The 144,179-nt window shown below is 41.9% G+C and overlaps 1 protein-coding gene and 10 non-coding genes across 12 annotated transcripts; 9 read left to right on the top strand and 2 right to left on the bottom strand.

Moving 5' to 3' along the window:
• Positions 1–74,431: 74,431 nt before the first annotated feature.
• Positions 74,432–94,642, bottom strand: LOC124554006 (prostaglandin E synthase 3). Of its 2 annotated transcripts, none has more exons than XM_047128029.1 (4): positions 94,534–94,642; positions 91,565–91,715; positions 87,402–87,626; positions 74,432–75,655 (listed from the first exon to the last, which is right to left on the bottom strand). In XM_047128029.1, the coding sequence occupies exons 1-4, from the start codon at positions 94,548–94,550 to the stop codon at positions 75,545–75,547; spliced, it is 504 nt and encodes a 167-aa protein (XP_046983985.1). In that variant the 5' UTR covers positions 94,551–94,642; the 3' UTR covers positions 74,432–75,544. The 2 variants fall into 2 exon arrangements, with proteins under 2 accessions (XP_046983985.1, XP_046983984.1); XM_047128028.1 differs by lacking the exon at positions 94,534–94,642 and adding an exon at positions 94,084–94,384.
• Positions 94,643–107,932: 13,290 nt separating this feature from the next.
• Trnat-ugu lies at positions 107,933–108,007 on the bottom strand. The gene has a single exon. It is a non-coding gene; the product is annotated as a tRNA-Thr (tRNA).
• Positions 108,008–116,066: 8,059 nt separating this feature from the next.
• Positions 116,067–116,141, top strand: Trnat-ugu. The gene has a single exon. It is a non-coding gene; the product is annotated as a tRNA-Thr (tRNA).
• A 254-nt stretch (positions 116,142–116,395) lies between these two features.
• Trnat-ugu lies at positions 116,396–116,470 on the top strand. Its single transcript has one exon. It is a non-coding gene; the product is annotated as a tRNA-Thr (tRNA).
• Positions 116,471–118,369: 1,899 nt separating this feature from the next.
• On the top strand, positions 118,370–118,444 carry Trnat-ugu. Its single transcript has one exon. It is a non-coding gene; the product is annotated as a tRNA-Thr (tRNA).
• A 583-nt stretch (positions 118,445–119,027) lies between these two features.
• On the top strand, positions 119,028–119,102 carry Trnat-ugu. The gene has a single exon. It is a non-coding gene; the product is annotated as a tRNA-Thr (tRNA).
• Positions 119,103–119,356: 254 nt separating this feature from the next.
• Positions 119,357–119,431, top strand: Trnat-ugu. Its single transcript has one exon. It is a non-coding gene; the product is annotated as a tRNA-Thr (tRNA).
• Positions 119,432–119,685: 254 nt separating this feature from the next.
• On the top strand, positions 119,686–119,760 carry Trnat-ugu. Its single transcript has one exon. It is a non-coding gene; the product is annotated as a tRNA-Thr (tRNA).
• Positions 119,761–120,343: 583 nt separating this feature from the next.
• On the top strand, positions 120,344–120,418 carry Trnat-ugu. The gene has a single exon. It is a non-coding gene; the product is annotated as a tRNA-Thr (tRNA).
• Positions 120,419–120,672: 254 nt separating this feature from the next.
• Trnat-ugu lies at positions 120,673–120,747 on the top strand. Its single transcript has one exon. It is a non-coding gene; the product is annotated as a tRNA-Thr (tRNA).
• Positions 120,748–123,301: 2,554 nt separating this feature from the next.
• Positions 123,302–123,376, top strand: Trnat-ugu. The gene has a single exon. It is a non-coding gene; the product is annotated as a tRNA-Thr (tRNA).
• Positions 123,377–144,179: the final 20,803 nt, after the last annotated feature.

The raw sequence follows: 144,179 nt of genomic DNA, 5'->3' as shown, positions 1-144,179 counted from the left end.
TGTGAAAGATCTCTTGTGCGCGTCTTTTGGTGACGATCATTTGCTCAGCCGCCACTTTCATCATGCTTGGCCTCCCAGGTCCCCAGACCTCAGTCCGTGCGATTATTGGCTTGGGTATTACCTGAAGTCACAAGTGTATCGTGATCGACCGACATCTCTAGGGATGCTGAAAGACAACATCCGACGCCAATGCCTCGCCGTAACTCCGGACATGCTTTACAGTTCTGTTCACAACATTATACCTCGACTACAGCTATTGTTGAGGAATGATGGTGGACCTATTGAACATTTACTGTAAAGAACATCATCTTTGCTTTGTCTTACTTTGTTGCACTAATTATTGCTATTCTGATCAGATGAAGCTCCATCTGTCGGACATTTTTTGAGCTTTTGTATTTCTTTGGTTCTAATAAAACCCCATGTCATTCAAAGCATGTGTGTCAATTTGCACCTCTGTATCTACATTATTCCGTGATTTATTCAGTTTTCAAATTTATACTGACTCTTTGATCACCTGGTATATTATGAAGAATCAAGACATCAAGGGCTCTTTATTGGAAATATGAAAACATGCAAATTCTGTTTTGAGTTAAGTTGTAACCTCCATTTATTGAGGTATTGTCTTAAGATGTCTAATCAGAAGTTAGGATTTCTTCAGTTGTTTCAAAGGTTTTGCCCAATCATTCACACAGCCAAACTTTGTGGACCATTTTGTAGCAATACTAGATACCTATAAATTAATTAAGAGAGGAGAAAGGACAGATCCCTGCAGTAAGCCATTATCAAATACTTTTGTACACCTAGTAAAAGGATGCATACAGCAGTTTGGATGGTGGTCCTACGCCTGAGGGTATGGAATATTTGTAACATTTGGGAAGATGAATGGCTACTTGTAAGGTCTTCTTATAAACCTACATAATTCTGACTTTTAAATCATTTTCCTGAAAGTAAAACACCGGATTACACACTCTTTTCCCTTTTCATGAGAACTAGGGGGTGGGGGTTGCAGAGCATTTTGCTCCCATGTGTGGGCACACTAGACAGCTAGTGTCTTTTCATGTAATTACAAAACATGTTGTCAATTAGGTTTGATGTCTTTCTGCGTGGAATAACTGGCAATAATTTACACTGATGAGGCAAAACATTACAACCACCTGCTCAATAGCATATTTGTCAGTCTTTGAAATGAAATACATTGCTGATTCTGCATATCAGGGATCCAACTGTTTGTTGTTAGGTTTGGGGACACATGTGAGATTTGATGTGTACACTCAGATCATGTAATGTGCATGAATAACAGGTCACTGATTTTCGTACACGGTGATGACAACTGACAGCAACATATTCAATTCAATTCAATTTTTATTATCACATAACATGTCTTATACAGTCAAAGATTGTGACATAGGTGACTTGTCAGTTTTACATTATATATAATATTACTAAAAACAGACAATAAACTAATAATATATATGGCGTAACATCTTCAAAGAGGTATTTTATTTACAATTATAATGCATTGTTGCTATTCATGAAAACTTCCACACCATAGTAACATTTATCTTTCAGATATTTTTCCAGGTCTCTTTTGGTACCTTTTACATTTGGGTCATCCATATATTTCCATATTTTATTTACAAATTTCATGCCCATATAGTATGGGGTTTTTTCATATGATTTTAAACGGTGGGTAGGTAACATGTAGCTCGTTCTATATCTAGTATCATATTGATGCAAAAAGAAGTTGCCCTCAAAAAGTTGTGGGTTTCTTTTCGTGAAAGTGAGAGTTTCATATATGTATATGCTTGGAATGCTCATTAGATTTAGTTTTACAAATAAAGGTTTGCAATGTTGCTTTGGTTTTGCTCTCACTATTGCTCGGATGATTCTTTTTTGTAGTCTAAAAGTTCTAAGTAAATTTGTTTTTTCAGACCCCCAGAAAATTATACTATACCTAATGACTGAAACTAAATATGCATTATATACGGTTTTTCTTACAGCTAAATCAGTAATACTATACAAGATATTCATAATATATACAAGGGTATTCAGTCGACCCAGTATGTTGTCTACATGGTGACTCCGTAACAGGTTTTTATTGACTAACACGCCAAGGAGTTTGACACAGTCTGCAGTCTCTAATTTTTTGTCCATATACCTTATTTCACGTATAGACTGTGCAGATCCTTTTATGGTAAAATGAACAATTTCTTTTTTTGTAAAATTTAATGTCAAGTTATTGTTTTTGACCCATGCCTCCACTTCCCCAAGTGTTTGTTCAATATGACGAATTAGGTCTACCTCATTTTTACAACAGACTACAGCTGTTGAGTCATCTGCATAGAGGATATTATCAGACTGGACCTGACATCGCCATATCATTAATATAATACAGAAAAAACAGTGGCCCTAATATTGAACCTAATTGAGTGTTTTCTTCCAGCCAGAGAGAAATTTCTTGCCGGTTATGTTAATAAGTACTCTTTGTTTTCTGTTTGCCAAGTATGATGACATCCAGCTAAGAGATTTGCCTTGAAAACCATAGGTGGAATCCATAGGATTTACCATACATCAGGCAAATTTGGTCACTATGACATCAATGTGAGATCACTATAATGCTCCTCAAACTGCTGTAGCACAGTTCTGGCTCTGAGACACTGACTATTATTGTGCTGGAAGATGACATTGTGGTCGGAGAAGACATCAAGTGTGAAGGGGTGCACGTAGTTTGCAGCTGTCAGTATGTCTTTGATTACTACCACAGGTCCCATGCAAGTGCAGGAGAATGTCTCCCACAGCATAATATTTGCTCCCATCTACTTGCATCCATGGTGCACTGCATGTTTTGATCCACCGTTTACCTCAATGACGGTGTTTGTGGAGATGACTGCCAACCTAGTGTAACAAAAATGTGATTCATCTGAAGAGCTGATATGTTTCCATAGATTGACAGTTGAATACCAATGATCCCATGCCACCTGCAGTCATAACTAATGATGACATTGGTTCAACATGTGAACACGTAGGGGTGGTCTGCTGTGGGATTCCATGTTCAACAATGTATGATGCATGGTGCGCTCCAAAATACCTGTGTGTGCACCAGAATCGTGCTGTTTTGTCAGAGAAGCCACAGATCACCATCCATCCTACTTTACAAAGCAGACAATTGTCAAAACTCCACATTCTGTAAGGACACATAAAAGACTGTTGTAATTGGCAAGCTTTCGGAGCCAGTGGCTCCTCCTTCAGGCAGAAGGGTTGAATTTGAAGGAAGAAGGCTGAAGGAAAAGGAGTGGAGAGGTTTAGGTTAGATTTTGGGAAAGTCACCCCGAACCGCGGGTCAGGGGAGACTTACCGTACAGGATGAGAAGGAAAGACTGATCGTTAGGGACTGCATCGGAAGAGATCGGAAGAGATTTGAAAACTTGAGAGCTTAAAGGTGTAAGACAGGGTAATATGCAAGACAGAGTTTCCTAATAAAACATTTTGCACAAGTTAATAAGGGTGAAGAGCTAAGTGCAGTGTACGTAACAGAGGTGGGAGGGGGCGGTGAAAAATAGATGGGAAAGACAACGAAAGATGTAGAAAACTAAAACAGACTGAAGCAAAGAGTAATTACAATGAAGAAATGCTGAAACAGAAGGAATTAACATAAATTATGTTTCATAAATTTTAGCTTGAAATATAACATACTGCTTATCAAATTATCTGAAAGTTTTGAGAAAAGCAACTGAGATAACATTGATCTGTCCAAAATTTGAAAAATAATACTGGTACTGACAACTACTGTTGAGGAAAAGTAGTGCTAGAGGAGGTTGTTCCTTTACAGGCTCATCTGAGCCAGACAATTTTGAAATCGCCACATACTGCGACATTAGTTTTGAATTTTAAAATTTTTCTCATCATTTGTTGAAATTTCTCGAAAAATAAATTAACATCACCATTTGTAGGTCTATACAAATTGACAATTATGATATTCTGTTCAATCAGCCTTATACAACTAAATTCTCCATTTAATTCAGAGAAATTACGAGTCGACTGACAGCTGCAGACCTCTCTTCCGAAAGTTGCTCATCCTATCCCTTGGCAGCCTGTATATACTAGAACTATGCAAATTTGTAAAACCGAGTGAAGTGGCGCAGTGGTTAGACACTGGACTCGCGTTCGGAAGGACGATGGTTCAAACCCGCGTCCGGCCATCCTGATTTAGGTTTTCCGTGATTTCCCTCAATCGCTCCAGGCAAATGCCGGGATGGTTCCTTTCAAAGGGCACGGCCGACTTCCTTCCCCGTCCTTTCCTAATCCGATGAGACCGATGACCTCGCTGTCTGGTCTCCTTCCCCAACAACCAACCAACCAAATTTGTAAAAAGTAATATTGCAAAATTTAATAAAAATGTAAATGTCTATGACTATGGTAATAGGCAGGAAATGAAACTCTGTGTTAAAGAAATGCACACCTCTGCCTTTAAAAACACTCCCTTCCATAAAGGCATTAAAATATACAACTGGCTGCTTTCAGAAATAAAAAACAGTAAGTCCCTGACTGTATTTAATAAAAAATTAAAATCATTCCTACTTGATTATTGTTTCTACAGTGCAAGTGAATTTCTGCTCCACATGCCTGGAATGAAACATGAAACAAATTGCAGCAAAGAATTTTGTAAAGAGTGAAACATTAATGCAAGTATATGCAAAAATCTTGCATCTATACCATCTGCTATTAAGCAAATTAAGTGCAGAAAGAATATCCAACTAGGTACTGTTGTTATATGTGTGAGAGGAATACAGCAATAAAATAGAAATGTGTAACTGAGTATGTAATTTGTGTGTTCATAAATTTGTGTGTCCATAACTTCTCAGAAAATATGTATGTAAACTCATGTTTGTGTAAACTTTCGGCATATTACTTCATGCCAGCAAATTATCAAAAACTCCAACATCAAATGTATGTTTGTGCATCACCATGTGCATGTGATGTTCAGTATTGATTCAGAGAACAAAAATAAATTAAAAAAAAAAAAAAAATTTCTTCTGTCTCAGCATTTCTTCACTGTAACTACTCTTTGCTTCACTCCATTTTAGTTTTCTGCCTCTTTAATTGTCTTTCCTGTCTATTTTTCACCGCCTCCTCCCACCACTGTATGTACAATGCACTTAGGTTTTTGCCCTTACTAACTCGTGCACGATGTTTTAGTAGTAATCTCTGTCTTTCATATTACCCTGTCTTCCACCTTCAAGCTCTCAGGTTTTCAAATCTCGTCCAATGCAGTTCCCAACAATCAGTCTCTCTTTCTCATCCTGTATGATAAGTCCCCCTGACCTGCGGTACGGGGTGACTTTCCTGAAATCTACCCCTTTTCCTAGACCTCTCCAGTCCTTTCCCTTCACCCTTCTTTCTTCCCCTTTAACCCTTCTGCCTGAGGAAGGAGCCACTGGCTCCAAAAGCTTGCCAATTACAACAATCTTTTATGCGTGTGTTCTGCCGCCTTTTTTATCCGTCCAATTAAATGATTTTATTAATAATTGATTGTTTTTGTTGTTACATTCTGTAACGAGTCATGGGTGTCCAACCATTAAGCACTTAGTGATAGTTTCAGTGTCCTTCTACCGCTTTCCATAGATGCTCATTACAGTAGTACGTGAACATTTGACTAGCTTCACCATTTTCAAGATATTTGTTCACAGGCTCTGCATGATAATAATCTGCCCCTCATCAGAGTCACTTATCTCAATGCATTTCCCCATTTGCTGCCCATATCTTCACTAGGGTGACCCCTCATCCTTGTCTGCTCCACTTACATACTTTTGTTACCGCATCACAGGCCCACAATGCCACCAGGTAGGATCCAGCATCCTGGTGGGTAGTGGTCATAATGTTTTGGATTATCAGCGTATAAAGTGGCCCATGCCTCCAAACCATGTCATACATTGCAATTAGATCAATAAGAGCATTCATGTTTTATGTTTAATTTGATATCCTGTTACAGTGAATATTGTTGGTGGTAAGACTTGATCAGTATATTTCCATCCTGGTGGCAATACAGCTTGCCCAACACTCAGTTCTGAAAGATCTGTGGACTACTTTGATTGCATAGAGTTATAAATAGAGCTCATAGTGCAATTGGGCAAGTGCGCATAATTCCTCAGGTATGTATTTTGCAGCCCTCATTTGCATTTTATCTTGTTTTGGTTCAGACTACCACCTCTGAAAGTTGTCTACCCTACAATCTTAGCAACAACAGTACCGGTACACATATTCCACTGTCAGAAGTATCAGAATGGTTTTCGCTTATAGCTTTCAACTCATTTGTTTCCGCTACAGAGATCCTTACCTCAGACTGAGACATCTATCCTTCTCCATCATCTTAAAAAGTTTGTGACATCATCACAGAATTACCCTGTATATACATAAATTTACATGCACTGGTGCCTATAACTTTGACAGTCTGTGGTGTCACTGGATAACGTTTCCAGACATGCTATGTAAAACCTGTTCTATTATGTCCCCCCTGCAACCTCTAGAAGTGTGTACCACGAATGGTGAAACATCCTGTACACAACGTACACACCATATCTTGATGATTATGAGGATGATGTTTGGTTTGTTGGGCACTCAACTGTGTGGTCATCAGTGCCCGTACAAACTCCCAATCTTTACACAGTCCAGTCTAGTAACTTTCACGAATGATGATGAAATGATGAGGACAACACAAACACCCAAAACACCCAGTACCCGGGCAGAGAAAAATCCCATCCTGGCTGGGAATTGAACCGGGGACCCCGTGATCCAGAGGCAGCAACACTAGCCACTATACCACGACCTACGGACCACCACATCTGGAAACTGATATTCTTCCCTTTGCTAAATGAGGAAATTATCCACAAGAGATAAGAAGCAGAAAAGAACATCTGGACATGTGGCCACAAACGAGTGGTGCTACGTTACACGGAAGTGCAGATATGCCTGAACTGTGAAAGGATGACTGGTCCCATGAGGTGGCAGCTAATAATTGCTGCCCACACATTGAGGCTGAACCAGTGATCGTGGAGCTAAAACCCTGATATGGACAGAAAAATCCTACTTGCTTGGTGTGTCCTCCTGTGTCCTTCAAATAATTGAAACCGGCACTGTCAAAGATCTTTTATTCCCACCTTGAGTTGGATGTACCTTACTTGGGATGCATTTCCAACCATTATTATTATTATTATTTTTGAGCTTTTCCTCATTACAGAGGCTTATCTCCAACATAATAATTTACCTGGAAATGACAATACAAACAATAAACGTTCTTAAACTATACTCTCAAAATATTTCTCCAGGTGTTTCGATCTTGCGTGTCCTCTTCCTCTGCGCCCATTCTCCTCATTGTGTGCTGTACATTTTGGAGCCAGGTGGTCACAGGTCGTCCTCTTCTTCTTCTCCCCTCCGGTTCCCACTCCAGTATCAATTTTGGTATTCTGGCTTCCTCCATTCGTCGTACATGCCCGTACCACTGTAATTTCTTCCTATCCATTACGTCATATATTCTTTCTTTTATTTCCATTCTCCTTATTACTTCGGTGTTCCTTATCTTTTCTTTCCTGGAGATTCTTGCCGATCTTCTCCAAAAGTCCATCTCTAGAGCTTGTAATTTTTTAATGTGTTTCATGTTAATTGTCCAGGTCTCCGTTCCATACAGAACCACACTCTCTAATATGGATTTGTATATTAATTTTTTAGTTCTGCTCATTACATTCCTGCTCCATAAGACTGAGTTAAGCATCCCAATGACCCTCTGTCCGCTACTAATTCTTTTATTGATTTCTGACTCTGATTTTCCCTCGATTTCTAAAATGGATCCTAAATAACAGAAAGTGTTTATCTTTTTGATTTTCTTTCCTTCAATGTATAGCTCATCTGGATCATTATCAAGTATTCTGTTTTTGGTAATTAATCTTCAAACCCCAAGTTTTGTATGCTACTGCTAGTTGATTGCACATATAGTTAGCATCCTCCCCATCTTGTGCTACGACTACTTGATCATCAGCAAATAATAAATGATGTAGGTAAACTCTATCTCTTATTTCTAATCCCATACTATTACATTTACGAGACCATGCTCTAAGGCTAATATCTATATAGATTTTAAATAATGATGGTGACATGGGACAGCCCTGTAAAAGGCCTTTGCTTGTTCTAAATTTCTGTGGAAGTTTATTACCAACTTTCACTTGGCAAATGTTATCTTTATACATCTGTTGTATTATTTTAATCAAGGAAGGGTTTATGTTTGCCATATGTAGTGCTCTCCAAAGTAATTTTCTTGGAACAGTATCATACGCTTTTTCTAGATCTATGAAAATTAATCCTATACTTTTTGATTTTTCCCTATGTTTCTCCAAAATCTGTCGTAATGTGAAAATATGGTCTACACATGATCTCCCAGCCATGAATCCACATTGTTCTTCTTGGGTTCTAAAATTTTTTTCCAGTTTGTTTTTAATTACTTTCGCAAAAATTCTCATTAATGTGTTTGTAACACAAATTCCTCGATAGTTTGAACAAATTTTGCGATCCCCTTTCTTAAATATTGTATTAATGTAACCCAGCTTTATTTCGTTGGGTATTGAATCTCCATGTATCATTTTGTTGAAGAGCTGTGTTATCAGTTTCACAATTTTGTCACCACCATATTTCAGACACTCCAGATTGATATTGCCTGGTCCCGGTGATTTACCATTCTTTCCTGTTCTCAACGCCTGAAGTACTTCACTTTCTAAAATATGGATCTCATCATCTTCATGTCCTTTATCTTCCCCTGTTCCAACCACAAGACCTTATTTGTTTGTTATCCCCCCAGGGATCGTTTGTAGCACTGTGTGACCATTTACAAGAATCACCTGTATATTCCTGCAGGTAGAACATGCAGTAGACAATCTACATGTGAATGAAATGCACCAATGTGTCGCCCTATCACTATGGATTAGAAACATCAACTAAAAAACCACAGCAATCATCTTCAGACGGCAGTACATCAGTTATGCAGCAGTAAACACAAGCTTAGGTTCACAACCTTTCTCAGTAAAATCGCATACCAAATTTCTTGGACTGGTGTTTGACTCTCTCTTAACCCGGGCTCCCCATATAAACAATTTGATTTATTTCTGTGAGAAAGTTATAAATATAATCAAAGCACTGTGTCATACATGTGGGTAACTTCCCTTATAGTGTTAGTCACTACATTTGGACCACTCGTAAGAACCAAAATTGGCTACAGATCTTTTACATATCACAATGAATGGAGGCTAGTTTAAACAAGTTGGATAAATTGCAGGGGCAGATATATGAGGGTAGGTCTATTATTAGGAGCAGTGACATCAACTCCAAGAGTGTCTCCTGCTTCATCTATGCAGACAGCTGCTGGCATATAACTATTATTTAAACAGGCTGTTCTAATCAAAAGCACAGACTAATTCTCTATTGTGGCCAAAGATGAAGAATGATCACCTCAGCCATACACAGTAGTAATGAGTTGTACAATTACACTCCTGGAAATGGAAAAAAGAACACATTGACACCGGTGTGTCAGACCCACCATACTTGCTCCGGACACTGCGAGAGGGCTGTACAAGCAATGATCACACGCACGGCACAGCGGACACACCAGGAACCGCGGTGTTGGCCGTCGAATGGCGCTAGCTGCGCAGCATTTGTGCACCGCCGCCGTCAGTGTCAGCCAGTTTGCCGTGGCATACGGAGCTCCATCGCAGTCTTTAACACTGGTAGCATGCCGCGACAGCGTGGACGTGAACCGTATGTGCAGTTGACGGACTTTGAGCGAGGGCGTATAGTGGGCATGCGGGAGGCCGGGTGGACGTACCGCCGAATTGCTCAACACGTAGGGCGTGAGGTCTCCACAGTACATCGATGTTGTCGCCAGTGGTCGGCAGAAGGTGCACCTGCCCGTCGACCTGGGACCGGACCGCAGCGACGCACGGATGCACCCCAAGACCGTAGGATCCTACGCGGTGCCGTAGGGGACCGCATCGCCACTTCCCAGCAAATTAGGGACACTGTTGCTCCTGGGGTATCGGCGAGGACCATTCGCAACCGTCTCCATGAAGCTGGGCTACGGTCCCGCACACCGTTAGGCCGTCTTCCGCTCACGCCCCAACATCGTGCAGCCCGCCTCCAGTGGTGTCGCGACAGGCGTGAATGGAGGGACGAATGGAGACGTATCGTCTTCAGCGATGAGAGTCGCTTCTGCCTTGGTGCCAATGATGGTCGTATGCGTGTTTGGCGCCGTGCAGGTGAGCGCCACAATCAGGACTGCATACGACCGAGGCACACAGGGCCAACACCCGGCATCATGGTGTGGGGAGCGATCTCCTACACTGGCCGTACACCACTGGTGATCGTCGAGGGGACACTGAATAGTGCACGGTACATCCAAACCGTCATCGAACCCATCGTTCTACCATTCCTAGACCGGCAAGGGAACTTGCTGTTCCAACAGGACAATGCACGTCCGCATGTATCCCGTGCCACCCAACGTGCTCTAGAAGGTGTAAGTCAACTACCCTGGCCAGCAAGATCTCCGGATCTGTCCCCCATTGAGCATGTTTGGGACTGGATGAAGCGTCGTCTCACGCGGTCTGCACGTCCAGCACGAACGCTGGTCCAACTGAGGCGCCAGGTGGAAATGGCATGGCAAGCCGTTCCACAGGACTACATCCAGCATCTCTACGATCGTCTCCATGGGAGAATAGCAGCCTGCATTGCTGCGAAAGGTGGATATGCACTGTACTAGTGCCGACATTGTGCATGCTCTGTTGCCTGTGTCTATGTGCCTGTGATTCTGTCAGTGTGATCATGTGATGTATCTGACCCCAGGAATGGGTCAATAAAGTTTCCCCTTCCTGGGACAATGAATTCACGGTGTTCTTATTTCAATTTCCAGGAGTGTATTTAAGTATAAAATTACCACCTACAGATTTTGTAACATTATCAAATCCAATATTAATTTCCTTTGTCAATATCAATGAAATTCTCTAACAGCCATTTTATTTTGAGGACTATCTGGATCGGTATTCCACTATGCCATTGTCACATACACATCTTTCAAAATAAATGATAATGTCATACAGAGCCACATATCTCTGGACGTTGCAAATTCAAATCTTTCACAAGTGCTCCATTGGAAGCACTTGTGAAATGGTTTGAATTCACGAGCCGTGTATCCCTGGATGTTGCAAATTCAAACCGTTTTACAAGTGCTTCATTTGAATTTAGAATTCATTCGAAGTTAGAATTCATGAAATCCAGGGATATACGGCTCTGTATGACATTATTGTTTCTTTTGAGAGATGCATATGGGGCCTGAAGATGGCACACATCTGCATCTACATCTACGTGGTTACTCTGCAATTCACACTTTAGTGCCTGGCAGAGGGTTCATCAAACCATTTTCATACTACTCTACCATTCCACTCTCGAATGGTGTGTGGGAAGAAGGAACACCTAAATCTTTCTGTTAGAGCTCTGATATCTCTTACTTTATGATGATGATCATTTCTCCCTAAGTAGGTGGGTGTCAACAAAATATTTTCGCATTTGGAAGAGAAAGTTGGTGATTGAAATTTCATAAATAGATCTCACCGCCTTTGTTTCAGTGACTGCCACCCCAACTCACGTATCATTTCTGTGACACCCTCAGCCTTATTGCACGATAACACGAAACAAGCTGCCCTTCTTTGCACTTTTTCGATGTCCTCCATCAGTCCTACCTGGTAAGGATCCCACACCATGCAGCAATATTTCAGCAGAAGACAGACAAGTGTAATGAAGGCTGTCTCTTTAGTGGGTTTGTTGCATCTTCTAAGTGTTCTGCCAACAAAGCGCAGTCTTTGTTTTGCCTTCCCCACAGTATTATGTATGTGGTCATTCCAATACAAGTTGCTCGTAATTGTAATTCCTAGGTAGTTAATCGAATTGACAGGCCTTTGATTTGTGCGATTTATCGTATACTCAAAATTTACCGGATTTCTTTTGGTACCCATGTGGATGACCTCGCACTTTTCTTTGTTTAGTGCCAATTGTGACTTTTTGCACCATACAGAAATTCTCTCTAGATCATTTTGTAATTGGAATTCATCATCTGATGATTTTACTAAACGGTAAATTACAGCGTCATCTGCAAACAATCTAAGATTATCACCTAGATCATTTATGTAAATCAGGAACAGCAGGGGGCTTATGCACTATATTGCGGAATGCCAGATATTACTTCTGTTCTGATCGATGATTTACAGTCTGTCACTACGAACTGTGACCTCTCTGAGAGGAAATCACGACTCTAGTCACACAACTGAGACAATAATCCATATGCACGCAATTTGATTAATAGTCGCTTGTGAGGAACGGTATCAAAAGCCTTCTGGATATCCAGGAATATGGAATGAATCTGAGATCCCTTGCTGACAGCACTCATTTTTCATGGGAATTGCACAAGAACGATATTTTCTGAATCTGTGTTGGTTATGTATCAATAATTCATTTTATTCAAGGTGATTCATAATGTTCGAGTACAGTATATGTTCCAAACTCCTACTGCAAATTAAGGTCGGTGATAGGATCTGTAATTCAATGGGTTACTCCTGTTTCCTTTCTTGAATATTGGTGTGAGCTGTACTGCTTTCCAGTCTGTAGGAACAGACCTTTCGTCAAGTGAGCTGTTGTATATGATTGCTTAGGAAGGCGCTATTGTGTCTGCGTACTCTGAAAGGAATGCCGAAACTGTTAGTCATCAAAATAAAATATAACACCTCAGTTACATGGATGTTCAAGAATTTAATTGATATTGACAATTACTTAACCAGCTGATGTCCCCTTTCCATGATGGATCAACAGAGATTTAATTTCCTTTGGTGATAAGACTAGAACTCATCAAGGCAAGTAAAGGGCAATCCTCATGAAGCAGTTCAAGACAAGATCCTATTGAAACTTTTTGCTTCCAGAAAACAAACTACAATTGAAGAAAAACCTCCTGTTCAGTAAGGATGAATCTTCCGAGACATCGGTACTGCCTCAGTCTTTGTGAATCACACTATTTGAGTGTGGAAATGAAGTGGTTGCCATAATGAATTACCTTCTGTTTGATCAAAGAGTCCACAGGTGTACTGTCGGTCCACAGTGTCCGACGGGCACAATATTTCAGCGATCAGTCGTGTCCCCATCACCCGGTGTGCTGCCGAACTGAGCTCCTGAAGGCGGGCAGCCGCCTTATATCCCCTCACACCTGCGGGCCGTTCCGCACCCACTGGCACACTTCGGCAGTTGTGGAGACACAGGAGTTGGTATCTGCGGCAGTGTCGATGTAGTTGTTACATCCGCCCAGCTCGCCAGATCATTTTCGTTGCTGAGTGTCTTCTTAATTATACTCAGTGTTGATTCCTGTGCCTTGCTAAGATAATAACCACAGTCTCGCTTGATGAGTTCGTCCCCGGTGTGAATTTTGTTGGCCTCTCTGACGACCACTGACTTGTTAGGATACTTCATTCCTGTGTTCCTTTGATGTTCTCGGCAATAGTCTTTGATGGTGCACACTGTCTGTCTGATATAAGTCTTACCACACTGACAGGGAATTAGATTAGATTAGATTAGATTAATACTTGTTCCATAGATCATGAATACGACACTTCGTAATGATGTGGAACGTGTTGGTTAATAAAAGATATCTGTACAAGATATTACATTACACAAAATATTGCATGACACTAATGTTTAAGTTTTTTTTTCCCTCCCTTAATTTATATCTAAAAATTCAGCCAATGAGTAGATCGAGTTGTCATCTAGAAATTCTTTTAATTTATTTTTAAATGTTGGTTGGCTATCTGTCAGGCTTTTGATGCTGTTTGGTAGGTGACCAAAGTCTTTTGTGGCAGCATAATTTACCCCTTTCTGTGCCAAAGTCAGATTTAACCCTGCATAGTGAAGATCATTCTTTCTCCTGGTGTTATAGCTATGCACACTGCTATTACTTTTGAACTGGGTTGGATTATTCATAAGTGAATATACATACTGTGAGGTTACTGTGAGGATCCCTAGATCCTTAAATAGATGTCTGCAGGATGACCGTGGGTGGGCTCCAGCAATTATTCCGATTACACGTTTTTGAGCAATGAATACTTTTCTACTCAACAGTGAATTACCCCAGAATATGATGCCATATGAAAGCAGTGAATGAAAGTAGGCATAGTAAGCTAATTTACTGAGATTCTTATCACTAAAATTTGCAATAACCCTAATAGCATACGTAGCTGAACTCAGACATTTCAGCAGACCACCAATATGTTGTTTCCAGTTTAACCTCTCATCAATGGACACACTTAAAAATTTTGAAAATTCTACCTTAGCTACAGACTTCTGTTCAAAGTCTATATTTATTACTCGAGTTGTGCCATTCACTGTACGGAACTGTATATACTGTGTTTTATCAAAATTTAAAGAGAGTCCGTTTGCTGAGAACCACTTAATAATTTGGTGAGAAACATCATTTACAATTACATCACTTAGTTCTTGGTTTTTGGATGTTATTACTATACTTGTATCATCAGCAAAAAGAACTAAATTTGCATCTTCATCAATGTGGAATCGTAAGTCATTAATGTATATCAAGAACAGTAAAGGACCTAAGACCGAACCCTGTGGGACCCCGTATCTGATAGCCCCCCAGTTTGAGGAATCAGTTGTTGTTTTAACATTACGTGAACCACTTATTTCAACTTTCTGCATTCTTCCAGTTAAGTATGAGTTAAACCATTTGTGCACTGCCCCCCTCAAACCATAATGATTTAGCTTACGTAAAAGAATTCCAAGATTTACACAATCAAAGGCCTTTGAGAGATCACAGAAAATACCAATGGGTGATGTCCGGTTCTTCAGAGCATTTAATATTTGATCAGTGAAAGCGTATATAGCATTTTCTGTTGAAAAGCCTTTCTGAAAACCGAACTGACATTTTGTTAGTACTTTATTTTTACAAATATGGGAGGCTACTCTTGAATACATTACTTTCTCAAAAATTTTTGATAGAGCTGTCAGAAGAGAGATTGGGCGGTAGTTGTTGACATCCGATGTATCCCCCTTTTTATGCAATGGTTTTACAATGGCATATTTCAGTCTATCGGGGAAAACACCCTGCTCCAAAGAGCTATTATACACGAGGCTGAGAATCCTACTTATCTGTGGGGAACAAGCTTTAAGTACCTTGCTGGAAATGCCATCAATTCCGTGAGGGTTTTTACTTTTCAGTGAGTTTATTATTTGACTGATTTCAGAGGGAGAGGTTGGTGGAAATACAGTTGTTTCAAACTGCACAGGTATGGCCTCTTCTATTAGTAGCCTTGCCTCTTCTAGTGAAGATCTAGATCCTATTTTCTCCACAACATTTAAAATCTGCTATATGCCAGTCTTCTGCAAGGTGAGATCACCTATCACACTTCCCAATAACGCTCATACACTCCTGGAAATTGAAATAAGAACACCGTGAATTCATTGTCCCAGGAAGGGGAAACTTTATTGACACATTCCTGGGGTCAGATACATCACATGATCACACTGACAGAACCACAGGCACATAGACACAGGCAACAGAGCATGCACAATGTCGGCACTAGTACAGCGTATATCCACCTTTCGCAGCAATGCAGGCTGCTATTCTCCCATGGAGACGATCGTAGAGATGCTGGATGTAGTCCTGTGGAACGGCTTGCCATGCCATTTCCACCTGGCGCCTCAGTTGGACCAGCGTTCGTGCTGGACGTGCAGACCGCGTGAGATGACGCTTCATCCAGTCCCAAACATGCTCAATGGGGGACAGATCTGGAGATCTTGCTGGCCAGGGTAGTTGACTTACACCTTCTAGAGTACGTTGGGTGGCACGGGATACATGTGGACGTGCATTGTCCTGTTGGAACAGCAAGTTCCCTTGCCGGTCTAGGAATGGTAGAACGATGGGTTCGATGACGGTTTGGATGTACCGTGCACTATTCAGTGTCCCCTCGACGATCACCAGTGGTGTACGGCCAGTGTAGGAGATCGCTCCCCACACCATGATGCCGGGTGTTGGCCCTGTGTGCCTCGGTCGTATGCAGTCCTGATTGTGGCGCTCACCTGCACGGCGCCAAACACGCATACGACCATCATTGGCACCAAGGCAGAAGCGACTCTCATCGCTGAAGACGACACATCTCCATTCGTCCCTCCATTCACGCCTGTCGCGACACCACTGGAGGCGGGCTGCACGATGTTGGGGCGTGAGCGGAAGACGACCTAACGGTGTGCGGGACCGTAGCCCAGCTTCATGAAGACGGTTGCGAATGGTCCTCGCTGATACCCCAGGAGCAACAGCATCCCTAATTTGCTGGGAAGTGGCGGTGCGGTCCCCTATGGCACTACGTAGGATCCTACGGTCTTGGCGTGCATCCGTGCGTCGCTGCGGTCCGGTCCCAGGTCGACGGGCACGTGCACCTTCCGCCGACCACTGGCGACAACATCGATGTACTGTGGAGACCTCACGCCCCACGTGTTGAGCAATTCGGCGGTATGTCCACCCGGCCTCCCGCATGCCCACTATACGCCCTCGCTCAAAGTCCGTCAACTGCACATACGGTTCACGTCCACGCTGTCGCGGCATGCTACCAGTGTTAAAGACTGCGATGGAGCTCCGTATGCCACGGCAAACTGGCTGACACTGACGGCGGCGGTGCACAAATGCTGCGCAGCTAGCGCCATTCGACGGCCAACACCGCGGTTCCTGGTGTGTCCGCTGTGCCGTGCGTGTGATCATTGCTTGTACAGCCCTCTCGCAGTGTCCGGAGCAAGTATGGTGGGTCTGGCACACCGGTGTCAATGTGTTCTTTTTTCCATTTCCAGGAGTGTATTTTATTTGGCTTTACTCTCGGTGTTTCTTTAATATGCATCCAATTTTCCCCGATAGTGCACCAGTGTATGGGATAAATGCAGTGGCTACTTCTTCCTCCGTGACTTCTTCTGTCTCAAAAGGTTGTACTGTAGTGGTGGGGCGGAGATCGTGTCTAACTTACCATTTCCAGGAACCTGTTCTTTCGGAATGCAGTTCTGAGGTGTTCCAGCTCCTGGGGCAGACTCTCTGCATTTGAGATGCCGCGCGCCCTGTGTACCAGTGTTTAGCTGGGCGGACATACCAACTACACTGATGTTCCAACAGACGCCGACCCCTGTGCCTCCATCACTGCTCACTCAGAGGGAACGGCCCACGGGGAGAGGGGATATAAGGTGGCCGCCCGCCCTCAGGAGCTCAGTTCGTCAGCACACTGGACGATGGTGACACATCTGATCGTCGAAATATTGTGCCCATTGGACACTATCAACTGGCCAGCAGTACTCCCGTGTAATATTTTGTCCAAACTATCAACTGGTACGCCTTGGCTCAGCTATTGGAGAAACAAATACATACACTACTAGTCATTAAAATTGCTACACCAAGAAGAAATGCAGATGATAAACGGGTATTCATTGGACAAATATATTATACTACAACTGACATGTGATTACATTTTCACGCAATTTGGGTGCATAGATCCTGAGAAATCAGGACCCAGAACAACCACCTCTGGCCGTAATAACGGCCTTGATATGCCTGGGCATTGACTCAAACAGAGCTCGGATGGCGTGTACACGTACAGCTGCCCATGCAACTTCAAAACGATACCATAGTTCATCAAGAGTAGTGACTGGCGTATTGTGACAAGACAGTTGCTCGGCCACCATTGACCACACGTTTTCAGTTGGTGAGAGATCTGGAGAATATGCTGGCCAGGGCAGCAGACAAACATTTTCTGTATCCAGAAAGGCCTGTACAGGACTTGCAACATGATGTCGTGCATTATCCTGCCAAAATTTAGCATTTTGCAGGGATCGAATGAAGGGTAGAGCCACGGGTCGTAACACATCTGAAATGTAACGTCCACTGCGAACAAGAGGTGACCGAGACGTGTAACCGATGGCATCCCATACCACACGCCAGGTGATACACGAGCTATAGCAATGACAAATAGACGCTTCCAATGTGCGTTCACCGCGATGTCGCCAAACAACGATCCGACCATCGTGATGCTGTAAACAGAACCTGGAGTCATCCGAAAAAATGATGTTATGCCATTCGTGCACCCAGATTCGTCATCGAGTACACCATCGCAGGCACTCCTGTCTGTGATGCAGCGTCAAGGGTAACCGCAGCCTCGGTCTCCGAGCTGATAGTCCGTGCTGCTGCAAACGTCGTCGAACTGTTCGTGCAGATGGTTGTCTTGCAAACGTCCCCATCTGTTGACTCAGGGATCGAGATGTGGCTGCACGATCCGTTACAGCCGTGCAAATAAGATGCCTGTCATCTTGGCTGCTAGTGATGCGAGGCCATTGGGATCCAGCATGGTGTTCCATATTACCCTCCTGAACCCACCGATTCCATATTCTGGATCTCAACCAACGTGAGCAGCAATGTTGCGATACAATAAACCGCAATCGCGATAGGCTACAATCCGACCTTTATCAAAGTCGGAAACGTGATGGTATGCGTTTCTTCTCCTTACACGAGGCATCACAACAACATTTCACCAGGCAATGCCGGTCAACTGCTGTTTGTGTATGAGAAATTGGTTGGAAACTTTCCTCATGTCAGCACATTGTAGGTGTCACCACCGGTGCCAACCTTGTGCAAATGCTGTGAAAAGCTAATCATTTGCATATCACAGCATCTTCTTCCTGTCAGTTAAATTTTGCATCTGTAGCACGTCATCTTTGTGGTGTAGCAATTTTAATGGCCAGTAGTGTAGTATAGTTTATATTAACAGCCACTAGTTGTCAGTTCTCTTCTGTTTTGCTTGGTAGCCATCATATGTACAAGAAATAATTTTGTGTTCCCGAGTTTGCGAAGAGCAATTTCGTGATTACAGTAGAAAGACATTTCAGGTTGAGGTACCAAATTGGAACATTCGCAGATGCCGTTGACAGTTTCTAGGTACAGGATGTGTATTTAAAGGAAAGAGTCCTGGCCACCCTCGTGTTCCTGAAGGAAATGTTGCACGAATTCAAACTGCTTTCCAGCGTAGTCCTTTAAATTCAACTCGTTGTGCCAGTCAGGAGTTGCAACTGCCTACAACAACAATTTGGTGTGTTGTGAGACATCGGTTCGTTATGAAGCTGTACAAGTTACACCCATCAGAAGCTCTGCGTCCTGATGACAAACGCATACGTGTGGCATTTTGCAGCGAGATTCTTGATGCTATTGACAATGATAACACTTTCAAACAGTGCATCATGTGCAGTGATGAAGCAGCTTCCCATGTTAGTGGTCAGATAAACAAACACAATGTTCGAATTTGGGGCAGCCATTGAACACGAACGAGATTTACCTAAAGTCAATGTGTTTTATGTGATATCCTGATCATATGTTTACGGCCCATTCTTCTTCGATCGAAACACGGTTAACAGTCAGCAGTATCTCGCTATGTTACAAAACTGGTTGTCCCCTAGGGTGCACGAAGACAACTTCATTTTTCAACAAGATGGGGCACCCCCGCACTGGAGTAGCCAAGTGCATAAATATGTGGATGAAACTTTACTGAACCATTGGATTGGAGCTGGCGACTTAGCATGTCTCAGCTGGGCTCCACGGTCACCGGATTTGACACCCTCTGACTTCTTCCTGTGGGGTTTCGTTAAAGACAACGTTCGTGTAGCACCACTGCCATAGAACCTGGAAGAGTTGAAGAACCGGATCCGCAATGCCATAACATCAGTGACGAAGGACATGCTTGCCCGAGTATGGGAGGGATTAGAGTGTCGGTGTGATGTTGTTTGTGTCGATGAGGGAGGATATATTTGACACCTGTAATCTGAACTTGAGAGGTTTGGAAATATGTGTGTAAAGTTTCATATTAATATGGCTTAAAGTTTAATAAATATATGCATTCAAAATATGTATATTCTTTTTGAAACACACTGTACCTAAACAAAGCTAATGTATGTATTTACTGCATGTTCACAATAGAAAAGTAACTGTACGTATGCACAGAAAATAATGTAACATCAATGAAGCAAAAATTATGACTGTAGTGTTTTTGATGTGATGTAATATGTTATCAGTAATTATTCTACTATCTTAAAACTTGAATCTACACCCTCATTGCGTTGCACATCCTGTTCAGTAAGGTACCAGTACTTTAATAAAGTTTTATATTTTCAGTGTGTATTTACTGTAAATGTGTTCATGGAAGATGATCATACAGCTAAAAGGCTGAAAACCAATAAGGAATCAAAAATACAGTATAACCCTTCTGTTACTCTGCAAGCCACTTTACACTGGATGCCACTGTTTCTTCTGTGTATGGAGTCCAGAAAGAATGAGTGCTTAAATGAGTGTAATTAGTCTAAACCGCTCTTCACAATCCATGTGTCATTGATATGTAGGGGGCCGTAATATATTCACAGATACTAATACTTGAAACCGTGCTATTGGAATTTCATTTATAGTCAGTGACTTGACAAGCATCAGCCTGTTTGGACTTTCGGCATCTCTGTTATGCTCTCCTGTTGGAATAAAGAAAAGTTCCTTTTGTGTTATTCAGTATCCCCTGTTGGTTGCATTTGGTACAGCTCTCACACACTTGACCAGCATTCCAGGAGGGGCCACACGAGTGTTTGTCAGAAATCTCCTTTGTAGACTGAATGTATTCTCCCAGTATGATGTCTGCCAGCTGCTTTACCTTTGACTGAGCCCATGTGATGATTCCTTTTCATATCACTACAAACTGTTACACCCACGTATTTATTTGAGTTGACTGATTCCAGTTATTCTTCGTTGATCCATTATGGCATCAAGAAGATTCCAGTTACGTTCCATCAATATTTTGGTCATAGTATACTACATTTTGAGAAGTGCACAATTTTACATTTCTTAAAATGTAGAGCAAATACTGGGTGACACAGAATAATGGAAATGTTTGAAATGAGTAGTGGCAACCATGGGCAGGTGGCAGCACTGCGGGTTCATAACAGTTAGCAAGTAAACAGTCTGCCATTTCAGTAATCGTGGATCAGTGGAACAGACAACAGCATGCATTAGCCATAAAAATGTTTTATAAATACAACAATAGTTTGGTAACGGCGCAGAGGGAGTTTCGACGTTTTTATAATTTAGGATGTCATGATGCCATTCCATACAAACACATGATAAAATGTTGTTTTAATAACTTTTAAGAGACTGGATCTGCCCTCAAGAAGAAACTAACAGGACGGCCAAGAAGTGTGCGTTCTCCAGCAAACATTGATGTTGTAGGTGAGTCTGTCTTATGGAGCCCAAGGCATTCCAATTTGTAAGCAAGCAGCAGTGGTTGCAATGTCCCGGGAGAGTGTTTGCAGAATTCTTCATCTCAATTTAAAATTTCATCTGTACAAACTACAGATGGTGCAACAATTGAAGGACAACGATTACTAGTTATGGTTAGGATTCTGTCAGCAAATGATAACAAAAATAAACAATGACGATGAATTTCTAAACAAGTTGTGGATATCAGATGGGGCACATTTTCACCTTACAGTTTTTCTGAATAAACAGAGCTACCATTTCTAGGGAAAATCACGCTTGTGAGCACCCTCTAGACGCTAGTAAAGTGACAGTATGGTGTAGTATTTCATTCACATGGGATTATTGGACTGTATTTTTTCTAATTCCAATCCCAAAGAAAGCAGGTGTTGACACAAGCGAAAATTACTGAACTATCAGTTTAATAAGTCATGGCTGCAAAGTACTTACATGAATCATTTACAGAAGAATGGAAAATCTGGTTGAAGCTGACCTCGGGGAAGATCAGTTTGGATTCTGTAGAAATGTTGGAACACGTGAGGCAATACTGACCCTACAACTTATCTTAGAAGATAGATTAAGGAAAGCCAAACCTACATTTCTAGAATTTGTAGACTTAGAGAAAGCTTTTGACAATGTTGACTGGAATACTCTCTTTCAAATTCTGAAGGTGGCAGGGGTAAAATACAGGGAGCAAAAGGCTATTTACAATTTGTACAGAAAGCAGATGGCAGTTATGAGAGTCGAGGGGCATGAAAGGGAAGCAGTGGTTGGGAAGGGAGTGAGACAGGGTTGTAGCCTATCCCCGATGTTATTCAATCTGTATACTGAGCAAGCAGTAAAGGAAACAAAAGAAAAATTCAGGCTAGGAATTAAAATCCGAGGAGTAGAAATAAAAACTTTGAGGTTCGCCGATGACATTGTAATTCTGTCAGAGACAGCAAAGGACCTGGAGGAGCAGTTGAATGGAATGGACAGTATGTTGAAAGAAGGATATAAGATGAACATCAACAAAAGCAAAACGAGGGTAATTGAATGCAGACAAATTAAGTAGGGTGATGCTGAGGGAATTAGATTAGGAAATGAGACGCTTAAAGTAGTAAAGGAGTTTTGTTATTTGGGGAGCAAAATAACTGATGATGGCCAAAGTAGAGAGGATATAAAATGCAGACTGGCAATGGCAAGCAAAGCATTTCTGAAGAAGAGCAATTTGTTAACATCGAGTATAGATTTAAGTGTCAGGAAGTGTTTCTGACAGTGTTTGTAAGGAGTGTAGCCACGTACGGAAGTGAAACATGGATGATAAATAGTTTGGACAAGAAGAGAGTGGAGGCTTTTGAAATGTGGTGCTACAGAAGAATGCTGAAGATAAGATGGGCAGATCACATAACTAATGAGGAGGTATTGAGTAGAATCGGGGAGAGGAGAAATTTGTGGCACAACTCGACTAGAAGAAGGGTTTGGTTGGTAGGACATGTTCTGAGGCATCAAGGGATAACCAATTTAGTATTGGAGGGCAGTGTGGAGGGTAAAAATTGTAGAGGGAGACCAAGAGATGAATACACTAAGCATATTCAGAAGGATGTAGGTTGCAGTTGGTACTGGGAGATGAAAAAGCTTGCACAGTATAGAGTAGCATGGAGAGCTGCAACAAACCAGTCTCTGGACCAAAGACCACAATAACAACAACATTTTTTGCAAACGAACAGGGGAACACAATAAATGTCAATGCCGATCATTTGGTGGAGTGGTTATGAACTTTCATTACATCTGCATTGAACAACTTCCCAAATGTTCAAGAAGCCTGGTTTCAGAAGGATGGAGCAACATCACACACTGCATGGCAATCAACAGCATATGTGTGAGAATTGTTTGGCAGCCATGTGATCTCACGATGTGGTAAGATTCCCTGGCCCCCTAGATCACCTGATTTATCCATTTGTGATTTTCTTCTTATTGGGCTACTTCAAGAGTAATGTCTATGTGACTTGACCAAGAATCCTGGATGAGTTCAAATAGAGAATTCAGGATGCAATGCACAGTATCCTGACTGAGATGTTGTAGCGGTCAATGAGGAATCTCAAAGCGAATGTGTTCGTACAGGTGGGCGCCATCTGAAGGGCGTAATTTTTGAAACATAATAAATGTCATTGTTGTTTAGTAACTGGCAAAGTTGTAATGTTTCAATTACTATGAATGTAATTCCTTTCCTTCATCACTTCTAGTTTTATTGGATTGTGGAAATGTTCCCATTTTTCTGTGTCACTCTGTACTTATCTTTGAACTACTTTCAGATCTCATCAAGATTGGACTAAATACGAGGGCGGTTCAGAAAGTAACCTCCGATTGGTCACAGTGCGGGTTGTAGGGGGAGTAGCGACGCCATCTGTGCGTTCACGCACTCAACAGGTCAGTCGGCATCAAGTCGTGGTCGAGTGAACGTCGTACCTGCGCTAGTTTAGTTTTTGTGGCAGTTTGAAATGTGTGCTGCAATAGAAAACCCCGCCAAATGTGAAGTGCGTGCTGTCATAAGGTTTTTTACAGCCAAAGGATATTCTGCAGCAGCTATTCATCGTGAGCTTTGTGCCGTGTACGGACCAAGAGTTATGAGTGAAGGAGTTGTCCGTGAATGGGTACGTTTATTTAAAAGTGGACGAGAAAACGTTCATGATGAAGAGAGGAGTGGTAGACCATCATTGGTGACTGACGAACTCGTTCAGACAGTTGATGCAAAAGTTCGTGAAAATCGACGTTTCTCAATGTCGAAGTTGTCTACTGGTTTTCCACAGATTTCTAAGACTCTCTTGTACGAGATAGTGACAGCAAGATTGGGTTACCGTAAGTTCTGTGCACGATGGGTGCCCAAAATTCTTAGCGACCACCACAAAACTCAAAGAATGGCCTCTGCATTAGACTTTCTGTCACGTTATGAGGACGAAGGAGAACCATTGTTAAACAGAATCGTGACCGGTGACGAAACCTGGATTAAGTACGTGAACCCTGAGACAAAAGAACAATCAAAGATGTGGGCACATTCAAATTCGCCTACCAAACCAAGAAAAGCCTCGCAAGATTTTTCTGCCAGAAAACTGATGGCAACGGTGTTTTGGGATGCCAAAGGGGTGTTGTTGGTTGAATTCATGGAATGTGGTACGACCATTAATCAAGACGTGTACTGTGAAACAATAAAAAAGTTACGACGGGCTATACAGAACAAACGCCGTGGTATGCTGACTTCCGGTATCGTTTTTTTGCACGATAACGCCCGTCCTCACTCTGCTCGCAGAACAACGGCCCTTCTTGAGTCCTTCAAGTGGGACGTTATCGACCATCCACCTTACAGCCCAGACCTGGCGCCAAGTGATTATCACCTCTTCATGCATTTGAAGAAATGGCTCGGGTCACAGCGGTTTGATGACGACGAAGAGCTCAAAGATGCGGTCACAGGCTGGCTCCAGGCACAAGCGGGTGATTTTTATGCAGAAGGAATTTCAAAGCTTGTGAAGAGATACGATAAGTGCCTCAATCGCTAAGGAGACTATGTAGAAAAATAGTGCAAAGATGTAGTTGTAAGATGTATATATTAAAATATTTTTATTTAACTTGGTGTATTTTTTTAAATCAACCGGAGGTTACTTTCTGAACGGCCCTCGTATTTGTGCAGATTTTTCAGACTGTACTGCATTGTACAGTGCTGCTAGAATTGATTAATTCATTTTCAAAGCTCCACATTTTCGAAAGTATTACATATGTATCCAGTGATCACAGGCCCTGCAGACCACATGCTACTTACATAAACTACATCCATACGTTTCTGTTTTGTGCTCAGTCTTCAGTCCCCACGTCCTTAACCAGGTTGTCCATCTGGTGCTGCCTCGGTCATCCTGTCAGAGATCTGGTGATTGGTTTCCCCTCAAATGCTTTCTTCAGCTGTCTTTCTTGTGGCATATGAGCTACATGGCATGTCCACTTCATTCTTCTGCTCTTTAGCTTCTGTATGATTGTCAGTTGTGGCATCATGAGGTAGATTTCCCTATTCTTCCTCCTCCTCTACATCTATATCTATACTCTGCAAACTACCATGAGGTGCATGGCAGACGGTTTGTACCGCTGTACCAGCTATTAGGATTTCTTCCTGTCCCATTCACATATGAAGCACGTTAAGAATAATTGAATGCCTCTGTGCGTGCAGTAATTATTCTAATCTTATCCTCACAATCCCTGTGTCAGTGATACGTAAAGGATTGTAGTATATTCCCACAGTAATCATTTAAAGTCAGTTCTGGGAACTTTGTTAATAGACTTCTCGGGATAGTTTATGTCTGCCTTCAAGCGTCTGCCATTTCAGTTCATTCAGTATCCCTGTGACACTCTCCCATGGATTAAACAGTCCTATGGCCATTCATGCTGCCCTTTTCCATATATGTTCAATGTCCCTGTTAATTCTATCTGGTGCGGGTCCCACATATCTGAGCAATACTCTAGGATGGGTCACACGAGTGATTTTTAAGCATTCTCTTTTGTAGACTGATTGCACTTCCCCAAAATTCTACCAATAAACCGAAGTCTATTGCCTGCTTTACCCATGACTGAACCTATGTCATCATCTCAGTTCGTATCTGTACAAAATGTTACAGCCAGGTATTTGTATGAGTTGGCCGATTCCAACAGTGATTCATTGATACTATAGTCACAAGATATTACTTTCCATCATTTTGTGAAGTGCAGAATTTTACATTTTGGAGCATTTAGAGCAAGTTGCCAATCTCTTCACCACTTTGAAATTTCATCAAGATCTGACTGAATATTTATGCTGCTTCTTTCAGATAGTACTTCATTATGGATAACTGCATCATCTGTGAAAAGCCTGATTTTACTATTAATATTGTCCAGCAAGGGTTCCAACACACTTCCCTGCGGCACATCTCAAGTTACTTCTACATCTGACGATGACTCTCCATCCCAGATAACGTGTTGTGTCCTCCCTACCAAAAAGTCCACACTCTAGTCTCAAATTTTACTTGATACGCCACAAGATCTCACTTTTGGCAATAAATGTAGATGTGGTACTGAGTCAAATCCTTTTCGGAAATCAAGAACTGCTCCATCTACCTGATTACCTTGATCCAAAGCTTTCAGTATGTCATGAGAGAAAAGTGAGTTGGGTTTCACATGATCGATATTGTTGAAATCCATGGTGGTTGGCACAGAGGAGATCATTCTGTTCAAGATACCTCATTAAGTTTGACAACAGAATATGTTCTAAGATTCTACAACAAATCGATGTCAAGGACATTGGGCAGTAGTTTTGTGGATCATTTCTACTACTCTTCTTAAAGATGGGTGTGACCTGTGCCTTTTTCCAAGAACTGCACACGGTTTTTTGTTCGAGGGATCTACAAGGTGATTATAATTAAAGTTAAACTTTCAAACCACTGTAGAAATAACACCAGTGGTCAGAAAGATGTCCAATTGCAACAGAATATTTTTGGAGAAGAGGGAAAATGTATGGTAGAAGAAAAATAAATAGTTACAAAATGTAGCAATTGATGCCACTGTAAGCATCATAATTTAATAGTGGTCAACTACAAATGACAAATGGATCATACAACAATGCCTAATCTGTACGTTTGACATTAACCAAACTGTACCACTCAGTGTGCATGGGTGTATAGGTGTGATACTGTTAGTTACTTAAGCCCATTGACCACGGCAAGGTCATATCACATTGGATGGGAAAAATTGGTTTTTAATTGTCCTGAGGCCAAAAACTGCATAAAAAGCATCTTAATCACATAGGTTTTTAATTTTTCTGAGGCCAAAAACCGCATAAAAAGCATCAATCACATTGGTTTTTAATTGTCCTGAGGCCCAAAACTGCATTAAAACATCAATCAAAATTAAATCAAATTGTTGGTTGTTGTTTTTTGAGAAGGAGACCAGACAGCGAGGTCATCGGTCTCATCGGATTAGGGAATGATGGGGAAGGAAATCGGCTGTGCCCTTTCAAGGGAACCACCCCGGCATTTGCCTGGATCGATTCAGGCAAATCACGGAAAACCTAAATCAGGATGGCCGGAAGTGGGATTGAACCATCATCCTCCCAAATGCGAGTCCAGTGTGAAATCAGATTGTTAATTTCCATATGACTGGCGCAAAACATGTTCAATATGCTGTCCACCATTTTCTGCAACAAGTTGAAATCGAGAAACAGCATGTTCCACAACTGATCAAAGTGTTTCCGGAGTCACATTCAGAATGTGCTGCGCAATGCATGCCTTCACTGCAGCTAAGTCTGCAATCAGAGCACTGAACACAACATCTTTCAGACAGCCCCACAGCTGGAAGTCACACGGATTAAGATCAGGTGATCGGGATGGCCAGGCTGTAGGAAAATGCCGACTGATAATTCTAGCATTTCTGAAATGGCACTTCAGCAGCTGCTTAACTTGATTTGCAATGTGTGGCAGTGTGCCATCTTGCATAAAAATGATCCTGTCCACACTGTCGGAGAGCTGCAATAACACGGTTGTGCAAAAGTCACTTACAGCGCTTACAAGTGACAGTACAGGTAACAGGACCGGAAGCATCTGTCTCTTCGAAAAAATATGGCCCTACGATAAATGATGCTGTAAACATGCACCACACAGATACCTTTTCACGATGAAGTGGTACCGGTTGATTTGCGTGTGGACTTTCCATTGCCCATATTTGACAATTCTGTGTATTGACAGGGTATGGAAGTGGGCTTTGTCTGTTCCACAGCCAATCACTGTCCACTTTGATGTGGGCAAGAAATTCTAAAGCAAACGTCTCTCTTGCTGGCGGGTCAACAGGAAGCAACTCGTGTACAAGGGTAATTTGGAATGGATTGCAAACAAGAATGTTTCGTAGGATTTTCTGCACCGTGCTCGTGGGTATGCCCAACGTTCCGGCAATTTTCTGTGAATTGCACACCACCACTCGTCTCCTCCTGCATTGCTGTGGCCACTGCTTCCACTGATGTCAAATCAATTCATTTCCCCCCTCCACTAGGCTGCACACCAAAAGAACCTGTCTTTTTGAATTTCCAAATCATTTTCTCCAGACCCCCAGCAGTCATTGGACCAACATCTTTTTTCAAACCCTTAGTGTTTGGAACTTCTGCAGAGCCACATGTGCACAGTCATCATTCTTGTAATACAGCTTTACAAGCAGACTGCAATCCTGCATTCAGACAGTCATGGCGAATGTCGCAGATGCTAAAGGAGGTAAAGCCGTGTACCTGGCGTCTTTATACCAACTTCAGTGGGTCGTGCACATGACAGGTGGTTTCATTTATGTATTCTTAACATACAGCACCATCTATTGATCAATTTTCACACTATGTTTTTTCTTCTGCCATATGTTTTCCCCCTTCTCCAATAATATTTCATTGCAAATTGATGTCATTCTGACCAGTGGTGTTATTTCTACAGCATTTTGAAAGTTTAAATTTAATTATAATCACTCTGTACAATAGATTAAAGTGAGAAGAGGGGCTAACTCAGCTCCAAATTCTCCTTCATCTAAGATGGTCCCCATATCTTCCTCATTACTCTTCTTTCAAATATTAACAGTTTTTCATTTTGTCGCTAGTCATGCTCCAGGCTTCTGAGCCATATGTGACTGCCAAACTTATCGCTATACTATATTTTCTCATCTTAGTATTTGTGATATTGATTTTGAATTGAACAGTTCACTGAGGGTAAGCATGCATTTAATTCCCACTGTTATTCTTTCCTTGATGCTCATTCACATCCCATTGTCATGTATCAACAGAGAAGTACAAAAACAAACATCCAGATCATACAGCTATGTTCAAAGTATGAGAATTGTGATGTTATTGATAGAGGCAATATTGATAGATCGTTGCATACCAAATATGGGCTACATTTATATTACTTAATTAAAGGGAAACTTTTTTGTGTGAACAAGTTAACAGAACAATTTAAAAAAGACTTGAAATAAATAAAAGAATGGGTTCAACAAATTGTATATTCAAGGAGGATTCAGTCTCTTTTTTAGAGAAAATTGTAATAGTTTAGTTACAAAGTCATCACATAATAGAAACATTTAATGTAAAAAAACAGTTTGCTAATCGCTTAGAGAGAGAGCAAAACAAATGCAAATTACTTACACTCATGCAACTCAACATTCGCAGTATTAGAAATAAATTATTAGATTTGTAACATTTTTGTAATACAAAAAAAAAGTGATGTATTATGTGTCTCAGAACATTGGCTTACAGAAAATCAAGTAGATTATTTCATACCTAAGGAGTACATTCTGGCAGCTATAATGTGCAGAAATGAGAGAAAAAAATGGTAAGATAGCAATATTTATTAGACAATACATGCAATTTTCTAAAATAGATGTAAGTTCATGCTCCTCTGAGTTAAATCGAGAATTTAGTTGTATATAACTGATTGAACAAAAATCATAATTGTCAGTTTGTATAGATCTCCAAATGGTAATGTTAATTTATTTTTTGAGAAATTTAAACAAATGATGAGAAAAATTTTGGAACTCACAACTTATGTTGCAGTATGTGGTGATTTCAACATAGAGTTGTGCAGCTCAGATGAGCCTGTAAAGGGGCAACCTCCTCTACAGTTATTTTCCCTCAACATTAGTTGTCAATACCAGTATTATTTTTCGAATTTTGGACAGGACAGTATTATCTCACTTGCTTTTCTGAAAACTTTCATATAATTTTATACACAGTATGTTATATTTCAAGCTAAAATTTATGAAAAGAAATAACTTGATAAAATATTTTAGTTTTGATGCTATAATTGATAAGTACTAGTTCTGAATGTACAGCTAAAACTACGAAATATTTGAATGCTTGAAGTTTGTATTATTAATTACTCAGTCCTTTACTGATTACTATGTTTACTTCTAGATTCATTTATGAAATAATAATCGAAATTAATAATGTAGTGAAAACTAGCAGGAATTTATTTATTAAGAAAAATTGTAAACCCTTAGGAATATTTTTATTTCTGCAGAGTGTGGGAGTCATAAGCTTGCCTCTGATGTGATCAGACGTAGTTTTGTATAATAGATGTGAACAAGATAATCTCGGCTTTGTTAGATCAAAAAATTTCAGTAGTTCAGGAATGTTGTATTAACAAAAATCTGTGTGCAAACAATGGTATTGCATGGTCCAACACTCCTATCAAAAGTTTTCTGTCAGATAATTTACATCCAGTGGATTTTCTGCACCACTGCAGGGATAGCTTTGTGTCAGGTGCGAATGACAATCAAAAAATTAAATTTGTTAAAAGATTTCTTGAATGCAAAGCTCTGTCATGGGTAAATTTAAATTTAAGTCAGTGGGAACATATCAGAGTTTCGAGAAAAGTTTTGGAAATAAATATCGGTCAGAAGCAGAACAGACGAGAATCAAAAGTGAATTTTTGAATGGTCCTAATTATAGGAATAGGGGTGTGTTAATCACGTTTGCAGAAAGATAAGAAGGGTGGTGTATCTCTTATGGAAATTATCTGGTTTAGTGGGAAAAGAATATCTTAGCATTGCTTTGGACTTTTTCAATCTCACATATCTTAGGGGCTGTTGTTATGGGGTTGCTCATGTTACATCAGTGATGTATCACTGGTTGAAAAAAAAAGCCCTAAGAATAATGTGTAAAATTGGCCCAAGGGAACACTGCTGCTGTTTATTCACTAAGAGCAAAATAATGACAGTGATAAATCTTTATATCTATGCATCATTCGTATCTCCAAAAAACAACATTGCAGAATTTGACACCAGAGAGAATGTACACTGTTGTAACACCGGAAACAAACAAGAGTATTGACATTCCTAGACATAGGCTAATAAAAACAGGCAACTCTCACAAACTCTTTGAAATTTTTAATAAATTGCCACATTCTGCAATGAATAGACCTTTCAATAATTTCAAATGTAACTTGTGTAAACGGTTAATAAACAATCCAGTCTACAGTTGAAGAGAATTCTTGGATACTAGTAGTGTAGAAATTGGGTTTTAGAATTAGGATTATAATTCTGTACAACAGGTTAGTATAGAATAAATTATTTGTGCATGCAATGTGAACACTAATTAATATAGTGATGGCTATTGCGCATCAATGTAAACACCATTCCACAACATGTGGTCGATGGCTAATAAAGAATCTGAAACTGGTAAGTCAATATGCCAAGTATTTAACTGGTTAACTTTCTTGAATTTCAAGCCATTTAACTCAACAAATTATTCCTGCTCTTGTCTTCTTCCCCACGGCACAGACCACAGACTCCATTTTGTCTCGATTCACCTTCAGCCCGACCTCCTGTGCATAATTGTCCACTTTCTGGTAGATTTCTTTCAACTCCTGGTTCAATTCACTTAGTGGTACTACATCATCTCTACCTTTCTATAATTCTTTCCTTGTCATTTATCAAATTGCAAGTAATTTCTAATGAAAAAGGCTGGGCTCAGAAACCTATGTTTCTGATTTAGGATTCAATGGGGAAAATGGTCTTGAATTCTTGTTATCGCTTTATGCCTCAACTTGTTCTAACAAACTTATTAGATACACTATGTGTTCAAAACTATCCGGACACCTGACTGAAAATGCCTTACTAGTTCGTGGCGACCTCCATCTGTAATGCTGGAATTCAATATGGTTTTGGCCCACCCTGAGCCTTGATGACAGCTTCCACTCTCATAGGAATACATTCAATCAGGTGCTGGAAGGTTTCTTAGGGAATGGCATCAGATTCTTCATGGAGTGCAGCACTGAGGAGAGGTACCGATGTCGGTCGGTGAGGCCTGGCCTGTAGTCGGCGTTCCAAAACATCCCAAAGGTGTTCCATGGGATTTAGGTCAGCACTCTGTGTAGGCCAGTACATTATAGGGATGTTATTGTCATGTAACCACTCTGCCACATGCCGTGCATTATGAACAGGTGCTCGACCATGTTGAAAGATACAATCACCATCTCCGAATTGCTCTTCAACAGTGGGAAGCATGAAGGTGCTTAAAACACCAATGTAAGCCTGTGCTGTGATAGTACCATGCAAAACAACAAGGGGTGCAAGCACCCTCCAAGAAAAACATGACCACACCATAACACCACTGCCTCCGAATTTTACTGTTGGAACTACACGCGCTGACAGATGACGTTCACTGGACATTCGCCATACCCACACCCTGCCATAGGATTTCCACACTGTGTACCATGAATCATCACTCCACACAACATTTCTCCACTATTCAATTGTCCAATGTTTACCCTCCTTAGACTGAGCAAGGCGTCGTTTGGCATTTACCGGCGTGATGTGTGGCTTATGAGCAGCCACTTGACCACGAAATCCAAGATTTCGCACCTCCCACCTAACTGTCATAGTATGTGCAGTGGATGCTGATGCAGTTTGGAATTCCTGTGTGATGGTCTGGATAGATGTCTGCCTATCACACATTATGACCCTCTTCAACTGTCAGTGGTCTCTGTGAGTCAACAGACGAGGTCGGCCTGTACGCTTTTGTGCTGTACGTGTCCCTTCACGTTTCCACTTCACTATCACATCAGAAACAGTGGACCTAGGGGTGTTTAGGAGAGTGCAAGTCTCACATACAGATGTATGACACAAGTGACACCCAATCACCTGACCACATTCAAAGTCTGTGAGTTCCGCAGAGCGCCGCACTCTGCTCTCTCACGATGTCTACTGAGATCGCTGATATGGAGTACCTGGCAGTAGATGGCAGCAAAATGCACCTAATGTGAAAAACATATGTTTTTTGGGGTGTTCAGATACTTTTGACCACATAGTGTATATTCTCTTCTCAGCTCTCAGGATTTGCTTCATCTCCTTTCTGATGTTGAGAAAATGTTCCCTTTTCTGCTCATTCTCCTTGTCAGCCAGCCACTTCTCTCTCACCTTTCATCTCTTTTCTGTAGCGTTCAGACATGTCTCATTGAACCATGTGCTCTTCTTCATTCTCTTTTCTTCCCAACATATATTTAATGTGTCTGATGGCAGTAAGGCCTTCATGGTATTACTACCGGAAGACATGTTATTTAGAAATAATGGTTCCTAACTTTTGAAACTCTTCATGGAAAGGGGGACAGGGTTTGCGATATTAGATGTGGGCGGCAGTGGGAGGGGGAGCAAATCATGAAGACCCAAGGATGACAGGGATTTGCAAAAAATAAATAGACATTAATGGTCACCAACTGAATCTAGTACAGTGTGTGAAGTTCCTTGGGATCCAGCTGGATAACTAGTTAAAATGGGGTCAACACATGGCTAAACTAATAAAAAAACTGAGTTCAGTGTTTGAAATTAATTATAACAGTCTAGGTCACAAGGCATGTTTATTAAAAGGCACTCAGTTTCGATCATCACCTGATTGTCTTCGGACCTACAGCCATACTGATGGACAATGGCTGAGCACAAAGCAAGAACTGCTGAACTAAAATAGTTAAATGAGTTGACTACTGTAATTCAGTGGTTTCTGCTCCATGCACAGCCATTGTCCATCACTATGGCTGTAGGTCTGAAGATGCTTGAAACCGGTTGGTCACCTTTTAGTAATGCCTTGTGAGCTAGACTGCTATAATTAATTTCATAGATTATATTTTGATTGCTGATACCTCCAGTAATGTTTTAAAAAATAATGAGTTCATTGTGTTATGCCCACTGTGTTACCACAAAGACCAGAGCATTCAATTATTATCATTCACTGTGCACAAGAGACAACATGCACAATGAACTACCTCTCCACCGTTCTGCTTAACTTGGTTCTGGAAAAAGCACTGGAAAATGTAACAACCTTAAACACAGGAATTCGGCTGGGTAGAAGGATCAACACCACAGCCTATGTGGATTATGTTATTTTAATAGCACAGAATGAGCAAGATCTGGTTCAGATGGCAAGAGCATTAAGGGAAGAGGCAGTGAAATTGTTTACTAAGCAAAAGTGAGCAATAAGGCTACTGTGTAAAGCGGATCTTGCAGAAGCCTTTTCAAGAATACAAATTCTTACACTCAGTTCCCAACACATTTACTACTGAGATGTATTTGCTATTGATAATAAAAATCAGTTTCCGCTGAAGTGTGATGTACACGGTCACAGTATAAGGCATAAAAATAATTTTGATGTAGATTTTGCCTCCTTGTACATAGATCAGAATGTAGCTATGGACTCTGGTGGTAAAATATATAACACATTCCCATGTAACATAAACAATAAATTAGGAACCGTTACCATTTCAGAGGAAAATTAAAATCATACCTGGTCAGCCACTCCTATAAATCTGCCAATTATGTAAACTCAAGGATTAGAAATTCATGTTATTTACATGGCAAGGAGCAGCGTTTGTTAGAAAGCTGTATGATAAACAATAATGTACTATACATATTGTAACGAATCATCATTCATATGATTTTGTATACAATGTATTATATTTCAGGCTAAAATTTATAAAAAAGAAATTAATGTGTTACAATTGATATGTACTAACAGTTAAAATTACTCTTCTTTTAAAAATATTTGAAATTACAAAAATTGTGTCACACTTAAATTCATATTGTTCATTGCACAATCTAACAACAATTCTTAAATTTGTTTCTGGATTAATTTATAAAACAATGATATATTTTAGCGATGATTCATCTTTTGGTTTGTAAACTCTTTTTATTTGTAAAGTCTTTGAAAAATAGTGATTAGTGCAGAATGTAAGTAGTGGTGGGCATGCCTCAGATGAAAATGCATGTATTTTGCTAAACTTGTCAAAAATAATGTAATTATTGTTTTTCTGAATGTGGAAATTGTGAAGTCAGTCTGATTTAGAAGAATGGGATAAAATAAAAAGATATTTACAGCAACAGGCAAATCTTCAACAGTGTGTTAGTATAGCAAGAACCCTTAAAGTCAAATCAAAATTTTCAGCAGCAAAAATGTACTCCTAGACAAGACTTTGAGCCATCAACATCAACAACAAGATAATCAAGATAAGTAAAAAAGTTGTTTCTTTTAATCTTACTCCTCTCGAAGCTTTTGAAAATAGTGAAGATACTAAGACAGTGAATTTGATAGTGATGTGCGGGAGGGTAAAATTACAGTATGAATCAGTATTTATAGATGTAAAAAATATATTCTTTGAAAAATACCATTGTAAGCATGTAAATTTTAAGCTACTAATAGCAGGTAAACAGCAGCTACATACTGATGTGACAAAAGTCACGGAATATGTCTTAATATCGTGTTGGACCTCCTTTTGTCCAGCATAATGTAGCAACTTGACATAACATGGACTCAACATGTCTTTGAAAGCCCCCTGCAGGAATACTGAGCCATGCGGCCACTATAGTCACCCATAATTGTGAAAGTGTTGCCAGTGGACAATTTGGTGCATGAACAATCTCTCAATTATGTACCAAAAATGTTTGATGGTCTCCATGTACACTACAGGCCATTAAAATTGTTATACCACGAAGATGACGTGCTACAGACACAAAATTTAACCGACAGGAAGAAGTTGCTGTGATATGCAAATGATTAGCTTTTCAGAGCATTCACACAAGGTTAGCCCTGGTGGCGGCACCTACAACGTGCTGACACGAGGAAAGTTTCCAACCGATTTCTCATACACAAACAGCAGTCGACCAGTGTTGCCTGGTGAAACGTTGTTGTGATGCCTCATGTAAGGAGGAGAAATGCGTACCATCACGTTTCCGACTTTGATAAAGGTCGGATTGTAGCCTACCGCGATTGCGGTTTATCGTATCGCGACATTGCTCCTCACGTTGGTCGAGATCCAATGACTGTTATCAGAATATGGAATCGGTGGGTTCAGGAAGGTAATACGGAACACAGTGCTGGATCCCAACGGCCTCGTATCACTAGCAGTCGAGATGACAAGCGCCTCATCCACATAGCTGTAATGGATCGTGCAGCCACATCTCGATCCCTGAGTCAACAGATGGGGACGTTTGCAAGACGACAATCATCTGCATGAACAGTTAGACAATGTTAGTAAAAACACAGACTATCAGCTCGGAGACCGTGGCTGCGGTTACCCCTGACGCTGCATCACAGACAGGAGTGCCTGTTATGGTGTGCTCAATGACGAACCTGGGTGCATGAATGGCAAAACGTCATTTTTTTGGACGAATGCAGGTTCTGTTTAGAGCATCACGATGGTCGCATCCAGGTTTGGTGACATTGTGGTGAATGCACATTGGAAGCGTGTATTCGTCATCGCCATACTGGCGTATCACCCGGCGTGATGGTATGGGGTGCCATTGGTTACACGTCTCGGTCACCTCTTGTTCGCATTTACGGCACTTTGAACAGTGGACACTACATTTCAGATGTGTTACGACCCGTGGCTCTACCCTCCATTCGATCCCTGCGAAACCCTAAATTTCAGCAGGATAATGCACGACAGCATGTTGCAGGTCGTGTACGGGCGTTTCTGGATACAGAAAATGTTCAACTGCTGCCCTGGCCAGCACATTCTCCAGATCTCTCACCAATTGAAAACGTCTAGTCAATAGTGGCTGAGCAACTGGCTCGTCACAATACGCCAGTCACTACTCTCGATGAACTGCGGTATCGTGCTGAAGCTGCATGGGCAGATGTACCTGTACACGGCATCCGAGCTCTGTTTGACTTAATGCCCAGGCATATCAAGGCTGTCATTACGGCCAGAGGTGGTTGTTCTGGGTACTGATTTCTCAGGATCTATGCACCCAAGCTGCGTGAAAATGTAATCACATGTCAGTTCTAGTATAATATATTTGTCCAATGAATACCCATTTATCATCTGCATTTCTTCTTGGAGTTAGCAATTTTAATGGCCAGTAGTATAAGATGATCTGGGTGGCCAAATCATTCACTCAAATTGTCCAGAATGTTCTTCAAACTAATCACGAATAATTATGACCTGGTAGCATGGTGCACTGTAATCCATAAAAATTCCTTTGTTGTTTGGGAACATCAAGTCCATGAGTGGCAGCAAATTGTTTCCATATAGCCAGACATGATCATTTCCAATCAATGATCAGTTCTGTTGGACCAAAGGACTCAATCTATTGATTGGAGACACAACCCACACCATTGTACTACCACCAGCAACTTGCACAGTGCCTCATTGATAACCTAGGTCCACAGCTTTGTGGGGGGGTCTGTGCCACACTCTAAACCTGCCGTCGGTTCATACCTACTGAAATTGGAACACATCTGACCAGTCAACAATTTTCCAGTCATCTAGGGTCCGGCCGATATGGTCATAGGCCCAGGTGACGTCACGCTGTTAGCGTCGGTCATCTGCTGCCATAACCCCATTAATGCCCAGTTTTGCTGCATTGTCCTAATGGATATGTTAATTGTATGTACGACATTGATTTCCATGGTTATTTCATACAGAGTTTCTTGTCTGTTAGCAGTGACGGCTATAGCAAAAACTGATGCTCTCAGTCATTGAGCGAAGGCTGTTGGCCACAGCATTGTCAGATCTGAGAGGTAATGCCTGAAATTTGTTATTCTCAATAGACTCTTGACACTGTGGCTCTGAGAACATTGAATTCCCTAATGATTTCTGAAATGGAACGTCCCTGCATCTAGCTCCAACTACCATTCCTTATTCAAAGACTGTTAATTCCCGTCATATGGGCATAATCATGTCGGAAATCTTTTCACATTGATCACCTGATTACAAATGACAGCTCCACCAATTCACTGCCCTTCTATACCTGGTGTACACGATAGTATCACCACCTGTACATGTATGTATCGCTGTCCTATGAATTCTGTCACCTCAGTGTTTTAGTGAAACTGAGAAGGTGCCGCTTTTTTGAAAGCAACGGCTTCTTTAGTAATTTACTCAATTACATTTAGATGATATAGTGTATACAGGTTAAGCATGTACAACATCTTGAATGAGCTCTGCATACCAAGGAAGGTAAGTAGCTTCGGGAAAGTGTGCACGGTGGAGACGAAAGCAAAGGTAAAATGTAAATGTCGTGTGGCTAGGGCCTCCCGTCGGGTAGACCGTTCGCCTGGTGCAAGTCTTTCTATTTGACGCCACTTCGGAGAATTGCACGTCGATGGGGATGAAATGATGATGATTAGGACAACACGACACCCAGTCCCTGAGCGGAGAAGATCTCTGACCCAGCCGGGAATCGAACCCGGGCCCTTAGGATTGACAGTCTGTCGCGCTGACCACTCAGCAAAGGTGAAATATATGGGGAGCTATCAAGAACAGGTGTGAGACAAGATGATGTCATTTCACCATTGCTTTTTAATTTGGCCTTGGAGAAAGTAATTTGGTGTGTGTGAATGTGTGTGTGTGTGTGAGTGTGTTGGAACTTACAGGCACTCAACAGTCAGGTTATCAGCACCTGTACACATATTAAGAGATGATGTTGTTGTGGCCTTCAGTCCTGAGACTGGTTTGATGCAGCTCTCCATGCTACTCTATCCTGTGCAAGCTTCTTCATCTCCCAGTACCTACTGCAACCTACATCCTTCTGAATCTGCTTAGTGTATTGATCTCTTGGTCTCCCTCTACGATTTTTACCCTCCACGCTGCCCTCCAGTACTAAATTGGTGATCCCTTGATGCCTCAGAATATGTCCTACCAACCAATCCCTTCTTCTAGTCAAGTTGTGCCACAAATTTCTCTTCTCCCCAATTGTATTCAATACCTCCTCATTAGTTATGTGATCTACCCATCTAATCTTCAGCATTCTTCTGTAGCACCACATTTTGAAAGCTTCTATTCTCTTATCTAATTTTAACCTATCTATTTCCCTTTTTAAATTTTCTAACCTACCTGCCCGATTAAGGGATCTGACATTCCACGCTCCGATCCATAGAACACCAGTTTTCTTTCTCCTAATAACAATGTCCTCCTGAGTAGTCCCCGCCCAGAGATCTGAATGGGGGCCTATTTTACCTCCGGAATATTTTACCCAAGAGGACGCCATCATCATTTAACCATACAGTAGAGCTGCATGCCCTTGGGAAAAATTACGGCTGTTGTTTCCCCTTGATTTCAGCCATTTGCAGTACCAGCACAGCAAGGCCGTTTTGGTTAGTGTTACAAGGCCAGATCAGTCAATCATCCAGACTGTTGCCCCTGCAACTACTGAAAAGGCTGCTGCCCCTCTTCAGGAACCACATGTTTGTCTGGCCTCTCAACAGATACCCCTCCGTTGTGGTTGCACCTACGGTACGGCTACCTGTATAGCTGAGGCACGCAAGCCTCCCCACTGACGGCAAGGTCCATGGTTACGAATGTGAATAAAATGAGTACAGCTGTTGTCACACAGTGAGGAGGAAACCTATAAAATGACAGGCTTATTCACTCACTCCCACCCACACCCACACAATCACTCTATCTCGCACACCTTAAGACAATAAAGGGTGAAAGGTACTATACCTGGGATTGAAACATAAAGAACACGACAGGGGAGCTAATGTAGCAGTGGAATGGAAATCTGATAGGCTGACCACTTACAGAAAACATGGGTGAGCTCATCGTCCTGATAACACATTAAGAACATCTCCCTAAAACTTCAGGAAACAAGCTCTACAAATCACAAACTCTACATTTGTTTCAACATTACCTAAAACAGAGGGCAGGTTTGTTGGGAAATCTGCTGCACTCCACTGCACAGAAAATAAAACACAGTCTAATAAAACACGACACATGGTGATCTGTATGCTGGAAGCACCTCACATTGGAGGGTCCTCTCACTGGAGCAAGAAGCCATGCATCAGACGACTGTGGCCTATGTGAAGATGAGCAAGTAGAACACTATTCCGTCTGCATGGCTGGAAGTAAGTCTGCTACACCTGCATACTGGAATTTATTAGGCACAGCTTATTATCAGTCACTTCCAGCTAATTGTCCTTCCATTGACACATGACTATCCACCTCAACAGTGAGATGATAGGCATACTGAACTGAGGATCACGACATGCCCGCTTGGCTGCTACACTTGTCATTTCATTCCCTGAAATACACATGTGCCCTGGCACCCAGCAGAAAGATACCTCCTTCCTCATCTGTTATAAGTGGAGAAGGGTGTCCTGGATGTTGTTGTTGTGGTCTTCAGTCCTGAGACTGGTTTGATGCAGCTCTCCATGCTACTCTATCCTGTGCAAGCTTCTTCATCTCCCAGTACCTACTGCAACCTACATCCTTCTGAATCTCCTTAGTGTATTCATCTCTTGGTCTCCCTCTACGATTTTTACCCTCCACGCTGCCCTCCAATACTAAATTGGTGATCCCTTGATGCCTAAGAATATGTCCTACCAACCGATCCCTTCTTCTGGTCAAGTTGTGCCACAAACTTCTCTTCTCCCCAATCCTATTCAATACTTCCTCATTAGTTATGTGATCTACCCATCTAATCTTCAGCATTCTTCTGTAGCACAACATTTCGAAAGCTTCTATTCTCTTCTTGTCCAAACTATTTATTGTCCATGTTTCACTTCCATACATGGCTACACTCCATACGAATACTTTCAGAAATAACTTCCTGACACTTAAATCTATACTCGTTGTTAACAAATTTCTCTTCTTCAGGAACACTTTCCTTGCCAATGCCAGCCTACATTTTATATCCTCTCTACTTCGACCATCATCAGTTATTTTGCTCCCCAAATAGCAAAACTCCTTTACTACTTTAAGTGCCTCATTTCCTAATCTAATTCCCTCAGCATCACCCGACTTAATTAGACTACATTCCATTACCCTCGTTTTGCTTTTGTTGATGTTCATCTTATATCCTCCTTTCAAGACACTGTCCATTCCATTCAACTGCTCTTCCAAGTCCTTTGCTGTCTCTGACAGAATTACAATGTCATCGGCGAACCTCAAAGTTTTTATTTCTTCTCCATGAATTTTAATACCTACTCCGAATTTTTCTTTTGTTTCCTTTACTGCTTGCTCAATATACAGATTGAACAACATCGGGGAGAGGCTACAACCCTGTCTTACTCCCTTCCCAACCACTGCTTCCCTTTCATGTCCCTCGACTCTTATAACTGCCATCTGGTTTCTGTACAAATTGTAAATAGCCTTTCGCTCCCTGTATTTTACCCCTGCCACCTTTAGAATTTGAAAGAGAGTATTCCAGTCAACATTGTCAAAAGCTTTCTCTAACTCTACAAATGCTAGAAATGTAGGTTTGCCTTTCCTTAATCTTTCTTCTAAGATAAGTCGTAAGGTCAGTATTGCCTCACGTGTTCCAGTGTTTCTACGGAATCCAAACTGATCTTCCCCGAGGTTGGCTTCTACTAGTTTTTCCATTCGTCTGTAAAGAATTCGTGTTGGTATTTTGCAGCTGTGACTTATTAAACTGATAGTTCAGTTATTTTCACATCTGTCAACACCTGCTTTCTTTGGGATTGGGATTATTATACTCTTCTTGAAGTCTGAGGGTATTTCGCCTGTTTCATACATCTTGTCCTGGATATCTTGGACAAATCAATCGGCTTCATACTTATGTTGCAGACACTGAATGACACTCAGGGAGTTGGAACAGATGAGGAATTTAGCAGGTGTGGCACATCTCATCTGCTCCACCACCCTCAAGATCACAGATAATTTGGTGTCAAATACAGTGAACTCTGAAGACAACCAAATCTTGAGGAAAAAGAAAACAACAGAGCAGCCAACGGAATACCCCTGTTTAGACCCATCTGTGAATACAGCTACCTACGAGGGCCGTTTGGAAAGTCCGTGCAAAGTCCGAGAGATGGCACCATCGGCGTGTATTGAGGTCATGTTTAGTTAGTAGTGTCTTTGGAAAGAATTCACACCAAGTTTCAGCCATATTGGTCTATTTATTTGTGTTTAGCATTCGTGTGAATCAAGGAAGTTGAGTGATTGTCAAAAAATGGATGAAAAGGAATTTCATGTGATGACTAAACATTAGTTTATGAAAGGCAATAAGCCTCAGGAGACTAAAGAGAAGCTTGATAAAGATTATGGTGGCTCTGCACCTTCGATTAGAACAGTTTACAAGTAATTGAAAAATTTTCAGAGTGGCCATATGGGCACAAGTGATGCTGAGAGTTCTGGACCCCTGTGGAGGTTACGACTGCAGAAATCATTGATAAAATCCACGATATGGTGATGGATGACAGAAGAGTTAAGGTGTGTGAGATTGCTAGTGCTGCGGGCATCTCGAATCAATGGGTACATAATATTTTGCATAAACATTTGGACATGAAAAAGGTATCTGCAAGATGGGTTCCGCTATTGCTCACACTTTACCAAAAACGGAATCGTGTGAAGTATTGCAAGGATGGTTTGCAGCTGTGCAGGAAGAATCCGCAGGACTTTAAGCGTTGTTTTGTGACTGTGGATGATACATGGATACATTACTATATTCCTGAGACCAAAGAATAATCTAAACAATGGGTTACCAAGGGAGAATCTGCACCAAAAAAGACGAAGACCATTCCTTTGGCCAGAAAGGTTATGGCGACTGTCTTTTGGGATTAGTAAAGGATCATCCTCATCAACTATCTGGAAAAGAGTAAAACTATTGCAGGTGCATATTATTCATTGTTATTGGACCATTTAAAAACTGAGCTGCAAGAAAAATGGACCACAAAAATGTCCTTTTCCATCAGCAGCTGTGGTCGCAAAATTAATAGAAATAGGATTCCAACTCATTTCACATCCCCCCTATTCTCCAGACTTGGCTCCCTCGGACTACTATTTGTTCCCCAATTTGAAGAAATGGCTGCTAGGACAAAGATTTTATTCAAATGAGGAGGTGATTGCAGCAACTAACAGCTATTTTGCAGACTTAGACAATTCCTATTTTTCGGAAGAGATCAACAAATTAGAACAGCATTGGACAAAGTGTATAAGTCTAAAAGGAGACTATGTTGGAAAATAAAAAAGGTTTACCCCAAACACGTAAGTAGTTTTTATTTTTGCACAGACTTTTCAAACAACCCTTGTACTTGTGGTGCTCATTTAAAATATTGGAAAATACTGTATTAAAAACAGAAGCAGGAGATGCAGTTGGTGAAAAATTTCTAGTTCCCAGCAAGCAATGAACCTCCAAAAGGCCTGCTGTCTCTGGGAATATATCATAGAAATAGAGCTACACAACCCTTCGAACAACAGCAAAGGTGTTGTGTCACACAGGAATCGTGTAGATACTCCCAAGGAGACACAGAAAGTGGAGTGGGCCTAAGAAGGTATTGTGGATGTGCAAAGTACCAGGGCTATCCACAAAGTACATTACGCCATGTGGCGACTGTCTTTTGGGACAGAAAAGGTGTGATTTTTGTGGATTTCCTGGAAAGAGGCACTACAATAAACTCTCAAAGGTATTGCCAAACTCTGCACAACCTCAGAAGAGCAATAAAAAACAAGCGCAGGGGAAAGTTGGGCTCAAAGATCTTGCCGATTCACGACAACGCCCAGGTCCACACGGCAAATGCCACTCGTGAAGTTCTCGAATCTTTTAAGTGGGAGTTGTTTCCTCATCCGCCGTACAGCCCCGACCTGGCACCGAGCGACTTCCACTTATTCCCAGTGATGAAGAAGTGGTTGGCTATGCAGTGTTTTGATGACGACGCACAGCTTCAAGAAGAGGTAACCACGTGGTTGAAGGCACAGGTGGCCGAATTTTACAATGAAGGAATTTCCGAGCTCGTCCATTGCCTTAATTTAAATGGCAACTACGTAGAAAAGTAGCATTTAAGTGTGGCTTTTATCTGTATATAATAAAAAAAATTTGCAATACTTTATTTATTTTTAATTCCAAAACGTAATGTACTTTGTGGATAGCCCTCGTATAATGAAAAGTGTGGATTGTGATCTGGTCAAATCAGACTCATTTATCGTTACATTCAGTAGTTCCAGAGTATGCCAAGACAAAGTTTCTTCACTATGTCCACAACCTAGTGCACCATTTTAAATGCCATCATTTTGGGCACACCACTTTAGGATGTAAGGATGAAGCCACATGCGACAGGACCATCCGCGAAGGAGATGGTTGCTTATCTCCTTTGGAGTGTGTTAATTGCTCTGTGGATCATCCCGTGTAGAGTAGGGACTGCAGTGTGTTCCTTGAAGAAAGGAAGATACAGGAGATTAAAACAATGAAGTGCTTCCTGTATGGTGAGGCCAAAAAGGTCTACAAGGCCATGCAGTCCCCACATTCACTATCTCCTTTACTAGAGTTCCTCCACAGTCAGTTGAGTAAACCAATGCCACTACATTTGTCACCAGTACACTTGTCAGGCTGCAGTTGTTCAAGAGCCCATAGCCCCCACCCCCACCCAGAATACCAGAGAAAGCCGCAGTTGCCGCCATTGTGGAGCTCCTGCGACCTGCAAAGGCAAACTCTGGTAAAAAATCCAGCACTGCCTCTGCCCCTCCTGTGGTATTTCCCACAAATCCATCTGAGGCCAAGAAAGCAAGTGGGAAGCTTCTACCAGAGGTGAAAACAGGAAGTAGACCATCAGACTATGTCGATATCATTCAACCTGATGGTTCTGCTCTGGAGCCAACAGAAGTCAACTGGACAACCATCTTGCCCCGAGGCTGAACCTCCGATTGTGGGCTCCCCTCCCTAGTGGAAAGACAGGGTGAAAGCTCAACCCCCATGATAAATAGCTCCCGTACTACAGTGTAACATGTCGAGGAACTGAAACTCCTGCCACGGGCACATGCCTTGTGCTTGTTTCCAAGAAATGCATTTTAAAACCACTGATGCCTCTGTGCTATAGAGGCATACCTTCCACCAAAAGGATGAAATTTCTGCAGAAAGAGCCAAGGGAGTTCCTCTGCTCTCTCCTCAGTTACTTACGTACAAGCAGTAGCCATTGTAGTTGATGTTGGTCCAGAAGACCAGTTGCTCACTGTTCTTACCTCTGCAGGATGTGATAGACTCTGAGACTCTCACAGATATTATAAAACAAATCACCTGTCCATTTCTCCTTCTGGGTGATTTCATTGCCCATAATGTATTATGGGGCTTGAACTATACTTGACCTAGGGATCAAGTCTTGGAGAATCTCATGATGTCTCTGTGCATCCTCAGCAGGAGCAGTTTTTTTTTTTTAGAAAAAGAGCACTGCTCACTGTAATATGCCTGTTTTTCTATATCGGCTCATCTATTGCAATGTTGTTCTCTGTGACTGTCCTGGGTGTGGTGAATCTTCACTTGTTACACTCCATCTAAACTTATCTGCCCACTTGTACACCTGTGTTTGTCTCAAATAACTTTCACCATATTGCACTGCCATCCAATGGTAAAATTTGACTGGTTTCAAACAATCGGCTAACACAAATCTAATGATACTCTACAGCTTCACACTGGTGTAAACTGCAAGGGTGCTGCCATCTTGTTTCACTGATCCCCAGCATCCTATTTGTGAGGCAGGCATGCCAACCCAATCTGATAATAGATGTAGGACACCACCAAAAAATTGTAAAGGAGCACAAACTTTGTCAAAGTTTCATATTTTTGAACGACTTTTCCAGTTATTTATTGAATGAACTTAGTATGCCTAATCTGTATATTTGTTAATAATCAGGCTGTGGTCCATTTATTAGAGTTTAAGTAAAACTGTGTAGCAATGGTGGGTAATGCATATTTTCAATGGCACGAGTAGTTTGGCACCCAAGCATTCTGATTGGTTCTGGGGAGCTAGGAAGCGTTTGTGGAGCAGTTTTGGAAGACGCTCTCAATGGAGACTCTGGAGGTGAGACATGGTGTAGATCTGGGTGATGAATTCGATGTGGAGTGGACTCTGTAAGAGACACTGAGGTCTAGATGGATCATACGGATGAGGTAAAGTGCTGATTTCAGGGTGGCAAATGACTGCGAATACTTTGACTTTTGCTAATACTTATAAATTTTCCAAGTGATGTGGGACAGAGGCTCTGTTTTATAAACTGTTGATGTTTAGTTAACATGGGGATTGTGCTACCATTCATTTTAGATAAGTTTTACTACAGTCAATAATCATTATTAATTTTGTTGCATATTTAAAGGAAGCTCTGCAGGGCCACCATTCTAATAGTTTTGATGTTTCGTCTGATTGAATAAATCAGTACATACAACTTAAATATTTTGTTGTCATCATCATCAATTATTCACTGAAATTCAATCCTTTTTGTTTACTATTATTCTCAATATGTTTCAAATTGTTTGCATTACATGCCAATGCTTGGGTAATTTGACTGCAATGTCAAAGGTAAACTACAATACTGCAGTGAAATATACTGCTGGGCATGAAAGCAGATGTGTATGACTTAACCCTATGACTATTTAGAGCCACATTCGTTTGTAGAGGATATCAAAAGGATAGGCAAATGGGAAATGGAGGTGATATATTTGTCGCAGTATACAAGAAACTCAAACCCACTGAGATAGTAATTGAAGCTGCCTGTGAGACTGTTTGGGCAAGACTCAGTATCAGGGATGGGCATGAGACGATAATCAGATCTTCTATCACCCACCAGACTCATCTCCTATTGTAACTGAAGACTTTAGAGGAAACCTCATTGTACATAAGTTCCCCAATCATACTCTAATCATCAGTGGAGACATCCATCATCCAACAGTTAATTGGGAAAATTACAGTTTTCTTACTGGTGGGTGTGATAAGGCATCCTGTGAAAGATAAGTAAACGCCTTCTCTGAAAACTATCTAGAACAGATACAGGGTGACACACGGACAGTTTTCAACTGCGTAGTACTGAGGGCGTGGTGATGGGAGGTGGTCGTGGTGGGGATAGTTTTGATCCACACACGATAACATTTCATTCACTCAGTCACTATGGAGCAGTGGGACTTGCAACATCAAGTGTTTGTCTATGACAGTTTCATGAAAAGTGGTGAATCTATTATTGCTACGCAGCGATTGTTTCGCGCTCAGTTTAATGTCGGTCAACGTGAAGCTGTTCCGAGCCATAACACAATCCTCAGATGGTTGGAAAACTTCAGTTCAACTGGAAACATACTGGATAAGAAGCATCCTAGCAGTGCAGAGTAACGACACTGGAAAATGTTGAAAGGGTAAGGCAAGTGGCAGTCGGAAGCCCAGGATGGCCAGCTAGATGTCATGCTAGTGAGTTACAAATCAATCGTGAATCAATTAGACAAATTTTGCATAAAGAATTAAAATTCCATCCCTACAGAATGCTCATTGTCCAACAACTTAAGGAAACTAATTTCGCTGTACGAGAAGACTTTGCTTGCAGAATGCAAGTGATTTTGGGATCCAATGAAAATGAAATTTTATTGATGAGCAATGAAGCTCATTTTTATTAAAATGGGACTGTGAATAAGCAAAACCTACGTTATTGGGCTCCAGAGCATCCACACTTTATCCACCGACGTCCTCTACACTGAGAAAAAGTAACAGTCTGGTGTGCTCTTGGCTCTGTTGGCATTATTGGACATTATTATTATTATTATTTTTTTAATAGAATGGGGCCACAGTTATTGTTAATTCGTTTCATTACATTCGTATACTTGAAACATTCTTGAAACCAGAATCCCTTTAAAACGCGTTCCATTCCAGCAGGATGGGGCAACATCGCACACCGAAAAACACTTCAATGACAGTTCTTAGACGCACGTTTCCTGGCCAGATTATCTTACGTTCTGGCAATGTTCCTTGGCTTTTCAGGTCTCCCGACTTGTCAGTAAGTGACTTTTTTTCTGTGGGGATACCTTAAGAACTGTGTCTATAACCACAAACCATGAAATTTGGACGAGTTGAAGAATGCAATCATTCAAGAAATTGCTGTGATCCCTGCAGAGATTTTAGTCAGTGTGATGGAGGATTTTGAGAAGAGACTTGAGACCTGCATTTGAAATGATAGAAATCACCTTGACGACATTATTTTTCACAAATACGTTTGTTAACTAAAATGGCACATAATGAGCTTTGATTTTGTGTAAATAAACATGCATTAATTTTAAAGTTGGCTGAGTATTATTTCATTAAAAACCGTCCCTCTCCCATGTGTCACCCTTTAGTAAGGAATCCCACTCATGCTGGAAATATGTTGGATCAAATGGCAACAAACAGACCTGACCTCTTTGAGGATGTCCTCTTCTAAACTGGTATGACTGTGGCGCAGTTGTGGCAACAATGATTACCGAAGTACAAAATACAAGTAAAACAAGCAGAAAGATATATATATTTAGTAAACTAGATAAAAAATCATGAGTGTCATATCTCAATGGGGAACTTGAAACCATCAGCACACAGCAGGAGCATGTGCAGGAACTCAAGCTCAAGTTTAAAAGAATAGTTGTGAGACGTCCAGCTAAACCTGCGGGGCAGGACGGGTAGTTTAAATTGTGGAAAGGGGCCAATGTAAGGGGCTGTCAGTTACACTCGAGCATACAACTTTATTATTTGATCAAACATTGCAAGAGCCCCCTCCCCCCCCCCCCCCCTGCAAAAAAGAAAAAAAAAATGTCACACTGCTTTAATCTTTGGCACTTAATTACAGGCTGAAAGCCACTTTGATTTAAAAATAGCTGAAGGTCAATAACTTAAAACGCAAGCATAATCAGAAATTTAAAAGGCAAGCCTTATCTTACAACAGTTCTTTATTTAAAGCCCGACACCTAAAGCTAAAAAAAAAAAAGCCTTACGTAAAACAGTTCTTAATTAGGCAAAACTCAATCAAAACAGAAATTTAAAAGGCAAAGCCTTATCTTAAAACAGTACTTTAGTTAGGCTGAAGGCCCAAAGAACCAGACACTGCAAGAGCAAACAATTTAAATTCATATCGGCTGAAGGCCTAACACTTAAAACTTCATAACATTAATTTTTTTTAAGTACCAAAGGCCTTACATGAAACAGTTCTTTAATTTAGGCTTTAGGTCTTAAGAGCGAACCAACTCAGGCTCAAAATCAGCTGAAGACCCAACAATTAAAATTCAACAACAGTAAAATTTTTAAAATGCCAAAGGCCTTACATGAAACAGTTCTTTGAACTATGCTGAAGGCATTAAGGGCAATACAACTCAAACTCAAAATCGGCTGAAGGCCCAACACTTAAAATTCAACAACATTAAAACCTTCAAAATGCCAAAGGTCTTACGTGAAACAGTTCTTTAAATTAAACTGAAGGCCTAAAGAATCTTATGCCTTAAGGGCAAAACAACTTTAATTAAAAAAAAAAAAAATCGGCTAGAAGCCATACAAGTAAAAACAAAACAAGAACAAATAAAAAAAAAGGGCAGTACACCCAAGGGTGCTCAGATGTTTGAGCGTCGGCCTGGAATTCAAACACTAATGCTTGCTTACGTGAGAGAGGGAGTCGGGCCAACCATTCACGATCCGACGACAATCCAACCGACTGACAGTCAATGGACCCACTGACAAGATAACTTCCACTTTACCCGGCCACAGGACAACAGAGAGTTCAACGGAACAATGTAGAAGACACTGGTGCCCACAACCAATCATACATGGAGCTGTCAAACTACACACCATGCCGGACAGCAACAATACGATGAGAAAACTACACTGCCTGAAATTTACGTCAATGACCACGGCAGGTAACCGGAATGTTAACGGCCACAATGCAGAAGATTCCGCTGGTGCACTTCAATTCAAATAATAAAATACACTCCACCAAAGGGTGGCTAGAATTTTCCAATTTGAAAACCATGTTGTTGCTCATGGGAATATCCCAACAGCTGACAACGAACTCCAAACAACACAGTGTGAACAGTCTTGACTTGCTGATAGATTAAATCAAAACTCAACTTTCGTGTCTAGGGTCGGTGAGCCACAGACCTTGTAGCAATGGGAACAGCCCCACTAACTCCGACACGGCATAGAGACCGCCAGTGAATCCCGGCCAAATTATGTCCCGCAGAGAATTCCTCTCTGCTCCACACCAACCAACCAACTGGTCGCACACTGCCCTGCCGGAAACTATAAGCGCCAGATCAAAGGTAGTCCAAGGTGCGAATATTGATACACACCGCTGCTGCCACCTGCAGAAGGAGAGGATAACAGCATGATCGCGAACTGCGGGAGACTAAACACAGAATCGCAATGAAGGTTTAATCCAGCACATAACATGAGCCAGCCATGGCTCAAGTCGATCATGCACTGGATAGATATGTACCCAGCAGAACAGTTCATAATGGGGGGGGGGGGGGATCCATGGTATACAGTCACTCTAAAGAAACAGAGATTACTGCATAATAGGAGTAAAACAAAGCATAGGGCTATAGACAGAGAAGTGGTGAATGAAATGCGTTTGGCTGTCAAGAAAGTGATAAGTGATGCTTTCAATGCATGGTACCAGAATATTGTCAAATGATCTTTCACAGAAGCCAGAGAAATTCAGGTCATATGTAAAGGCTATCAGTAGTGCCAAAATTAGTGTCCAGTCCCTAGTTAATGAGACAGAAACTGAAACTGAGGGCAATAAAGCAAAAGCTGAAATGCTTAACTTTGTTTTCAAATGTTCCTTTACAAAGCAAAAGCAAGGAGAATTGCCCCAATTTAACCCTTGTAACGGTGAAAAAATGAATGAAATAAGTATTAGTGTCAGTGGTGTTGAGAAACATGTGAAATCATTACAATTGCACAAAGCACCAGGGCCTGATGGAATCCCTGTCAGGTTCTATGCTAAATTTGCGGCTGAGTTACCCCTCTTTTAACTATCATCTATTGTAGATCCATCCAACCAAAAACCATTCCCATTTCTTGGAAAAAGGCACAGGTCACACACATCTACAAGAAGGGTAGTAGAGGTGATCCACAAAACTACTGTCAGATATCGTTGACATCAATTTGTTGTAGAATCTGAGAACACATTCTGAGCTCAAGCACATGAGATATCTTGTACAAAATGACCTCCTCAATAACAACTAGCATGGACTTCAAAAATGTTGATAATGTGAAACCCAAATCACATTTTTCCCCTATGACATACTGAAAGCCTTGGATCGGGGTAATCGGGTAGGTGCTGTATTTCTGGATTTCCAAAAAGCATTTGACTCGGTACCAAACCTATGCTTATTATCAAAAGCATGATCACATGGTGTATCAAGTAAAATTTATGCCTAGGTTGAGGACTTTTTGGTAGGGAGGACACAGCATGTTATCTCGGATGGAGAGTCATCGTCATATGTAGAAGTAACTTCGGGTGTGCCCCAAGGAAATGTATTGGGACCCTTGCTGTTCATGTTGTATATTAATGATATTGTGGATAATACTAATTGCAAAATCATGCATTTGGCAGATAATGCAGTTCTCTATAATGAAGTACCATCTGAAAGAAGCAGCATAAATATTCAGTCAGATCTTGATAAGATTTCAGGGGGTACAGAGATTAGTAACTTGCTGTATACGTTCAGAAATGTGAAATTTTGCCCTTCACGAAATGAAAAGAACAGAATATCCTATGACTATAATACCAATGAGTCATTGTTAGAATCTGCCAACTCATAAAAATACCTGTGTGTAACACTTTGTAGGGATACGAAATGGAATGATCACATAGGTTCGGTTGTAGGTAAAGCAGGTGATAGACTTTGGTTTATTGGTAGAATGCTGGAGGAGTGCAATCAATCTACAGAGGAGATTGCTCACAAATCACTCAAGTGCGTGGAACCCGTACCAAATAGGACTAACAGAAAAAGCAGCATGAATCGTCAAAGGTTTGCTTAATACATGGGAGAGTGTCACAGGGACACTGAAGGATCTGAACTGGAAGACTATCCTGAGAAAGCCTTTTAACAGAGTTTCAAAAAATGGCTTGGTTACTGTAGGAATATACTACAACCCCCTATGTATTGCTCATGTAGGGATTGTGAGGAAAAGATTAGAATAACTACTGAATGCACAGAGGGATTCAAACAATCATTCTTCCCATGCTCCATATGAGAGTGGAACAGGAAGAAACCCTAAAAACTGGTACAATGGGACGTACCCTTTGCCATGCATCTCACAGTGGTTTACAGAATATATATGTGTGTAGGTTAGGTTAGGTTAGTGTTGTTTTAACGTCCCGTCGACAACGAGGTCATTAGAGACGGAGCGCAAGCTCGGGTTAGGGAAGGATGGGGAAGGAAATCGGCCGTGCCCTTTCAAAGGAACCATCCCGGCATTTGCCTGAAACGATTTAGGGAAATCACGGAAAACCTAAATCAGGATGGCTGGAGACGGGATTGAACCGTCGTCCTCCCGAATGCGTATGTGTGTAGAAATAGAGCTGGACATCACCCTAGTAAAGTCACAAATAGGTTTCTGGTTGGGTATTTGGTTAAGAAAACAATCACAGGTATGATACAATAGATGCAGTACCGTTGGATCCTTGAGCTCTGCACTTACCCGGTTGTACATTCATCTTCTATAAAGCAGTTATTATTTCTTTTTAAAAACACTCAGTAGCATGGCCGCTTACCTCATGAAATCCTAAAAACAATCCCTTATTTCAAACTCCATTCTACCTAGTTTGCTTAAATCTTAGTGCTGATATCTTACAAAAACACTAAGTTGGTGTTTTCTTGATCATGTGGGTTGTGTCTACAGTAAGTAAAAAGAATGGCTGCTGTTTAATTTCACTGATAATGTGCTCTAAAACACAACCATTTCAAAGTTGTATCATTTTGCTTTGAATTTGTGGGCTTAAATATTTTAATTGCCACTCTGTTCCTCTATTTCAGATTCACCATGGTTGCGTAAAACAGTTTGACACAGAGCTAATGTCCTTGTTATATACAGTATACTAGAAATCACAAATTGCATTTGGTCACACCTTTCACTGAAAAGTGTTTTCATGGTTCTTTCATGTTTCTATATTCTGTAAATAAATCACACATTTAAATAAGTAGCACAGACCTTGCCAATCATTGACTTGTCAATCACACCATGTGTTTTCTCCATCTCTGAATAACCAGAACACTACACCATATATAGCATTTAAAGTTGGGGATTGCATATCCAGAATTATTCAGTTTCCTGACCTGTTTTAAAATAATTTTAACAAAAATCTCAGCCAAGCAATGTTTTAGTCTTTGTGTCTTTAGGGAAGAACCCCGACTTTTGCATGGCTTGCTGTTTACAATTTTTAGCTTAGTCTCTTCATTCAGTTTATCTGTATCATTGTTATATGGTGCAATTTGCTGATAATCTTGAAGTTGAAAAGAACAATATGTTGGTGGTGAATTGACGTCTATTGCAGGCGGTCAGTTTCCATATTATGCATCATCAGAATATGCATTCGATCTCTGGCTACGATTGTGTACATAAATGATTACTTTGTCTTAGCTGCAACAGAAGTATTTTTTCCCAATGGAAACATGAGGTACACATTTGTGAATGTTCAAGCTTTTCATTATGAACAAGTGCTGCCAACTGTTGAGCATCACCATGACAATATCAGCAAGTCAATGTAGCAGTGCACAGCAGCTTGTAATCATGAGAATACAGGTTGCCTCCCTGTATTCCACTGTAGAACTGAATGCTGTTATTGTTATTTTGTATGGTAATTATTAAGTGATCATTTTACTGTTTATTATAACAGAGAATACTTTTTAATTAGTTATCATATTCCATAAATTGAAGCCAAGTGTACAAATTATATTTTGAAAATACGTACACATTTTTGTAAAAATGTTGCATCTAAAATCATTAAAAATCACCTAAGAGCATTACCAATTAAAGAAAAATTTTCCTTCCTCCAGAAAAAATTCAGTCCGAAAGGGTTAAATCACCAGACTTTTCTCCAATAACTTCACTTTCGGTAGTAATTTTAGTGCACATCTGGTCTGGGAGTCTTGCTGATTGCTGGAAGATTCTGTCTATCTCCACTGTCTTTTTAACTTGTTCATTTCAGCAGGTTTTCAATTTTCTCTTTTAACCATCACTTAAATATGATGTATTTCTAGTCATAAAATTATAAACAGCTGACCAGTTGCAATGGATAAAGAAATTCATTACCTAGGTTTCGACAAATATAAATTAGTCTCCTTCAGAAGGTAACAATTTTACATTAGTAAGGACTAATGAACTATCGCCATTTTTACAATTGTCGGCATAGATCCATGTGTCAAAAAAAAATTCTAGGGCTATATTTTATTTTTGACACATGGATCTACGCCGACAATTATAAAAACGGCGATGGTACATTAGTCCTTACTAATGTAAAATTGTTACCTTCTGAAGCAGACAAATTTATATTTGTTGAAACCTAGGTAAAGAATTTCTTTATCCATTGCAACTTGTCGGCCGTTTATAATTTTATTACGTGAAACCTTTGCTGTTGTGCAGCTATGTTTAAAATACTGTACTTCTAGTCGTCGTGGTTTTAACTTAACGTAAACATTTAAGAACAGCTGATACAAGAAAAACCAGCAAAAAGTTTTAATTAACGCAAGCACATGTTAGATGAAGAGGAAATAATTTGCAATGTACAGATAAATGATGTACACAATTGTAATGTACAAGTCATTTTCTATTAGCAGTTTACTTGAACTGTAACACTGCATGTCACAAACATACAAAAAAGCTTAATGGATTGTTTGCAGAAGAGCCTACTGTTGTGAGTCCGCAGCTCGTGAGCTCGCAGTAGCGTTCTCGCTTCCCGCGCACGGGGTCCCGGGTTCGATTCTTGGCGGGGTCACGGATTTTTCCTACCTTGAGATCAGTGGGTGTCGTGTCGTCTTCATCATCATCATCATTCATTCTCGTTACGGTCCGAGGAAGGCAATGGCAAACCACCTCCGCTAGGACCTCGCCTAGTACGGTGCGGGTCTCCCGCATCGGCCCCTACGCTCCTCGGAGTGTGGGACCTCGTCATCATCACTGTTGTCAACACCAACTGGAGGAAATACACAACAAAGAAGGTAGTGCACCACAGAGTGCTAGCAGGTTATCAGCCACTGTTCGTGTGGGAAAATACCACTTGTGTAATGTGTCTGCTGCATTTAGTTTGGGCCCCCAGATGTTTGCTAGCACATTTCTGTTCACTTTTCCTTAGTCCAGTTGAATACAAGAACACATTTTTAAATAAATTGCTAAAGACAGTCTGGGCACCAGAGGGAAGGTGAATATCAATCAGTGATATGCATTAGAGGAAAATAATTTGGTCAAATACAGCCAACCATTCCCTTGAAGCCCTGATTCCATAACATTAAAGTGAATAAAAATACTGTAACACTGCATGTCACAAACATACAAAAAAGCTTAATGGATTGTTTGCAGAAGAGCCTACTGTTGTGAGTCCGCAGCTCGTGAGCTCGCAGTAGCGTTCTCGCTTCCCGCGCACGGGGTCCCGGGTTCGATTCTTGGCGGGGTCACGGATTTTTCCTACCTTGAGATCAGTGGGTGTCGTGTCGTCTTCATCATCATCATCATTCATTCTTGTTACGGTCCGAGGAAGGCAATGGCAAACCACCTCCGCTAGGATCTCGCCTAGTACGGTGCGGGTCTCCCGCATCGTCCCCTACGCTCCTCGGAGTGTGGGACCTCGTCATCATCACTGTTGTCAACACCAACTGGAGGAAATACACAACAAAGAAGGTAGTGCACCACAGAGTGCTAGCAGGTTATCAGCCACTGTTCGTGTGGGAAAATACCACTTGTGTAATGTGTCTGCTGCATTTAGTTTGGGCCCCCATATGTTTGCTAGCACATTTCTGTTCACTTTTCCTTAGTCCAGTTGAATACAAGAACACATTTTTAAATAAATTGCTAAAGCCAGTCTGGGCACCAGAGGGAAGGTGAATATCAATCAGTGATATGCATTAGAGGAAAATAATTTGGTCAAATACAGCCAACCATTCCCTTGAAGCCCTGATTCCATAAAATTAAAGTGAATAAAAATTTCCATAATTAACATGAGGTTTAATCACAGATCATACTCTAGCCACCTTCACCGAATACACAACTGAGATGATTCTTCTACACTACTGCTCATTAATTCCAACACACCCTGGTATTTCAGATTCACAACGCAAATCAAATGTTATTTCTCACAAAAATATGATTATATTAACTTCCACATATATAATCCAATCACAATCATTATATTTTACTTTCATCAAAGTATCCTCCTCTGGATATAATGACTACCTCACAGACTCGAGGCATGCAGTCAATCAGTTTTTGTAGGTGTCGTGAATCTATACGATTCCTCACATCCTTAACAATATTCCAGAGATGTTCGTTGCTGGATATATTAACTTCCCTGATACATCTGTTCACTTCATCCCAGACCATCTCAATGGCATTACAGTCTAGGCTTTGGGACGGCCATACCATATCATTCAGTACTTTCTGTTTTTCCTTTGATGCAATGTAGTTCGTACAGTGTCCCAACCGATGTTTTGTGTCGTTATCCTGTTGTAAGGTGAACCCTTTCCCTATTAAGTGCAATCCACTTCGTATTGCACGATACTGGAGTATGCGGTGGTACTGCTTCTGATCCATACATCCTTCTACTTTCACAATGTCGCCAACTCTATCTCCGGCAAAAATCCCCAAACCATAACAGAAGCTCCACCGTGTTTAACTGTAGGTAGAACACACTGCTTGGGCTACCCTTTACCGTACAGTTTCGGTTAACAAATATTCTCCTTTTGGTTTCGAAAATCTCAAATTTCGATTCACCATAATACCTTTGTCCACTCTTCCCATGTCTAATTACAATGTTTTCTAGCCTATTCAAATATCTTCTGTTTATTTATGGGCCTTAGATGGGGTTATCTTGCTGTGACACATCCTTTCAAGCCAGCTTCAGTCAGTCTCATTTTCACTGTTGCAACAGATATTGCTTTAGTGTTCATTTCTACCAATTCTCCGTAAATTTGGGGTGCTGTTTTGAATCTGTTTCTCTTACTGGTAATTCTGATATATTTATCATCACTTTTAGTTGTTTTACAAGGTCGTACTGGTCGTGGTATGTCCTTATTGCTACCTGTTGTCTTCTGGCAGTGAAGGGTGTATTGCACTCCCCCTACAGACACGCTACACTGTTTCGCAATTTGGCGAATAGATAAACCTTCCTGGCTAAGTGCTAGAATTGCAGCATGTTTTTCTATGGATATCTCCACTCGTGGAGCCATACTAGTGATGTGTACACTTCAGTGACATGAAGGAACTGACTTGCAGGAACCACACATTATGTATCGTAGCAATGCTTGCTGTTCACTGCGGACATCACATCACTACAGGGAACAACACAGGTGCACCAAATGTGGCATCCGTTGGCAAATAGGTAAATAAACACATTAGATAGGTACATAATGTTTATGTACACAACATTGTTTGTTGGATATTATTGTATCTCAATGACCACAAACAAAAAATATGACATGTGTACAACTGTTGTACTGTTCCTTTGCTTCCTCAACTGTACCTACTGTATTAGACCTTACCTATGGAGAACTAGATGTCATTTGAAATTAATGAGCAGTAGGTGTATATCATATATTAATTTTGAAACTAATTATGAAATTTTTGGATAAACGTAACCTTACTCTGTAAAGTTAGAAAAGACAGAGAGATGGCTGTATGAATTTCAGACTAAAAGCCACAAATTTTAAATAGCTAAGTTACAGCCGCTTGTTGTGAAGTGTCACGTTAGCTACTTCGGCTCTGAGCGTGCATCCAGAGTAAACCAAATCTCCATTGTCCTGGTGTCTACTCTTCCTTTCTGCACGCACCATATTACCGTGATTCCCGCATAGGGTGAGAGACTGTTTTCTCTCATCATTCCCTTCTTATGGCATAAAATATTGCAGTACAGTGTCCGAGTCTTTGCAGTGATGATCAACAGCAGCATTCAATTAAGAATGAACTCGCAGACTCTGAATACGGTTCCGCATCATCTGTAGGATATTTCAGAACAAATGAAAATTAGTGCTGGACCAGGACTCGAACCTGCATTAACCGCTTGTTGTCAACAGTCACCTTAAGTACTGTGGCTATCCGAGCACACATCCAGCAATGGCCCAAATTTTCACTTGTCCTAATTTCTACTCTCCTCTTGTTTGTTCTTAATCAAATGTGGCTGTTGAGCATCAACGCACTGTCTCAGACATTGGACTGCAGTATTTCATTCCATAGCAAGACTATGGTGAGACAAAACAGTGTGCCACCCTGTGTGGGAATCACTATAATACAGTACAGTGAGAGCACAAGGGGAGAGTGGAGACTACAAAAATGGAGATTTGGGCTGCTCCTGGAAGCCTGTTTGGATAGCTGAAGTCTTTAAGGTGACCGCTCGTGACAAGAGGGAAATTCCTGGTTCGAGTCCCGGTCTGGTATAAAGTTTCATTTGTTCTGAAATATTCTACAGCCAATATGGAACCATAATCGAAGTTCGCAAGTTCATTCTTAAGTGAAGTTATATAACAGACACAGGCAGCCACTGTTGGCTACTCTTGTAGAGTATACTGACAACAAATTATGACTAGCGCTAATCTACTCACAACGATAATTACGGGAATTATTTTCTATACGTTTGTGCTGAGAGAAAATCGGTTACCTTGAAAAAAAAAACAAATAAATAAAATAAAATTGTACTAATCAGCTGCTGTTTTCACCTAATACTTTCAACAGATCTTTATCGAACTTAACGCAGTGCGCTGTTAGCTGTCTATATATTGGGAAAGTCAAGTGCAAGTATTAGAGTTCCGTGAGTCCAAGCGTTCTGATAAATTGTGGAAGAAGTGACTAATGAGGTATCATTTTATTATTCCAAAATATATGAGTACTTTAAATTTCCTGTCTGATGTCCACCAACAGCTTGGTATAGACTTTTGGATCAGAATACAAAACTCTATTCTGTAGCCTATACAGGGATGGATTCTCTATGTGGAAATTATTTTTACTTCTAGTACTGTGGTTGTCAAATGCTGAATTCATCCAAAATTCAGTCCTGTTATTAGTTACACATACCATTAGAGAGTATCTGTATTAACATGTAAGAGTAAGAATCTTTAGGTCTCTCAGGAGGCTCCTGCAAGATGTTCGGTTATTAACTTTAAAAGCGTTTCTGAAGAAGAGAAATTTGTTAACATCGAATATTGATTTAAGTGTCAGGAAGTCGTTTTTGAAAGTATTTGTATGGAGTGTAGCCATGTACGGGAGAGAAACATGGACGATAACTAGTTTGGACAAGAAGAGAATAGAATCTTTCGAAATGTGGTGCTACAGAAGAATGCTGAAGATTAGATGGGTAGATCACATAACTAATGAGGAGGTATTGAATAGAATTGGGGAGGAGTTTATGGCACAACTTGACTAGAAGAAGGGATCGGTTGGTAGGACATGTTCTGAGGCATCAAGGGATCACAAATTTAGTATTGGAGGGCAGCGTGGAGGGTAAAAATCGTAGAGGGAGACCAAGAGATGAATACACTAAACAGATTCAGAAGGATGTAGGTTGCAGTAGGTACTGGGAGATGAAGAAGTTTGCACAGGATAGAGTAGCATGGAGAGCTGCATCAAACCAGTCTCAGGACTGAAGACCACAACAACAACATACCATTAGAGAGCATTTATATTAACATGTAAGAGTAAGAATCTTTAGGTCTCTCAGGAGGCTCCTGCAAGATGTTCGGTTATTAACTTTACACAATATTCTTATTGCACTCTTCTGTAGAATGACTTTCTTTGCCTCAGCAGTTTTGCCCCAGAAGATTGTTCCATACAACAGAACAGAGGGAAAGTATGCCCACGGTCCAGTCTGCAGGTCAACACAGTGTGACGGTGATTTCTGGATGCAAAGTGGGCAGAACAGGGCTTTTGTTTAACTAACCCATGTGCTGCTTCCACCTTAGTTTATTAACCATCAGTATGTCCAAGAACTACATACATGAAAATGAGTTTTTGCAAGATTAAAGGTTAAGGTGTAGGCTGTGAACCAGTTGGAAGTCTGTGCCGTTTTTCTCCTGGTTGTGTCTGCTACAGATGTGTTTTGACTTTTTAACTCTATACAGGGAGGATACAAGTAAACTTGTTCTACTTGATAGGGCCTCCATGAAAAACAAGTGACTGTAGAACAATGCAACCTTTTTGCAACATTTGTGAGCACATGCAGAAGAGAAATAATAAACAATTGAAAGAAACACATTTTAATTACCACGAGTGGGTAACATTTGTTAACTGCACATCACATTTACATTCCAGGTTACAAATGTTGCTGAGTGTGACGACCATTTCCATCCACAATAGCCTGTAACCGCACTAGAGATTCCGTTTCACAATTGTTCATAGCACTTTCCGAACAGTGGACCATGAAATGTTCAGCTGTCGTGATAAAGCTCGTGTCTAGCATTCTTAGCCATGGCAACTGTAACTTCTTCAACAATTTGTGGCAAATCCCAAATCGCCAGTTAATTCAAATTTCCACACCTTGTTCTTCAAACCCCGTGTGGGAAGAGGACCTCTCTGTATTCCTTTAATGTGTCGATATTTGAGAAGAGCAGCAGCACTATTGCTGTTGTTTTGATAAAACAGCTTTAAGAGTAAAGCTCGGCTCACCTTGGCTGGACACACGTTGATTGTCTGCAGCTGCAGCGAACGCTGATGCCTATTTTTCAACCCTGTCGCCGTACCTGTACCTGCGTCTAACAGAAAGTCATGACACTAACACTACTAATGACACAAATCCTGCAGCACACAGTCTGAACATCGTTCCTATACAGCTGGGTACCCATACAGTAAATAGTTTTCCATGTTCGCTGACTCTAGCACCAAAAGTTTAATTATAACCACCCTGTACTTGTGTCATCAGATACCATTATGGCTTTTCAATAGCCTTCCAGTGTTCCTGCTAACTCATTCATATAAATCAGGAACAGGAATGGGCTCAACCACCAAACCATGTGGCTCACCATATTTACTGTCACCCCAACCTGAATTTAATATTTCTATCTCATCATTTGCTAATGTGACTATTTGTTTTCTACTGTTGGAATATAAATTCATCCACAGAAGGGGAAGACGTCTAATACTATACAATTTAAGCTTCCTAACAGAATTTTATGGCCTATACAATGAAATGCATTGATTATACCAAAGAAAAAAATGCCGTGTCACTTTAATCACTTAGCTCTAATAAAATTGAGTTTGTGAGATCATATACTGCATTATCAGTCGGAAACCTTTACAGCACCAAACTGACCAACTGTTAACTGGTTATTCTCTGAACTGGGTGTTAACTTATAAACTATTTTATCTCAAAACTATCACTATTGAATAAATGTCTCACAGAGTTCTTTCCAAATCAGATTTGTATTCCATCTCAAGCTTAGGACAACTTCCTCCATTATCATCATCAGGAGTTATCTGTAGCCCACCTTGGTACTCTTATACTTGCCCTAATTATGCCATGGAGATGTCACAGACCTTCAACATACCACTAGATATTATGTCAATGTATGTGATGGAAGAACATTGGTAGTGATCTCAATTTTATTAGGTGGTGGATGTTGCCTTTCAACATCAAAAGCTCATTTCCATGCACCACAAAGGATCCAATTAAAGTTGTCATTACACATTATGATAGCAATAGCTTCTTTGATGACAAATCCTGGTAGGTGGATGCATGGGATACAATTTCCGTTTCATCAAACATAATCATATACTTGGTCTTGAGGGTGTTTGGCAACAGCAGATTTGTCAAAATTTGATATATAATATGGCACTGCTGCTCTGTGCAGTGTTCTGCAGTAGTTTGCATTGACTGACCAATGTATATGCTACCAAATTTACAAGGAATTTTATAAATTCCAGCACCCGTGAGATCACGGCTGTCTTTTACCAGGCACAGTATCTCTTGAGCCACTGTAAAATGGACTGAGTACCACAAGTCTGTCTGTAACTCTGACTATTTTATTTCGTGTAGTTCCAAAGAAAGGAAGGAGTGCTATTGGCCGATCTTTTGATGATTCAGTATCTCTGTGTTTTTGTTTCATATATATGGCTAACTTAATATCTAACAGAGAAAAATCCAGGATGGAATGAGGCCTCAGATGCCCGAGACTGCAAACGTGTGTGCAAGGAGCGTTTGTGTGTGTGTGTTTTTCGTCTAATTTTGATGAAGGCTTTACCGGCTGTAAGCTATATTTGTATTTGTGACAGTTGCTTTGTTGTGCCTATCTGCGGCTCAGCACCTCCGCTATATGGTGAGTGGTAAATTAATATCTCATTCACTACGGCCATTTTTCTTGAATACGTTTATTATATATTTGATCTTCAAATCAAAGTGGCCCTCGTCAGAAACAGTTTTAGCTATATATATCATATTATTTAAAACTGCTTTCTTCCTGACTGGATGATGAAAGGTTTGTGCACTAAGGTACAGTCAGAATGCGATGCCTTCCAGTTAACAAGGTAACCTAGCTACCCCGATGATTTTCATTCAATCTGGGAATGATAGTTTTCCTGCTCTCTCTGTCCATATCTGTGGTGAACCCGATATTAGAGTGTGTAGTCTTCATATGATCAATGAATGGGTGAAGCGCTTTGATTCTATGCAACCACATCATAAGGATTCTATCAACGTAGTGAAAGACAAAATATGGACAAATAGGAACTGAATTTAACAATGTTCTTCACAATGCAGCAATTGGTCACTTCCGGAGACAATGAGTATTCCACCAGTTATTTCATAAAATTTAACACCACACAAAAAGAAAAGTGGTTGTAAAAGTATGATAAAACTTTTGATAGTCTCGAAAGAGGCCGTTAGCATATTCCACATGAAGTTTTGTGAACATACAGCTCACATCCAAACAGAACATAATTTAGTACAGATTGATTCTAATATTTTAGTTATACCTATGAATATTTGATAGTTTTTAATGTGATTTTCACAGTGACCAACAGTGTGATTAAGTAACTTTGTTGGTTAATTTGGAAGACTGTATGACTGAGAATCTATAGCCCTCCAAAGAGGTAATCTCAGCAAAATTATTGCAAAACAGACTAAACAATGGATATTCCAGGATGGAATGTAACAATATTAGGAAAGTTGCTACTCACCATATAGCGGAGATGCTGAGCAGCGGATAGGCACAACAAAAAAAACTGTTCCAAATAAGGTTTTCGGCCCGTTAAGGCCTTCTTCAAAAATCTCTCTCACACACACACACGACAGCAGTCTAAGGCAACTGTAGCCACACTGTATGGCTACAGTTGCCTTAGACTTGAGTCGCGCGCACGTGTTTTTTCTATTTTTGACAAAGGCCTTACGAGCCAAAAGCTTCATTTGGAACAGTCTTTTTGCTGTCCCTACCTGCTACTCAGCATCTCTGCTGTGTGGTGAGTAGTAACTTTCCTAATATTGTTGCAAAACAAACTAAAACTGACATACCTTGCACAGGGGCAAGTAAAAGCTTTACCTAGCAAGATAGCACACTTGATCAAGAATTTGCCATACAAGACTCTTGATGAAGGAATCATCTCATAGCTGAACAGATCTTTGAACTTATTTCTACAACATGCATGCTACCTATTACAGATATCACCAGTGGAGTGAAACAGGCAGTGTGGCATTACTCATACAATGTCGCCAATGAGGTAAGGCTTACTGCAAGTCACGTAGCAACAGCCAAGCCACCTACATCAAACACTTGTAGAGCAGAGAGGAGATGACTCCATGTTTCGTGAGGAGATGAAGATCTACTTAGTTTGCCTCTTGACGAGGGAAATACCACAGTCCTCTGTAATGCCACAGCGCACCGTCATAAAGTGATGTTACTTTTGGAAGGCAGTGAATACAAAGCTATGAAACATGATTATACTGTATGACTTAACACAATAACATTCTAATAGAGAATCTGTGAGCATGATCTCTTAGGTCAGCAAAGCCGTATGGTGTGCCTCAAATCTGGAAAGACGGCATTCCACTGTGACCTATCGTTTACACTTTGGTTCTCCAACCTACAGGTTAGTGAAATATATAATCAAATTACTAGCATCAATATTTGGTCTTTGCGGGCATCATACTAAAAATTCCCAAATGTTTGTTGACATAACTAAATACACGAGAACTTAGCCATATGAAATTATGGTTAGTCTGGATATGGTCTCCTCATTCACAAAAAGCCCATGTGGAAGATACATTACATAAAAACTTAAAAATATTGGAATAAGCAAGCAGGACAGTTTTATACAATGGTGAATACAGGTACAGGAGTAATGAAAGTCTGAATGAGAAAACTTAAAATCTGAATGAGAAAACTTAACAACTAAATGTAACAATGAGAAAATGTAGATTGGTGTTTTATGGCTTGGATGAATGAAAACAGGATACGCAAAAGAATTTTGAACATGTCAACCAGAAAGAAATCCCCTTGGTGCAAGTGGCATCAGGAAATCAGAAGTGATCAAAAGGACAAGAAGAACCTGAAATTATAACAGAGATATGTTTCGAAAGGAGCTTTTGGATTCCCATCTACAGAGAAAACTAAAAAAAGTATGAGCAAGGCAGTCAGAAACAACAGTACTCTGATCAACAGAAGGGTTATAAGATAAACTGGAAGTTAAATCAGAAGCAATTATTTGTGCACCAGTAGGTGGCCCAACCCAGTAAAAAAATTATTAGTAGACCACATCCCACACACGACTATCAAAACTTGGCATCCTTGATGATCACCTACTTTCTGTATGGTGATAAATTTTATGAAATGACTGATGGAGAAGCCATTGGTTCTCCATTGTCTCTGACAGCGGAGAATTTCTTTAAGGAGTATTTGGAAAAACATTTGCTAAGTTCAGTCCCTCTTTACCCCTCTTGCTTCTTTCACTATGTTGATGACATCTTTGCAATCTGGTCACATGACCAGCTCCCCACCTGTTCATTGATCATATGAATAGTATGCACCCAAATATCAAATTTACTGCTGATATAGACCGAGAAGGAAAATAACCACTTTTAGACATTCTTCTTGAAAGAAAATCAAATGGCCAGCTAGGCCACTCTGTTTACCAAGAGTCAATACATTGTGACATTTATCTAAATGCACAAAGCTTTCAACATCTACTGAAAAAGAAAGCAGTTTCTAACACTACGACACATAGAGCTACGAATGTTTCTGACAAGGACCACTGGATTCTGAGAGCGGATAGCCAAGAAATGTGTTCCGGAAGGACGGTCATAGGGAACAAGATGTTAAGATAAGAAACAAAATACAGAATATAATACAGGGAAACATTCCACGTGGGAAAAATATATCTAAAAACAAAGATGATGTGACTTACCAAACAAAAGCGCTGGCAGGTGGGTTAAACCCACATCCTTTCGTCTTTCCCTCTCCTTCCCTCTTTCCCGATGAAGCAACCATTGGTTGCGAAAGCTTGAATTTTGTGTGTCTATCGACCTGCCAGCACTTTCGTTTGGTAAGTCACATCATCTTTGTTTTTAGATAAACAAAATACAGAGATATTCAAAAGAAGATGGTAAGCTTATAGCAGTTCTTTTCTTTGAACATACAACAAATAAAATAGGCAGAGTCCTACGCAGACACAGTTTTCAACCGATTCTCTGACCACCCAAGAAAGTAAGACAGATGCTGCACACAGTAAAAGAAAGTGACCCTGGAATTTATAAAATTCCTTGTAACTGAGTAGCATTTGTAATCACTTGGTAAACTTACAAGTGAGTGGTGCTCTTGGTGGAGGGAAGTATCCTTTCCCAGAACTATGCAATTGCTCTACAGGGGCACCAAAATTCAGTTGCCCATTATCATCTAAGTGTAGCGCAGCATGTGTAGATTTACATTGATTCTGTTCATGTGATTTTAGTTACTAGTGTCATTTAGTTTAGTTTGTAGGAGGGTCATTTCAAAAGTCCTGCACACTGCGCACGCACGATCATTACAATGGTGTGATCAAGTTGAAATTCATGTCAGTTGCAAGCAAAGTTAGATGTGACGGTAGTATGTGTGTTTGCTGGTTCGCATCAGTTTCACGGGTAATACAGTTTTAAAAAAGAAGCTGAAGCTAAGTCAGGTCAGATTACGTGTAGTGACCAGCATTCCTACGTCAAAACTGAATCCCTTTGTGAAAAGACACAGCGGAAATTTACAGTGCTTTGGAGAGACATGTGGGAACAGTGTAGTGGATAATAGTACAGTATGATGGTGGTCTGCTTGTTTCCACGCAGGTCGGGTAAGCACTTACGTCAACCCAAGAATTGGAAGGCCATCAACTGCCACAGACTAAACCTCTCTGGTCACTGTTAACATCTTATGAGAGGACAGACAAAAAACACGCTGTTTACGAACTCATAACTGAAAAGTCAAAGGTGAGAAAAGTTGCTGCCCGATGGGTTCCTCATTTTGCGTCATAATGCAAGACCACATACTGCCCTAGCAGTGAGAGAAACACTCTACAAATACGGATGGCAAAGATTTCCCCATCTGCCGTACAGTTCTGACATGAGCCCAACAGGCTTTGATTTGTTCCCCGGACTGAACAGCTTAGTGGAAAATGTTTCAATACAATTAATGAAACTTCCACTGACGTGCCCAAGTAATCAGACAGCTCAACAATGAAGGTGTCCTATCCAAAAATAGAAGTTGTAAAAAGGTTGGGAAGCTGTTATAAGCAAGAATGGAGATTATATTGAAAACTTGTACAGCTCTTTTGTAAAATAAATTATACTCTTCAACGCTATCTTGCAGTGTGCAAAACTTGAAATCATCCTACAATGTTTAGTGATATACTTATTCAGAAGTTAAACAATGGAAAATCCAGGCAGGAATGTAACAATATTATGAAAAGGATAGTTGCTACTCACCATATAGTGGAGATGCTGAGTTGCAGGTAGGCACTGTGGTTGTGTGTGAGTTGTATTTTTGTGTGTGTGTGTGTCTCTCTCTCTCTCTCCCCCCTGCCCCCTATTTCCGACAAAAGCCATGTTGGCCAAAAGCTCACTTTCTGATAGTCTTTATGTTGGACCTATCAGCAACTCAGCACCTCTGCTATATGGTGAGTACCATCACAAAAAAGTGCACAATATGACAAAGAGGATTTTGTTGAGTAACAATTGTTTGGTCATCTCTAACATAAATTTGATTAGCGTTAAGAGTCGACACAAAAAGAACCTTCGACTAATATTACCAGTTCCAATCCAAGGGCTGCAGTTTATGAAAAAGTCAGCATTGCACACAACACGATGCAAAAAATAAATCAAATGGTTTACTGGGATCTCCAAGAAAAAGCACTAAAAATTTTGGGGGGGATACCAATCATTATAGACAACAAAACTGGAAATTCAAAAAACAATTGGGCAAAAACTGGAAATCCGAAAAGCAATGGGGAACTTTTAGATAAATAAAAAATTAATGCTGCCACTATGCAAATTTATTATTTCTGTAAAACAAAAAATCCATTTTCCTGGACAGAAAGCGATTTTTAACAAGGCGTTACATGAAACAGGACTTACTGGAAGAGTCCTTTAAATAAATGTTTTGGTAGTGACAATTGATGCAATTGTTTGGGAATGCAAATACTTTATACAAGTAAGGAAATTAAGGGAACAAACAAAGTTATTTTATATTGATGAAACCTGAGTGGGCACATTATTTGTAGAAAATGTTGGCAGGGTCCTGGTGTTAACAGCTTCGTGGCCAATGTTAGGGGAACAATGGGATTATTGTGTTCAATTTTGGATCTAATGCAGGGTTTTGCCCCAACACACAGTTGATTTATAAAGCCAGTTGTGCAACGTGGACCACCACAGGCAAATAAATTGCAAAAAGTTTTCAAATTGGATTTCACCAAATGGTCAGTATATTCCATCAAGCCAGGGGTGCCATTGAGATCAGACTGTGCAACAACTTTAATTGGGACAGCAGCTACATTCTTTGTTGTGCATGGAAACAGGCATTCCACGTTGAAAGGCAACAGGGCATTAAGCTGAGTCACCCACCATCTAACGAAATCAGTATCATTACCAACATTCTTCCATAACAGACACGTCTGGTAGCATATGGGAGTTCCGTGATTTTGAGACATCCACATACCATTTGGCCAACTACATAAAATATGAATTAGCCTGCACATAAACCCTGCCAATGACAGAAAAAAATAGTAAAAAACTTAAGAATAAATAGAAATCTGACAACACAACATGAGCTTTCGGAGGCATTTATTACAGAATGTTACCAGTTGTACAGATTTGCCATTTGGATATTCGCTGTTCATCACATTGCGGTCTGACTTACTACTTCCCGTATTTCAATAACAATTTCTCTCTGCAAATTCATATTTTAACGTTTACCTTTCCTTTTCATGTCTTTTATGAAAATATTAATAAATACAAGGTATTGAGAATTATTTCTATTTATTTGCAATGTATCATGAAATTTGAAAATAAAAAAATAGTTTCTGCATAGAGTTGGGCCCCGCGGCCTCCATTCCATAGTCTGTAGCTGATTCTGCAGCTGCCCAGAAACAATGGCTCATTGTGCTCCAGAAATGGTATTTTTCTCTAAATGCTTCGCCACCTCTGCGGTGTATCTGAGTGTACTGTTTGTGAGGATACAGAATCTGTATGAATAAATTTAAGGAATTTTCTCAAAAGTACTAGAGGTGCAAAATGTTCTGACCCTCATCTATACATGGGCAAGCATATACACAACTAATTTTACTTTGACTTTAATAATGATTAAACAGGACAAGAGTAATCCACAAGGTTAATAATATGTAGATGATATCCTTTACATCACTTGTTCTGGCATACTATACAATGTAGCAATAGCTAGTTATAAAGTTGCCAAAATAGTAGCAATAAAATTCAATCTCATACTATTGCAGAGGAGGTAATGTAAGAAAATGGTGAAACTTATGTTAGGTGATGGCACTAGTTAAATGACAAGGAGCGGTGTGCAAAGGTAGCATATTTGGCTGATATTTTCCACAATTTAAATTACATGAATGAAAGCATGCAAGAGAAAGAGGAAAAGGTGCTGATGTCATGCGATAAACTCACCAGGTTGTTAAAAAATTTAAGAATATGGAAGACACACATGGAAAAGAAAAATCGTAGGATGTTGACATAACCAACAAACTATATTAAGTCATCTCATGGTTCTTGAGAAAAGCATGATAATATTTTCCCTCTTGACAAAAATTACTGGGTGCACAAATCCTTATGCTGTCTCTCGTTATTCACCACCAACCTTTTTCTGGGGGGATGGACGAGCTAGAACTTCACTTTTAACAGAAATATGGTGAACTACCACTTACCTTTTGCATTTGTTCACTACCTACTTTTAAGACCTGCAATGTTTCAGCACTAACAAACAAGAACCGTGGGACACATCTCTCAGTTTAATATGAAATACGTGTGTGTGTGTGTGTGTGTGTGTGTGTGTGTGTGTGTGTGTGTGTGTGTGTGTGTGTGTGTCCGCCCGTCCAATTTCACCATGAATTGAACTTTTTGTGTAAGAAGCAATATCTCTTTTCATTGATAACTAACTTTTAAGGCATAAACCAATAATAACCCATAAATTTAAGTTCTGGAATATTATTAGTCTTTTTTTAAAATAAATATTCAATGAAATTACCTCAATTACTTTTATTGGTAATATCAAACACTCAGAAGTATCGTGGCAAAACATGTTGAGAAGCAGTGCTCTATTACGTTCAAATTTGTTTTGCATTTTTATTGTTTAGTCAAGTAATTGTTGGGCAGCATGCAGAGTCCAGCAGTATAAATCCCAGTCACAGCAGATGCATCGATTTACCGATGCCATACAATATGCCATGGAGGACCTTCAATACTACACAGCTGTAGGCTCCATGGATGCACAACACTCCAATGGAAAAAAGGATACTTCATAAAGCTGTCATTTTAGTACAAGCTTATCTACAGCTAAAACCAGACATTTGTACTAATATGTAGTAAACCAATAGGTAGAAATAAAATATGAAGTATTTTTAACCAGTGTACGGTGGAAGAATAACTAAAAGTTAGAAAGCAAAGCTGCAGTTTCCCGAGAAATAAAGGAGAAAAATCTGATCTTTACTTTAGACCTTTTTTTAAACTAGAGAGAAGAAACTTAACTAAAAATCAAATACCAATCATTTTAATTTTGACTGATCCTGCCAGATTTTAAACTTTCACATTTCCAATCCTAAACTAACTTTTTCGTTGACACAAATGCCATCATACAAATGTTGAACAGCGAAGAATATATTGTGTACAGCCAATATAGTTGATTTCTTTTTTTTTTTTTTTTTGTCTTGACAGATGTCTCAGAAGCGTGTAGCTTTAGACAAAGTGAAATACAGCGTTCTGAAAAAAAGCAACAAAACTGGAAATTTGAGTGTAACTCCTATTTTCCATTTTAACACAAGCCTAAATATTGCAGACTTCGTGAGATGTTCAAATTATTAGGACAATTATCCAAAATCTGATCTGTAAATATTTCACTGTAGACCAGTTTCTTGCCATGTGCTATTTTGTCCTTATGCAGAGGGACTAATGTCCTTACACCCAGATAACTGGGTCAATCATTGCCAACACCACAGGCAGCACATCACATCATCCTGCGCACAGTGGAACCAGAGGATTGCAGGGATCTTGTCACACTAGATCAACTGCTGCACAGATGCTCTTTCAAAATACTATATCTGGCTACATGTTCCATCTTAAGACCTACTACATTTGCAAGCTAGAGTCACAAAGCCATAACAGCAGCAACCATGGATTAGGCAAAGCACTGAAAAGGTGAGTAGTACTGGGAAAAGAAATCTGCTGCTAGATAATAGTTTTCCCTATATTACGAGAGAAAATGCTGTCCACAAGAAGTGCCAAGAATAAATCTTTACTTGATATGTAGCAGCATATCCAAGCTGAGAAATGTAATTTCTATGAGAAAAAAGAACCAACCAAACAGTGGACTTTCACCTCTGGCAAAACGCACTGATGACAGAAAATGTAATGCTGACTGGACATATTTAGTGTAACTGCAACAGGAAGAGTTAAATTTTTCCCTATCTTCTGATGCTGCTTGTGCAGATTTGTATTGCTTAAATGTGTCTTGACCTCTGCTGTGTTTTCAAGTAAGGTTTCTATTCCTATGGTAACAACCACAGAAAAACCAGTGTCAGCAGCATAACTTTATAACTGCACAGATTCAACTGTTCATCCAGAAAATAAAAATGTTTGAAAAAATAGCACTGACTATGTAAAACAAAAATATCCACAACAGCATGTTACCCCATATACATTACCTGCATCAAAAAAGCCCAAAATATCCTGAACAGAACATTTTATTTACAAGTAGATCAGCAGAGAAATCTCACTTCTCATTCTTTGCTCACTGGAACACACACCATTTGTTCAACAATATGCTAATGGTAACAGTTACTGGATGTTTTGTGTATGAAGCTATTAGTGTAGATTACATCAACAGACTCTGTACACAACAAACTAAACAGAAACAAGTCACAAATTCACTTAGTGCCGTAAGAAAGTGGTTTGTGTGTTACCTTGCAGGCCAACATCGTAGTATCACTTATTTACTTGGGACTCACTCTCACTCATACACAAAAACCATTTTGATATGTTAGCTACATTTCATATGCTGCAACTTGTCCTAAAACCACCAAATGTAAACTGCATAGTGGCTACATTCTTCACAGCTATGTCTGCTAGTATACTTACTTGAGAAGTATCATAATACCGATTTGGCAGTAATGAAAATAAATTTTAATGCAGGCCATAAGATGTCGAGAACTCAACTCTTTTCCTCAAGATTGAATGACAAACTAAAGCTGAGAATCCACAAACCTCAAAACAGTGGTTTAACTTTTTATGTAAATATAAGTTTTACTGAGAAACTATCAACATATGTGTGTAGCTTTGCTTCATCTACATAAAAACAAATTGAGGCACATTGGATGACTTCACATTAATGAAAACATGTCCCTTCAGTGCACCACTCATGGTGACATGGCACAGACCACAAAGCAACACGTCTGTGACATGCCATCTCTAGGTGAAGTGCTCAATTTGTTAAAATGGATGTGGTGCTAACCAGCTCCATGTCTGCACCAGACATCTGTACCATGCAATTTCTGTATGAACTGGGCCTTAAGGAGTAGACACCGATTTGTATGATCAGTCAAGAGGACAAGCACAGCTTACTTCTCAAGAGGTTTTATCAGACTATCAATAATTTGCCTGTTGCTGCAAGATAAATTTACTTATAAAGCTATTCACTGAATCTCATTAATGAGAATCAGATAAAGCATTCACTGAATCTCGTTAATGAGAATCAGAGTTCACTCCCATTTTTCTACTAAGCCAGGGGCGGGCAAACGTTGCACGCGGCTCATGAGTGCACAGCGCTGCACGTGCGCTGCACGTGTGCTGCTCGCGTGCAATCGTTGACTGAGGCAGTGGCGACAGCCGGCAGGTTGCGGCAGTGTAGTGCCAGGCTAAGCTGCGGACGTTTATGCGTAGCGACCACTACGTAGTGAATGTTGTATTTGAAGAACCGGAAAATGCAGAGTGAAACAAGGAAACGGAGAAGTGGAGATCTGCTATCTTTTAAAAAGTAATGGGAGAATAATTTTTTCTTTGTGCAAAAATGTGAAAATTCGAAATGTTTAATATGTGGCAGTATTCTCGCTGGTCAGCGGAAGTTTGGTATTGAAGGCCATTATTACAATTTTCAGAAGGACGAGTACAATTCATTGTCGGATTCTGAGTGGATGGGGAAACTGACTGAGCTTAAGAAGAGCGATCTGACGATACTAGATGAATCTGTCGTAGTTGCTGTTGTCACGAGAGATCTGCAACTCTTTCCCCACGTCTCTCATCTAACTGATATAACATTTTATGGAGCACTGTTTTCAGTTTTTCAGGGCGACAACAATAATAGCCCAGCAGTACGTACAGTTATCAGATTGCGCTTAATATAGCGAGAGCTGGAAAACCATTTGCTGAATTAGTAAAGTGTCGGTTACGAGCAAACATCAGAGATGAAAATTTAAGTAACTGTTTGCGTGTTTGCGTTTGTATGTCGAAATTTTGTTCTACTCCACCTGTGATATTTAAAATTTATCGTAAGTAATAGGTACTCTCTTTCAAACCACGATATTTTTGAAGTGCTCCTACTAATCTTATTCCTTCATTCAATAAAGCAAGCTAGGAAACAAAATGCATTGCACAGGAAGGAGCAGACAAAAGGTATGGTGGGGAGGGGAGAAGCGGGTGGCCAGCTTGCCCCTGTGTGCATGCAGAACACCTGTTAACTGCACGCGTGCAAGTGCACCGCACACGTGCAGGATTCCTGCCTGCCCCTGTACTAAGCAGTGCCAGATGTGGGAGAAATTTATATTCTTGTTACACTAGCAGAGTTTCCTTCTCATGTGAAAGTAAAACAATAAATACAGTTTTAGTTCGTGGAGGCATATTCCATCTATGCAACTAATTGAAGAGAGTTTGTTGCCATAAGCATTTCACCTCTTATTTGGGAAGCATCTTTAGTGTTTACTTCCAACTCTTGTGGTCCTGGAGATGAATTGATTAGTGTCCATACTCCAGCTGGCTGACTTCTAGTGTGCTTTCACCCACATTTGTCACATCGCATATATCACTTGCACTTGCCATTTTGTGATCAACATACAAGTAAACAGTGCTGGAAATTGCCACTGAAGATGCTTCCCAAATAAGAAATAAAATGCGTATGACAACTGCCTTCCATTACACAGACAGAATATACTTCCACTAATTTAAAGCAACTAAGGAAAGACTGGAAACAGAAAAAATGTCGACAATAAATGCAATTTTAAATAAAACACTTCTGCCTTCTCCATAAGGCTGAGGGGGATAGTTAATCAAGAAGTTTTCTGCTTAACTTCACATTCCTTTTCTATAATCTTTGCAGCAATGTTAACTACCTTTAATTACATTTTTATTTCCCGAAACAGAATTAGTTTTGGGTCCAGGTAAAGGTAAGTGTGGTTTGGATGGGACTATCACTGGGAACTGAAAATTGACCGTGTGGGGAAACTGGTGTCACTTTAAGTCCAGTTAAGAAATTTATTTAACAACAATTACATTATTTCATTTCTTGAATAAGCAGGTTCTTAACGTTTACAATAAACAAACTGCAGTTCACCATCAAGGGTAATGAATGAGGAATTGTCACTGAAACTTTGGATGATTATGGCAAACGGCTGGCTCTCCTCCAAAATATTACATAATCCACAGCTCGATGCACAGTACATACGAAGACATTCCTGATCCACAGGAGACTGACAAAGCACAGCTAAGGAAAGACTTACATTGGCCAGCTTCTATACATATACAAAAATGAAAGAACATGGAATATAAAGAGAAACTAATCAAACAGGGTTATGCCACCGTCCCCACAGAAATCAAGTCCTGGAACATTTAACACAAACTGCAAACTGTAATTTTCTTCTTGCCACCAATCTAAACACAAAAAAGTAACACACTAGGAAGTACTTTTTATTTCAGTGCAGCCGGCAAGATTTTCAAATAAAAACATTTTGAGGCCTCAAAAAATCTACAGTTAAGTGCACAGTATGAATTTAAATTTATGGAATAAATCCTCTGCAGCAATTTCTAACACTTTCATCCAACCACTACAGTAAATTGGCATTAGAATGTCCACAGAAACTCTGTTGCTTTCCAAAATGAAAACACTGTTTTCCCCCATTTGCAAACCTTCATGCTGTAGTTGAACACAATGTTTTATTACAGTGTGCAAACAGAGGAAAGCAAGTCGAACAAGGAAAACTGCAGCCATCTGAGAGTTTTTGCTATTATCTACCAGCAAATTAACACAAAACATTAGATATAAATTCCAAATCCTAAAGCACTTTAAGAATGTGGTGTTACTGTTATCAATCAACGATGCATTCAGGTCTCTTAACAGTAAATGATTTTCAAGTTAGTTACTTATTGCAAGGAAAACATGTCTTCACTTCTGCATAACGCTGCATCTACCACTGATTAATGTTAAATGATCCCATTATCAGTCAAGAGGGGTGGGGCAGGTTGGTGTACAATACAACTCTGCACAAGAGTGAAACCCTCCCCCCTAGTTTGGTGGTTGCATCGGTGGCTCCCCTAAGTCCTGGTGACAGCCTGGACAAAACACATCTGTTTCACTTTATTCGAGGTCTGGAAGCTCTTCGTCGTCCGAGTCCGACTCAGCGTCGAGGTCGTCAAAGACGGGCTTCGAATCACCACCACCGCCCAGGCCTCCCATCTGTCGCATCATCTGGAACGTAATATTGCAATAAACTTAGTGCAATCAAGAGTCCATACACATAAAAATATATAACTTCCCATTTTAGTGCCTCCAATTCTGTTGGCAGAAGTTAGTTTGTTAATTAGTTACTTACACGGCAAAATTAGGAATTGTAAACAACCAGTCTTATCGTTTCCATTATCTAATACTTCTGGTACTTCTGATAAATCTGACATTTAGTGAGACCACTTTACCATTGAACTCTAGGAGCAAGTCACAGAAAAAAGCAAGGAAATAGTTCACCTAATTTACTTTGTACACAATTTTAAAAAGTTGTAAATTCATTTATTCTTGTACTCAGGGTGTATACATGGACAAGGAAAGAAAGACCAGATTTCCCGGTTAAAAATACACTTTCTCCCAGATGAAAACACACTTTTTACGTGATAAGTTACAGTATACTCTTCCTCAGCACTGTAAAAGTCATCAGTCCTATGGTTTTATATGCTGGAGTAGAATTTCCCGGCAATTTAAAAAACAAAACTTAGAGGGGGGGAAAACATGTTTTGAAAGACCTTTGATGTGCAGCAACACGTAAGTTGCATATTTTCGAATCACGAAGATATAAATTTGAATTCCACCAAACACCGTATATTACTTTCCGAAACGTGGAAATCTAAATTGCGATGCGCTTTTGTGAGACAGTCACAGCGCCTGTCACATGATCACCAGCTGATGGCAGCATAGGACACGTGATGTAGTGAGCCAATAGCAAGATCACTCTTAAATAGCGCGAATACACAAATAAGAAAAGTTGATTCAAAAATGGCTCCGAGCACTATGGGACTTAACATTTGACGTCATAAGTCCCCAAGACTTAAACCTAACCAACCTAAGGACATCACACACATCCATGCCCGAGGCAGGATTCGAACCTGCGACCCTAACAGCAGCGCGGTTCCGGACTGAAGCGCCTAGAATCACTCTACCACAACGGCCGGCTAAGAAAAGTTAATGGTTTAAATTAATATACACAGCATTCACATATAATATTGTGTCTCTAAGATTAATAACCTGGAAGAGAAGCTAAGCTTCCACATATAACGATCTTTCTTGCGCGTGTTACACTTGAAGATACATCACACAAATGTGCCAGTAAAACGACGAAAATGTCTGATCTGGGCTCTAAATTCTTCTAAATGGTCGTCCTCAAAGAGTTGATTTTTAAATGAGAGTCAAACGCTTTGTGATTAAAGGAATTCACTGTACATTCTCGCACATAGTTAATCTTGCGTAAAAGGAAATTGCTTTGAACATAATGCTTTTCAAACACCATTCGCAATATTTTCCCATGACCTGTTAGAAATAGGTTTGTTTCAGCAATTGCAAGAGCACCAAATAACAGGCATCACTGTACTTGCGCAGCTACGATGACGCAGGAAGCCCATATGTTCGTACGTGTAAAACATTAAAAGATCTTACGTATGGCACTAAAGAAACAAGACATCAGATGATACTTCAAGAGCGCCGGAATTTCGTAAACCATACTAAAACGCATAATTTGTCTTAAAATGCACATTCGTATATAAATTTTCTTGGAGTACCAGTACTGTATTACCTCATGTTTGGTTCTTTATTATGGCATAATGCCAATAGTGTGAGATTAAACACTTCGTTTCAAATAAATTGACTGCCTCAGCAGAAAAGATTAACTTTAAGCCAAATCTCTTTACCAAACCAGCAAAAATAACTTCATTGTTCTGTCAGAAAGGTGGAAATAAAATCTGAAACTAGTAACATATTTTAGCCTTCCGTAATTATGCGAGTGTATTTTAATTCATTTGATAGCTCCCGGCCACAAAAATCCGTTTTGTTAACATTTAACGTGAGAGCAATAAATGAAGAGGAAACAACAAAATCACTGAATGTAAACACAGGTCACATGGACACTCCCCACCTCAACTCAGACAGCTCTGTGCATCAGCCCCAGATTTACTATATTTCCGAGCAGAGGCAATATTAAGTGGTGGCGCCTAGCCACACTTCTGTAACCAGAAGCGGGAGAAAACCGACTCGACTGTGCATATTCAAGAGCCCGCCCGCAACAGCTCAAACGAATCTAATTTAAACAGTCGTCACGTCACACTCATCGGAGGCAGTTTGTTGTTATAAAGCATCGCATAGTCTTCCTAAAGCCTTTGACACACTATGCTGTTGGCAGATGCTTGTATGAGCACTTTTGTTGTATACGGTGCATTTCCTTTGCAACTTAAGTTTTATTTTAGTTTTCTTTTTTCTCGTTCATGTTTTGTTGCTGCAGTATTATTCTGCAGTAGCGGGATACAGTAATATCCTTTGTTAGAGTATTGGTTCTTACCAGTTAAAATCACAAAAATTTAACTGGAAACTAAAACAATGAAATTCCCGGAATTCTAAACAATTCCCAGGTTTTTCCCAGTTTTACAGAGTAAGAAATGGTTGTGGCCTTGTTCCACATACTGTGGTGCATACTTTACCAAATTTGTAAAAAGTAGTTACGCAAACAGACAATGCACAAATGACAAATTTGACAGTACTATTCTGCTGATGAACCTAAAGATTACAAAGGAACTATGCTGTCTGACAACTTCCTGAAAATGGTTTACACTATCTAAAAACTTTATGAATGACAATTAGTTCCAACTGGAATCTGAATTAAATTAACAGTTTTTATCATCATGAAGACAGAGGTGTCATGTCCAGGATAAAAATCCAACAAGAGCACTGAATCACTGGTGAGAAGATGTTTTGGATATAGTAGTGAAAATCATTCACCCCCATTTTTCCAGACTTCTCTTTGTTGATTAAGAAGTTGTTCCAATTGAACAGTCCTTTTTTTAAATTTTTGCACTACACATCACTAGCATTGTTGCATACAAGTGTGACATAGCATAGCATTCAAGTAACTCACTCTACATTCAAAATGAAGCACAGTTTGTACACTGTCCTTGCTGACTGGCTTTAAACACTCAACTATGAACAACAATGTTTAGAAGTAAACTTTGTATTTAACACTTCCTTTAGCACCTAATCTCCTGAATCTGTTTAACTAGGTCAAAGTAGTGTGATAGTAATTTCCATCTCGCTTGCAATTCAGAGACCCCATTCTCAAACTTCTGCAAATCATTTTCACACATACTTCATACTTTGTGTAAATCTACATTCCATATGCATCTTGCACAACAGATTTTATGGAACTAATCTGGCTGTGCATACTGCTGAACTTTAAGCACTTTCTCCATCCTTCATTTAGCCAAACAATTTACAAGCTTTTCTTTGTCATTGGAAGTTATTAGTGGAGAAGTTTTCTTTGGTTTAGGAAAGTGCTCTGTTTTTGTTATGGATTTTATTCAGAACAACAATAATCACTGAAACCATAATTCACAGGATCACCAGTTTCTTAAAATGTTTCCACAATGAAATATCAGCATCATTGGCATGAACATCGAAGACATTAACTAAAACATAGCACACATGCAAGTATTTAGGAGAATTTAGATTGCATACCCCATCTTCATATTTCAGCTTCACAAAGTAGGAAACATTTACTTGATTCCAAATTACTGCGACATGCACCAAGAGAGATGCTATTGGTAAGCATATATGAAAAAACAAAGTAATTTAGCTTTGTCTCCATTTTAACATGTCGTAATACCACAAACTTCACTGCTAATTATTATGGATATTAAATGAGTTGCAAATTCAAACAAATAGCAAACTAACAACTGTTCCTGACATGCTATCAATGAAAACAAATTATCATCGCTTTGTGCTATGTTATCTGTCTACCGATGTGCTGTGAAACAAGGATACGCACCTACCATGCAGTGCAATACACTGTCTTCTACAACTAGGATAGGGGTGTACACTTCTCCAGCCACCTGGCAAGCTACGAATTTCACAACTTGCAACATTTTTTAAAAAAATACTTGCAATGTGACTTAGTAGCTAAAATTTTTTACATTGTTTCTTTCGTTGTATTCTCCCTTCATAAAAAATTTCAGAGCAGGTTTCAACTTGTCAGAATGGACTGTTACCTTGCAAGAAGGAAATGCAAACCACCAACACTAATCACAAAATAGTATTTCACAAAGTACCATGAACTGCAAGTACCGTGTGATAAGAACTTTTTTAAATGTAATAGTGGCTTGACACTATTTCATCACGATTCGAGTGACAGCGATTACACAGAAGCCAAAAGTTTTGCCTTTCTAACTAAAAAATCTTAATATTTGTAGATTTTTAAGGAGCAAGCACAAGGCTTATGTTGAAGTGTCTTTCCCACTTCATTTACTTCCACTGTGTGTAGACTACCAGATGTTTGTCAAAAAGTGCACGATACCAGCTGACTTCCCCAAATAAAAGGATCTACCACAGTTATACTAAATTCAACCTCTCCATAACATTGACAAATTCAATAAAATCTGTTTTCTTCATTAAGTACATGTCCACACTGCACCAGTGATAAACCTACTGAGAGTCAACCACAATTGGAAACCTACTTTAGAAATTTTGCTGCATTCCATCTACAACTTACCAATCTTTTCTTAGTTAATATGCTTGAGCCACAAAAAAATGATCTTTATTAATCACTTAAAATCCTGATTTACCATTTTATTATTTTGCAAACAGAAATCCCAAACATACTAGGCCAACTTACGAACAGACTTCTTAAAACATAAAACTTTGCTTATATTCATTTCAAACCTAGGAAGTATGGCTGTAGAGAGCATCCAGCCCTCCATTTGTACTAAAAATGTGTTTTGGCTGAGGTGGTTGTCACTAGGTATTGTCTTCACTGTATGCAGCTTTGGATACTATAATCTGTTCATCATAAGACGAAACCTGATGTAAACACTGCACTATGTCTTCTTCCGTATTTGCTGGAACCTCATTGGATTTCAGTTTCACGTGGGACTGCAACCAAGCTGTCACGAGTACTGTAAAATATGATAAGGGTATGTATTGTGCTGCGTGTTACACGCATATCGGCTTGCGATAATACTGGACCATAGCTTTACCGGCACATGTAACTCAGCACTGGCTGGTCGGCTGATACAGCTGCAGTGATGTGGCAAGCTGCAGTTCACATAAAATGAGACAAGCAGAGGAACAATACAGCTTCAAACTTAATTTAATTTTTAAGCAGCATGAAATAATACATTGCAAATGTCCTACAATATGCCCCGTAGATGACTAGATGAAAACCGCAACATGTTTTTAGCTAATGTACTATTGTAACTAAAAACAAGAATGATAAATTCTTGACTTAACCACATGGTAATTTTTCTGCATAAGCTGTGCGTAACAAAGAGTATTCAAGGATTTCACCATACAGTTAAATACTGAAACCACTGAAGGTATTACTTACAGTCAGTCATCTGGTAATGTCTTAGCTCTTTCCTTATCCGAATTCGAGAAATACATTTCAACTCTGGAAGTGTCACCTGCTACATGGTTAACGAGCCTATCAACAACAGAATCCACAAAGCCAACCAGGTGCAGAATGTTTTCTTCTTTGTATGTTGAGCCGTTCTATATCCCACCAGCGTTTGGCAGTGACGTGTGAAAGAGCTGTGTATGTCAATTCCAGTACGCCTGGCACTTAACAGTTTCCTTACTTCTCAGGCCAAATCCCACACCTTGGCTCTATATCAGTTCTGTTGGGTTCATATTGTAACTGTACAGTAGCAAATGTAAAAATGCGGTATTTGTATGATGTGCTTGATGCTGTGAAAATAATTGTTTTTCATGTTTCTACAATACTTATCTACCTCTGTGTTATAAAACTATGAACATAGTCCAAATGAAGATTTGGTTTTCGTTTTTGACTTGAAAATGAAATTGTTACGTTTTCTTAATTTAAACAACTTTTATGAACACTTCCATAAAAGAGTTTGTATGTGAAATGGAAAAACGTATTTCGCGACCAATATGTAATTATAAACAAGACGACTTGTTTTATTCATAAAAAAATGAAGACTATTTTCATAATTACGTGATGTAGGTATTTCAAATTGAACAAGAAGAAAAAATGATACTGGGTAAATTTGAACAAAAGCACGAATAACCGCCTTACACTACTGACTGCGCTACACGTTCAAAGTTTATCAACTGCATTATATACAATGCTGGAAAAACTTCAAAACTGATTACCTTTGTAAATGTATGAAAAACATTAAGAACAGCCTATTTCTCGGCTCTTTTTAACAGTGTTCCATGCGCATGTTTCACTACATAACAGAAGGCAGCCTCAGCCATTTTCATACTGCCCATAAACACCGTGACAATGAGAGCACAACGCTGCAGAGGCTGAGACTGTACACAATTTTTGAAATAAAAACTATGTGGCTAAAGCGTGATTAAGAAAAATGTTGATGGCTGTTAATACATTAGAATGTCAAACTTTTATTTAACGTAGCTTAGTAATAAGATATCTACTGCATGAATAGGACCTACTTCCAAGAGCATAACACCACCAGTGTACATGTGCTACGGCTCCTGACCAATCATTGCGTCTGTTTACATCAGGTTTATTCTTATGATGAACACATTATAGACAATATGCTGCATGCTTTGATGCCCGAATCTCACAGCGAATTTGGTGGTTCCGAAAATCTAGAAGAATGTGAAGTTACTTCATGAGAAAGTGACAACAGTTGTCCTTGACATGTGCTTGTCAGTGGTACAAGATAAATACATACACCCCCTGCACTCCACCCAGCTGTTCCTATACTTACACAGGAAATAATTGTGAAATACATGGTTGAACTTCACACCTACACGGAAACCAAAAAATGCCTTCAAGTTTCAGGATATTTTAGTCAAAGTCCAATGCACGAGTATACTCTTGAATTTATTGTGATCTTCAAAGATGTGCAAGTCATTTAAGCTTTAAAGCTATATCCAAATGTCTATATATAATGTCATTCATTATAGGGTGTTTTTCGATGGGAGGGGAGTGGGGTGGAGGTGGGGAGAGCAATATGTTAATGGGTTAATGATTGTGGAACATTTAACACAGTAAATGGCATGCTGTACAGTACGGATAGGTAACTGGCGGCCCACAGGCTGGATCAACCTACAATTTGCTTCAATCCAGCCCACAAATTCAAAGATTACTCCCAATTGTTTGTCAACTAGAACAGCTTATCTCTATGCTGTATGTTGTTTTTCTATCCTTTCTCATATTAACATTAGAAAATGATTCTCACATTGTGGATGTTATAACACCAACTTTTGAAATCTAAGCTATTTAGTAATGAATTAGCTGTCAACAGTTGCTTTTATAGGTGTTCATTTTTCCATGATCATTTCAAGATGCCTGGCAACCCATCTCCAAAAGTTTACATTTGTGTGTTGTGAACACTGATGTAAGGCAAGGAGTACCATTCATACCAGCGTTTTGGCACATAATTGTAACATTGACACTATAGTTGTGACCAGGTGGCCTGCAAGCTTAAGCATGTGAATTAGGTCCATAGGTTACCAAAGGTTGTCCATGCCTGCTGTAGAGTATAACTGGCCACTTTTTATGTTATCTTATGACTGATAGATCAAAGTACAGAAACTTTTCTCACTTTCACAATACACAGAGCTCCTATATGCCTGAAAATCCCTATTCTAACATCCAATGCATGAACACACAGCTCCAATTTGAAGAAATGAATATTGAAGTTTTGCACTCTGTTATACCCCTCCCTGTATATTATGGAGCATATCAGCTTATAAAGTTTTATGCCTGTCACCATCAGCTCTGTATTTCAAATGTGAGTAGTGAGCATACATGCACTCAAAGCATTCGTTTGTTATCAGAATATGTAGGACACACTGATTCTGACTACTGAAGTTTCGACACTTAAAACTAACAACTATCATGAGAAACGTGAACACAGAAAGAAAAAATTAAATTCCCGATAGAGAACTGAAGGAAAGTGACATGAAATACTTCCACAATTCTATAAATAAGTTTACAGCTTCTGGTGAGTAATGCTTTTGCATTGCAGGGCACTTTCAAATTTGATATGTAATTTTTTTAACTGGAAAAAGGAATTTCTGGTAAAACACTATTTTGGATAATCCATGTATTCTAGTCCACATTAACCCAGAAAATGGGCTGCTTGCTGTAGTACAAAGCAATTTTCTGATTTTATTCAATAATTAAACTTATAAGAACTGTGCAACTAGAATGTAACAAAAATTGCTTCTAAATGCAATTTTTTTAATTGGCATTTAATACACACAACATGCAAAATTCAGAAATCGTGTTCAACATTTTAAGCATAGGAGAAACTTATTGCTACGTTTCTGGTTGTGGTATATCTTTAAGCAACGTTCCATACAAATGCTCACAAAATGGTTACTAAACTGCTGGTGCAAAAAGTTATGCGTGCAGACGTTTGGGTGAGAATGTAAAATCCAACTACCAATATTACAGAGCATAAAAGAGAGAGTCAATCGGAAAATAGTGACTTCCAATGTTGCAGACCAATGTGTGCAGCATAGAACTGCACTAAAAGAGTTCATTGCCCAAAGCTGGAGGGTTAGCCCCTCAACTGTTTCTGACAATTACACTTTACTGGCCGATATCCATAGAAACTTCCGACACTGACACCATAATTTATCAAATTACTCATTTATGGTAAATGCTGTACCCTGCTTGCACATCCTATCTATTTCAGTGTTCTCTCCCCACCTTCTTCTCCAGGGAGGTGTATAACAATATTTACAACTTCAGTGGTTTGGCATCTGTTAGATGAGAAAAGACTGCAGTCGTCCAAGCAATGTGCTTGGGATGATCCCAAATACTTTTTCATGGCTTTTCACGGCCAGAAGTGTGTAGTGATGAACACAATTATCCCATGAAAGTGGTGAAGTACACAGTAGCAACATGACAAATGACTTGAGACTGAGTTAAATTGTCTACACTGATCAGCAGGAAATGTGGATGTGTTTGGTAGACACTTGTCCAGTACCAACAAGTCCAGAACTAAGTCACAAATAATCCAGAGGTAGTTAGGAAACTGGTTCTGACATACCACCCAGTCATGGGAGATAGGGGAAATGAGGCTGCTAGTCAAATCACAATGAGCCTCTCCCACCTTATTGAAAAACTTTTCCGGCATATGTGTTAGCTACAAATATGCAGAATGCAATAAGGAAGTACAATGCTTGTGCATCAAAATTTATCAAGATAATCATGTTCCTCATGTGTGGACTATGAAGCTCCTTGTTTGGAAATTATCACAAAGAAAATTTTTATTTTCTGATCAAGTTTTCTTGAATAGGTGTTATGTTTTGAATAAAATGCAATTTTCATGCCTGTAAATCAAATTCAGTTATCCCATATCCATCAAATTAATGACTTCACAACAATACTACGAAATGTGTGCCCCGAATCTAAACAGTTTATGGGGTCAATGTCACAGAACCAGTTGACAAGCTGTATGTAGCTCAGTCCAAGATGACAATGGCAACATTAATAAGGAGTATAAAATTTACCAGAATGCTACAGATAAATTAAGTTTTCAAGGCACCTGGTGTGCCTGCATAGGGAAGTGTAAAATTAGTGTCTACATCTACATTTATCCTTGGGAAACCATCAGACAGTGTATTAGAGTTCTTCCAGTACCATTAAGTAAGCCTCCCCATCTCTCTTCCATATGCGCATGCACATGGGAAGAATGACCATTGGTCATCACAGCTCTAGTGTCTCAAATTTTATGGTTGTGTTCACTTCATGTATGTGGTATGAAGTAAAACGCTGCCCAGCTTCCCAAAGCATATTACCCAGAAATTTCAACACAGTACCTATACATAATGAACAACATTTACCTTCTACCATTTGCCATTGATTTTTAGCAACACACACACACACACACACACACACACACACACACCTGATGAATTCATCTTATGGGTGTCTTGTAAACCAACTGTTGTGGACGAATGATCTCCTTAAGATCATTCTTACTTATCTCTGCCTAGCACCCAGCTTTTCATATTGCATTTTATTATTTAGATATTATTTCCAGAGATGCATCAGCAATTTTGCACTAGATTTCTTCTACGTATGAGCAATATGTTTGTTTATATTTATGATGAACTGTAAGCCCCTGCACTATTTACCAATCCTCAGCAGTACTTCCAGCAGTTCATTACAGTCTTCTGACACTAGAACTGTCTTACAGACAACTGCATCATCTGTAGACAGCCTCATGGAGCTTCTGACAACTAAATCGCACAATTTGTAACAATTTTGACTTAAAAGAAAACTATTTAAAAATTTAGAGTTGATCAGCACAACGAGAATTATTAGGAAAAACAGGGAAGAAAGCAACAGGATCTTGAGTGACAAACTGTTACTAACCAATAAGGAATTTGAGGTGGGCAAACAATCTGGCCAGACAAATATACAACGTGGAGTCCAAAATTTTCGGGACTGGTGCTGCCATCTTGAACGTAGTAGTAGTAGTAGTAGTAGTAGGTCTTTGCACCGCTAGGTGGCAAGAGCTGCATATCCGACGAGTCAGTGTGTGGAGTGGCATTCAGCTGAGAGGACGTGTTGTGTGTCCACAGAGATTTCCGTAATACTGTTTGGTGTGTGGCAATTTTACGATGGATCCACAAACAGAACAGCACGTGTGTATCAAATCCCGTGCGAATCTCTGGGAAAGTTCTACGGAGACACATGCAATGATTCAACAAGTGTTTGGGGGACAGAGCATGAGCCGTATGCATGTGTGAGTGGCACACTGTTCAGGGCCGGCTGTCACACATCGTCAATGATGCTCACACTGGAAGGCCCGTAAGCTGCACGCCAGACATTGTTGCCCAACTTCAACAATCTGTTCGTGCAGATCAACGTTGAACCATTCAGGACCTTGTGGATGAAGTGGGTATTGATTATGGGACATGCCAACGATTGAAGAATTGGGCATACATCGTGTCGCCGCAAAATTTGTGCCAAGGATCTTGACTGCCGTCGTACCGCAACCTGATGATCTAACCTTCTTGACACAGGTTATCACCGGCAATGAGCTGAATTTATGGTTATGATCCAGATACAAAGCAACAATCATCCAAATGGAAGGGCCCTGGCTCTCCAAGACCCAAAAAAGCAAGACAAGTGAAGAGCACAATCGTTTTCTTTGATACCAAGGGAATTATGCACAAGGAATTCGTCCCACCCAACCAAACAGCAAATTCTGTGTACTATTGCGAGATTTTGCGACTGCAACGCGGCCCGAACTTTGGCATCAAGGGAACTGTGTGCTGAATCACGACAATGCACTGTTACGCGACCTTGCTCACCAGGACCTTTTCAGCAAAAAACATGACGGTTGTAACCCACCCACCATAAATGCCAGATTTGGCATCTTGCAGTGTTAAACACACTTAAAAAACAGGACTTCCAGAAAACATTTGACCAGTGGCAGAAGCTCTGGGGCTGGTGAGTACGTGCAGATGGAAACTACTTCAAGGGTGACTGACCATTAGTCCAAAGGTAATGTTTTTAACAGATGGCAGCAACAGTCCCGAAAAGTTTGTATAGCACCTTGTAGGGTAGTTCTATACTGGATTCCAAAGGAGAAAAGACGAAGATGACAACCATATGGAAAGTGGGTAGGCATTAGAGAACAGGTAGGAGCAACAGGGGACATGCTAACCCAGAGGAACATCTAGGGTCACTTATCTAGCAGTTTGTTATGGTGATAGTTGCAGCCAACTGACTTACCTCTTCCAGGTCCTCCGGCTGTCCCGTCTCGTCGTCACTGTCGTCCTCATCCTTCCACTTGTTGAAGTCCACCTTCAACCAGTGCCGCTTTTGCTTGTCAGAACAGAGATGAGGCCAATACCCCTGGGACGATTCTTTCTTCTTCAGTACAAGCTCAATATTGCGTGCTTTTACAGATGTTACAGACTTGTCGGGGTCCACTTCTTTATACAACGGAATTGTAACCTGTTAAGACAGTATTTTTGAATAAAAAGCACTGTACAATAACTTTGAAATTTTTACTTTTGTACTTTGCCTAACACTTGGTATCAAAGCTTCGTTCCTAGGCACTGCCGGACAAGACGCTTTTATAAAGCTGTGTTCCTGATGTGACTTACCAAACCAAAGTGCTGGCAGGTCAACAGACACACAAAATTCAAGCTTTCGCAACTAACAGTTGCTTCGTCAGGAAAGAGGGAAGGAGAGGGAAGAGGAAAGGATGTGGGTTTTAAGGGAGAGGGTAAGGAGTTATTCCAATCCCGGGTGAGGAAAGACTTACCTTACGGGGAAAAAAGGACAGGTATACACTCACTCTCTCTCTCTCGCACACACACACACACGCACACACACACACACACACACACACACACACACACACACACACACACACACACATCCATCTGCACAAAGACAGACACAAGCAGACACCAACCACTTTCTCGAACGCCTTGAATCCTCACCCAATCTGTTACCCCCGGAAACCATCCTTGTAACCATTGATGCCACTTCCTTATACACACATATTCCGCACGTCCAGGGCCTCGCTGCGATGGAGCACTTCCTTTCACGCCGATCACCTGCCACCCTACCTAAAACCTCTTTCCTCATGACCTTAGCCAGCTTCATCCTGACCAACAACTTCTTCACTTTTGAAGGCGAAACATACCAACAATTAAACGGAACAGCCATGGGTACCAGGATGGCCCCCTCGTACGCCAACCTATTCATGGATCACTTAGAGGAAGCCTTCTTGGTTACCCAGGCCTGCCAACCCAAAGTTTGGTACAGATTTATTGATGACATCTTCATGATCTGGACTCACAGTGAAGAAGAACTCCAGAATTTCCTCTCCAACCTCAACTCCTTTGGTTCCATCAGATTCACCTGATCCTACTCCAAATCCCACGCCACTTTCCTTGACGTTGACCTCCATCTGTCCAATGGCCAGCTTCACACGTCCGTCCACATCAAACCCACCAACAAGCGACAGTACCTCCATTATGACAGCTGCCACACATTCCACATCAAACGGTCCCTTCCCCACAGCCTAGGTCTTCGTGGCAAACGAATCTGCTCCAGTCCGGAATCCCTGAACCATTACATCAACAACCTGACAACAGCTTTCGCATTCCGCAATTACCCTCCCGACCTCGTACAGAAGCAAATAACCAGAGCCACTTCCTCATCCCCTCAAACCCAGAACCTCCCACAGAAGTGCCCCACTTGTGACAAGATACCTTCTGGGACTGGACAAGACTGAATGTGGCTCTCCAGCAGGGATACGACTTCCTCAAATCCTGCCCTGAAATGAGATCCATCCTTCATGAAATCCTCCCCACTCCACCAAGAGTGTCTTTCCGCCGTCCACCTAACCTTCGTAACCTGTAAGTGCATCCCTATGAAATCCCCAAACCACCTTCCCTACCCTCTGGCTCCTACCCTTGTAACCGCCCCCGATGTAAAACCTGTCCCACGCACCCTCCCACCACCACCTACTCCAGTCCTGTAACCTGGAAGGTGTACGCGATCAAAGGCAGAGCCACGTGTGAAAGCACCCATGTGATTTACCAACTGACCTGCCTACACTGTGAATCTCTATGTGGGAATCACCAGCAACAAACTGTCCATTTGCATGAATGGACACAGGCAGACAGTGTTTGTTGGTAATGAGGATCACCCTGTGGCTAAACATGCCTTTGTGCGCGGCCAACACATCTTGGCACAGTGTTACACCGTCCGGGTTATCTGGATACTTCCCACTAACACCAACCTATGCGAACTCCGGAGATGGGAACTTGCTCTTCAATATATCCTCTCTTCCCATTACCCACCAGGCCTCAATCTCCTCTAATTTCAAGTTGCCGCCACTCATACCTCACCTGTCATTCAACAACATCTGTGCCTCAGCACTTCCGCCTCGACTGACATCTCTGCCCAAACTCTTTGTCTTTAAATATGTCTGCGTGTGTGTGCGCGTGCGCGTATACCCGTCCTTTTTTCCCCCCTAAGGTTTCCGCTCCCGGGATTGGAATGACTCCTTACCCTCTCCCTTAAAACCCACATCCTTTCCTCTTTCCCTGTCCTTCCCTCTTTCCTGACGAAGCAACCGTTGTTTGCGAAAGCTAGAATTTTGTGTGTATGTTTGTGTATCTACCTGCCAGTGCATTCGCAAAATTCAATCAAATGGATAACACTGGTCCCACACATTATATACTTTATCAAACTATTGCTATTCATGCTCCATTTGCTATTTGGGTGGTGGAGGCAGGGCCAGAGTAGTTTCAAGTATGGCTGTGCCATCCATACCCTTACTTTTCTGCTCATATTTATGTATTTTTTCATTATTAATGTAAGATTCTGTTGGCAACTCTTCCATTTGTCATAACCAACTAGATGACACTTTACAGTAGCCAAAACTGAGTATCATGTTTATTTTTCCGAATGTGAATTTCCGAGATGTGAACTAAATTGCTGCAAAGCATATTTATCCAACACACACTTTCAATATAGTCAAGGCAAATGCACCCAGAGAAGGTAAACCGACAAGTTGAAATCTATAAGCCCACTTTTACGTTCCCAGAATTAACATTTACCTACTCTTTACAACATTTACAGCTCTCCTTTCATAATGTTAATTTGCACCCACTTTTACTTTAATATAATTTCAATTCCCTTTGATTTACACCTAATTTTCGTGGAGAAAAATGTCTTAACCAACACAAAATGATGCTGGCCTCAAATTAGTGTCTACAGACATTTATGCAATTAAATTTCTTGCCACTAGGGTACTCGGCTCAGCAAATCTGAATTGGTGAAAGTAGGAACAATTCATGCTTTGTTCACTGCTGCCGGAAAGGTTTACTTAGCACAGTGACTGGAGTCACTAGGTTCGAAGAAACAATTTGCAAACCATCACAAACTTTTTCCATCTTTGTCTACAGCACCTGCACAGCTGTGATGATTGTGACACCTTCGCAAACATACATTTCGTGTTTTATCTGGGAACTTTGAGCACTGGTAGACACCCTTGCTCTCTGTATGTTGTTCAGATGTTCCTTGAAGCATAGTACTCGCTTATTTGAAGCTTCAATCTACCACAAACTCTTATCCAAGAATTCTCCAAGATTAAGGATTCATGAGAAGCATATGTGAAGGAAGAAAGGATCTGGGATAAAGTGCTTTCGAACTTCAGCCAACAGGAATTCCACAGTAACATATAACCTGAAAATTCAACAAGCCTCGTGCAAATGCTCAACCAAGCAAATGGAACATATATGAAATAAATTCCATTCCTGATAACACATCTTGCAAATTTCAGTAAAATATATAAAATTGTCATAAGCAGAAGAACAAACAAATGTGGTGAGAGTATACAATATAATTAAATATAAAATAGAACTTTAATACACGAACAGTGGCAGAACAATGCCCTTCAGATTTTAGTCATCTTTCTTCCAAGAATGTAAAAAAGGGACAAAGACATTGTCTAACAAGGCACTGAAATACAGATTTTTTAAAATTGCATAAAACAGCTAAATCCTTAACATACAATAACTTACATTTTTTATGTTTCATACATTCCTTGCTTGTTCCTCCATCTAACATGCCAACCAACATTACCCACCCATAATCATTCTAATTTCACTATGCTGTCAACTACCTGCCAAGGTCCCATTGTTAAAACTTACATCTTTCACTTTATCCCTCTTCACTTTAATTTTCCGCGTGCATTAAAGTAATTTCCCCTTTTTGTCCGTCAATGGCACAAAACTAAAATAATAATCTGTATGCCAATTTCCCTAAATTGATCACTGTATTTCCAACCAACAATATAAAACTGTAGAACAGACCATTCAGTTAACACATTTACTTTCCTTGCCCAAAAGCTCAACAGGACCACTTACCTCGTGCAGCTTTCTTTCGGTACCACCAACACCCTTGAAGTACACCTTGTCAGTGTCGATATTGATCACAGGATCTTTGCAGTCCTCCAGGCACACAGTTAGGAAGACGACTCCGGGGCGTTGTGCCCACATAACTGGAGGCGGCACAGGTCTGTGACAAAGTTATTTCTAAAATCAGTTCTAATGCCTGCCATCCTGGATGACAAACTTCGGAAACAAAACTTGATTAATATGGTAATACTACAGCAAGTATATAAATGAACATTGGATGTGTGAAATAAAAGACTACTTTTTGATTAGCATTTTTGCTCTACAAGAAGCAAGCAAATAAGGTAAAAGTTTAATGCTGTGGCTTCGTTACTGGTTTTTCTGTGACCCTTCATGGAGGTATTTGATCCACATCATCTAAACCTTTGGGATGTGGCACACAAAGTCATTGTGCTCACACAGAAAGACCAGAACTAACAATATTTCCCTTGAGCCTATGTTAGCTTTCAGAAAGTAGGTTATGGTAACAGACTTATCTGTAGCATAGCCTCACGTCTACGTCCCATTCAAAGACAAGTTCGGTTGCAAGTATAGGAAGCTTCAGTTAATCCCGATTCCTATCCATACTCAAATCAGGCTATAATTACGCACTACATGTATTTTACTGAAAAGTAGACTACACCTCAATTTAAACAGAATTTTTTGAATTTTAGAAACCATTAAACTAATTAATCTTTGACGACAAATTTCTGGATAAACTAACACCTGTAGCCATAAAAATTTGATCTGCAATTGCCGATTCGAAACAAAAGATTCTCCAGGCAAACAGTATTTCATTCTGCTCATATAAGCATAGTCAGTAACAATAATAAAAAATCAACAATTCTGGATCAATGATCTTGCTGCATGAAGTGTGATAGTGCCCTAAACTGTTCATTGTGATGAGACTTCATCTGTAACACAGCTTAGGTCAGAGCTGGAGATGGCACTGAAGTGAGTAGTATAGCTGTTTACAGTTTAGGCTGAGGTTCAGAATTATTACAGGTCACAACTACATGGAAAAGCTCTGAAGGATATCCTTACTGCTAGCATGAAGCACTGCTCATTAACTATGAAACTTTATCATGCTTTGAGCAAATTCGGGACTAGTGCAGCAGGGGATACAACCCGTCGGCTTTGGACAATGACGTCACAAGTGGCCAATCGAGAAGCGATTCTTCTTAGTGTTGTAGCTCCCTTCAGTGGCTGATAAGTGTTTTTTTACTTTTTTAAAAAAAATCTCACGAGATAGAATAAACAGATCCACTTTATTAAGCAATCAGTAAAAAAACTAAACTGAAACATAACAGCAAAAGCGAAAACGGTAAACTGCTCTCTGGCGGCTTGTGACGTCCTTGTCCAAAGCCGACGGGTTGTATCCCTGCACTAGACCCACAAATTCTGTGTAGGGCATATCACTTATTTGACTAAATATTAAAAAAAATAAGCTGAATCCTCAATTTAATACACCATGAAAGTGCGCTGTAGTTACCACCAATATATTTCAACGAATTTCAAATATTACACTGCCATTATGTGATAATTTTCCCCCACTCAAAGCAACCCAGGTAAGTGCTGAAACTGGCAAATAATGGAATCACATGCATGTTGTCCCCTCCTTAGTACATGAGACATAGCACCTACACAGATAGCACAATGTATCTCGCCAATTCCAGCAAGTTTTAATAGTTTTGGGCCTGTGGCCACTTCCATAGTGTAATAACATTTTTAGCAGCTTAACTCGACAGTATAAAATGAATTCTGCTCAGACAAAGATTCGACATTCCTCTTTTCACAAATTGTTTCATTGATTTGCACAGTTACAATGAAAATTGAAAAGTGTAAGATACCCCAAAGGAAAATTTTCTGAACGCTTTACACTAATTCAATATATAAACCTTAATTCACAATGAACATGACCAGTATAAATGACCAATAATATGAATAATATTTAAATACACTACTTTTAGGTCACTAGTGAGTTAAAATTCACTGACGAAATTAGAGAAAAATTTTGCAATCACAGGGAACATTTCTAAACTGAACACAAGTAACTGTGCAGTAAATTTTCCGCCCTATACTACTACGCAGTAACCGACGATAAATTAAATGTAACCTGTAGCTGTTTGATTCATGGTTGAATTAAAACCAGTTAATGCTCTTGGTGTAGGTAATGTTACTGGTTAAGATCCACCCCCACCCACAAAATACTAACGGAATATCTGCTAGAACAGTGTAAACTAAACAGGACATTATGTAGAAACGGAACACGTGAATTTTCTGTAACTCACCTATGTAAACCTAACATTTTTTATTAAATCAAAAATGATCTTCGATTTAATTTTTTTTACATAAAACCAACCACTGAACCTGAAGCATGCCATGCTACAACAGAATCATTCACGCCAAACCAAAACCGCCATTACTGCAGACTCATTGTGTCGTTTGCACATGGCATGACTATTTACACCGTCAAGCCACATAATACTTACGAGCTATCTTGAACCATCGTGTGTGGTGCTAAAATTCAACCAGCCAAATTCCGTGCACTATACTTGCGATTAACCCGCGACAGAAAAATTGGGCAGAGACACCGGTTCAACACAAGTAAAACTCTATGAAAGAATTCGTATATTACTAAGTTATGTGTTTGACGTTAACCCTACACAAAGGTTAGCAATTCTGAGCGCTCTCAAATCTTGTGACAGTCACCGACACTCCAGAAAGTTCGCTAATCAATAAACACGAGATCTGCACTAAAACTGAAAACGCCAAGATGGCGCCTATTCAAGTTCAGGTGCGATGGGATACTGCGAGAGGGGCACAGAGGAACGAAACCGATTACACGCTATAGAACAGTACAGAAATACTAGGCAAATATTTTTGGCAATACATTCGGGCGTGCCAAGAACAGAAGAAACAATGTGCAATTTTCTACTCACGCTTCGTCTCCAGACATTTCAGCGTAGTTACAAAACAACGAGTAGGCAGAATTACAAAACAATCGAAGGTTCCTGCTGCGCAGATAGTACTGTTCTCGAAACCAGAGGGGGGAACTACACGCTGTTTATCTTTGCCTTCATAAGAAGACGCAGTTAAATAGGAAATTTTGGAAAGCGGCCATTTCTTATGCTATAAATTGATTCTTAAAATCGCACATTGTTTTTATTTTACAGAATTAAGTTTATACTTAATTTACAGAGCAAATATTGCTGCGTTCCTTAGAAACCATATCGATATACAAGTTCGATAGTTGGCTAGTAAGAGGGATTCCAGGAGTTCACTTTACCGTGTATATTCTCATAAATATGAAATCTTTATGATTTTCGTAAGATTTTATATTCATTAGCAGAATAAGAATAATTCTATCCAAAAGTAAGCGATACCTCTTTCGTTTTACAAACATTATGTGGATAACATGAGACCAGAACAAAATTCAGATGTGTAGGAAGCGAGCTCGGGGAAGTACCAAAATCCACGCCCTTCAATAGCAGTTCCTGTGTTCAAAGAGAATAATCTACAGATATTGCCGTAGAAATTGGCGCCACGTTTTCATTAATGACTGTCCCCTGTAAGGCCATTACTTTGTTGAACAGGTTTCGTATCTATTTATTTTAGACGATTTACGGAAGCAACACGCTTCCTTATAAACGAAATTTATGTTCCAGATACCTTTAAAAGAGAAGAATAGTAATATGATAATGGAAAATAATGAAGCAAATATTATTGCCAAAAAAAAAGAATATGAAGGTCAAGCATGCTGATACAACGTAGGCTCCGGCCCAACAAGCAACATTCACTGGACAAACCAGATGAAAATCCGACAGGAGTTTTGTCTTTCATATCCAATATATCCCTGGGCGCTTCTTGCGAACGTTTGATCAAAGCGTTAAGAGTATATTACTCGTTTTCAGGACTCTCACTCCTATTCCAATGCAAATGCACGTTATCAATCTAGAAAAAATACAGTCCCTTCAATTGATAGAAACGATTACTGTCAGTTGTTACGCAGAAAAATATTTTTCTCTGCATGTTGTCACTTATTTTATAAACTGTTCATGACATGGATTTATTTATAAATAACTTTTCTGCTACCTACCACCTCACACATCAAAAACGAAAAAATTGCCTTAGTATATATAGAAAAACGCATTTGAAAATGGGAATTATTTCCCAGAACGCATAATGTAAAACATATATAAAAACTACGACTGGTACCAGGAAAGCTATTTATAAACAAAACCATTGCTTTCACAGTCGCAGACTTTCACAAAAATTTTCTAATGGAACAAATCATTTGTTTATGACATATTGGGAGTGTCCAGTTTCTCTCTGGGCTTCAAGTATGTTCTGCTCAGTCATGTCTGGTTTTACTTTCCACAGTGATGCGCATAAGGTGTGGGGGTTATTGAGTGTGTTAGATATCTTATGCCTGAGCAGCACTACAAGGCAGTTGTAGGAAAAATAGTTACCAGTGTGAAGGGAAACTAAAGCAAGTAGAAAAATTTATCTTTTAAGTAGACTAGATAAATATCTCAGTCTACATTAGACGTACAGGGTGTCCCACTCGAACCTCCCTGATTTCATAGAACCAGGAAAAAACCCACAGTAGTTACGACAGTGAAAAATGCACCACACTGTAGAGCATCTCAAAGAATTTATTTATTTATTTATCATCAATACACCTCTACATGTCAACCGTTGGTAACACGAAGAAAATCGAGTCTATATTCAATTTCTTGCCAAGTTCTTTCCAAAATTTCCTCTGTTATTGTTGCAGTCGCATTAGTGATACGATGTCGCAACGTAGGAATATCATCCACTTTGGTCGCATGCACGTGGTCTTTTACGAATCCCGACATAAAGAAATCAAGTGGCGTAATGTCTGGTGAACATGGTGGCCAGGCAGTGGGTCCTCCGCATTCGATCCAACGATTGGGAAATTGCCTATCCAGGAACTTGCGAACAGCCGTTGACCTATGCAGCAGAGCTCCATCTTGTTGAAAAAGGATGTTGGCTTGCAAGTCTTGTATCTGAAGGTACAGAAACTGCTCCATCCTGTCCAGATACACTGACCCATTCACTGTTTGTTCCGCAAAGAAGAACAGTCCAACAGTCCTGTTGTGCATTGGCCTGCACCAGACACTTCGTTTAGGGCTATCACGAACATGTTCACACGTACGGATTTTGCGAAACCCAAATCCCAGCATTATGCCTATTAACATTTCCTGATAGATGAAAGGTTGCCTCATCTGAGAATAAACATTTTTCCAGGAAGCTGGCATCTATATGAATACGCTGCAGCATATCCACAGCAAATTGTTGTCGGCGTGGTTCAGTGGTAGATCTTGCAGAGTTTGCACTTTGTAAACACACACATGAAGACACTGGTGAACTACACGATGCAAATGTTGATCGAGGTACATCAAGTTGCCTGGCTGCTTGACGATTTGACTTACGTGGGCTACTGAGAAACGTTTGTCTGATCTCCTACACTGTCTCTTCTGAAACTCCGTAACATGCACCGCCAGAATGTTTCAGAGCACTTCCAGAAGCCAGAAACTTCCTATACCATTCCTTAATTGTTTTCACATTAGGTGGATCACATTCGTACACACACAAAGATTATTTCTGCAAATCCCAACGCTGCTTGCGCACACTGCTGTGGGGTCGCCATTTTCACTTCATGCGACCATGCTGCACTCTGGCGACGATACTTGGCACTTCTGACGTGGGAATATAAATTCTTTGAGATGCTCTACGATGTGATGCATTTTTCATTGTCGTATCTACCATGTTTTTTCTCTCCTGAACCCTTGAAATCAGGGAGGTTTGAGTGGGACACCTTGTATATCTCAGCGAGAAAATGTGAGCTCATGACAGGAGCTTTTAGAGGAACTATGGTACAAGTGAATAGTTGGTTATGCAGTGGGTACATATGTAGTACCCATGAGAACAATTCATGATGGGAAGGGCCCTCTATGGTTCACAGTCAATGTTAAGCAATGTCTAAAGAAACGAAGATTACTGCTCAATAGGTCTGAAACAAAGCGTAGGGCTACAGACAGACAGATGCTGAATGAAACGTATTTGTCTGCCACGAGAGTAATTCGTGAATCCTTCAAAGACTACCGTAACAGAATATTATCGAATGATCTTTCAAAAGCCCAAAGAAATTAAAGTCGTCTGTAAAGGCTGTTAGTGGCACTCATGGATGTGACTGGAACTTAAATCGAAAGTTATAAAGTGAAAGCAGAAATCCTTCACCCTGTTTTCAGATGTTCCTTTACCAAGAATAACAGGAACATTGCCTTAATTTAATCCTAGTATTGTTGAAAAGATGGATGAAGTAAGTATTAGCGTCAGTGGCGCTGAGAAGCACCTGAAACCGTTGATACTGAACAAGATTCAAGGACGCCATGGAATCACTATCATATTCATACTGAGTTAGTCGTTCTTTTAATTGTACCTAATGTATCGTAGATGTCTCAAACAAAAAACCGTGCTCAGAAATCGGAAGAAAACGCAGGTCAAACACGTTCACAAGGGTGGCAGAAGAGATCCACAAAATTACCGTCCGATATCCTTGACGTGGATTTTTTGTAGAAACTTTGAATATATTCTGAGCTCAAAGGCAACAGGATATTTTGAATGACTTCATCCATGCTAGATAGTGTGGATTCATAACTCATCGATCACGTGAAACCCATATCACACTATTCTCAAACTGCTTACTGAAAACCATGGATCAAGGCAAACAGGTAGAAAATCATTTCACTCAGTACCATATCACAACTTATTCTCATATGGCGTATCGAGCGAAATTTGTGACTGGATTGAGGACTTTTTGATGGGTAGGACCCAGCAAGTTGTCTTGGAAGCACAGTCATAGACAGCTGACGTGGAAGTAACCACGGGTGTGCCGTGTGTTGGATCCCTTCCCGTTCTTGTTATATACGCATCAAAAAAAGTTTGTATCGCCCCGCTTCCCAGAACTAATGAAGATAGACATTGACTGCAGATATTGTATCACAGACACAGTCCCTTTCACTGTTCAGAGATGTCACTAAACCTGCCCAATGATGTAAACAACCATGCATGAACAGCGCCTATTAGACGGAGGGGATCCGACAGGCGATCAGTTCCAGTCATTCCACCAGGAAGGAGATACATGGCCCATGTTGTCAGTAGTTCAACCATGCCTGTAGTTGAATTCTTTTATCTTGGCGGTTGGCGCATGCCCGCCAAGACGCAGGAGATGGCTGCGTTGCCAGTTGTACGCGCCAAGAGAAGCAGCGCCATAGAATAGTTCGCAAACTTACGTTTAGGGGGGAGCGCGCAGTTTATGAAGTAAAGCCACCACGGCCGCATTAACCCTTTCGCTGCTACAGAGACGTGCTCCCCGCATTCCGCGCTGTGCGCGATTTTGTCATCATTGCACTGCTCGCCTGTGCAGACACATGGTGTTCCCACTGCTTTGACACACTTATCATTCGATTTCACAAAAACTATTTGGCCCAAAAATTGATTTTTACACATCTTCTTGACTGATACTTCCCCCCCCCCCCCCCCCACCATTAATGACTTAATTTTGTTTCGATGTTCAACGCAGCTATTGTGCAGCATTAGATGTAGTAAACCATTGCACGAAATTTTGAGGAGTTTGCAGAGGTAAAAGTCCATAGCGTATACTTTCCATATGGTCGATTTTAGTTGGCACTAGAAATTTCAAAAAATTACATTCAAACGAATAAAATTCATCAAACAAGACACTTCAATATTGTTTTTAAATAAAGAAAATATTAAGCACTGATCAAGGTTTGCGCTCAGAACCTTTTGCTTAGCAGCCATACACTTTTTTTTTTAATCTCATTTTGTTCTATATTGTAGGTTGACTTTGTTCGTAGCGGACGTCCGATGACACTCGTTCAGGTTGTTCGTTGTTCCGTTCACTCAGTTTTTTATTACAGAGGGTAGCTAAACCCTCTGACCAAACATGCTGAGCTACCGTGCCGGCTATACTTTAACCATTACGCTAACGCAGCTCGTCATTGAATACATCTCCCGGAGGACTTTAAAATATCACGTAAAATACCGACAAACTCTGTTGGTATGATTATGAATTACTCACGTTTCGTCGAAGTACAATAGAAAATAACAATTACCGCTGTTCTTTATTGCGAAAAAGCAGTTACAAACACCTTTCCTTGCTAGAATATGAAGCAATTGGTATAAAGAATGTTTTTTCCAAACTTTCTATAAACGAAAGTCTGCTATCGAGACATTGCATTTGTTCAATTACTTTATTTATGACTGAACGTTTCTAAAACTGAAGACACTCGTCCGTGCTCTGCACTGCAGTCGAGCTCTGGCAACGTCATTCTCTGTTCATTGGCTGACTGTGTTTTGTGACGTCAGATGCGCAGAACGAATCTAAACTCGACCGCCGTCATAAATGACGCGCACTTTAGACGGTCAATACCGCGGTTCGATCGCGTCCGTATTGTGACTGTGTGCAAGGAAGAGCTCTCAACAAGGGAAGTGTCCAGGCGTCTCGGAGTGAACCAAAGCGACATATTGGCGAAGCATTCGTCTTCATGGACGACAATTCGCGCCCCCATCTTACACATCTTGTGAATGACTGCCTTCAGGATAACGACGTTGCTCGACTAGAGTGGCCAGAATGTTCTCCAGAGATGAACCCTATAGAACATGCCTGTGATAGATTGAAAAGGACTGTTTATAGACTACGTGACCCACCAACCACGCTGAGGGATCTACGCCGAATCGCCGTTGAGGTGTGGGACAATGCGGACCAACAATGCATTGATGAACTTGTGGATAGTACGGCACGACGAATACAGGCATGCATCAATGCAAGAGGACGTGCTACTGGGTATTAGAGGTACCGGTGTGTACAGCAACCTGGAACAACAGCTCTGAAGGTCCCCCTGTATGGTGTTCCAACATGCAATGTGTGGTCTTCATGACCAATAAAAAGGGCGGAAATAATGTTTATGTTGATACCTATTCCAATTTTCTGTACAGGTTCCGAAACTCCCGGATCTGAGGTGATGTGTTTATATTAATGACATCGTGGACAATATTAATAATATTGTTAATAAAATGATAATGTTATTAATAAACTCAGACTTCTCTCAGATGATTTAGTTATCTGTAAAGATGAACTGTCTCAAGGAAAATGTACAAATATTCACTCAGGTCTTGATAACACCTCAAAGCAACATTGGCAATTTACTTCAAATGTTCAGGTCTGTAAAACGGTACACTTCACAAAATGAAAAGAACGTAATAACTAATAACTGTAATATCAATGAATTACAGCTGAAATAAGTCATGTCATACAAATAACTGGATCTATCGCTATGCAGCGGTATGAAATGAACGATCATGTAGGTTCTGTTGTGAGTAAACCAAGTGGAAGACTTCGGTTGGTTTGTAGAATACTAGGGAAATGCAGTCAGTCTACGAAGGAGACTGCTTATGAATCAGTCTTCCAACCCATCCTAGAATATTGCTCAAGATATGGGACCCATACCAAATAGGACTAACAGGGGATATTGAATGTATATAGAGAAGGGCAGCGCGAATGGTCACAGGTTTGACCCATAGGAGAGCGTCACGCAGATGCTGAAGAAACTGAACTGGCAGACCTCTATGCCGAGAAAGCTTACTATCATATTCTATGTTTTCTTTTATTTGTGAACTTGACCAGCTATGGACCGCATACAACTTAAGACTTGTGGTGTTATTTTTTCTTCCTTTCTTCCCAGTACTTCTTCATTTTCTCTCCAACTGTTCATCTCTGCTCATCTGTCCACACTCTCTTGGGTCGAGGTTTTGGCTCATCTTCTTCATAGTTTGGGTTTTTTATCAGTAGCCTGAAGTGATTCCTGTCACGTATTATTTCTTCTGTAACACCTATTTTGTTGGCATCTTTCTTTACTGCTTCTATCCATTCCACAGTTTTTCAGCTTACTATCGTAATTAAAAATTTTCTTTGTAATCCACGTTTCTTTCATTCTATTTAAATATCCATAAAATTTTAGCCATTTCTTCCTCATTTTGTCTGTGATCTTTTCTACATTTTTGTATAAATCTTCATTTCTCCTTTTAATCCACCTATTTTCATTGTTTTTCTCATGACCTAGAATTTTTCTTAGTATTTTTCTCTCTCTTTTTTCTAGTTCTCTTAATTCGCCTTTCTTATTCAGTGTTAGGCGCTCTGAACCATATGATGCTTGTGTGATAATAACTGAATTATAATGTCTAATCTTCGGTTGTATGGATATTGATTTCTTATTCTAGTAGTTTTGTGTTGATTTATATGCAAATTCTAACTTTTTTATTCTTCTTTATTTGTCGTGTTACCCTGTCCATTGGCTTGGACCCACTCACTGAGGTATTTGAATTTATCAGCTCTTTTAATTTTTCCATACTTTTTTTTCATAAACTTTTCTGCATTATGTTTGTGTTCTATATACTCGGTTTTTCATGGGATATTTTTAGCCCAGTCTTTCCAGCGATCTCGTGTAACAGATCAAGCATAACTATTGCGTCTGTTCAGTTTTCAGTTACTAATGCCATACCATCTGCAAAGGCTAAACATTTCACTTCAAATTTGTTCTTTCCTTGGCCCATGCTTATACCCCTTGTGCCTCTGTTTTTAATGTGCTTTCCCATGTTTTTACTATTTTATCTAAAACCAAGTTAAAGAGACTTAGAGACAGTCCATCTCATTGTTGAACTCCTGTTTTGATTTTGAATGATTCAGAAATTTCGCCTTGAAACTTAATTCTTGATGTTGTATCTGTGACCGTTTGTTCAACAAGTCTTCTGGTGTTTCCATCTATCCCTGATTCATAAGGTATCTGGAATAGTGTTTGTCTGTCAACCGAGTCATAGGCATTCTTGAAGTCTACGAAAGTAACTACTGTATTTTTAGTTAGTATTGCTCTCACTCTCAAAATTGTTTTTAAATTAAGAATCTGTTCTGCACATGATCTACCTTTTCTAAATCCTCCTTGATAATCTGATATATTAGGTCCTGTTTGTGCCTCTATTCTATTTAAAAGTGCTTTACACAGTATTTTGTATGTTACTGGTAACAAGCATATACCCCTGTAGTTGTTGGTGTCTGTTTTATCTCGTATTTTATGGAGAGAATGGATCAGTGCTTCTTACCGGGTATGATTACTTTTGTCCAAATGTGTTTAATTAGTGTGAGAATTTTCGGCCATGCGGACAAGCCAGCTAGTTTCCACATTTCTGCTACTATCCCATCCTCTCCTGGTGCTTTATTATTCTTCAGTGCTTTGACAATCTTTTCTATTTCTTCTACTGTACATCTACATCTACATGGATACTCTGCAAATCACATTTAAGTGGCTGGCAGAGGTTTCATTGAACCACTTTCAGAATTCTCTATTTTCTAACCTCGTATAGCGCACGGAAAGAATGAACACCTATATCTTTCCGTACGAGCTCTGATTTCCCTTATTTTATCTTGGTGATCGTTCCTTCCTATATAGGTCGGTGTCAACAAAATATTTTCGCATTCGGAGGAGAAATTTGACTGTCGGAATTTCGTGAGGAGATTCCGTCTCAACGAAAAACGCCTTTCTTTTAATGATGTCCAGCCCAAATCCTGTATCATTTCTGTGACGCTCTCTCCCATATTTCGCGATAATACAAAACGTGCTGTCCTTCTTTGAACTTTTTCGATGTACTCCGCCAGTCCTACCTGGTAAGGATCCCACACCGACAGCAGTATTCTAAAAGAGGACGGACAAGCGTAGTGTAGGCAGTCTCCTTAGTATGTCTGTTACATTTTCTAAGTGTCCTGCCAATAAAACGCAGTCTTTGGTTAGCCTTCCCCACAACATTTTCTATGTGTTCCTTCCAATTTAAGTTGTTCGTAATTGTAATTCCTAGGCATTTAGTTGAATTTAGAGCTTTTAGATTAGACTGATTTAATGTGTAACCGAAGTTTAACGAGTTCCCTTTAGCACTCATGTGATTTCACACTTTTCGTTATTTAGGACCAACTGCCAATTTTAGCACCATTCAGATATCTTACCTAAATCGTTTTGATGTTTGTTTTGATCTTCTGATGACTTTATTAGTCGATAAACGACAGCGTCATCTGCAAACAGCCGAAGACGGCTGCTCAGATTGTCTCCCAAATCGTTTATATACATAAGGAACAGCAAAGGGCCTATAACACTACCTTGGGGAACGCCAGAAATCACTTCTGTTTTACTCGATGACTTTCCGTCAATTACTACGAACTGTGACCTCTCTGACAGGAAATCACAAATCCAGTCACATAACTGAGACGATAATCCATAAGCACGCAACCACTGTAGGTGGTTCCAATGGTGGATTTTCATGTAGTGGTTTTTGAAATTGTAATCTGTCATTAGGCCCTTCACAATTTAATAGATTTTCAAAGTATTCAGTAAAAAATCTGGCAGTTCTCTTTATTGCTTAAAACCATTTTTCCAGTTTTATCTTTAAAATGTACACTTGGTGACTGGAATCCTGTTAAAACTTCTTTGAAAGTATCTAGTGTTGTTGCTTTTAAAGTTGAATCCATTTCTTCTAATCTGTCTTTGTCATGTTTTCTTTTCACCCCTCCCGAACAGGCCATGAAGAATAAACGGTACCGACCGGCCGCCGTGTCATCCTCAGCCCACAGGCGTAACCCGATGTATGTCAGTTTCCGATACCAGAGCCGCTGCCTCTCAGTCAAGTAGCTCCTCAGTTTGCCTCAGAAGGGCTGAGTGCACCCCGCTTGCCAACAGCGCTCGGCAAACCAGATGGTCACCCATCCGAGTGCTAGCCCAGCCTGACAGCTCTTATCCTCGGTGATCTGACGGGAACCGGTGTTACTACTGCGGCAAGGCCGTTGGCTTCTTTTCACTGATCTGATGATTATTGCTTTCTTTTTGCTTTCTTGTTTAAACTCTTCATTAAACTATTCTACACCACTGGCCATTAAACTTGCTACACCACGAAGATGACGTGCTACAGACGTGAAATTTAACCGACAGGAAGAAGATTCTGTGATACGCAAATGATTAGCTTTTCACAGCATTCACACGAGGTTGGCGCCGGTGGCGACACCCACAACGTGCTGACATGAGGAAAGTTTCCAATCGATTTCTCATACACAAACAGCAGTTGACTGGCGTTGCCTGGTGAAACGTTGTGATGCCTTGTTTAAGGAGGAGAGCTGCGTACCATCAGGTTTCCAACGTTGATAGAGGTCGGATTGTAGCCAATCGCGATTGCGGTTTATCGTATCGCGACATTGCTGCTCGCGTTGGTCTAGATCCAATGACTGTTAGCAGAATATGGAATCGGTGGGTTCAGGAGGGTAATACGGAACGCCGTGCTGGATCCCAACGGCCTCGTATCACTAGCAGTCGAGATGACAGGCATCTTATCCGCACGGCTGTAACGGATCGTGCAGCCACGTCTCGATCCCTGAGTCAACAGATGGGGACGTTTGCAAGACAACAACCATCTGCACGAACAGTTCGACGACATTTGCAGCAGCACAGACTATCATCTCGAAGACCGTGGCTGCGGTTACCCTTGACGCTGCATCACAGACAGGAGCGCCTATGATGGTGTACTCGACAACGAACCTGGGTGCACGAATGGCAAAACGTCATTTTTTCGGATAAATCCAAGTTATGTTTACAGCATCGTGATGGTCGCATCCGTGTCTGGCGACATCGCGGTGAACGCACATTGGAAGCGAGTATTCGTCATCGCCATACTGGCGTATCACCCGGCGTGATGGTATGGGGTGCCATTGGTTACACGTCTCGGTCACCTCTTCTTCGCATTGACGGCACTTTTGACAGTGGACGTTACATTTCAGATGTGTTAAGACCCGTGGCTCTACACTTCATTCGAGCTCTGCGAAACCCTACATTTCAGCAGGATAATGCACGACTGCATATGGCATGTCCTGTACGGGCCTTTCTGGATACAGAAAAAGTTCGACTGCTGCCCTGGCCAGCACATTCTCCAGATCTCTCACCAACTGAAAACGTCTGGTCAATGGTGGCCGAGCAACTGGCTCGTCACAATACGCCAGTCACTAGTCTTGATGAACTGAACGACGAGTTCGTACTGGGGCAGTGTTATTAAGGAAGCAGTGGAAATACGTAGTTCGACGAATCTTGTAAACAGAGACACGGGCTTTCAGCTTAGTACAGCTTGGGATCCAGCACTGGCCATATTGAAGTCGCTTCGAGCAGAGAGGAGTACTATTGGTCATAAGACGGATGACGATTGGCCACCAACATAAATATTCTGTTGACAACGGGAGGATAATCAAGGCGCCTACGTGGACGCGCATTTTTGCTTGTGGCTTCCGACAGAGGTCGCTGGGGCGGACGATGGCAGCGCAGAGTAACAGCGGCAGCCTCCGCGGGTGCGCCGAAGTATTTGGTTCTTCATCCTGTAGGTGGCGTTGCTGTCCTTCCAGCTATCGGTTGATATCGTCGCTATTGGCCATCGAATTTGGGGCCTTCACGCATGCGCACTTCCTGCCTAAGACTGTCATAAATAGGGAGCTCTGGTCCTGCCTTAGCAGTGTGTTCGTCGCACCTGATGATGTCGGCCAGTTGCGCTGACGAAATATTGTGAAGTTTTCACTATGACATCAGACGTCTCGCCCGAGAACCATATATACACTCCTGGAAATTGAAATAAGAACACCGTGAATTCATTGTCCCAGGAAGGGGAAACTTTATTGACACATTCCTGGGGTCAGATACATCACATGATCACACTGACAGAACCACAGGCACATAGACACAGGCAACAGAGCATGCACAATGTCGGCACTAGTACAGTGTATATCCACCTTTCGCAGCAATGCAGGCTGCTATTCTCCCATGGAGACGATCGTAGAGATGCTGGATGTAGTCCTGTGGAACGGCTTGCCATGCCATTTCCACCTGGCGCCTCAGTTGGACCAGCGTTCGTGCTGGACGTGCAGACCGCGTGAGACGACGCTTCATCCAGTCCCAAACATGCTCAATGGGGGACAGATCCGGAGATCTTGCTGGCCAGGGTAGTTGACTTACACCTTCTAGAGCACGTTGGGTGGCACGGGATACATGCGGACGTGCATTGCCCTGTTGGAACAGCAAGTTCCCTTGCCGGTCTAGGAATGGTAGAACGATGGGTTCGATGACGGTTTGGATGTACCGTGCACTATTCAGTGTCCCCTCGACGATCACCAGTGGTGTACGGCCAGTGTAGGAGATCGCTCCCCACACCATGATGCCGGGTGTTGGCCCTGTGTGCCTCGGTATTATGCAGTCCTGATTGTGGCGCTCACCTGCACGGCGCCAAACACGCATACGACCATCATTGGCACCAAGGCAGAAGCGACTCTCATCGCTGAAGACGACACGTCTCCATTCGTCCCTCCATTTACGCCTGTCGCGACACCACTGGAGGCGGGCTTCACGATGTTGGGGCGTGAGCGGAAGACGGCCTAACGGTGTGCGGGACCGTAGCCCAGCTTCATGGAGACGGTTGCGAATGGTCCTCGCCGATACCCCAGGAGCAACAGTGTCCCTAATTTGCTAGGAAGTGGCGGTGCGGTCCCCTACGGCACTGCGTAGGATCCTACGGTCTTGGCGTGCATCCGTGCGTCGCTGCGGTCCGGTCCCAGGTCGACGGGCACGTGCACCTTCCGCCGACCACTGGCGACAACATCGATGTACTGTGGAGACCTCACGCCCCACGTGTTGAGCAATTCGGCGGTACGTCCACCCGGCCTCCCGCATGCCCACTATACGCCCTCGCTCAAAGTCCGTCAACTGCACATACGGTTCACGTCCACGCTGTCGCGGCATGCTACCAGTGTTAAAGACTGCGATGGAGCTCCGTATGGCACGGCAAACTGGCTGACACTGACGGCGGCGGTGCACAAATGCTGCGCAGCTAGCGCCATTCGACGGCCAACACCGCGGGTCCTGGTGTGTCCGCTGTGCCGTGCGTGTGATCATTGCTTGTACAGCCCTCTCGCAGTGTCCGGAGCAAGTATGGTGGGTCTGACACACCGGTGTCAATGTTTTCTTTTTTCCATTTCCAGGAGTGTACATTCTTGGACTTCACGTTCCCAAACAGTGTTGGAATTTTTATGGATGAGAACGCGCCATGTCACCAGACGACAGTTGACGGCCATTTGTTTTAAGAACGTTTTGGACAATGATAATTAAATAGAAACCCTTAGCTGCCGACAGGTGTTGTTGATGTACATCAGTGTGGACAGCTGAAAATGTGCGCCCCGACCGGGACTCGAACCCGGGATCTCCTGCTTACATGGCAGACGCTCTATCCATCTGAGCCACCGCGGGCACAGAGGACAGTGCGACTGCAGGGACTTATCCCTTGCACGTCTCCCGTGAGACCCGCTTTCCCAACTGTCCACAACCTACATTCGTAGTGTTCCTTCTTCTGTGCGAATGTGCACGCTTTGCCCGAACTCTTACGGGACTAGTCAGCTTAGTCTGGCGCGACTAATCAGTGAACGGGCAAATATCTATTAGGGACACTACGAATGTAGGTTGTGGACAGTTGTGAATGTGGGTCTCACGGAAGATGTGCACACTCAGACTAAGAAGGAAATTTAGGAATATATCAACAGTTAATGCACATGCACCAACAGAGGAAAAAGAGTACATAATTCTACGAAGACTTGGGGAAAAGTATGCTGCGCAGTACCTAAATATGACCTGATGCTAGTAATAGGAGATTTTAATGCAAAAATAGGGAAGAATGAAAATCCTTTTGGAGTTTCTGGAAAATATTCACTACATGAAGAAAACAACGACAACAGAGACTTACTATGGAGGTGTGCAGTCAATGGAGTACTCAGTCAGATTGACCATATTTTAGTGATTGCACGCCACTCGACGTCAGTTACGGATGTACGGAGCTGCGAGGACCAAACTATGATTCAGACCACTTCGTGATAAAATCAGTCTTGAGAGAGAAACTGTCACTAACAAATGGCAACAGAATAGCAAATATGATGAAATGGGATACTGACAAACTGAACATCTCGAAGTAAAAAAATATCAAGTAACACTAAGCAGAAAGTTGACTAATCAAGAGACAGCAGTAGGAGTAGATGAAAGATAGAACAGCATTGAAAAAGCCATTAAGGATGCTGCAGAGGAAATAATAGGCGTAAGAGGGAATAGAAGAACCCAGGAATGGTTTGATGAAGATTGCAGGTTAGCAGCAAAGGCAAAGAACAGGGCAAGAACAAAAGAGCTACAGAGAGAAACCAGAAATAAAATGGAACAATATAGAGAATTAAGGAGAAGAGCTAAAGAGAAAGAAAAGAGAGTGGAATGAGAAGAAATTTCAAGAACTAGAAGAATTAAAGGAACGGAGTGAAATAAGAAAGTTCTATCATGCCATAGGCAAAACGAAGAATGGATTCCAACCAAAAACAATGGCCTGTTCCGGTAAAGACTGGAAGATGATGAGGAAGAACAGATAGCGGGAAGATGGGCAGAGTATTTCAAAGATACACTAAGCACCAGCCTAGAAGATGAAGAGACAGCCACACAGGAGGAAAGAGTGGAGCTGGAAGTAAACAACGACACCAAAGAAACAAGAAAGCCAACACTACAAGAGGTCTTCCAGGCTGTGCACAAGTCAAAAAACAATCGAGCCCCTGGGGAAGACAGCATAATTGCTGACTTAATAAAATCTGGTGGTCAGGCTGTAATAAAGGAACTGCACACATTAATATCAGATATTTGGGAAACAGAAACTATGCCACATAATTGGAAAATTGGAATAATAATTCTCATTTATAAGAAAGGGGACAGAACAGCATGTGAAAACTATAGAGGTGTAACATTCCTAAGGACAGGACAGGACAAGTACATTAAACGAAAGGATACAGAAGTGTGCAGAAGGCATACTAGGGGAATATCAGTGTGGCTTTCGACCAGGCAGAGGAACAACTGATCAAATATTTGTGATAAGACAAATGATGGAAAAGTTCTATGAATATGATATAGATCTGCATTTCATATTCATCGACTTCAAACAAGCCTTTGACTTCATAAATTGGCAAGAGTTATACAGAGTTTTGAAAGAAGTTGATATATGTGCTAAACTAATAAGACTAATCAGAATAACGATGACAGAGACAAGAGCAAAAGTAAAGGTCCTTAGTAGAACAAGTGAAAGCTTTGACTTTAGTAAAGGTGTGAAGCAAGGGGATAGTCTCTCCACTGTCCTATTCAACATAGCCCTGCATAGTGTAGTAAATAAAATCAACAAAAGAGGCACCATATTTATGAAAACTAGCCAGATATGTGCATACGCTGATGACATTGCTATAGTAGGAAGAAATACCAATACACTCCTAGAAACATACCGGGCAATGGAAACAGAAGCCTTAAAACTGGCCTCATAGTAAATGAAAACAAAACAAAATATATGGTAATGTCACAATGTGAGACCAGAAGAACCCCTAAAAACCTAAACATCAATGGGAAATGCTTCAATGCAGTGTCCTCTTTTAACTACTTGGGTGCCCTAATAACAAATGATAACAGTATTGGAAAGGCTATAAGGGAAATAATACAAGCAGGAAACAGAGCTTACTTTACAAATATGCAACTTTTCAAAAATAGCCTTGTTACAAGAAAAACTAAACTGCTAATATATAATTCTCTAGTACGCCCAGTTATCACATACGGGTCAGAGTTATGGACGTTGACAGAACACGATAAAAATGCGCTAAGAACCATTGAGCGGAAAATGCTACACAAAATCCATGGGCCAATAAGGTAGGAAGAAGGCTGGAGAATACGCTACAATGCCGAATTACAAAAGTTAATACAAGGCATGGACATAGTAAAATTTGTGAAATCACGGCGAATACGATGGCTAGGACCCTTGGAGAGAATGGCAAACTCCAGAGAAAATGATGAAAGGTGTGATCCATTCAATTAGGCGAAAAGGGAGACCTAGAAGAAGTTGGATCGACGAGGTAATACTGGATATCACCAGCATGGGAGTCGGGGGTGGAAAAGAGCAGCAAATAACCGAGAAGTGTGGAGGAAGATTGTTGAAGAAGCCAAGGCTCACGAAGGGCTGTAGCGCTACTGAAGAAGAAGAAGAGTCGCACTATCCTCTGTGCCCTCGGTGGCTGAGATGGATAGAGCGTCTGCCATGTAAGCAGGAGATCCCGGGTTCGAGTCCCGGCCGGGTCACACATTTTCAGCTGTATCCATTGATGTATATCAACGACAAATGATGAATGCTGTGATCCATTCAGTTAGGCGGAAAGGGAGACCTAGAAGAAGTTGGATCGACGAGGTAATAATGGATATCACTAGCATGGGAGTCCGGGGGTGGAAAAGAGCAGCAAATAACTGAGAAGTGTGGAGAAGATTGTTGAAGAATCCAAGGCTCACGAAGGGCTGTAGCGCTACTGAAGAATCAGAAGAGTCGCACTATCCTCTGTGCCCTCGGTGGCTGAGATGGATAGAGCGTCTGCCATGTAAGCAGGAGATCCCGGGTTCGAGTCCCGGCCGGGTCACACATTTTCAGCTGTATCCATTGATGTATATCAACGACAAATGATGAATGCTGTGATCCATTCAGTTAGGCGGAAAGGGAGACCTAGAAGAAGTTGGATCGACGAGGTAATAATGGATATCACCAGTATGGGAGTCCGGGGGTGGAAAAGAGCAGCAAATAACTGAGAAGTGTGGAGAAGATTGTTGAAGAAGCCAAGGCTCACGAAGGGCTGTAGCGCTACTGAAGAAGAAGAGTCGCACTATCCTCTGTGCCCTCGGTGGCTGAGATGGATAGAGCGTCTGCCATGTAAGCAGGAGATCCCGGGTTCGAGTCCCGGCCGGGTCACACATTTTCAGCTGTATCCATTGATGTATATCAACGACAAATGATGAATGCTGTGATCCATTCAGTTAGGCGGAAAGGGAGACCTAGAAGAAGTTGGATCGACGAGGTAATAATGGATATCACTAGCATGGGAGTCCGGGGGTGGAAAAGAGCAGCAAATAACTGAGAAGTGTGGAGAAGATTGTTGAAGAAGCCAAGGCTCACGAAGGGCTGTAGCGCTACTGAAGAAGAAGAGTCGCACTATCCTCTGTGCCCTCGGTGGCTGAGATGGATAGAGCGTCTGCCATGTAAGCAGGAGATCCCGGGTTCGAGTCCCGGCCGGGTCACACATTTTCAGCTGTATCCATTGATGTATATCAACGACAAATGATGAATGCTGTGATCCATTCAGTTAGGCGGAAAGGGAGACCTAGAAGAAGTTGGATCGACGAGGTAATAATGGATATCACTAGCATGGGAGTCCGGGGGTGGAAAAGAGCAGCAAATAACTGAGAAGTGTGGAGAAGATTGTTGAAGAAGCCAAGGCTCACGAAGGGCTGTAGCGCTACTGAAGAAGAAGAGTCGCACTATCCTCTGTGCCCTCGGTGGCTGAGATGGATAGAGCGTCTGCCATGTAAGCAGGAGATCCCGGGTTCGAGTCCCGGCCGGGTCACACATTTTCAGCTGTATCCATTGATGTATATCAACGACAAATGATGAATGCTGTGATCCATTCAGTTAGGCGGAAAGGGAGACCTAGAAGAAGTTGGATCGACGAGGTAATAATGGATATCACTAGCATGGGAGTCCGGGGGTGGAAAAGAGCAGCAAATAACTGAGAAGTGTGGAGAAGATTGTTGAAGAAGCCAAGGCTCACGAAGGGCTGTAGCGCTACTGAAGAAGAAGAGTCGCACTATCCTCTGTGCCCTCGGTGGCTGAGATGGATAGAGCGTCTGCCATGTAAGCAGGAGATCCCGGGTTCGAGTCCCGGCCGGGTCACACATTTTCAGCTGTATCCATTGATGTATATCAACGACAAATGATGAATGCTGTGATCCATTCAGTTAGGCGGAAAGGGAGACCTAGAAGAAGTTGGATCGACGAGGTAATAATGGATATCACTAGCATGGGAGTCCGGGGGTGGAAAAGAGCAGCAAATAACCGAGAAGTGTGGAGGAAGATTGTTGAAGAAGCCAAGGCTCACGAAGGGCTGTAGCGCTACTGAAGAAGAAGAAGAGTCGCACTATCCTCTGTGCCCTCGGTGGCTGAGATGGATAGAGCGTCTGCCATGTAAGCAGGAGATCCCGGGTTCGAGTCCCGGCCGGGTCACACATTTTCAGCTGTATCCATTGATGTATATCAACGACAAATGATGAATGCTGTGATCCATTCAGTTAGGCGGAAAGGGAGACCTAGAAGAAGTTGGATCGACGAGGTAATAATGGATATCACTAGCATGGGAGTCCGGGGGTGGAAAAGAGCAGCAAATAACTGAGAAGTGTGGAGAAGATTGTTGAAGAATCCAAGGCTCACGAAGGGCTGTAGCGCTACTGAAGAATCAGAAGAGTCGCACTATCCTCTGTGCCCTCGGTGGCTGAGATGGATAGAGCGTCTGCCATGTAAGCAGGAGATCCCGGGTTCGAGTCCCGGCCGGGTCACACATTTTCAGCTGTATCCATTGATGTATATCAACGACAAATGATGAATGCTGTGATCCATTCAGTTAGGCGGAAAGGGAGACCTAGAAGAAGTTGGATCGACGAGGTAATAATGGATATCACTAGCATGGGAGTCCGGGGGTGGAAAAGAGCAGCAAATAACTGAGAAGTGTGGAGAAGATTGTTGAAGAATCCAAGGCTCACGAAGGGCTGTAGCGCTACTGAAGAATCAGAAGAGTCGCACTATCCTCTGTGCCCTCGGTGGCTGAGATGGATAGAGCGTCTGCCATGTAAGCAGGAGATCCCGGGTTCGAGTCCCGGCCGGGTCACACATTTTCAGCTGTATCCATTGATGTATATCAACGACAAATGATGAATGCTGTGATCCATTCAGTTAGGCGGAAAGGGAGACCTAGAAGAAGTTGGATCGACGAGGTAATAATGGATATCACTAGCATGGGAGTCCGGGGGTGGAAAAGAGCAGCAAATAACCGAGAAGTGTGGAGGAAGATTGTTGAAGAAGCCAAGGCTCACGAAGGGCTGTAGCGCTACTGAAGAAGAAGAAGAGTCGCACTATCCTCTGTGCCCTCGGTGGCTGAGATGGATAGAGCGTCTGCCATGTAAGCAGGAGATCCCGGGTTCGAGTCCCGGCCGGGTCACACATTTTCAGCTGTATCCATTGATGTATATCAACGACAAATGATGAATGCTGTGATCCATTCAGTTAGGCGGAAAGGGAGACCTAGAAGAAGTTGGATCGACGAGGTAATAATGGATATCACTAGCATGGGAGTCCGGGGGTGGAAAAGAGCAGCAAATAACTGAGAAGTGTGGAGAAGATTGTTGAAGAAGCCAAGGCTCACGAAGGGCTGTAGCGCTACTGAAGAATCAGAAGAGTCGCACTATCCTCTGTGCCCTCGGTGGCTGAGATGGATAGAGCGTCTGCCATGTAAGCAGGAGATCCCGGGTTCGAGTCCCGGCCGGGTCACACATTTTCAGCTGTATCCATTGATGTATATCAACGACAAATGATGAATGCTGTGATCCATTCAGTTAGGCGGAAAGGGAGACCTAGAAGAAGTTGGATCGACGAGGTAATAATGGATATCACTAGCATGGGAGTCCGGGGGTGGAAAAGAGCAGCAAATAACCGAGAAGTGTGGAGGAAGATTGTTGAAGAAGCCAAGGCTCACGAAGGGCTGTAGCGCTACTGAAGAAGAAGAAGAGTCGCACTATCCTCTGTGCCCTCGGTGGCTGAGATGGATAGAGCGTCTGCCATGTAAGCAGGAGATCCCGGGTTCGAGTCCCGGCCGGGTCACACATTTTCAGCTGTATCCATTGATGTATATCAACGACAAATGATGAATGCTGTGATCCATTCAGTTAGGCGGAAAGGGAGACCTAGAAGAAGTTGGATCGACGAGGTAATAATGGATATCACTAGCATGGGAGTCCGGGGGTGGAAAAGAGCAGCAAATAACTGAGAAGTGTGGAGAAGATTGTTGAAGAAGCCAAGGCTCACGAAGGGCTGTAGCGCTACTGAAGAATCAGAAGAGTCGCACTATCCTCTGTGCCCTCGGTGGCTGAGATGGATAGAGCGTCTGCCATGTAAGCAGGAGATCCCGGGTTCGAGTCCCGGCCGGGTCACACATTTTCAGCTGTATCCATTGATGTATATCAACGACAAATGATGAATGCTGTGATCCATTCAGTTAGGCGGAAAGGGAGACCTAGAAGAAGTTGGATCGACGAGGTAATAATGGATATCACTAGCATGGGAGTCCGGGGGTGGAAAAGAGCAGCAAATAACTGAGAAGTGTGGAGAAGATTGTTGAAGAAGCCAAGGCTCACGAAGGGCTGTAGCGCTACTGAAGAAGAAGAGTCGCACTATCCTCTGTGCCCTCGGTGGCTGAGATGGATAGAGCGTCTGCCATGTAAGCAGGAGATCCCGGGTTCGAGTCCCGGCCGGGTCACACATTTTCAGCTGTATCCATTGATGTATATCAACGACAAATGATGAATGCTGTGATCCATTCAGTTAGGCGGAAAGGGAGACCTAGAAGAAGTTGGATCGACGAGGTAATAATGGATATCACTAGCATGGGAGTCCGGGGGTGGAAAAGAGCAGCAAATAACTGAGAAGTGTGGAGAAGATTGTTGAAGAAGCCAAGGCTCACGAAGGGCTGTAGCGCTACTGAAGAAGAAGAGTCGCACTATCCTCTGTGCCCTCGGTGGCTGACATGGATAGAGCGTCTGCCATGTAAGCAGGAGATCCCGGGTTCGAGTCCCGGCCGGGTCACACATTTTCAGCTGTATCCATTGATGTATATCAACGACAAATGATGAATGCTGTGATCCATTCAGTTAGGCGGAAAGGGAGACCTAGAAGAAGTTGGATCGACGAGGTAATAATGGATATCACTAGCATGGGAGTCCGGGGGTGGAAAAGAGCAGCAAATAACTGAGAAGTGTGGAGAAGATTGTTGAAGAAGCCAAGGCTCACGAAGGGCTGTAGCGCTACTGAAGAATCAGAAGAGTCGCACTATCCTCTGTGCCCTCGGTGGCTGAGATGGATAGAGCGTCTGCCATGTAAGCAGGAGATCCCGGGTTCGAGTCCCGGCCGGGTCACACATTTTCAGCTGTATCCATTGATGTATATCAACGACAAATGATGAATGCTGTGATCCATTCAGTTAGGCGGAAAGGGAGACCTAGAAGAAGTTGGATCGACGAGGTAATAATGGATATCACTAGCATGGGAGTCCGGGGGTGGAAAAGAGCAGCAAATAACTGAGAAGTGTGGAGAAGATTGTTGAAGAAGCCAAGGCTCACGAAGGGCTGTAGCGCTACTGAAGAAGAAGAAGAGTCGCACTATCCTCTGTGCCCTCGGTGGCTGAGATGGATAGAGCGTCTGCCATGTAAGCAGGAGATCCCGGGTTCGAGTCCCGGCCGGGGCACGCATTTTCAGCTGTATCCATTGATGAATATCAACGACAAATGATGAATGCTGTGATCCATTCAGTTAGGCGGAAAGGGAGACCTAGAAGAAGTTGGATCGACGAGGTAATAATGGATATCACTAGCATGGGAGTCCGGGGGTGGAAAAGAGCAGCAAATAACTGAGAAGTGTGGAGAAGATTGTTGAAGAAGCCAAGGCTCACGAAGGGCTGTAGCGCTACTGAAGAATCAGAAGAGTCGCACTATCCTCTGTGCCCTCGGTGGCTGAGATGGATAGAGCGTCTGCCATGTAAGCAGGAGATCCCGGGTTCGAGTCCCGGCCGGGGCACGCATTTTCAGCTGTCCCCATTGATGAATATCAACGACAAATGATGAATGCTGTGATCCATTCAGTTAGGCGGAAAGGGAGACCTAGAAGAAGTTGGATCGACGAGGTAATAATGGATATCACTAGCATGGGAGTCCGGGGGTGGAAAAGAGCAGCAAATAACTGAGAAGTGTGGAGAAGATTGTTGAAGAAGCCAAGGCTCACGAAGGGCTGTAGCGCTACTGAAGAATCAGAAGAGTCGCACTATCCTCTGTGCCCTCGGTGGCTGAGATGGATAGAGCGTCTGCCATGTAAGCAGGAGATCCCGGGTTCGAGTCCCGGCCGGGTCACACATTTTCAGCTGTATCCATTGATGTATATCAACGACAAATGATGAATGCTGTGATCCATTCAGTTAGGCGGAAAGGGAGACCTAGAAGAAGTTGGATCGACGAGGTAATAATGGATATCACTAGCATGGGAGTCCGGGGGTGGAAAAGAGCAGCAAATAACTGAGAAGTGTGGAGAAGATTGTTGAAGAAGCCAAGGCTCACGAAGGGCTGTAGCGCTACTGAAGAATCAGAAGAGTCGCACTATCCTCTGTGCCCTCGGTGGCTGAGATGGATAGAGCGTCTGCCATGTAAGCAGGAGATCCCGGGTTCGAGTCCCGGCCGGGTCACACATTTTCAGCTGTATCCATTGATGTATATCAACGACAAATGATGAAAGGTGTGATCCATTCAGTTAGGCGGAAAGGGAGACCTAGAAGAAGTTGGATCGACGAGGTAATAATGGATATCACCAGTATGGGAGTCCGGGGGTGGAAAAGAGCAGCAAATAACTGAGAAGTGTGGAGAAGATTGTTGAAGAAGCCAAGGCTCACGAAGGGCTGTAGCGCTACTGAAGAATCAGAAGAGTCGCACTATCCTCTGTGCCCTCGGTGGCTGAGATGGATAGAGCGTCTGCCATGTAAGCAGGAGATCCCGGGTTCGAGTCCCGGCCGGGTCACACATTTTCAGCTGTATCCATTGATGTATATCAACGACAAATGATGAAAGGTGTGATCCATTCAGTTAGGCGGAAAGGGAGACCTAGAAGAAGTTGGATCGACGAGGTAATAATGGATATCACCAGTATGGGAGTCCGGGGGTGGAAAAGAGCAGCAAATAACTGAGAAGTGTGGAGAAGATTGTTGAAGAAGCCAAGGCTCACGAAGGGCTGTAGCGCTACTGAAGAATCAGAAGAGTCGCACTATCCTCTGTGCCCTCGGTGGCTGAGATGGATAGAGCGTCTGCCATGTAAGCAGGAGATCCCGGGTTCGAGTCCCGGCCGGGTCACACATTTTCAGCTGTATCCATTGATGTATATCAACGACAAATGATGAATGCTGTGATCCATTCAGTTAGGCGGAAAGGGAGACCTAGAAGAAGTTGGATCGACGAGGTAATAATGGATATCACTAGCATGGGAGTCCGGGGGTGGAAAAGAGCAGCAAATAACTGAGAAGTGTGGAGAAGATTGTTGAAGAAGCCAAGGCTCACGAAGGGCTGTAGCGCTACTGAAGAAGAAGAAGAGTCGCACTATCCTCTGTGCCCTCGGTGGCTGAGATGGATAGAGCGTCTGCCATGTAAGCAGGAGATCCCGGGTTCGAGTCCCGGCCGGGTCACACATTTTCAGCTGTATCCATTGATGTATATCAACGACAAATGATGAATGCTGTGATCCATTCAGTTAGGCGGAAAGGGAGACCTAGAAGAAGTTGGATCGACGAGGTAATAATGGATATCACTAGCATGGGAGTCCGGGGGTGGAAAAGAGCAGCAAATAACTGAGAAGTGTGGAGAAGATTGTTGAAGAAGCCAAGGCTCACGAAGGGCTGTAGCGCTACTGAAGAATCAGAAGAGTCGCACTATCCTCTGTGCCCTCGGTGGCTGAGATGGATAGAGCGTCTGCCATGTAAGCAGGAGATCCCGGGTTCGAGTCCCGGCCGGGGCACGCATTTTCAGCTGTATCCATTGATGAATATCAACGACAAATGATGAATGCTGTGATCCATTCAGTTAGGCGGAAAGGGAGACCTAGAAGAAGTTGGATCGACGAGGTAATAATGGATATCACTAGCATGGGAGTCCGGGGGTGGAAAAGAGCAACAAATAACTGAGAAGTGTGGAGAAGATTGTTGAAGAAGCCAAGGCTCACGAAGGGCTGTAGCGCTACTGAAGAAGAAGAAGAGTCGCACTATCCTCTGTGCCCTCGGTGGCTGAGATGGATAGAGCGTCTGCCATGTAAGCAGGAGATCCCGGGTTCGAGTCCCGGCCGGGTCACACATTTTCAGCTGTATCCATTGATGTATATCAACGACAAATGATGAATGCTGTGATCCATTCAGTTAGGCGGAAAGGGAGACCTAGAAGAAGTTGGATCGACGAGGTAATAATGGATATCACTAGCATGGGAGTCCGGGGGTGGAAAAGAGCAGCAAATAACTGAGAAGTGTGGAGAAGATTGTTGAAGAAGCCAAGGCTCACGAAGGGCTGTAGCGCTACTGAAGAAGAAGAAGAGTCGCACTATCCTCTGTGCCCTCGGTGGCTGAGATGGATAGAGCGTCTGCCATGTAAGCAGGAGATCCCGGGTTCGAGTCCCGGCCGGGGCACGCATTTTCAGCTGTATCCATTGATGAATATCAACGACAAATGATGAATGCTGTGATCCATTCAGTTAGGCGGAAAGGGAGACCTAGAAGAAGTTGGATCGACGAGGTAATAATGGATATCACCAGTATGGGAGTCCGGGGGTGGAAAAGAGCAGCAAATAACTGAGAAGTGTGGAGAAGATTGTTGAAGAAGCCAAGGCTCACGAAGGGCTGTAGCGCTACTGAAGAAGAAGAAGAGTCGCACTATCCTCTGTGCCCTCGGTGGCTGAGATGGATAGAGCGTCTGCCATGTAAGCAGGAGATCCCGGGTTCGAGTCCCGGCCGGGGCACGCATTTTCAGCTGTATCCATTGATGAATATCAACGACAAATGATGAATGCTGTGATCCATTCAGTTAGGCGGAAAGGGAGACCTAGAAGAAGTTGGATCGACGAGGTAATAATGGATATCACCAGTATGGGAGTCCGGGGGTGGAAAAGAGCAGCAAATAACTGAGAAGTGTGGAGAAGATTGTTGAAGAAGCCAAGGCTCACGAAGGGCTGTAGCGCTACTGAAGAAGAAGAAGAGTCGCACTATCCTCTGTGCCCTCGGTGGCTGAGATGGATAGAGCGTCTGCCATGTAAGCAGGAGATCCCGGGTTCGAGTCCCGGCCGGGGCACGCATTTTCAGCTGTATCCATTGATGAATATCAACGACAAATGATGAATGCTGTGATCCATTCAGTTAGGCGGAAAGGGAGACCTAGAAGAAGTTGGATCGACGAGGTAATAATGGATATCACCAGTATGGGAGTCCGGGGGTGGAAAAGAGCAGCAAATAACTGAGAAGTGTGGAGAAGATTGTTGAAGAAGCCAAGGCTCACGAAGGGCTGTAGCGCTACTGAAGAAGAAGAAGAGTCGCACTATCCTCTGTGCCCTCGGTGGCTGAGATGGATAGAGCGTCTGCCATGTAAGCAGGAGATCCCGGGTTCGAGTCCCGGCCGGGTCACACATTTTCAGCTGTATCCATTGATGTATATCAACGACAAATGATGAATGCTGTGATCCATTCAGTTAGGCGGAAAGGGAGACCTAGAAGAAGTTGGATCGACGAGGTAATAATGGATATCACTAGCATGGGAGTCCGGGGGTGGAAAAGAGCAGCAAATAACTGAGAAGTGTGGAGAAGATTGTTGAAGAAGCCAAGGCTCACGAAGGGCTGTAGCGCTACTGAAGAAGAAGAAGAGTCGCACTATCCTCTGTGCCCTCGGTGGCTGAGATGGATAGAGCGTCTGCCATGTAAGCAGGAGATCCCGGGTTCGAGTCCCGGCCGGGGCACGCATTTTCAGCTGTATCCATTGATGAATATCAACGACAAATGATGAATGCTGTGATCCATTCAGTTAGGCGGAAAGGGAGACCTAGAAGAAGTTGGATCGACGAGGTAATAATGGATATCACTAGCATGGGAGTCCGGGGGTGGAAAAGAGCAGCAAATAACTGAGAAGTGTGGAGAAGATTGTTGAAGAAGCCAAGGCTCACGAAGGGCTGTAGCGCTACTGAAGAATCAGAAGAGTCGCACTATCCTCTGTGCCCTCGGTGGCTGAGATGGATAGAGCGTCTGCCATGTAAGCAGGAGATCCCGGGTTCGAGTCCCGGCCGGGGCACGCATTTTCAGCTGTCCCCATTGATGAATATCAACGACAAATGATGAATGCTGTGATCCATTCAGTTAGGCGGAAAGGGAGACCTAGAAGAAGTTGGATCGACGAGGTAATAATGGATATCACTAGCATGGGAGTCCGGGGGTGGAAAAGAGCAGCAAATAACTGAGAAGTGTGGAGAAGATTGTTGAAGAAGCCAAGGCTCACGAAGGGCTGTAGCGCTACTGAAGAATCAGAAGAGTCGCACTATCCTCTGTGCCCTCGGTGGCTGAGATGGATAGAGCGTCTGCCATGTAAGCAGGAGATCCCGGGTTCGAGTCCCGGCCGGGTCACACATTTTCAGCTGTATCCATTGATGTATATCAACGACAAATGATGAATGCTGTGATCCATTCAGTTAGGCGGAAAGGGAGACCTAGAAGAAGTTGGATCGACGAGGTAATAATGGATATCACTAGCATGGGAGTCCGGGGGTGGAAAAGAGCAGCAAATAACTGAGAAGTGTGGAGAAGATTGTTGAAGAAGCCAAGGCTCACGAAGGGCTGTAGCGCTACTGAAGAATCAGAAGAGTCGCACTATCCTCTGTGCCCTCGGTGGCTGAGATGGATAGAGCGTCTGCCATGTAAGCAGGAGATCCCGGGTTCGAGTCCCGGCCGGGTCACACATTTTCAGCTGTATCCATTGATGTATATCAACGACAAATGATGAAAGGTGTGATCCATTCAGTTAGGCGGAAAGGGAGACCTAGAAGAAGTTGGATCGACGAGGTAATAATGGATATCACCAGTATGGGAGTCCGGGGGTGGAAAAGAGCAGCAAATAACTGAGAAGTGTGGAGAAGATTGTTGAAGAAGCCAAGGCTCACGAAGGGCTGTAGCGCTACTGAAGAATCAGAAGAGTCGCACTATCCTCTGTGCCCTCGGTGGCTGAGATGGATAGAGCGTCTGCCATGTAAGCAGGAGATCCCGGGTTCGAGTCCCGGCCGGGTCACACATTTTCAGCTGTATCCATTGATGTATATCAACGACAAATGATGAAAGGTGTGATCCATTCAGTTAGGCGGAAAGGGAGACCTAGAAGAAGTTGGATCGACGAGGTAATAATGGATATCACCAGTATGGGAGTCCGGGGGTGGAAAAGAGCAGCAAATAACTGAGAAGTGTGGAGAAGATTGTTGAAGAAGCCAAGGCTCACGAAGGGCTGTAGCGCTACTGAAGAATCAGAAGAGTCGCACTATCCTCTGTGCCCTCGGTGGCTGAGATGGATAGAGCGTCTGCCATGTAAGCAGGAGATCCCGGGTTCGAGTCCCGGCCGGGTCACACATTTTCAGCTGTATCCATTGATGTATATCAACGACAAATGATGAATGCTGTGATCCATTCAGTTAGGCGGAAAGGGAGACCTAGAAGAAGTTGGATCGACGAGGTAATAATGGATATCACCAGTATGGGAGTCCGGGGGTGGAAAAGAGCAGCAAATAACTGAGAAGTGTGGAGAAGATTGTTGAAGAAGCCAAGGCTCACGAAGGGCTGTAGCGCTACTGAAGAATCAGAAGAGTCGCACTATCCTCTGTGCCCTCGGTGGCTGAGATGGATAGAGCGTCTGCCATGTAAGCAGGAGATCCCGGGTTCGAGTCCCGGCCGGGTCACACATTTTCAGCTGTATCCATTGATGTATATCAACGACAAATGATGAATGCTGTGATCCATTCAGTTAGGCGGAAAGGGAGACCTAGAAGAAGTTGGATCGACGAGGTAATAATGGATATCACTAGCATGGGAGTCCGGGGGTGGAAAAGAGCAGCAAATAACTGAGAAGTGTGGAGAAGATTGTTGAAGAAGCCAAGGCTCACGAAGGGCTGTAGCGCTACTGAAGAATCAGAAGAGTCGCACTATCCTCTGTGCCCTCGGTGGCTGAGATGGATAGAGCGTCTGCCATGTAAGCAGGAGATCCCGGGTTCGAGTCCCGGCCGGGTCACACATTTTCAGCTGTATCCATTGATGTATATCAACGACAAATGATGAATGCTGTGATCCATTCAGTTAGGCGGAAAGGGAGACCTAGAAGAAGTTGGATCGACGAGGTAATAATGGATATCACTAGCATGGGAGTCCGGGGGTGTAAAAGAGCAGCAAATAACTGAGAAGTGTGGAGAAGATTGTTGAAGAATCCAAGGCTCACGAAGGGCTGTAGCGCTACTGAAGAATCAGAAGAGTCGCACTATCCTCTGTGCCCTCGGTGGCTGAGATGGATAGAGCGTCTGCCATGTAAGCAGGAGGTCCCGGGTTCGAGTCCCGGCCGGGTCACACATTTTCAGCTGTATCCATTGATGTATATCAACGACAAATGATGAATGCTGTGATCCATTCAGTTAGGCGGAAAGGGAGACCTAGAAGAAGTTGGATCGACGAGGTAATAATGGATATCACCAGTATGGGAGTCCGGGGGTGGAAAAGAGCAGCAAATAACTGAGAAGTGTGGAGAAGATTGTTGAAGAAGCCAAGGCTCACGAAGGGCTGTAGCGCTACTGAAGAAGAAGAGTCGCACTATCCTCTGTGCCCTCGGTGGCTGAGATGGATAGAGCGTCTGCCATGTAAGCAGGAGATCCCGGGTTCGAGTCCCGGCCGGGGCACGCATTTTCAGCTGTCCCCATTGATGAATATCAACAACACGTGTCGGCAGCTAATGGTTTCGATTTAATTATAATTTCATTGTAGAGAAGCTGCATGGTCATCAGTTCTTTCGCGAACAGATACCGTCTTCATTTTGGACGATTTGAGGGAATGATTGGCCATCTAGATCGCTTGACACGAATCCCGTCGAACTCTTTAAGGGATGTAATCGAGAGGTCAACTCGTGCAAAAAATAGAGGCAGCAAAGCTCAGTAATGCTGCAGGGAATTTCAAACGACTTATTGAGTCCGTGCCACGTCGAGCTACGGCAGTACGCCGGACAAAAGAAGGTCCGACACGATATTAGGTGTCCCATGACTCTTGGCACCTCAGTGTAAAGCCGGAAGCAGGGAACAATGGTAGCCGCGAGGACAGGAATCGTAAGGTCGCCTTGTGGAATTCATTTCAATAAAAAGTACGTACACTACTGGCCATTAAAATTGCTACACCACGAAGATGACGTGCCACAGACGCGAAATTTAACCGACAGGAAGAAGATGCTGTCATGTGCAAATGATTAGCTTTTCAGAGCATGCACACAAGTTTGGCGCCGGTGGCGACACCTACAACGTGCTGACATGAGGAAAGTTTCTAACCGATTTCTCCTACACATACAGCAGTTGCCTGGTGTTGCCTGGTGAAACGTTGTTGTGATGCCTCATGTAAGGAGGAGAAATGCGTACCATCACGTTTCCGACTTTGATAAAGGTCGGATTGTAGCCTATCGCGATTGCGGTGTATCGTATCGCGACACTGCTGCTCGTGTTGGTCGAAATCCAATGACTGCTAGCAGAATATGGAATCGGTCGGTTCAGGAGGGTAATACGGAACGCCGTGCTGGATCCCAACGGCCTCGTATCACTAGCAGTCGAGATGACAGGCATCTTATCTGCATGGCTGTAATGGATCGTGCAGCCACGTCTCGATCCCTGAGTCAACAGATGGGGACGTTTGCAAGACGATAACCATGTGCACGAACAGTTCGACGACGTTTGCAGCAGCACGGACTATCAGCTCGGAGACCGTGGCTGCGGTTACCCTTGACGCTTCATCACAGACAGGAGCGCCTGCGATGGTGTACTCGACGACGAATGGCAAAACTTCATTTCTCGGATTTATCCAGGTTCTGTTTACAGCACCGTCACGGTCGCATCCGTGTTTGGCGACATCGCGGTGAACGCACATTGGAAGCGTGTATTCGTCATCGCCATACTGGCGTATCACCCGGCGGTTTCATGTCTCTGTCACCTCTTGTTCACATTGACGGCACTTTGAACAGCGTACGTTACATTTCAGATGTGTTACGTACGACCCGTGGCTCTACCCTTTATTGGATCCCTGCGAAACCCTACATTTCAGCAGGACAATGCACGACCGCATGTTGCAGGTCCTGTACGGACCTTACTGGATACAGAAAATGTTCGACTGCTGCCCTGGCCAGCACATTCACCAGATCTCTCACCAACTGAAAACGTCTGGTCAATGGTGGCCGAGAAACTGGCTAATCACAGTACTCTTGATGAATTGTGGTATCGTGTTGAAGCTGGATGGGCAGTTGTACCTGTACACGCCAACCAAGCTCTGTTTGACTCAATGCCCTGGCGTATCAAGGCCGTTATTACGGCCAGAGGTGGTTGTTCCGGGTACTGATTTCTCAGGATCTATGCACCCAAACTGCGTGAACATGTAATCAAATGTCAGTTGTAGTATAATAAATATATTTGTCCAATGAATACCCGTTTATCATCTGCATTTCTTCTTGGCTTAGCAATTTTAATGGCCAGTGGTGTATTTATGCCCCTTCATTAGGTAGTGTTACTCCCCGACCGACAATATTTCGGGTTATTCATTGTAAAAGTTCTTATTATGGTTGCCGTGTACGTGTTTTTATCAGGGTTGCCAAGTTAGCGGTATTTCCGCTAAATTTGACGGATTTTACACACTGTCAGCGGGTGAAATTTTGAATTTACCGGTCAACGGATCTTTTAACGTATTTGTGGATCGATGTCTGCAACAATATTTTTCCGCTTAATTCAGTCTTTCCAATATACAATTTGAAATCATATTTAGCGTCAAAAATCCTAAACTGGCAACAATATGGCTCCAGCTAACTCTTCATAATCAGACTTGGTCATAGCGTTCCCCCTGCCTCAACACAACAGAACAATCCTTTCCAGTCTTAGCTGTTTGCTTTTAGCATTGCAGTTACAAGTTACCTTGGACCGAAGTCGGTACAGTGCATAGTGTTGAATTGTTAATGTTTATGGTGCAGTTAATCGCGTTCTGATCAGAAATTTTCTTTACTATTTTATTACTGTCTCATCGAAATGTCGAAGCAAAAGCTCAAAAAACACACCCAAAAGTTTAGGAAAGAGTGGCTTAGCAGCAAACAATTGAGAGACTGGCTTCTTGAGATATCCGCCGATCCTTGTAGTGTGCTATGTCGATTTTGCCAGAGCAATTTAAATTCGCATGTGTCGGATTTATTGAATCATTCAAAAACCAAATAATATGTAAAAGCTGCGGCACCCATTTCTTCACAGGGGCAGTTGAAACTACGAGGTGCGGCTAGAAAAAAACCGGACTGATGCTGGAAAAAACAGTTATTTACAATTATTTACAATTTCATGTTATCTCCTTCAATGTACTCTCCTCCTCGGTCTCTACACCACTCCATACGAATTTTCCACTGTTCATAGCAATGCTGCAGATTATTTTCGGTAAGTCCATACATTACTTCCGTCGCTTTTTCTTTTACTGCTTCAACAGTCTCAAATCTAGTTCCTTTCAAAGCTGACTTGACTTTAGGGAAAAGAAAAAAGTCACAGGGGGCCAAATCAGGTGAGTAGGGTGGATGATCTAAAATGGGAATGCTGTGTTTTGCCAAAAACGTCTTCACTGACAACGCACTGTGAGCTGGGGCATTGTCTTGGTGAAGGATCCGTGACTTTTTCCTCCACAAATCGTTCCGTTTTCTCCGTACTCGCTCACGTAGGGTAGCCAGGACGCTAATGTAGTAATGCTGATTCACTGTTTGTCCCTCTGGTACCCAATGAATGTGCACAATCCCTTTGATGTAAAAAAAAACAATCATCATTGCCTTGAATTTCGATTTTGACATTCGTGCTTTTTTTTGTCGTGGAGAACCAGGAGTTTTCCAATTCATTGATTGGCGTTTAGTTTCGGGATCGTAAGTAAAAAACCACGATTCATCGCAAGTAATAACATTTTGTAAGAAGGTGGGATCACTTTCAATGTTTTCCAGGATGTCAGAACAAATCATTCTTCGGCGTTCCTTCTGTTCAATTGTGAGACACTTTGGAACCATTTTTGAACACACTTTGTTCATGTTGAAACTTTCATGAAGAATCTGCCCAACACTTTCCTTGTCAACTCCTGTTAACTCAGACACTGCTCTTATTGTTAAACGGCGATCTTGTCGAACAAGTTTGCCGATTTTTTCAATGTTTGCATCAGTTTTTGCTGACAATGGTCTGCCAGTGCGAGTGTCATCACTGGTGTCTTCGCGGCCATCTTTAAATCGTTTAAACCACTAAAACACTTGTGTTCGCGATAAACAATCATCGCCGTACACTTGTTGTAACATTACAAACGTTTCACTTGCAGATTTTCCTAGTTTGAAACAAAATTTGATGTTAACACGCTGTTCTTTCTGTACACTCAACATTTTCCGACGCACAGACAAAACGTCAACTACTTAAAAGAGACGCCACGGGCAGACTGAGTGCAGGAGGCAGATGAAACTCGAGCAGTAGGCGGAGCGAGAGTCACGTGACAGGCCACGCGACTTTCAGCCCTATTGCATTCGTTTTATTGTTTCACCAGTACTAGTCCGGTTTTTTTCTAGCCACACCTCGTAGATGCACATGTAGTTAGGCAGTCCAATGAAGTTCCTGTTGCAGAAGCTATCCATTCCGTAATTAGATCTGTGGATCACCTCTGCAGCCTTTCAGAAAGGTGTTCTATAGGTGCTGACCATGTCTCTCAGATGTGTTTGCATAGAAGCGAGTGTGGTGTGATTAAAAACATTCTTTACCCACATTTCAAGGCCAGTTTGGAAAAGGACACAGGAGACGGGTATTTCAGTATACTGTTGGATGAATCTACAGACGTAAGTGCCAGTAAATTGTTAGCTGTGTGTGTGATATTCTTTTCTGAACCTCAAAGTAGTACTGTCTCCACATTCTTGGGAATGGTTAGAGGAAGGCAACGCTGTGGCAGTAACCAGTGGTTTGAAATCTTTACCTAATGAGTACGGCTTGAACATTCATTTAATGCGCGGATTGGGTACTGTCAATGCAGCAGTTATGGTAGGCATCAGTGATGGTGTGTATGAGAATTTGAAAAGAGAAGTTCCTCATCTTGTCTTAATTTCTCGTGTCTCCCATTCAGTGCAGCTGGCGGTATCTTTCTTCTGCCGCAGCTGGAACTTTACCCCGGAATTTGTAATTTTTGTTGTCAGAAACGTATTCTTAGTTTCCCAAGTCTTCATCTCGTCAAATTGGCTACAGAAAGTTATTCAGTGCAATAAATGACGGAACTAATACATTGAAAATAGTTCAGAAGTGCAATATACGTTGGATGTCTATTTTAGAGGCTGTTTCTCGTGCTTTGTCTCAGTAGCCTGAACTAAAACCCGACTTTGAGATAGCAGCGCTTCATAAGAAGTGCTATGCTGCCCAAGTCCTCCATAATACGTGCAGCGATGACGTAAACAAAATTTATCTTATTTTTCTGAATTTCATTCAAATTCTGGAGGCCAATCACAGCTCCTAAAAGATGCTATTTTACTAATCAGTGGGCTCGTAAGGAGAATTGTTGTACCAGGGTAGAGAGGCGATCTTTAAACATCAGATGTTCGCAAATAAAAGTCGCCAAGAATACACACTACTGGCCATTAAAATTGCTACACCAAGAAGAAATACAGATGATAAACGGGTATCATTGGACAAATATATTATACTAGAACTGACATGTGATTACGTTTTCACGCAATTTGGGTGCATAGATCCTTAGAAATCAGTACCCAGAACAACCACCTCTGGCCCTAATGACGGCCTTGATACGCCTGGGCTTTGAGTGAAACAGAGCTCGGAAGGCGTGTACAGGTACAGCTGACCATGCAGCTCCAACACGATACCACAGTTCAACAAGAGTAGTGACTGGTGTATTGTGACGAGCCAGTTGCTCGGCCACCATTTACCAGACGTTTTCAATTTGTGAGAGATCTGGAGAATGTGCTGGCCAGGGCAGCAGGCCCGTACAGGACCTGCAACATGCGGTCGTGCATTATCCTGCTGAAATGTAGGGTTTCGCAGGGATCGAATGAAGGGTAGAGCCACTGGTCGTAACACACCTGAAATGTAACGTCCACTGTTCAAAGTGGCGTCAATGCGAACAAGAGGTGACCAAGACGTGTAACCAATGGCACCCCATAACATCACCCCAGGTGATACGCCAGGCCAGTATGACGATGCCGAATACACGGTTCCAATGTGCGTTCACCACGATGTCGCCAAACACGGATGCGACCATCAAGATGCTATAAACAGAACGTGGATTCATCAGAAAAGATGACTTTTTGTTATTCGTGCACCCAGGTTCGTCGTCGAGTACACCATCGCAGGCGCTCCAGTCTGTGATGCAACGTCAAGGGTAACCGCAGCCACGATCTCCGTGCTGATAGTCCGTGCTGCTGCAAACGTTGTCGAACTGTTCGTGCAGATGGTTGTCGTCTTGCAAACGTCCCCATCTGTTGACTCAGGGATCGAGACGTGGCTGCACGATCCGTTACAGCCGTGCGGATAAGATGCCTGTCACCTCGACTGCTAGTGATACGAGGCCGTCGGGATCCAGCACAGCTTTCCGTATTACCCTCCTGCACCCACCAATTCCATATTCTGCTAACAGTCATTGGATCTCGACCAACGCGAGCAGCAGTGTCGCGATACGATAAACCGCAATCGTGATAGGCTAGAATCCGACCTTTATCAAAGTCGGAAACGTGATGATACGCATTTCTCCTCCTTACACGTGGCATCATAACAACGTTTCACCAGGCAACGCCGGTCATCTGTTGTTTATGTATGAGAAATCGTTTGGAAACTTTCCTCATGTCAGCACGTTGTAGGTGTCGCCACCGGCGCCAACCTTGTGTGAATGCTCTGAAAAGCTAATCATTTGCATATCACAGCACCTTCTTCCTGTCGGTTAAATTTCGCGTCTGTAGCACGTCATGTTCGTGGTGTAGCAATTTTAATGGCCAGTAGTGTATGTTACTAGTCTCTCGCTATATCTTACCGCTAAATTTCTCCGAAGCCATTTTAAATTGTCCAATGCTTTTTCCAAGTCGACAAATCCTGTGAACGTGTCTCGATTTTTCTTTAGTCTTGCTACCATTACCAACCGCAACGTCAGAATTGCCTCTCTGGTACCTTTGCCTTTCCTAAAGCCAAACTCATCGTGATGTAACACATCCTCAATTTTGTTTTCCATTGGTGCCACCTGCTGCTCAAATTGCTGCTCCTGATGCGCCAGAGCCACACGCCGAACACGATGGTCTTCCCTCTCGGTAGTTCCACGTGGCTGTCCGGACCCCTGTCTTCTTGTCACCATACATTCTCGTGGGCATCGCAGCCAGCAGTCATGTACAGTGGCTACGTTCCTGACAAGTCTTTCTGCAATATCGCAGAAGGAACATCCAGCTTCTCGTAGCTCTGTTACGGCGCGTCCGCTCTGCCCCAGTTTCTTGGCAGGCTTCGACTCGTGATTCTCCACTCCTTACTTGCAGTCGTGACTGGCGCCAGCTTCCTAATTTAAAAATGGACAAAGTGGTTATAGCGAGTGCTAGCTTCCTCGTCAGGCGCCTTTTAGCTCAGGAACGAGATAGAAGAAGACGCAACAAAGACCCGAGAAAACGCAGGTGGTGGATGGCAACAGTTATCAGGAGCAGGAAATGGTATAGCGGGAGCCATTTGATGGATGACTAGGATGATGATAACGTACGTTTTGAGACGTTTTGCCACATGTTCGCATCTGATTAGACTGAAGATAGCAAAGGCTGGCAGCAAATTTCGGAAAGCTATTCCAGTTACTCAGCGGTTGGCACTTGCGCTCCGATACCTAGCGAATGGCGATTCCTAATCCAGCCTAATTTACACACATGAAAAACGTTTTGTATCACCTCGGATCCGAGAGTTCCGGAACCTGCACAGAAAATTGGAATACAGATCATTTCCGCCCCTTCTAATGCTCATGAAAACCACACATTCCATGTTGTACCACCATACAGGGGAACCTTCAGAGATTGTGGACCAGATTGCTGTACCGTTAATACCCAGTAGCACGTCCTCTTGCATTGACACATGCCTGTATTCGTCGTGGCATACTATCCGCAAGTTCATAAAGGCACTTGATTGTCCCACTCCTTAACGGCAATTCGGCGTAGATCCCTCAGAGCGGTTGGTGGGTCACGTCGTCCATAAACAGCCCTTTTTAGTCTACCTCAGACATATTCGATAGTGTTCAAGTCTGGAGAACATGCTGGCCACTCTAGTCGAGGCATGTCGTTATCCCGAAGGAAGTCATTCACAAGATGTGCACGGAGTACGAATTGTCGTCCATGAACAGGAATGCCTCGCCAGTATGCTGTCGATATGGCTTCACTCTCGGTCGGAGGATGCTATTCACGTATCGTACAGCCGTTACGGCGCCTTCCATGACCACCAGCGGAGTACAACGACCCCATATAATGTCACTCGCTGGACATTGTCTCTAAGGCGTTCGACCCGGCCGGATTGCCTCCAAACACGTCTGCGACGATTCTCTGGTCGAAGGCATATGCGACACTCATCGGTGAAGAAAACGTAATGCCAATCCTGAGCGGTCCGTTCGCCATGTTTTTGGGTCCATCTGTACCGCGCTGTATGGTGTTGTGCTCGCAAAGATGGACCTCTCCATGGACGTCGGGAGTTTCGCATCATGCAGCATACTGCGCTCAGTTTGAGTCGTAACACGACGTCCTGTGGCTGCACGAAAAACATTATTGAATATGGTGGTGTTGCTGTCAGGGTTCCTCCGAGCCATAATCCGTAGGTAGCGGTCATCCACTGCAGTAGTAAGCCTCGGGCGGCCTGAGCGAGGAATGTCATCGACAGTTCAAAATGGCTCTGAGCACTATGGGACTCAACTGCTGAGGTCATTAGTCCCCTAGAACTTAGAACTAGTTAAACCTAACTAACCTAAGGACATCACAAACATCCATGCCCGAGGCAGGATTCGAACCTGCGACCGTAGCGGTCTTGCGGTTCCAGACTGCAGCGCCTTTGACCGCACGGCCACTTCGGCCGGCTCATCGACAGTTCCTGCCTCTCTGTATCTCCTTCGTGTCCGAACAACATCACTTTGGTTCACTTCGAGAAGCCTGGGCATTCCCTTGCTGCGAGCCCTTCCTGCATCAAAGTAACAATGCGGACGCTTTCGAACCGCGGTATTGACCGTCTAGGCATGGTTGAACTACAGACAACATCCGTGTACCTCCTTTCCGCCGGAATCGCAGGAAATGATCGGCTGTCGGACCCCCTCTGTCTAACAGGCGCTGCTCATGCGTGGTTGTTTATATCTTTGGGCGGGTTTAGTGACATCTCTCAATAGTCAAAGGGACTGTGATACAATATCCACAGTCAACGTCTATCTTCAGGAGTTCTGGGAACTGGGGCGATGCAAAACTTTATTAATGTGTGTATTATTTAGTCTCCAAGCAAGTGATATCAAACGTTATTCCTGCAGTAGGGGAAATCAGGCTGTAATGACATATCCGGGTAAAATCACATAACAAGGCAATGGACGAAACCAAAGGTCGACTGGCGAACCTGTTCCTACGTATATGGCGACGAACTAACACCTCCCATCTTGGTACTGTGAACGAAAAACGTATAGGTAAGCCTCCAACTTATTACTTTCATTCACATATATTCATTCATTAGTACTGTGGATAATTACACGTTTCAGAAAAGTATAAGTTATCTTGTAAAGCTTACTTTTAGCCATATTTTGAGAGGTAGAAGATTCTGGTAGAGCACGCAGTAACTGAACGTTTCTCGAGTGAACCACAGAAGGTTCAAAAAATGGTTCAAATGGCACTAAGCACTATGGGACTTAACATCTATGGTCATCAGTCCCCTAGAACGTAGAACTACTTAAACCTAACTAACCTAAGGACATCACACAACACCCAGTCATCACGAGACAGAGAAACCCACAGAAGGCGTTTCAGCTTACAATGACATAACACGTGTCATGGTAAAATGACACAGTATGTCGTTTTAACCTTTTGTGCACTCTAGTTCCATTCTGGGTGATCTTTGATATTACTTAAGTTACACTACTATTGGTATTGGTATGGGGTGCCATTGGTTACACATCTCGGTCACCTCTTGTTCGCATTGACGGCACTTTGAACAGTGGACATTACATCTCAGATGGGTTACGACCCGCGGCTCTACCCTTCATTCGATCCCTGCGAAACCCTACATTTCAGCAGGATAATGCACGACCGCATGTTGCAGGATACAGAAAATGTCCGACTGCTGCCCTGGCCAGCACATTCTCCAGATCTCTCACCAACTGAAAACGTCTGGTCAATGGTGGCCGAGCAACTGGCTCGTCACAATACGCCAGTCACTACTCTCGATGAACTGTGGTATCGTGTTGAAGCTGTACCTGTACACGCCATCCCAGCTCTGTTTGACTCAATGCCCAGGCGTATCGAGGCCGTTATTACGGCTAGAGGTGGTTGTTCTGGTTACTGATTTCTCAGGATCTATGCACCCAAATTGCGTGAAAATGTAATCACATATCAGTTGGCTCTGAGCACTATGGGACTTAACATCTGTGGTCATCAGTCCCGTAGAACTTAGAACTAGTTAAACCTAACTAACCTAAGGACATCACACACATCCATGCCCGAGGCAGGATTCGAACCTGCGACCGTAGCAGTCGCGCGGTTCCGGACTGAGCGCCTAGAACTGCTAGACCACCGCGGCCGGCACATGTCAGTTCTAGTAAAATATATTTGTCTAATGAATACCCGTTTCTCATCTGTATTTCTTCTTGGTGTAGCAATTTTAATGGCCAGTAGTGCACTTTTTCAGATTTCATCGCGTCCAGGCTTTCTCTTTGAGTGTGTGAAGCATGTATAGATGGCACAGAGAAAAAGACCGATTGCTCCGGGGGTGAGGGGGAGCGGGCCGGTGGTGTGGATGGAATAACAAGATCTTCTATGTGAAGAAATAGCACATCGTTTGCGTAAAAAAAAAAAAAAAAAAAAAAAAAAAACTGTCAGTAGCGCAAGTAGTGTACCATTTCTTCACATCGACATTCTTCAAGAACAGTTCCTGAAAATGGTGACGGCAAATGCTGACGTAATTGGCTCTTGACGTTACCAACAGAAACTGCAGCGTTTAGCTCCATCACGCAATTTTGATACAAAACTGCTAACTCGTTGGCGTTTGTGGAAATGAAAAACAGCGAAGGCCACGTGACTTTCTCCGGTCAAATCCGATACCTGACAATGCCGAACGACGACCAATCGTACACCTATTATTGTGTCACTTCCCTGCGGTTACCACTGTTAGTAATGTTCTTATCGCCACGCGTAAAGGTGCATCGTTTTCCTTTCCATTCTTGCTCTAAAGGGGATAAGCACGCTGCTGGCTCGTCCATGTACAGAATACCTAATAACAAATCAATACTTAAATGTGGCCGGCCCAAGTGGCCAAACGGTTCTAGGCGCTACAGTCTGGAACCGCGCGACAGCTACGGTCGCAGGTTCGAATCCTGCCTCGGGCATGGATGTGTGTGATGTCCTTAGGTTAGTTAGGGTCAAGTATTTCTAAGTTCTAGGGGACTGATGACCTCAGATGTTAAGTCCGAAAGTGCTCAGAGCCATTTGAACCATTTTTGAACTTAAATGTGTTGCTGTGTTCTTCAGTCCAGAGACTGGTTTGATGCAGCTCTCCATGCTACTCTATCCTGTGCAAGCTGCTTCATCTCCCAGTACCTACTGCAACCTACATCCCTCTGAATCTGCTTAGTGCATTCATCCGTTGGTCTCCCTCTACGGTTTTTACCCTCCACGCTGCCCTCCAATATTAAACTGGTGACCCCTTGATGCCTCAGAACATGTCTTAAAAACCGATACCTTCTTCTAGTCAAGCTGTACCATATATTCCTCTTCTCCCCATTTCTATTCAGTACCTCCTCATTAGTTGCGTGATCTACCCGTCTAATCTTCAGCATTGTTCTGTAGCACCACATTCCGAAAGCTTCTATTCTCTTCTTGTTCAAAATGGTTCAAATGACACTAACAAGGGAACCTCCCCATCGCATCCCCCTCAGATTTAGTTATAAGTTGGCACAGTGGATAGGCCTTGAAAAACTGAACACAAATCAATCGAGAAAACAGGAAGAAGTTGTGTGGAACTATGAAAAAGTAAGCAAAATATACAAACTGAGTTGTCCATGCGCAAGATAGGCAACATCTAGGATAAACTGAGTCCACGAGCGCCATGGTCCCGTGGTTAGCGTGAGCAGCTGTGGAACGAAAGGTCAACGGTGCAAGTCCGCCCTCGAGTTAAAACTTTAATTTCTTATTTTCGCAAAGTTATGATCTGTCCGTTCGTTCATTGAAATCTCTGTTCACTGTAAAAAGTTTAGTGTCTGTGTTTTGCGACCGCACCGCAAAACCGTGCGATTAGTAGACGAAAGGACGTGCGTCTCCAATGGGAACCGAAAACATTTGATCGCAAGGTCATAGGTCAACCGATTCCTCCACAGGAAAACACGTCTGATATATTCTATACGACACTGGTGAAGGCATGTGCGTCACATGACAGGAATATGTTGTCCACCCACCTAACTTGTACACTTGGCAAATGGCTAAAAAGATTCTTCTACCTTGCCCGATTTAGCTTTTCTTGTGGATGTGATAATCACTCCCAAAAAGTGATGAAAACATAAGAGTTTGTCACATAAACTGAAAATAAAATGTTAAACTTTTCACTGGAGGCAGGACTTGAACCAAGGACCTTTCGCGCCGCAGCTGCTCACTCTAACCACGGGACCACGGCGCTCCTCAGCTGATATTGTCCTCGATGTTGCCCATCTTGCGCGTGGACTACTCACTTTCTATATTTTGCTTATTTTTTTCATAGTTCCACACAACTTCTGCCTGTTTTCTCGATTGATCTGTGTTCAGTTTTTCAAGGCCTATCCACTATGCCAACTTATAGCTAAATCTGAGGGGGGTGCGATGGGGAGGTTCCCTTGTAAGCACTATGGGACTTAACATCTCAGGTCATCAGTCCCCTTGAACCTAGAACTACTTGAACCTAACTAACCTAAGCACATCACACTAGTTGGCATATAAACTTGTACTACTGTATTAGGCGTGGGCTTCGTGTCCGTCTTGGCCACAATAATGCGTTCACTATGCTGTTTGTAGTAGCTTACCCGCGTTCCTATTTTTTCATTCATTATTGAATCTACTCCTACATTACCCCTATTTGATTTTGTATTTATAACCCTGTATTCACCTGACCAGAAGTCTTTTTCCTCCTGCCACCGAACTTCACTACTTTCCACTATATCTAGCTTCAACCTATCCATTTTCCTTTTTAAATTTTCTAACCTACGTGCCCTATTAAAGAATCTGACGTTCCACGTCCCAGTCAGTAGAACGCCAGTTTTGTTTCTCCTGATAACGACATTCTCCTGAGTAGTCCCCGCCCAGAGATCCGAATGAGGGACTATTTTACCTCCGGAATATTTTACCCAAGAGGACGCCATCATCATTTTATCATACAGTAGGGCAGCATGCCCTCGGGAAAAATTACGGCTGTAGTTTCGCCTTGCTTTCAGCCGTTCGCAGTACCAGCACAGCAAGGCCATCTTAGCTCCTTCCTTATCCGAAGCTGGCGGCTGTGACCGAGCGATTCTAGGCGCTCCACTGGGGAACCACGCTGCTGCTGCGATCGCAGGTTCGAATTCTGCCTCGGGCATGGATGTGTGTGATGTCCGTAGATTAGTTAGGTTTAAGTAGTTCTAAGTTCTAGGGGACTGGAGACCTCAGCAGTTAAGTCCCATAGTGCTCAGAGCCATTTGAACCATTTGAACCTTATCCGAATCCGAGAAATGCATTTCAGTCCTGGAAGTGACACCTGCTACGTTGATAATGAGTCTAACAACAACAGAATCCAAGAAGCCAACCAGGCGCCACATTTTCTCCTTTTATGACGAGCCCTTCTATATCCCACCAGCGTGCGAGGTGCCGGGGCTAGCAGTGTATTTAACACTAAATTCTTCTACAATCTACATATGTAAATGATGCTCTAAGCCCCCCCTATTCTAACTCCGACTTTTGCTGTTGCACAAGGATTAAAAAAATATGCGAACTGACTCTAATCAACCCTGCCAGTGGAGTAGAAGAGAGTTTAGCACCTGCAATAATTTAATTTGATAAATAAGTTAAATAAACGAAGGTCTCATTAACATAGTGAGGAATGATAGGGTTGCTCTACCGATTAACAGAATGAAAGTTCTGTCCAAAATAACAATAAGATTTATTAAGACTAAACACAAAATAATAAACAAAACCACATGAAACATTTATAATACATCAAATTGGCTCAAATTGGATACTCAAACAAACGCTGTGAAGGTGAAGTTGTCCCTAAACTAGATTGTGAGGTTTAAGACGAAGTGGTATGTGGAGCCAATTCCTTGCCACTCAAATCTTAAGAGAGACACACAGCTAACCCGACATTAATTGCTGCTACCCAAGACAGAACAAAATTAGCAAAAGACGAACAGGCGCGTTCTGCTGAGCTCTGATTATCACCTAGGAAAATCCCTATCTGCCGGTGCTGCGGACATACACTACCAAACTGTCTTCTTAACTGCCAGAACACGATCTGGCGTACCGGAGGCGATGGCTGGTTGTTTCGACATCCTCGACCGAAAGGCGAAAGCCGACTACCTAGAGCACCCGTACAGGCCGAACACACAACATTCCCGCCCCCATGACAGTGGCCGTGGTTAAACGTTCCAATCAGCAACTCGAAAACTGGCGGAAAATTCCACTCCATTGCCGGAGCACTACCATTCCACCAATGGAGATCCTTGGCCCCAATTTCTGCGCTGATTTTGCTACGTCACGGAGCTATGCCCTGAGCAAGCCAATCACGGTTACTATTTTGCAGAAAGCGCGGGAATTTTCCCGCCACAACTGCCTGGGTACACAAGTCATTCCCACGCCTCGCTGGTAGCCCGCCAGAAAGTGTTTTCGCTAAGTTTCTGCGAAGTAACGGAACCTCTAGCCCAGCCGCTACTTCACGCCCCTCCGGGCGTGTCTTTTGACAATGTCGGCGTCTGGAAAGCATTCACTCGTCTCCCTCACACCCTTTCAAAGTCAGCAGAGCCCGCCTGTCACCGGACCACCCGGGTGACGAGAGACGCTGCGTGGGAAGTCCGCGTGTGAAGGAATAGCAACTTTCCACCGCATGCAATTAGAGCGGAGAATCGTAAGATAGAAATATGAGAGGGGGCTCATGCCACCTCTCAAGCGTTCGCCAGTGAGGTGTGAAAAAGCTGTGTGCGTTAGTTCCAGTACGTCTGTCAGCTTAACAGTGTAGTTGCTTCTCGGGCCAAATCCCTCAGCTTGGTTCCAGATCAGTTCTATTGGGTTCATATTATGCAAGTGCAAAACTGCTGCATTTGTATGGATTGATCGATCCTTTAAAAATGGTTGTTTTTCATCTTTCTACGGCACATATTTACATCTGTGGTATAAAACGATGGACATAGTCCAAATAAATAGTACTTGGTTTTTCAATTTTTGCCTTAAAAAAATAAATTATGTTTTCTTAATTTAAACAACGTTTATTAACAGTCCTTCATGAAATATCGATAATTGAGAATTTTAGATTTGAAATCAAAACAGGAATTTCGAGAGCAATATGTAATTAACAACAAGAAGACTTGTATTATTCATAAAAAATGATGATGAATCTTACAATTACGAGATGTAGGTATTTCAAATTAAACGAGAAAAAAAATTACCCAGCTGAGACTTGGACCAGGGAATAACGTCGATTTGTTACGGAACCAGTCCGCTACAAACGAATGTATATGTGTGTAGGTTGAACTGTATCTGATACAGCGCGTCGTAAAACGTCAAAGCCAATTATCACTGTAAGTTTATGACAAACATTAAAAACAACCTATTTCATGGCACTTTTTAACCGTGTTCCACACACGTGTTTCACCACGGAACAGGAAGCAACTTCACACACACACACACACACACACACACACACACATATATATATATATATATATATATATATATATATCTATATATATATCTATATATATAATCTCACGAAATAAACGAAACTCGTCTAGCTTGACGGGGGAAACCAGATGGCGCTATCGTTGGCCCGCTAGATGGCGCTGCCATAGGTCAAGCGGATATCAACTGCCTTTTCTTAAATAGGAACCCCCATTTTTATTACGTATTCGTGTAGTACGTAAAGAAATATGAATGTTTTAGTTGGACCACTTTCTTCGCTTTGTGACAGATGGCGCTATAATAGTCACAAATTTATAAGTACGTGGTATCACGTAACATTCCGCCAGTGCGGACGGTATTTGCTTAGTGGTACATTTCCCGTGTTAAGACGGACCGTTCACCAATTGCGGAAAAGGTCGATATCGTGTTGATGTATGGCTATTGTGATCAAAATGCCCAACGGGCGTGTGCTATGTATGCTGCTCGGTATCCTGGACGACATCATCCAAGTGTCCGGACCGTTCGCCGGATAGTTACGTTATTTAAGAAAACAGGAAGTGTTCAGCCACATGTGAAACGTCAACCACGACCTGCAACAAATGATGATGCCCAAGTAGGTGTTTTAGCTGCTGTCGCGGCTAATCCGCACATCTGTAGCAGACAAATGGCGCGAGAATCGAGAATCAAAAACGTCGGTGTTGAGAATGCTACATCAACATCGATTGCACCCGTACCATATTTCTGTGCACCAGGAATTGCATGGCGACGACTTTCAACGTCGTGTACAGTTCTGCCACTGCGCACAAGAGAAATTACGGGACGATGACAGATTTTTTGCACGCGTTCTATTTAGCGACGAAGCGTCATTCACCAACAGCGGTAACGTAAAGCGGCATAATATGCACTGTTGGTCAACGGAAAATCCACGATGGCTGCGACAAGTGGAACATCAGCGACCTTGGCGGGATAATGTATGGTGCGGCATTATTTGAGGAAGGATAATTGGCCCCCATTTTATCGATGGCAATCTAAATGGTGCAATGTATGCTGATTTCCTACGTAATGTTCTACCGATGTTACTACAAGATGTTTCACTGCATGACAGAATGGCGATGTACTTCCAACATGATGGATGTCCGGCACATAGCTCGCGTGCGGTTGAAGCGGTACTGAATAGCATATTTCGTGACAGGTGGATTGGTCGTCGAAGCACCATACCGTGGCCGACACGTTCACCGGATCTGACGTCCCCGGATTTCTTTCTGTGAGGAAAGTTGAAGGATATTTGCTATCGTGATCCACCGACAACGCCTGACAACATACGTCAGCGCATTGTCAATGCATGTGCGAACATTGCGGAAGGCGAACTACTCGCTGTTGAGAGGAATGTCGTTGCACGTATTGCCAAATGCGCTGAGGTTGACGGACATCTGTTTGAGCATTTATTGCATAAATGTGGTATTTACAGGTAATCACGCTGTAAGAGCATGCGTTCTCAGAAATGATAAGTTCACAAAGGTACATGTATCATATTGGAACAACCGAAATAAAATGTTCAAACGTACCTACGTTCTGTATTTTAATTTAAAAAACCTACCTTTTACCAACTGTTCGTCTATAATTGTGAGCCATATGTTTGTGACTACTACAGCGCCATCTATCACAAAGCGAAAAAAGTGGCCCAACTAAAATATTCATATTTATTTACTTACTACACGAATATGTAATATAAAATGGGGGTTCCTATTAAAAAAAAACGCAGTTGATGTCCGTTTGACCTATGGCAGCGCCATCTATCGGACCAACCATAGCGCCATCTGGTTTCCCCCTTCAAGTTAGACGAGTTTCGTATACTTCGTGAGATATTTGGCCCGGTCACGATCAATGGACCACCCTATATATACTTACTTATCGCGAATGGACCCAGAAGGATCACGCAAAGCTTTCTGACGTCGTTTCTTCCATACTTCTTTCATTCGTTCTCCATGTTTTCTTTTTCTTTCTTCTGTCCATTTTGTTCCTGGTCTCTTTAGTGCTTCCTTCTCCGACAATACAATCCACTTTTCCACCTTATTTCTAAAAGTTTTTCTATCTTTGACATCTTTAAGTTCAATATTTGCTTTTGTAAATCTAATTTTACTTGGCTAATCCATGGTGTTGTTGATTTGACTTTTTCTATGTAAGTGAGAATTCTGTTGGTGAGTCGTGTGGGGGGAAGTCTAGTGACATGTCCATAAAATTTTAATCTTCGCCTTCTTATGTCTGCTGCCAGGTTTGATATAGTTTCTGTGGTTCTTCTTGATTGTATCCGGTATCCTTCTTCTGTTAATTTTGGACCTAAAATGTTTCTCATAATTTTGCGTTCTTCTTTTAGTATTTTTTCTAAATCACATTTTGTGTGGAGTGTGAGCGTTTCACTAGCATATAGTGCTGCTGGCTTAATTACTGCGCAGTAGTGTCTGATTTTTGTGTTCGAGGAGATGCATTTTTTATTGTATATTTCATGTGTCATACCATATGCTCTCTTCATTTTCTGTTGTCTGATCTTCTGTGCAACTTTCTCTCCTCCGGTTGGCTCCAAAATTTCACCTAGGTATTTAAAATGTTTTACTCTATTTACTTTTCCATATTTTGTGTTCAAACTGTGTATATGGAATTTCGTACAGAAAAATTCTGTCTTTTGAAACGAAATTTGTAAACCTACTTTATCCGCGCATTCCTTAAGGATCTCTATTTGTTTGGTGGCGATTTCTTCATCATCTGCAAGTATGGCCAAGTCGTCCGCGAATGCTAAACAAGATATCTCCACGTTGTCTTTGGTTCTACCAAGATGGATTGGTTTCCAGTAGGATTGATTTTTTAATTCTTTTTCCCATTCCTTAATGACTTTATCCAGGACTATATTAAACAGAAGTGGAGATAGCCCGTCACCTTGACGTACTCCAGTTTTTATGAGAAAAGGTTCAGAGATTTCTCCCCTGAATTTAACTTTAGATACAGTGTCTGTCAGTGATTCTTTGATAAGCCTTAGTGTTTTGGAATCAAGTCCAAGTTCCTCTAAAATGTTAAACAAAGATTGCCGGTCAATTGAGTCATAGGCTTTCTTAAAATCTACGAATGTACAAATTATGGGGGCATTTCTAATTGCTTTGTGTTTTAATATTGTCTTTAAATTAAATATTTGTTCTATGCATGAGCGACCGGGGCGAAAGCCTGCTTGATAATCACCAATTTGGCGTTCCAGCTGCTCTTGTGTTCTTTTCAGCAGGCATGTTGAGAGAATTTTGTAGGTGACTTGTAAAAGTGAGATTCCCCTGTAGTTATTGACATTTGTTCTGTCTCCTTTTTTATGTAACGGGTGAATAAGGGCACATTTCCAATCCTCTGGTAATTTTTCTGTTTCCCATATTTTTGTTATTATTTTTGTGAGCTCTTGCAACGTCTTTGGTCCTAGGTTTTTTAATAGCTCTGCAACAATGCCATCTTCGCCAGATGTTCTATTATTTTTTAAGTTTTTAATGTGACATTTGATTTCTTCCTGTGTTGGTGGTAATGAATCCGGTTGAGCGTTGGCACTGATTTCTTTGGGAAACCTTAAACTAGGTTCTGGGCAATTTAGTAGGTTAGAAAAATATTGAGCCAATACTTGACAGTTTTCCTGGTTTGTTAGGGCTAATTTACCATCAGGTTTTCTGAAACATAAATTTTGAGGGATATATCCTCGTATTTTATCTGCGAAAGTTCTGTAGAAGTCTCTTGTATTATAGTTTTGGAAATTTTCTTCTATGGCATCCAGTTGTGCCTTTGTGTACTTCCTTTTTGCTTGCCTAATGGATTTTGAAACCTGTTTTCTAACCTCGTTAAATAAATGTAGACTTTCTTGTGATTTTTTACTGTTATATTCTTGAAATGCCTTTTTTCTCCTTTCCAATGCATTTTCACAGTCTGAATCCCACCAAGGGTGTTTGAATATCTTTTTCAAGGGAATAGTTTCCTTAGCTATTCGCGTGATTTTAGAATGAAATTCTTCCCATGTGTTTGCCTTTTCCTTCTCCCATTCTTCTTTTACTTTAGATTCTTTAATCTTCTTGGTGTCATATTTCTGTATTTCTGTTTTCTTCTGATGACTTCTTCGTGCTGTAAACTTGATTTTAATTCTAGTTAGGTAATGGTCTGAATCAATGTTTGCTCCTCTGCGTACTTGGACGTCGTAAATTTCTTTTTGTACTGGGTATGAAATCGCCACATGATCTATTTGAAACTCGCCAATTTGTTGTATAGGAGATCTCCATGTCTTTTGTTTTCTTGGACATTTTCTTGGAGATGTTGACATTATCTTCAGGTTATTCTGCTTACATAGTTCGACGAGCCTTGTGCCATTTTTATTGGTAAATTTATGTGCAGGATATTTGCCTACGGTTTTTTGGTGGATTTTCTCTCTACCAATTTGGGCATTAAAATCGCCGAGTAGAACTTTTGTATCATCTTTTGGAATCTTGGCCATTATATTCTCCAAATTTTCCCAGAACTTTTCTGTTTCTATGGGGTTTTTCTTGTTGTCTCCGTTTGTGGGAGCATGAACATTAACCATTGTGTATGTTTTGTTGGCACATTGTAAGCGCATCGTCATTATCCTATTATTTACGGGAGTAACTTCCTTGATGGAGCTGAACACGCTCTTGTGTATGATAAACGCCATCCCGAGATGGGGGGCTCCTCTTCCGATTCGTTTATCCGTCTTGCTCTTAAAGATGCGATAGTTGCCATAATCTGATGTTTCTTCATCTGTAAAACGTGTCTCCTGTAAAGCTAGTATTACTATCTTTTGCTTTTCAAGTTCTGTTGTAAGGTTTAGAAGTTTTCCTGGTTGGATTAATGTATTTATGTTAAAGGTTCCAATGTATGTAGGTGTTTTAAGTGTAAGTTTGCCAGAGAGCTCCGACTTTCTCTGATGTAATCGTGTAAGTCCAGGTTCCCCAGAATCCGAATTCCTGGTTGCCATCTGTTGACGGGTGGATTGGTTACCACCTGGGGTAATGTTGTTATTACTTGCACGAGTCATACTTGCTTGTAATCAAGTTGGTCCAGTGTTTCCACTGGGTGTTTAGAACCAGGGATTGTTAGTTCCTGGCGCATTATGACCAGCCGCACATTGTGTGAACAGACGCTGACCAGGATGCCGATGGTTCCCACTTCAGACGCGTCCTGGATTTGGGTGTTTTATATATATATATATATATATATATATATATATATATATGTGTGTGTGTGTGTGTGTGTGTGTGTGTGTGTGATAATTGAAGAGAGAGACAATTAATTATTTATAATCCCGTAACCACCCTGGGTACTGAGCTAGTTTGCTGATTGCTGATCCGTGTCGGGCTAAATTAAAT

Source organism: Schistocerca americana, chromosome 11, assembly GCF_021461395.2.
Source record: "Schistocerca americana isolate TAMUIC-IGC-003095 chromosome 11, iqSchAmer2.1, whole genome shotgun sequence".
Taxonomy (NCBI): domain Eukaryota; kingdom Metazoa; phylum Arthropoda; class Insecta; order Orthoptera; family Acrididae; genus Schistocerca; species Schistocerca americana.
The sequence above is the reverse complement of the archived record's forward strand: the minus strand, read 5'-3'. Positions and strand labels throughout refer to the sequence as shown.

Coding starts and splice junctions, on each gene's coding strand:
- LOC124554006 (XM_047128029.1), bottom strand. Junction 87,627..91,564: donor CCGAAAGAAAGCTGCACGAG/GTAAGTGGTCCT, acceptor CTGTCTTAACAG/GTTACAATTCCGTTGTATAA. Junction 75,656..87,401: donor AGCCGGAGGACCTGGAAGAG/GTAAGTCAGTTG, acceptor ATTACGTTCCAG/ATGATGCGACAGATGGGAGG.